At 42.4% G+C, this 144,179-nt stretch overlaps 2 protein-coding genes, 2 long non-coding RNA genes and 1 other non-coding gene across 5 annotated transcripts; 3 read left to right on the top strand and 2 right to left on the bottom strand.

The window, feature by feature from the left end:
• Window positions 1-34,528: 34,528 nt before the first annotated feature.
• LOC134759654 (uncharacterized) lies at window positions 34,529-36,244 on the bottom strand. The gene is made up of 2 exons (XR_010136205.1): window positions 35,859-36,244; window positions 34,529-35,205 (listed from the first exon to the last, which is right to left on the bottom strand). It is a non-coding gene; the product is annotated as an uncharacterized LOC134759654 (long non-coding RNA).
• A 359-nt stretch (window positions 36,245-36,603) lies between these two features.
• On the top strand, window positions 36,604-139,453 carry RAB10 (RAB10, member RAS oncogene family; the record flags this gene model as incomplete). Its single annotated transcript, NM_001133210.1, is given in 6 exon segments — window positions 36,604-37,244; window positions 100,737-100,797; window positions 111,827-111,965; window positions 129,203-129,292; window positions 129,909-130,010; window positions 136,992-139,453. Coding segments are annotated over 6 exon segments (603 nt in total). The 3' UTR covers window positions 137,076-139,453.
• Window positions 40,704-88,220, top strand: LOC134759653 (uncharacterized). Its single transcript, XR_010136204.1, has 2 exons — window positions 40,704-49,443; window positions 60,324-88,220. It is a non-coding gene; the product is annotated as an uncharacterized LOC134759653 (long non-coding RNA).
• LOC112132248 (U6 spliceosomal RNA) lies at window positions 44,839-44,945 on the top strand. The gene has a single exon (XR_002914043.1). It is a non-coding gene; the product is annotated as a U6 spliceosomal RNA (small nuclear RNA).
• A 1,316-nt stretch (window positions 139,454-140,769) lies between the features above and the next one.
• Window positions 140,770-143,248, bottom strand: LOC100456913 (epithelial membrane protein 2-like). The gene is made up of 3 exons (XM_054546856.2): window positions 142,911-143,248; window positions 141,918-142,267; window positions 140,770-140,782 (listed from the first exon to the last, which is right to left on the bottom strand). Exons 1-3 carry the CDS (start codon window positions 143,100-143,102, stop codon window positions 140,770-140,772), a joined length of 555 nt encoding a protein of 184 aa, XP_054402831.1. The 5' UTR covers window positions 143,103-143,248.
• Between the last annotated feature and the right edge of the window lie 931 nt (window positions 143,249-144,179).

Genomic DNA, 144,179 nt, shown 5'->3' with positions numbered 1-144,179 from the left:
AAACAGCAAACATTTATTGCTCACAGTTCTGGAGGCTGGGAAGTCCAAAATCAAGGCAACAGCAGGTTTGGTGACTGGCGAGGTCCTGCTTCTTTCATAGATGGCACCTTCTTACTGTGTCATTATATGCTAGAACAAGCAAAGAAGCTCCTTCAGCCTCTTTTATTATAAGGGTGCTAATCCCATTCACGAGGGCTATAACTTCATGACCTAATCACCTTCCAAAGGCCCTACCTCTTAATACTGTCACCTTGGGGGTTGGGATTTCAACATACAAATTTTAGGGGGGCACAAACATTCAGACAAGTACATACCTAGGAACGGAATAGCTGGGTCACAGAGAACACATTATTTTCAACTTCAGATGACAATATCAAACTGTTTTCCGAAGTGGGCATAAAAATTTGCACTCCCAGCAGTGCAAGAGGTCCAGTTGCTTCACATCAGCACCAATACTTAGTAATGTCAGTCTTAGTTTTAGATATTTGTGCTTTTAATTTAGGTTTCCCTGATAACAAATAAAGTTGAACACTCTTTCATATGCTTTTTGGCATTTCCATATTTTCTGTGAATTTCCTGTTCAAGTCATTGCTCATTTTTTGACTGAGTTGCCTGCCTTTCTTACTGCTTATTTTGGATTTCAGCCTTCTGTTGCTTATATGCATTCCAACCATCATCTCTGTGGCTTGACTTTTCATTCTGTTCATAGTGCCCTTTTATAGCCAGGATTTCTTAATTTTAATGTAGAAACATTTATCAATCTTTTATTTGGCTTGGCACTTTTTGGATCTTGCTTAAAAACTCTTCCTGTACCCCAAGGTCACAAAGATATTCTTGTATATTGTTTTCTTTTTTCTTTTCTTTTCCTTTCTTTCTTTTCTCTCTGTTTTTTTTTTTTTTGAGACAGAGTCTCACTCTGTCACCCAGCCTGGAAGCAGTGGCACATTCTTGGCTCACTGCAACCTCCACCTCCTGGGTTCAAGTGATTCTCCTGCCTCAGCCTCCCCAAGTAGCTGGGACTACAGGTGTGTGCCACCATGTCTGGCTAATTTCTGTATTTTTAGTAGAGATGGGGTTTTGTCACGTTGGCCAGGCTAGTCTTGAACTCCTGACCTCAGGTGATCCGCCTGCCTCAGCCTCCCAAAGTGCTGCGATTACAGGCATGAGCCACCGCGCCCAGCCAAACTTTGCTCTTTCTTAAATCTCAGAGTGGGACTGCCAGTGCCAGCCTGGCATTCCCTCTTGAAATCATCACCTATTTCAGAGGAGGCTGCTACAGTGGGAAGTCAGGACAACCAGGTTGGGGCCAAACTCTGGTCTCCCAGGCATTTCACCTTGGTAGGAAAAGTGCCTGAATCTGTCCTCCTCATTTGGCTCATGTGCAGAACAAGGCACAAAGCCCTGCGTCTCCCAGCTGCCTGTCCAATGCCCTTTTCCCTGACTCACCGTCAATCAGCAGCCAGACCAAGGTCCAGGCTCTTGCCTCCTGGAATGTTGCAAGGGCGGTTTCCCGGTGTGATTCACAAACAGCAAGAATGTTTCAGGCTGACTTGGAGACCACTTGGGGGTGGTATCCTCAGCCAGGAAGCTTCCTCAGGGCATCTGAGTCCCAGAGATCTCTGTTTCTTTCTTTCTTTCTCTTTTCTTTCCTTCTTTTCTTTCTTTCTTTCTTTCTTTCTCTTTCTTTCTTTCTTTCTTTCTTTCTTTCTTTTTCTTTCTTTCTTTCTTTCTTTCTCTCTCTCTTTCTTTGCCTTGCTTTTCTTTCTTTGCCTTGCCTTTCTTTCTTTCTCTTTCTTTGCCTTGCTTTTCTTTTTCTTTCTCTCTCTTTCTTTCTTTCCTCTTTCCCCCTCCCTCCCTCCCTCCCTTCCTTCCCTCCCTCCCTCCTTCCTTCCTTCCTTTCTTCCTTCCTTCCTTCCCTCCCTTATTTTTCTTCCTTCCTTTCTCTCTCTCTTTTTTTTTTTTTTTGAGACAGAGTCTCACTCTGTAGCCCAGGCTAGAGTGCAGTGGCATGATCTTGGCTCACTGCAAGCTCTGCCTTCTGGCTCACTGCAAGCTTACACCATTCTCCTGCCTCAGTAGCCGGGACTACAGGCGCTCGCCACCACGCCCGGCTAATTTTTTGTGTTTTTAGTAGAGACAGGGTTTCCCCATGTTAGCCAGGATGGTCTCGATCTCCTGACCTCGTGATCTGCCCACCTCAGCCTCCCAAAGTGCTGGGATTACAGGCGTGAGCCACTGCGCCCAGCCTCTTTTTTTTTTTTTTTTTTTGAGACGGAGTCTCACTCTGTCACCCAGGCTGGAGTGCAGTTTCTTGTTCTCAGCCCCCTGCAACCTCCACCTCCTGGGTTCAAGCGATTCTCTGGCCTCAGCCCATGTAGCTGGGACTACAGACACATGCCACCATGCCTGGCTAATTTTTGTATTTTTAGTAGAAACAGGGTTTTGCCATATTGGCCAGGCTGGTCTCAAACTCCTGACCTCAGAAGATCCACCTGCCTCGGCCTCTGAAAGTGCTAGGATTACAGGCGTGAGCCACTGCGCCCGGCCTCTTTCTTTTTCTTTCTGTCTCTCTTTTTTTTTTTCCTCTCGCTGTCTTTCTTTTTCTCTCTCTCCTTCTCTCTTTCCTTTCTTTTTTCTTTCTTTTCTTTCTCTCTTCCTTCCTTCCTTCCTTCCTTCCCTCTTTCCTTTTTTCTTCTGTCTCTCTTTCTTTCTCTCTTTCTCTCTCTTTCTTTCTTTCTCTTTCTTTCTCTCTCTCTCTCTTTCTTTCTTTCTTTCTTTTTCTGAGATGGAGTTTTGCTCTCATTGCCCAGGCTAGAGTACAGTGGCGCGATCTCGGCTTACCGCAACGTCTGCCTCCCGTGATTCTCCTGCCTCAGCCTCCCGAGTTGGGATTACAGGCATGTGCCACAACACCCGGCTAATTTTGTATTTTTAATAGAAACAGGGTTTCTCCATGTTGGTCAGGCTGTTCTCAAACTCCCGACCTCAGGTGATCCTCCCGCCTCTGCCTCCCAAAGTGCTGGGATTACAGGCGTGAGCCATCACGCCCAGCCCTCTCTTTCTTTTTCTTTCCTTCTTTTTTGACTTTGGACGATCTTGTCACCCAGGCTGGAATGCAGTGATGCAATCATAGCTCTCTGCAATCACAAGCTCCTGGGCTCCAGTGATCCTCCTGCCTCCACCTCCCAAAGTGCCGGGATTACAGGCGTGAGCCCCATGCCCAGCCAGCCCCAATCTCTGCATTTCTGAGAGCTCATAGTATCTTTCATCCAGGGCCCTCGTACCACCTTCTTTGCTGTTATCTTCATGTGTGGTATTGTTTCTCCAACTGTGAGCAACTCCAGGTCAGGGAACACCCATGGAATTCCTTGCCTAGCCTTAACCTTGGATACCAATAACCCTCAGTAGCTATGAGATTGAGCCATCAATTTTATGGAGTACTTAGGCATTCTGCAGCCTGTATGGTTAGAATCACACTTGGAGGAAGGCTTCCAAGATGGTCCAAAATGAACACCTGTGACCTGGCTGTTTGCTGACCACTATCACAAGGAGTGATGAAGGAGCCTGGCAAACTCATGAGCCTGGGTTGAGTCGATTTTTAAAACCCAAACCTGGGCCAGGTGTGGTGGCTCACGCCTGTAATCTCAGCACTTTGGGAGGCCAAGGCAGGTAGATCACTTGAGGTCAAGAGTTCCAGACCAGCCTGGTCAACATGGCGAAACCCCATCTCTACTAAAAATACAAAAATTAGCTGGGCGTGGTGGTGCACACCTGTAATCCCAGCTACTCAGGGGGCTGAGCAATGAGAATCGCTTGAACCTGGGAGGTGGAGGTTATAGTGAACTAGGATTATGCCACTGCACTCCAATCTGGACAACAGAGTGAGACTCTGTCTCAACAAACAAACAAACAAACAACCCAAGCCTGTCTCACTGGCAAAGGCTCAAGTGTCCTCTGAATTAGCTGCACCCAAAGACCATGCTCACTGCTATGCAGAAGTGAATCTACCTAAAGGAGATCCTGTCTGTGGGCTCTGAAGGTCTAGGATCTAAACAGAACAACAGCTGGCCAACGCTGGGAGCAGAGCAGCCCCAAGAGCTGGGAGCAGGTCCCCAGTGGGAGTCAGGAAACCCGAGCTCAGGCCTGGCTCAGCCGCAATATGCCGCATGATGCTGGACCTCTGACGCTGGGACTTGTGGTGACTTCACCCCTCTGAGCCTGTGCCCTTATATGCCCAGCAAGGGGCAGCCCTGCCCAGCCACCCACACAGCAATGGTGTCAGGAGCAAATGACACAATACAAATAAAAGTACTTTGAAAAGCTTAAAGTGCAATAATGACATGAAGGGTTATTAGAAAGAGAAGCTCTGTGAGATGAAAGGGGCAGGTCTCTAACACTTGTCAAGGGAATTTACTCAGTAGTAGGAACAATGCCTTATTTGTTCGGTATTTGATAATTTACAAAGGGTTTCTAGATTCTTTATCTCCCCTGAGCCTCATAATAACCCAGTAAGGTAGGCAGGGCCGGATTGTTCTCTGACCACTGAACAAGGGAGGAAAAGGAGGCTTAGAGAGGAGACATGATTCTCCCGAGGTCACAGAGCTGGGACTGAACGCCCCTCCCTTTTTTTTTTTTTTTTTTTTTTGAGTCTCACTCTTGTCACCCAGGCTGGAGTGCAGAGGTGCGATCTCTGCTCACTGCCACCTCCCCCTCCCAGGTTCAAATGATCCTCCCACCTCAGCCTCCCGAGTAACTGGGATTACAGGCACGCACCACCATGTCTGGCTAATTTTTGTATTTTTAGTAGAGACAGGGTTTCACCATGTTGGCCAGGCTGGTCTCCAACTCCTAAGCTCAAGTGATCTGCCCGCCTCGGCCTCCCCACATGCTGGGATTACAGGCGAGAGCCACCACTCCCAGCCCCCCACCCCCTTTTTGTAGTTCCCCCATGCTCCTTATGATGGGCCATTATGGTGTTACCTCTGTTTCAGCTGCTGCAACCCCATGGGGCAATTTCCCACAAGACCTGTGTGAACATATCCTACTAGGCCCTGGAACCCCAGTAAGGCCGGACCGGCAGGGAGGGAGGGGGAGAGGGGCTGATCTAAGGAGCAACAGGAAATTATCAAAAGGTTTTAAGCAGAGAAATGATATGATCAGGGTTATGTTTTTAGAAAACTGCTCTCCTCCACCTCCTTCTTCCTTTCCCACTCTTTCTTCTCTTCTCCTTTTCCCCTATTCTTTCTCCTTTTCCTCTTTATTGTTCACTTATGTTATATAATTCCCTAGGAAAGAAAGAAAGCAAGACTCTGGGACCTTCTATTGCCAGAACCCGTGGGCGTTCAGCCAGCTGGAGCCCTGACTGGTTGGCTCCTTACACTGTAGGAGGCCAGTGTTTTGCCCAGAATCCGGGGCCCTGCTCAGAGACTCCCCTCTCCAGGGGTAGTCCTGGGAGTGGCATGCTCCAGGATCAAAACCAAGGACTCAGAAAAGGAGGATGAGGTGACAGGCATGTTCCTGGGGCTGCTTGCCCCTGGAAAGGCTGGCAGCAGGCCCCTGGGGGCCTCTCTCACCCTTTAGGAAGGGACTTGCCTCAAGAACTGCCTGAAGTGGCCCAGAACCTGAGACCCTGGCAGGGTGCACTTCTCCACTGGGTGCTTGCCATTCAGAGTTATGCACTCCCTGGGCCACTAGCAAATAAGCACGTCCTGGGGTGCCCCTTCTGGGCTGTCTGCCCCCTTTCCTCCCCAGTTTCCTTTGGCTCCCAGCCCAACTTCCTTCCCATTTGTCTGTGTCCCACACAGATCGCATGCCTGGCAGCTGGGCCCCAAGTCAGAGGCTTTGGGGAGGATGTTAACAGAAAAAGTGAACATATATGCTTGCATGCGTGTGCATGTGTGTGGCACCTTGGGTACACAAAGGAGAAGTAGATGCTGCCTTTACAGAGAATCTTTAACTCATCAAACTTGTTCAATATTGTATCCTCAGTATTGGGGATACAATAAGTAGTCGGGACCTAACAAATATTTGTTGATGTAAATGAACGAATGAACAATGAATGAATGAAATAAGATTAGAACTGAAGAGTATCTGTTGCCTGGCTATAGCCACAAGAGAATCCTTGGAGATACTGCTAACCCGTTTCTAAGGCGTGTCGGCAGGGTGGGCCTGGTGTTGACGATGGAGGAGTGTATAGGAGGTGAGCTAGAGGGCACTGGCGGCTTTTAAGGAGTTTGGGGTGAGGAAAAGGAGTCTGGAGTGGCCAGGGCAGCGGAGAGGATGGCACAGCCTGTTTGAGCCTGAAAAGAGGAACCCCAAAGAGAATGCCATTGGCCAGTAAGGCCTTCTGTCATCCTCATCCGGCATTGCTCATTCTCTGAACTTGACTTTGTTGTTTCCCCTTCCCAAATGAAAACCAGTCTCTTCTTTTGCTGTCCTTGAACACAGATCCTACGCCTTGCTGACCCCAGGCCTGGGGTGACTGGGGTCCTCCTTCACCCAGTTCATGGCCTGGAGACTCTTTGGATGCCCTGTCCAGCTGACATGCCCTGCTCAGCAGCTTCCCGCCCCACAGGATTCTCAGGGCACTCCAGCTTCTGCCAGGTCTGCCCTCCCTACACAGAAGCAGAAGAAACAGATGCAGAGAAGAACAGAGGGAAGACCATGTGCCCTGAAGTTACAGAGGGAGGAGCTTCCAGTTTGGGCTTTCCAGTTCCCCATCTTGAGCTAGCATGAGTAGGCTTCTGCTGCTTCCAACCAGATGATGCCAGACCCACAGCTTGGACTTGATTTGATTTGAACAAATTCAAAATGTAGCCACCACCCACCTTAATACCCCTACCTTAGACCGGCCTCTCACTCCCAATTACCCTGTTCCCGTCACCATCACCAGCATTTGGAGTTACATTTTCCTCACATCCTTGTTCCCGTTCTCTGTGAGGCGCCTCTTACCTTCCCATCTCCCTCCCCGACAGTTCCCACTGTCCCACTCCATACCTTGTTCAGCCCAAGCTCTCATCTCAGCACCAGCTTCCTTTCCACGTCTGACTCCAGGGTCTCTCTTCTCCATCCCATTCAGCAGATCACCACCACCACATCATTTATTTTCTTTTTTCTTTTTGAAAATTATGAACGACAACCAACCAACCCTGCCTATGTATAACAGTAAAAAAATAATAATAGGCCGGGAGCGGTGGCTCACCCCTGTAATCCCAGCGCTTTGGAAGGCCGATGTGTGCAGATTGCCTGAGGTCAGGAGTTTGAGACCAGCTGGCTAACATGGTGAAACCCTGTCTCTACTAAAGTTGCAAAAATCAGCCAGGCGTGGTGGTGCGTGCCTGTAATCCCAGCTACTCAGGAGGCTGAAGCAGGAGAATCGCTTGAACGTGGCAGGCGGACGTTGCAGTGAGCCGAGATCGTGCCATTGCACTCCAGCCTGGGTAACAAGAGCACAACTCTGTCTCAAAAAAGTATAAACGGCTGGGTGTGGTGGCTCGTGCCTGTAATCCCAGCACTTTGGGAGGCCGAGGTGGGTGGATCACGAGGTCAAGAGATTGAGACCATCCTGGCCAACATGGTGAAACCCCGTCTCTACTACAAATACAAAAATTAGCCGGCGTGGTGGCAGGCGCCTGTAGTCCCAGCTACTCAGGAGGCTGAGGCAGGAGAATCGCTTGAACCCAGGAGGTGGAGGTTGCAGTGAGCTGAGATTGCGCCACTGCACTCCAGCCTGGCGACAGAGCAAGACTCCATCTCAATAAATAAATAAATAAATAAATTAGATTAAATTAAATTAATAATAATAATAATATGAATGGTTGGGCGCAGTGGCTCATGCCTGTAATCCCAGGACTTTGGGAGGCTGAGGTGGACTAGCCTGGGCAACATGGTGAAACGTCATCTCTACCAAAAAATATATACATATACAAAAGTTAACTGGGTGTGGTTACACCTGCAGTCCCATCTACTCAGGAGACTGAGGTGGGAGGATTGCTTGAGCCAGCGATATGGAGGTTCCAGTGAGCCAGGATCACATCATTGCGTTCCAGCCTGCGTGACAGAGTGAAACTCTGTCTCAAAAAAAAAAAAAGATGAATTACATCATGTATGTATTCAGAAGTACATACAAAACATATCAGCATAATTTAGAATGAATGTATGTGGGGAGCTAAAACCATCCCCCATGTTAAGAAACAGAACACAAGGCTGGGTGCAGTGGCTCACTCCGTAATCCCAGCACTTTGGGAGGCCAAGGCAGGTGAATCACAAGGTCAGGTGTTCGAGACCAGCCTGACCAACATGGTGAAACCCCGTCTCTACCAAAAAAATACAAAAAATTACCTGGGCGTGGTGGCACGTGCCTATAGTCCCAGCTATTCAGGAGGCTGAGGCATAAGAATCTCTTGAACCTGGGAGTCAGTGAGTGACAGAGCAAGACTCTGTCTCAAAAAAAAAGAGCTGGGCACGGTGGCTTATGCCTGTAATCCCAGAACTTTGGGAGGCCGAGACGGGTGGATCACAAGGCCAGGAATTTGAGACCAGCCTGGCCAATATGGTGAAACCCCATCTCTACTAAAAATACAAAAATCAGCCAAGCGTAGTGGCACGCGCCTGCATTCCCAGCTACTCAGGAGACTGAGGCAGAAGAATCACTTGAACCCAGGAGGCAGAGGTTGCAATGAGCTGAGATCGTGCCACTGCATGCACTCCAGCCTGGGTGACAGAGTGAGACTCCGTCTCAAAAAAAAAAAGAAAGAAAAAAGAAACAGAAGTACTCATTATCTTCTTTAAATGTCTCATTTAAATTGTTCAAGCACGGCCAGGCGTGGTGACTCACACCTGTAATCCCAGCACTTTGGGAGGCCAAGGCAGGCGGGTCCCTTAAGCTCAGGAGTCTGAGACTTGCCTGGGCAACATGGCGAAACCCCATCTCTAAAAAAAAAAAAAAAAAAAAAAACCACAAAGTGTTCAAGCACCTTTGGTGACTCCCTGTTTCCTATTCTGACTTCCCCAGCCTGTTTTTCAGTCCGACCCCATCACACTGGCCTTGGCATTCTCCTCACTGCCTCTTCCACCCCACCTTCACTCTGGCCATTACACTTCATCTAAGAGCACAGGATCAGAAACATAAAATCTGTGTTCCAGGCCCCTCTTTGTCATTTATTAGCTGTCTGAATTCAAATAGATTGTTTAAGCTTTTGGAATTAGTCAGTACTCTTTTGGTAGCAAGTAACAGAAACCAAATTCAAACCGGCTGACACAAAGGAGGAGATGTAACGGCTTATCTCAGACAAATTTTAGGATAACTCAATCTTCAGGCACAGCTGGATATAAGGACCCGAACCATGTCACCAGGAAATGGTCTCTTGGCTGTTTTCCTCTGGGTTGGTTTTATTATCATCCCCCATTGTTTCAGCAAAGGTTCTTTTTTTTTTTGAGATGGAGTCTTGCTCTGTCGCTCTGTTGCCCAGGTTGGAGTGCAGTGGCGCGATCTCGGCTCACTGCAAGCTCTGCCTCCCGGGTTCATGCCATTCTCCTGCCTCAGCCTCCTGAGTAGCTGGGACTACAGGCGCCCGCCACCACGCCCAGCTAATTTTTTGTATTTTTAGTAGAGATGGGGTTTTGCCCTATTAGCCAGGATGGCAGGATGGTCTCAATCTCCTGATCCCCTGATCTGCCTGCCTCGGCCTCTCAAAATGCTGCAATTACAGGCGTGAGCCATCGCGCCCGCCCAGGTTCTTTTTTTGTTTGTTTTTTTTGAGATAGAGTTTCATTCTTGTCTCCCAGGCTGGAGTACAATGGCGTGATCTCAGCTCACTGCAACCTCTGTCCCCCAGGTTCAAGCAATTCTCCTGCCTCAGCCTCCCAAGTAGCTGAGACTACAGGCGCCTAGACCACCATGCCTGGCTAATTTTTGTATTTTTAGTAGAGACGGGGTTTCACCATGTTGACCAGGATGGTCTTGAACTCCTGACCTCAGATGATCCACCCGCCTCGGCCTCCCAAAGTGCTGGGATTACAGCTGTGAGCCACCACACCCAGCCTCAGCAAAGGTTCTGACTGTGAGTCTCCTTGGCCTATTTGAGTCACATACCCATTTCTGGAGCCCTGGCCAGTGGTAGGCCAGGCCTGGTTATGCCTACCCTGGAGTTTGGATGGAGTCAGACCCTGGTTGGTGTGAGAATGAAGAGAGAGGCTTTTCCAAGGAAAACCAGGGTTCTAATTGCAGAAAAAGGGAAAAGGGATGTTGAACAAACAATATCAACAGATACTCTTAGTTCTCACTTTCCTTGTGAGTGGGAATCTCTGTTCTGCCAAATGTTCAAGCCTGCTGAAAAGATAAAAAAAAAATTAGAGATATGAAGTTTCATTGAAAACTTTAAAGTTCAATAAAAATGGAAGTGATTTTGAAGAAGATAATCTCTTTGACTTGCCTCCAACTGTTTACCTGTCAGATGCGCTTTGTCTAGCCAAGACTACCCTTCCTTCAGACCCCAGCCCAGTAGGAATTGGACTTTTTCCAGCACCTAGAGCCTCTTGGGTACCTGGAGACTTTCTCAGCATTTAGATGGGCCACATAGTTTAGCATTTAATTAGATATGGACTGGGCGTGGTGGCTCACGCCTGTAATCCCAGCACTTTGGAAAGGTGAGGCGGGTGGATCACTTGAGGTCAGGAGCTCGAGACCAGCCTGGCCAACATGGTAAAACCCCATCTCTACTAAAAATACAAAAATTAGCTGGGTGTGGTGGTGCGTGCCTGTAATCCCAGCTACTCAAAAGGCTGAGGCAGGACAGTAGCTTGAACCCGGGAGGCAAAGGTTGCAGTGAGCCGAGATTGTGCCACCGCACACCAGCCTGGGTGACAGAGTGAGATCCCATCTCAATAATAATAATAATTAGATATGGTCTTTCATTGTCTAGGTTGTTTTTGAGGAATATTACAGTTGGGCCGGGCATGGTGGCTCACACCTGTAATCCCAGTACTTTGGGAGGCCAAGGCAGGAAGATCATTTGAGCCTAGGAGTTCAGGAGCAGCCTGGACAGCACAGTGAGACCTCATCTCTATTTTTTTTTTTTTTTTGTGACAGAGTCTTGCTTTGTCGCCCAGGCTGGAGTGCAGAGGTGCAATCTCAGCTCACTGCAACCTCCACCTACCTGGTTCAAGCAATTTTCCTGCCTCAGCCTCCTGAATAGCTGGGATTACAGGTGCACGCTACTATGTCCAGCATTTTTTTTTGCATTTTTAGTAGAGACGGGGTTTCGCCATGTTGGCCAGACTGGTCTTGAACTCCTGACCTCAGGCAATCAGCCCACCTCAGGCCTCCCAAAGGCGTGAGCTGCTGCGCCCAGCCCTCTATTTTTTTTTTTTTTTTTTTTTTAAGAATATTACAGTTTATTTGACAATTCTCTCATGGTTCATCAACACTTACAGATGAACTGGAAACAATGTTGAGTCTCAAGATAGCTCCTCCTCTCCTCCTGCCATGTTTAACACTCGCTGTTCCCAGCTGGTGTCTGCTCAGGGAGTTCATGCTAATTTTAATTTTTTCTAGTTATTAGCTTCTTTGAGAGAAGAACTTGTGCCTATTGTTCTCTACTCCTTATAAGGGCCTAACCCACTATTGAACACATTTTAAGTCTGCAGTACATCTTTGTTGGTTGTTTTAAAAATGATCTTCTGAGCTGGGTGCAGTGTGCATACCTACAGTCCCAGCTACTCAGGAGGCCAAGGTGAGAGGATTGCTTGAGCCCAGGGGTTTTAGACCAGCAGGGCAACATAGCAAGACCCTGTCTCTAAAACGAAGTAACCAAAAGTAATCTTCTGGCTGGGCATGGTGGCTCATGCTTGTAATCCCAGCACTTTAAGAAGCCGAGGTGCGTGGATCACCTAAAATCAGGAGTTCGAGACCAGCCTGGCCAATATGGCAAAACTTCATCTCCAATAAAAATACAAAACTTAGCCGGGAATGGTGGCGCATGCCTGTAATCCCAGCTACTCAGGAGGCTGAGACAAGAGAATCGCTTGAACCCGGGAGGCGGAGGTTTGCAGTGAGCCGAGGTTGCGTCACTGCACTCCAGCCTGGGTGACAAAGTGAGACTCAGTCTCAAATCCCCCCCCCCAAAAAAAGACACCACATATAGGAATAAAATGTAATGAGGACTTGGAGACAAAAGAGTGTCAAAGTGTCAACCCAAAGATCTCTTTCAGAGGGGTTCCCTTAACTCTGGCAGGCCATGAGGATGATGCCTGGGAGCCCCAGGATTCTCCTGTTACTTTCTTGTGCCTTCAGAAACCACCCTGGTGACTCAGTAACACAAACCTAGGGTGTTGAGTGGGTAGGGCACCACTTCCCATCCCAGTTTATCTGGTTTTCCCAGGCAGAATAGTGCACTGAAGCTGTAGGCAAAGAGGAAGCCCAAGATAGGGGAAGGCCAGGGTGTTGGTTCCTTAATTTGTTGAAATCAGAGTCATGAAGCAAGACAAGCCAGGGCTTGCTCAGCATTTCTCCTTCCTGGCACGGGTTCACCTCAGCCCCAATTCAGTGGCAGCTCTGTTGGTTCAGAGGCGTGAAGTATCCAAAAGGAGGAAGCTTGTACAATCCTGCTAGCAGGGGAGGGCTGATGGTGGGGTGGAGTTTCAAAGGAAGCCTCTGACATCTGACAAAGGCTGAGTCAGTTATATTGCCCCATCTCTGAATCTGGCTTCTCCTGCTCCTGTACCCTACCCATCCTGCCTTCCAGACACACCAAAGTTCTTTTTATCCCTGACCATGACAGGCATGGCTGCTGCGTGCAGCTTCATAGGTTGTGCACTGCACAATTCCAGGAGGTGCTATTCCCATAGACAAAGGAGTGAATAACAACTCCAAGAATCATGCACAATTGTACCAGGCAGCCCCGAGCCAAGCCCTTTTATGACTTCCTTCCTTTCCACATATTGCTTCCTCTGCCACAAATGCCCTTGCTTGCCTTTCCTCCCCCCATTTCTTTATATGGTGCAACATCTAACACTTAGTTCTCAAATTCTGCCCAAATATTATCCTGGTGAACACAAACATAACAGAATGCATATGGAAGACCTGACATACAGGAGTCTCGAACTGGCACATTGCCAGCTCATTAAGCTTGGTAGTTTTATTATGCCTGTGGGGTGTTCTAAAAGGTAATGTAAGTAAAGTCCATTAGAATGGTTAAAATGAAAAAGACACAATACTAAGTGTTGGTGAAGATGTGGAGCAACTGGAACTCTCATACATGGCTAGTGGGAGTGTAAATTGGAATAGCTACTTTGGGAAACTAGCGGTATCTACTAAAGTAGAAGAGATACCTAGTCATGTATGATCTAGCAGTTCCTAGAAATACATACACATGTACTCCTAGAAATATGCACACATACATAGGCTCCAAAAAAAGTGCAAAAATGTTCACAGCAGCACTATTTATAATAGCCCCAATCTAGAAACAACTCAAATACCCATCAACCTTAGAATAGATGAATAATATGGTATATTAATAAAATGGGGATGGGCGCAGTGGCTCAGCTTGTAATCCCAGCACTTTGGGAGGCCATGGTGGGTGGATCACCTGAGGTCAGGAGTTCGAGACCAGCCTGACCAACATGGTGAAACCCCATCTCTACTAAAGATACAAAATTAGCCGGGTGTGGTGGCACATGCCTGTAATCACAGCTACTTGGGAGGCTGAGGCAGGAGAATTGCTTGAACCTGGTAGGTGGAGGTTGCAGTGAGCTGAGATTGTGCCATTGCCCTCCAGCCTGGGCAACAAGAGCACAACTCCATCTCAAGAAAATATAAATGGCTGGGCGCTGTGGCTCACGCCTGTAATCCCAGCACTTTGGGAGGCCAAGGCAGGCAGATCACGAGGTCAGGAGATCGAGACCATCCTGGCTAACACGGTGAAACCGTATCTCCACTAAAAATACAAAAAATTAGCCGGACGTGGTAGGGGGCACCTGTAGTCCCACCTACTCGGGAGGCTGAGGCAGGAGAATGGCATGAACCAGGAGGCGGAGCTTGCAGTGAGCCGAGAACTCGCAAATGCACTCCAGCCTGGGTGACAGAGCAAGACTCTGTCTCAAAATAAATAAATAAATAAATGAATAAAAATAAAATAAAATAAAATGAGATGTAGGCCAGGTGAGGTGGCTCATGCCTGTAATCCCAGCACTTTGGGAGGCCTAGCCAGGTGGATCACCTGAGGTCGGGAGTTCGAGACCAGCCTGACCAACATGGAGAAACCCTGTCTCTACAAAAAATACAAAATTAGCTGGGTGTGGTGGTGCATGCCTATAATCCCAGCTACTTGGGAGGCTGAGGCAGGAGAATCGCTTGAACCCGGGAGGTGGAGGTTGCAGTGAGCCGAGATTGTGCCATTGCACTCCATCCAGCCTGGACAACAAGAGTGAAACTCCATCTCAAAAAATAAATAAAATAAAATAAAATGGGATGTTACACAGCAGTGAAAAGGAATTATTTCTTCACACAACACACAGAAAAGGTCAGACACAAAATAATACATACTGCGAGTTCAAAAACAGGCACTATGGTGTTAAAAATTAGAAGAGTGGCTCCCCTGTGAGGATGGGTAGTGATTGGAAAGGAGCATGGCATTTCTGATGTGCTGGTAATATTCTGTTTATTAATGTGAGAGGTGGTTGCACAGGTGTGTTCATTTTGTGAAAGTTTATTGAGCTGTATACACTTAGGATTTGTGTGCTTTTGTGTATGTGTGCGATGCTTCAATAAAAACAATTACTTAACAGAAGAAGACAATGTCTACTTTTTGCCATGATGAAGAAATGGGGTCTAGATTTATCCTCTCCTTAATCAAGCAAAAAGTTGAATGAAATATATGAAACAGTGGTTTTAAGACATTGGTCATTGGTCAACAGGGAACTCAGGACAGTGATCCTTAAGAGAAGGGAAAGCAATGAGGTGAGCAGAGCAGATGTCCCAGCTGGAGAGAGTGTCCAGGCTACAGCACAGAGAACGTGGGCTCCTGGAGACCTGCAGAGGAGTCCCCTGACTTTTTTTTTTTGAGACAGGGTCTCACTTTGTCACTGAGGCTGGAGTGCAGTGGTGCGAACATGGCTCACTGCAGCCTCAACCTCGTGAGTAGCTGGGACTATAGGTGCAAGCCACCACACCTGGCTAATTTTTGTATTTTTTGTAGAGACAGGATTTCATCATGTTGCCCAGGTTGGTCTCAAACTCCTGAGCTCAGGTTATCTGCCTGCGTCAGCCTCCCAGAGTGCTGGGATTACAGGCGTGAGTTATTGCTCCCGGCTTCTCCTGATTCTTTGGGTTCCAATCAGTCATGTGTGTGAAGAAACTACTGACACACTGGGGAAAGGAACCCTGGAGAGGAGGAGGAAATGGATCAGTCAGCAGAGCTTACACAGGCTGGGAAGAGCTGGTGTTCCCATTAGCTAGAGTAGAAAGACCTTCCAACCCACTGGGCGTAGAGTGTGCACACGCTGAGGCCGTGGGGCTAGACCTGCGGCAGTGAGAGAAGTAGTGGGTCTTAAGTCTAAACATGGCCTCTCAGGGGCCAGGTCAGACTAGAGGGAAATTTGATTTGCTAAATCCTCTGACATTGAGCTAAAGCTTCTTAAGTCTTCCTGGTATGCCTGAGACAGGGAGGGTCTTAGAACCTCAGGTACAGCTGAGCCTGTGTGCAGGAATTCTGTAACCCCAGGTGTGGACTATGAGTTTGAAGTTATCTATTGATATGTTTGTTTTTCTGTTATGTGTCACCCCCTCATCAGCGTGTGCACTCTGTGAGGATAGAGATCTTATCGGACTGTGTCACAAGGGCTCCGACCAATGCCTGGTACGTAAATGGCACTCAATAAATATTTGTTGAACTGATGTTGAATGAATAAACTCGCTCTAAACCAAACCCACGAGGGAGAAACCAGATGCAGCATTATTCACTCATTCTGTGAAATATAATTGACAATAGGCCCGAAGAAACCCGTCAGCACATTCCTTGCTTTGTGGAAGGCACACTTCAGAAGCTCAAAGTATACCCAAGAGTCGTTTTGTAAACACAGAGTAGGGCTAAGGGGACTTGAAAGATCTTAAGAGCCTGTGTCACTGAGCTATGGCACCCCGATGAGTCATGCTTTCCCACACAGGGACAGACATCCCTTGCCAAATAGGATCCTGCCTTGCCCAGCGCTGGCCTCTCTTCCCTGTCACCGTGGGAGAAACACTGACAGTCTGTCCTCTCCCACTTCTCTTCTCGGTACTCCTTATCAATCATAATGCTTTTGTCCTTTCTACTTGACCTCACATAACAGTGTCTTAGATTACACGGTGTCCCTTACTTGTTACATTTTCCATGTGAATTTGGCCACAATTTCATACATCCTGCAACAGACAAAATATCCTAGACATAGATCAAGACCTCTCACTATCTAAGTTGCAAAGTCCCTCAGTCACTGTCTCTCGATTTCCCTATCTTTAGAAAATGAAATAATGTACCTTTTCCATCTAGCCTACAGGGTTGTGAAGCAAAAACAAACAAACAAACAAACAAACAAAAAACTGAAGAACATGAATATGAGTGGCTCAGAAGTTGTGATTTAGGTCAGGCACGGTGGCTCACACCTGTAATCCCAGCACTTTGGGAGGCTGAAGCGGGCGAATCATGAGGTCAGGAGTTTGAGACCAGCCTGGCCAACATGGCGAAACACAATCTCTACTAAAAATACACAAAATTAGCCGGGCGTGGTGGCAGGTGCCTGTAGTCCCAGCTACTCGGGAGGCTGAGGAAGGAGAATTGCTTGAACCCGGGAGGCAGAGGTTGCAGTGAGCTGAGATCGCACCACTGCACTCCAGCCCAGGTGACAGTGGGAGCGAGACTCCGTCCCAAAAAAAAAAAAAGTTGTGATTTAACCTTTCTAATTAAAGTTCTATACTAGATTTTCCACTAATTAACTACATGACATGAAATCATTTTGTCAGATGCTTAGCCCAGCATCTTATTCTTAACAAGCCTCCAGGAAATATTTATTATTGACATGGGCTCTATTGCCATGGAAAGAACTGAGATACCGCCCACTTTCCCAAGGAGCATGCTTGAGGAAAAATAGTCAGTTGCTTTTTAGGTAACTATTGTGCTTTTGTTTTGTTGAGTGCAAATGATATGAGAGGATAAACTTGGGACCATAACTGAATGGTTTGGAAGAAAAGAGGGAATTCAGAAGTTGTATACGGAAAGAGATGAAGGGAGGAAAGTTGGCAATATGGTAGTAAGGGAGAAAACTTTTGGAGGGAGAACAGGTTTAGCTAGTGGAGTGGAGGGATCTAATTAAGCTTTGCTTTATGGTGTGTGATGTAATCCTCTTCTGTCTTCCCATGAAGCCTTCAGTAAAATCTCCTTAGTCATAGGTATCTTTGAATTTGGATGTATTGGAGGGGATGTAAACAAAGTTCTCAGTTTGGACTTGAGTTGTATAAGGAGTGAGAGCAAAGACCAATCATTTCCTGGTTTTATTATCGATTTTAAAATGAGGAGGTGAGGCCGGGCCCGGTGGCTTATGCCTGTAATCTCAGCACTTTGGGAGGCCAAGGTGGGCAGATCACTTGAGGTCAGGAGTTCAAGACCAGCCTGGCCAATATGGTGAAACCCCGTCTCTACTAAAAATACAAAAATTATCCGGGTGTGGTGGCAGGTGCCTGTAATCCCAAATGCTCAGGAGCCTGAGGCAGGAGAATTACTTGAACCTGGGAGGTGGAGGTTGCAGTGAGCTGAGATTGTACCATTGCACTCCAGCCTAGGCATTGCAGTGAGACTCTGTCTCAAAAAAAAAAAATATATATATATATATACACACATATACACATATATACACAAATATACATATACACACATATATGCATATATGTATATATGTATATATACACGTGTGTGTGTGTGTGTGTGTGTAATATATATATATATATATAGAGAGAGAGAGAGAGAGAGAGAGAGAAAGAGACAAGGTTTCCACCCAGGCTACAGTGCAGTGGCACAGTCTTGGCACACTGCAACCTCTGCCTCCTGGTCTCAGGTAATCCTCCCACTTCAGCCTCCCAAATAGCTGGGACCACAGGCATGCACCACCATACCCAGCTGATTTTTTTGTATCATTATTTTTTTGTGGAGATAAAGCTCACCACATTGCCCAGGCTGGTCTCAAACTCCTGGCCTCACATGATCTGCCCACCTCGGCCTCCTAAAGTGCTGGGATTACAGGTGTGTGCCACCGCTCCCGGCCCACACATTGCAATTGGTTGAAAGTCTCTTTTATCTACAAATCACCCCTCTGACACTTTTTTTTTCCTCGCAATTTATTTGTTAAAGAACCAAAATGATTTATAATGGTGATAAATTTATAAACTATTAAAGTTAGGCTGGGTGTGGTGGTACATACCCATAATCCCAGTACTTTGGGAGGCTGAGGCAGGGGGATCGTTTGAACTCAGGAGTTCAAAAACAGCCTGGGCAATATGGCAAAACCCTGTCTCTACAAAAAATACAAAAATTAGCAGGGTGTGGTGGTGTGCTCCTTTAGTCCCAGCTACTTGAGGGGCTGAGGTGGGAGGATTGCTTGAGCCCAGGAGGTTGAGGCTACAGAGAGCCGAGATTGCGCCACTGTACTCCAGCCTGGGCAACAGAGTGAGACCCTGCCTCAAAAAAATAAAAAAAAATTTTTAAGGAATTATTAAAGTTAGTTATTATTAAGTCAGCTATATCAGTACAAAATGTGGAGACTTATCTGCAGTTTGTGAAAAAAGGCCTAGGATTTTTAGCTGGCCACAAACCTATTAGAGCAAACATCATGACACAGTTGCCAAAATCCTAATATACACTTAGGTTACATTAACCCCAGTACATGTGTACAACGAAAAATGTGGTTGTCTTTTCTGCTGTACCAGGTCAAACCATGCCTGGCATATCATGCCTGATTGTGGCTCCCACACATTAAGAGAGATTGAAAAACTGGAATGATTAGACAAAGTCCTGACGCTGGTAAGAGAGCTATAACATCCCTCCCCAGGCAGGGGAGCCTGGAGGAAAGAAGGCGAAGGAGTAGAGCTGGCTGTTTTCCTGCGGGAGACTCAAGACAGTGGGTCCTTAGCAATGAGAATACACAAAAGGCAGTGATGGGAGAAGGGGCCCTGGAAAACCCACCTTCTGGAGTTTTAAGGCTAAAGAAAAGGAGGAAGAAGGGAATGAGTTGGTGAGAGAGTACACAGAAATTATCAGATCCAACTGTGTGGTAGTAGCCAGTGGGACAGACACAAATTAAGAGTGCATGGAATTATGAAGGGCTGGACATGGTGGCTCATGCCTGTAATCCCAGCATTTTAGGAGGCCGAGGTGGGCAGATCACTTGAGGTCAGGAGTTTGAGACCAGCCTGGCCAACATGGTGAAACCACGTCTCTAATAAAAATACAAAAGTCAGCCAGGCGTGGTGGCGGGTACCTGTAATCCCAGCTACTTGGGAGACTGAGGCAGGAGAATCGCTTGAACCCGTGAGGTGGAGGTTGCAGTGAGCCGAAATCGTGCCATTATGCTACAGCCTGGGATACAGGGTGAGACTCCATCTCAAAAAAAAAAAAAAAAAAAAAAAAAAGAGTGCATGGAATTATGGAGTCAGGACTGTGGTGTGGTCTGGGCTGGCAGACGATCAGAAAACAACTAGCCCATGTAGGTATAAATACAATTTATTGGAGACCATTGGTTTGGACTGAGCTCCTGCACTAGGTCTAACAGACCAAACCAAAATGAAGTTACTCATGCTGACGTTTCATGTCACCAAGCTGAAGCTAAGTTTATCTGACCTTCTAAGAAATCAGGAGAATGAGAGATAATAGCCAAATTTCCAAAAAGGCCAGTTTTAGCCAGCGTGATAAGGAAGTTCCCTCTGCTTTAACCTTTATGAGAAAAGTAACTTTGAAACGACGAATCCACTTTTCGTTTTCTGTTTCTGCTTTCTGTCTCTAAAATCAACCTCCTCTGCTCGGCTCATGGGAACATTCATTCTGCTTTGTAGAATGAGATGTTGCCCAATTCTGGAATTTCAAATGAAAGCCAGTTAAAATGTTTAAACTAAATATGTTGGAATTTTGTCTTTTGACGTGGGAATCAGTGGGAAGGTATTGGGACTCTGGGGTGAATGCCCAGAATCAAGAGTGGAGAGCTGGGCAGAGCTTGGTCTCAGGCCTAAAAGCTTTGATATCAGTACAGTTTGAATAAGAGCTGGTCCCAAGGAACAAGGCAAAGTGAAAGACACTGATTTTTTTTTTTTAGATGGAGTCTTGCTCTGTTGCCAGGCTGGAGTGCAGTGGCGCAATCTCAGCTCACTGCAACCTCCGACTCCCGGGTTCAAGCGATTCTCCTGCCTCAGCCTCCTGAGTAGCTGGGACTACAGGCACATGCCACCATGCCCAGCTAATTTTTTTAATTTTAATAGAGATGGAGTTTCACCATGTTGGCCAGGATGGTCTCGATCTCTTGACCTTGTGATCTGCCTGCCTCAGCCTCCCAAAATGCTGGGATTACAGGCATGAGCCACTGCACCCAGCCTTTTTTTAAAACAAGGTCTTACTCTGTCGCCCGGGCTGGAATGCAGTGGTATGATCTCAGCTCACTGCAACCTCTGACTCCTGGGCTCAAGCAATCCTCCCACCTCAGCCTCCTGAGTAGCTGAGACTACATGCGTGCACCACTGCACCTGACATTTTTTTTGGATTTGTAGAGAGGGAGTTTCGCCATGTTACCCAAGCTGGTCTCAAACTCCTGGGCTCAAGCCATCCTCCAGCCTCAGCATCCCAAAATACTGGGATTACAGGCGTGCACCACTGCATCCGGCAAGGACACAGATTTTTATTGTTCACCCACAAAGTGCTTCACATGCGCTACTTTGTCTGACCCTCACGACAACCTGCAAGGTAGGTATTGTATTCCTACGGTACGGATGAGAAAAACTGAGACTCAGAAAGGTTAGTTACTAGCTCAAGGTCACATATGCCTCAGTGGCAGGGCCAGGATTCAGAGCAGAGTGGCCTGGAGGTCTGAGGTTGGAAGCAGGTGTCACCTTAATGACTTAGCAATGAGGTCAGTGTCTGTGTCCTCAAATTGTGGTGCCAGGCTCGGTCCCCACCAACGCCTGGAGAATATGTCAGCACTTACTGTAGCTTCATGTTTAGACCAAGAAAAGGCTGAGATGAGACGATCCATGAGAGTTTTTCACAGAAACACAGACCAAACACAGAAGCAAAATCTTGGTCTCCATATTGCCCCAGCCTTGTTCTCTTCTGGGACTGAACCTATTGTTAGAATCCTGCTCTGCAGGAATAGGGGGGTGTCTTTACATTTCATTCTGGTTATTTGTCTAAAGCAAATACCAGAGATACCCAGAGAGGGAAGACTTTCCTCTGCAGATGGTGGAAGATGCTGGTGCCCAGGCCATCCTATGTCATCTATATCCAGAGACAGATTCCAGACCCCTGTTCATGCCTCTGAGGACATGGAGTGGGCCTTTTAGCTCTCTTCAGAGCTAGAGTTTCAGGCATATGGTTGCTGCCCTGGATGACAAGGGTAGCACATGGGTGGGAACTCCAGATGCATGTAAGGGAGCAAGAAGCTGCCCACTGAGGAGGATGCTGGGATAGCGCAGGGCTGGGCTGGCCCAACTAGTTCAGCCCAGCCAGGAAAGGGCAGGTCAGATCTGGCTCAGCAGGGGAGGCTGTGTAGGGGAGTGGTGCTGACTCAGGGCCTGGTGAGTCAGGTGACAGCCAAGGACAGCTGTTGCCTGGGTGTTTTTAGAAAACTTTGGCTGCCAACCACTCTCTCATGGGTGCTTCTGCACCTACTCAGAAGCAGGCAGAAAAAAGGAGGGCATCTTCTGTATAAGAAGCTCTGGGTGAGGGGTATTAATATCTGGCTCTACTTGTGTTGATCCTTCCCATGAAGTACCTAGAAAACAGAGCAGAAATTAATTGAGAGGCTTCCAAATCCCTTCTGAATTCTCTGAAAATCACTTATCTTTTCTGCTTAGCTCTTTTTAGGCACCTTGCCAGGTATCCAGCATAGAGGTTAAGAGAGCAGGCTCTGAAGTCAGGAGGGCCTGGGATCAAAACCTAATTTTATCATTTATAGTTGTATGACTTAGATCAGACTAAAAACAACTTTTAATTATGGAAAACTTCAAATGTATATGAATGACACACATTAGTATGATGAACTTCCACATAATCATTATCCAGCTTGAATAATCATTAACCCACTGTAACTTTATTTCATCTATACTCTACTTATCCCCCTTGCTCGTACTTATTTTGAAGGAAATACCAGGCATCATCACATTCCATCTCTCTTTTTTTTTTTTTTTTTTTGAGGCGGAGTGTTGCTTGTTGCCCAGTCTGGAGTGCAGTGGTGCAATCTCAGCTCACTGCAGCCTCCACCTCTTGGGTTCAATAATTCTCCTGTCTCAGCCTCCTGAGTAGCTGAGATTACAGGTGCCCGCCACCATGCCTGGCTAATTTTTGTATTTTTAGTAGAGACGGCATTTCACCGTATTGGCCAGGCTGGTCTCGAACTCCTGATGTCAGGTGATCCACTCGCCTCAGCCTCCCAAAGTGCTGGGATTACAGGCATGAGCCACCACACCCCACATTCCATGTCTTTTAACATCTTTTTTTTTCTTTTTGAGTTAGAGTTTCATTCTGTTGCCCAGGCTGGAGTGTGGTGGTGCAATCTCGGTTCACTGCAACCTCTGCCTCCCAGGCTCAAGCAATCCTCCCACCTCAGCCTCCCTACTAGCTGGGACTACAGGTGCGTACCACTGTGCCCTGCTAATTTTTGTATTTTTTGTAGAGACGGGGTTTCACTATGTTGCCCAGTCTGGTCTTGAACCCTGGGCCTCAAGCAACGTGCCAGATTTGGCCTTCCAAAGTGCTGGGATTACAGGTGTGAGACACCATGCCCGGCCTCTTTTAACCTATTTAAAAACTTGTTTCTTCATCTGAAAATGGGGATGATCATAGTTCCTACATCGATGTATTATTGCGAAGTCATGCCTCTAAAGGGCCAGAACAATGCAGGAACTCCATAAATGAAAACTCATGTTGTTAGATAAAATATAAAAATACCCCAGGCATGGTTGGCTCATGCCTGTAATTCTAGAACTTTGGGAGGCTGAGGCAGGAGGACTGCTTGAGGCCAGGATTTCAAGACCAGCCTGGGAAACATAGTGAGACCCCATCTCCACTAAAAAAAAAAAATTAGCTGGGTGTAGTGACTCACCTGTAATCTCAGCTACTTGGGAGGCTGAGGAAGGATGATCACTTGAGCACAGGAGTTTGAGGCCACAGTTAGTTATGATTGAGCTATTATATTCCAGCCTGGGTGACAGAGTGAGACCCACCTAAAAAAAAAAAAATTAGCTGGGTGTGATGGCACACACCTGTAATCCCAGCTACATGGGAGGCTGAGGCAGGAGAATCAGCTTGAACCCAGGAGGCGGAGGTTGCAGTGGGCCAAGATGGTGCTACTGCACTCCAGCCTGGACAGAGCAAGACTGTGTCTCAAAACAAACAAACAAGCAAACAAACAAAAAAGGGAGCCTCTGCAACTTTCCTATCTCCTTGCCTGTGTCCCTCTTTCCTCCTGGTGACCCTCCCTTCTAGCATCTGAGGACTCTGCCCTGCCAGCACGAGGCCCACTGCTGACATCATGACAGGGTTAGGATGACTGCCCAACCTGTCTAGGCCTCAGGATGGGCTGGGAGCACAGGTCACCTGAACCTGGGTTAGAGGGGGCTAGAAAGAGGCAATGGAGACCCAGGAAAGAGGAACTGAGGCTGCAGCAGCCTTGGAGGGCAGGCAGGAGCCAAGTTTCAGCAGAGGTGCAGCACATTCAAGTGACAAGGTCAGCAGAAGGTGGGAAAGAGGAAGTGGACATGCACAAATGTCAGGTAGAGCTGGAGTCATCTTGGGGATTTTATGAGAAACAAGTGTATCAGTCACGGGTTTTGGTTGCAACAGAAACTGATATTTGGCATTTAGAAGCAGAACATACATTTACTGAAAGGCTATTGGGAAGCTCTCAGAATTACTGGGAAGGCTAGAGAAACAGGCTTAGGGATCTAGGGAAAGAAACAGGCCACAAATTCAGTCTGTTAGGCCAAGCAGTGAGTCCATCACTGCCCCTGCCAGACCCCAAAGAGATTCTGTAGCCTGTAGCACCATGGTGGCCAGCACTGGACTTGGGATCCCATCCAGCTCTGGGGCCCAGAGGTGCCCCAGAAACCAAGTGCTACTGCTCTCAGTCGCCCTCACTGTGCCTGCTTCTTTGTGTAGCTGCACACCTGTAATCCCAGCTACTCAGGAGGCTGAGGCAGAAGAATGACTTGAACCCGGGAGGCGGAGGTTGCAGTGAGCTGAGATTGTGTCACTGCACTCCAGCCTGGGCGACTGGGTGAGACTCCATCTCAAAAAAAGAGAAAAAGAAAGAAAGAAAGAAATAGCATCCCTATTTGGCCTTCAAGGACACAGGGCAGGTTTGCCCTGTGGACACCAGTGCCCTGAGGGAGGGCAAAAGGTAGTGGAACCCTGAATGCATAAGCTACATGGGCAAAAGTCTGGCTTCCTCTTGGGGGTATTTTTTCTTTTATTTTTATTTTTAATGTTTGTGGGTACATAGCAGGCGTATATATTTATTGGGTACATGAGATGTTTTGATATAGACATGCAATGTGAAAGAAGCACATCATGGAAAATCGGGTATCCATCCCCCCAAGCATTTATCCTTTGAGTTACAAACAGTAAAATTATACTCTTTTAAGTTATTATTATTATTTTTTGAGACAGAGTCTTGCTCTGTCACCCAGGCTGGAGTGCAGTGGCGCGATCTCAGCTCACTGCAATCTCTGCCTCCCAGATTCAAGCGATTCTCCTGCCTCAGCCTCTGCAGTAGCTGGGACTACAGGCGTCCACCACCACGCCCAGCTAATTTTTTGTATTTTTAGTAGAGACAGGTTTTCACCATGTTGGCCAGGTGGTCTCGATCTTCTGACCTCGTGATCCGCCCGCGTTGGCCTCCCAAAGTGCTGGGATTACAGGCGTGAGCCACTGTGCCCGGCCCCTAAGTTATTTTTCTGGGAGGTATTTTGGACAACAGAGATGGCTGCTTTTAGATATTGTCTTGACAGTGACTGACTCAATTAGCAGGTGTGTAAGGGCTTTTGATAACCTATACTTCTACTCTTTCTCCGGCTCCAGGAAAAAGATGAGGTAGCTTGCAAATAACTGGATTATTCCAAACAACTAGAACCAGACAGGGAGGGGAAAGAGCTGACAGCTGAGAGTTGAGCACCAAGCTTCAGGAACTGACAATTCCATAAAGTCCACGGCCAAGTTCATATGATGAAATAAATCTGTCACATTTTTAAAGTTGCATAACTATTGTTATGCTATGTGGCAGTTAGGCATAAAAGAAACAGCCAGAATCTATATTTTTTGTATCAATCCAAACCAAATATTTAGGGTTTTTCTTCTCATTTTGATATTATTCTGCAAATGATAACTGTAAAGAGTATCAATATCAATGTCATCTACCTCCATGTGCAATTTGATCTTCTCAATTTGTTTAAAAATTTAGATCTGGGATGCAGAGCACTGAGTTAATCATATTCCTCACTTTGACCACTGACTATGTGGTCTGTGCAAGGTACTACTCATTTTATATTTTTCCCCCTTCTTTTTTTTTTTTTTTTTGAGACACAGTCTCACTCTGTCGCCCAGGCTGGAATGCAATGGCACGATCTCGGCTCAATGCAACCTTCACCTCCCAGATTCAAGCAATTCTCCCCCCTCAGCCTCCCGAGTAGCTGGGATTACAGGCACCTGCCATCATGCCCAGCTAATTTTTGTATTTTTGTAGAGACGGGGTTTCATCATGTTGGCCAGGCTGGTCTTGAACTCCTGACATAAGGTAATCAGCCCGCCTCGGCCTCCCAAAGTTCTGGGATTACACGTGTGAGCCACTGTACCCGGCCTATTTTTCCCCCTTCTTCCGTCTCATTGCCTTCTTCTTCCATAGGTTCCATGTGTAATATGTTTGATGTATGTTATTAAACATGTGTGAAACCTCATGAAAGAAAATTGTTGTTTGTAATTTACCTGAATGGCATTGTATTCTAAATTTTTTTTTTTTTTTTTTTTTTAATGAGATAGAGTCTTGCTCCGTCATTCACGCTAGAGTGCAGTGGTATGATCTCGCCTTACTGCAACCTCCACCTCCCAGGTTCAAGCAATTCTCCTGTCTCTGTCTCCCGAGTAGCTACGATTACAGGCGCCTGCCACCACAATCGGCTAATTTTTGTACTTTTAGTAGAGATGGGGTTTCACCATGTTGGACAGGCCGATCTCAAACTCCTGACCTCGTGATCTGCCTGCCTAGGCCTCCCAAAGTGCTGGGATTACAGGTGTGACCACCACGCCCAGCCTATAAATCATTTTCTGTTTTCTTTGTTTCAGTTCACCATGTTGCTGAAGGTGCAGCTAGTTAGGGGCTTAATAGTGCACGTGGGATAGGCCATGGGCAAGCCTGCTATTGGCCCAATAATACAAGAAACTTTCTTATATGGTATACGGTATACGAATGCTGACCTGGCCTCCTCCTGAGGTTAATCCTATAAAAAAAGCTAGTCCCAGGCCGGGCACAGTGGCTCACGCTTGTAATCCCAGCACTTTGGGAGGCCAAGGTGGATGGATCGCCTGAGGTTAGGAGTTTGAGACCAGCCTGGCCAACATGGTGAAACCCCGTCTCTACTAAAAATACAAAAATTAGCCGGGTGTGGTGGCACGCACCTGTAATCCCAGCTCCTCGGGAGGCTGAGGCAGGAGAATCGCTTGAACCTGGGAGGCGGAGGTTGCAGTGAGCCGAGATCACGCCACTGCACTCCAGCCTGGAGAATAAGAGCGAGATTTCGTCTCAAAAAAAAAAAAAAAAAAAAAAGCTAGTCCCAACTCTGACCTCATTAGACCAGTTTTCTCCCTGTGAATGTGGGATAGGCCATGGATAAGGCCTGCAGTGATCACCAGAACTTAGGCATGTTTCTGTGAGGAACTAGAAAAGCATTGTTCTTTGCTTATTTGTGTTCTTTGCGTATGTGCTTATTTCACATTGCATGCCTGTATCATTGTTCTTTGCTTAGCTTGTTTGCCAGTTTATTATTTTTATTTTTATATTTTTTTTGAGCAGGAGTCTCGCTCTGTCACCCAGGCTGGAGTGCAGTGGCATGATCTCAGCTCACTGCAACCTCTGCCTCCTGGGTTCAAGCGATTCTCCTGCCTCAGCCTCCCGAGTAGCTGGGATTACAGGCCTGTGCCACCACGCCTGACTAATTTTTTTTTTTTATTTTTAGTGGATAAGGGGTTTCACCATGTTGTCCAGGCTAGTCTCAAACTCCTGACCTCAAGTGATCCACCCGCCGTGGCCTCCCAAAGTGCTGGGATTACAGGCTTAAGCCACCGCGCCTGGCCCCAGTTTATTAATAAACAGAAGTGCTAACAACCTTAACTTGGGTCTGAGTTGTCATAATAGCCAATTTTCAAACCCAAGCCAACTCTTTCTGATCTGCTCTGACTCAGTGAGCATCCATTGTATTTTATTTATTTATTCTCCTAGTAATAGATGCTTAGATTGGTTCCAATCCAACATCTAGCTACGACAAACAAAGCAATGATGAACCTGTGTGGGAATTTCTCTTGGACGCCCCCAGGAATAGTGCTGTTGAGTCACAGGTACGTACATTATTTATTAAATATTGCCTGGTTGCTTCCCAGAACAGCTAGACCAGATTGAATTCCTGTCAGCTATGCATGAGAGTTCTCATCTCTTCACATCTTTACCAACACTTGGTATTATCCATCTTTCTAGTTTTTTGCCATGCTGAGGGATGAAAAATATTATCTTATTGTTTAAATTTTAATTTCTCTGGTTACAAACTTGAATATTTTGTATTAGAACATTTCTTCATATAGTCATATACTTCTGTTAATTGCCTGTTCTTCTTCTTAGTTTTATTTTATTTTTTGAGAAAAGGTCTTCCTTTGTCTCTCAGATTTGAGTGCAGAGACACCATCACAGCTCACTGCAACCTTGACCTCCTGGGCTCAAGTGATCCTCCCACTTCAGCCTCCTGAGCAGCTAGGACTACAGGTGTGAGCCACCATGTCCAGCTAATTTTATTTTTTGTAGAGACAGGGTTTTTTTTTTTTTTTTTTTTTTTGAGACAGAGTCTCTCTCTGTCGCCCAGGCTGGAGTGCAGTGGCACTATCTTGGCTCACTGCAAGCTCCACCTCCCGGGTTCACACCATTCTCTTGCCTCAGCCTCCTGAGTAGCTGGGACTACAGGCGCCCACCACCAGGCCCAGCTAATTTTTTGTATTTTTAGTAGAGACGGGGTTTCACCATGTTAGGCAGGATGGTCTCGATTTCCTGACCTCGTGATCCTTCCGTCTTGGCCTCCCAAAGTGCTGAGATTACAGGCATGAGCCACTGCGCCCGGCTGAGACAGGGTCTTGCCATGTTGCCTAGGCTGATTGGGATCAAGTGATCTTCCCTCCTCAGCCTCCCAAAGTGTTGAGATTACAGGCACGAGCCACTGTGCCTAGCCTTCTTGGTCTATTTTAAATTTGTAAATGTGAAATGTAATTTTAATCATAATTTATTGTACAGCCCTTTAGTTACAATGCAGTTAACCTGGAAGGTGGTTTTGAAACCATCTTTGTCTTAGATATTTCTACTACCTGCCAGTGGTAGCTTGATCTGGTTATTTCCATGGGATTATGCCCTCAACTCAAGCATAATGTTCAATTATGGGTGTCATACTCTAAGAGAGACATAAGCAAAGCAGAATGATGGTGATGATAGTTTTCTGATAATCGTCTTATATGAAAAGAGTTTCAATACCTCAGAAGGGGAAGAAAAAGAGAGAGCGTTAACTTGAAGCAGCCTAGAGGAAAACACCAATACTATCTTCAGACAGTTAAAGCGCTGTCATGTGAAATTAGGGAAAGATTTGTCCTGTGTTGCCCTAGAAGATGGAATTAAAACAAATGGGTGATGTTATAGACAAACATAGTTACTCTCAGTCTGTGGAATGCTTTTTTGTCACAAATACCTAGCCCTGCAATCAGCTGTCTGCATGGCAAGCTCACTGGCCATGTTGACATAGAGGCTGGTTGGGGCATTTTTTCATGAAGCAGGAAATTAGTTACAACTTCCAACATTTCTCCCAATATAGATATAATTTAATTTAACTAAAGTTTATTGAGCTCCCACTACATGCAAGACACTGGGCTGAGGTAGGAGGATTACTTGAAGCCAGGAGTTCAAGACCTGCCTGGGCGACATAGTGAGAACCTATCTCTACAAAAAAAATAAAAATAAATTAGGCATGGTGGCACATTCCTGTAGTCTTAGCGGCTTGGGAGGCTGAGGCAGGAGACTCGATTGAGCCCAGAAGTTTACTGTGGGAATACAGAAGATAGTGTGGGAAAGAAGTCTCATTCAGCTTCTCTGAAGATTAGCATGTGGAAGCTAGGATAGAAAATAAGACTTGTTGGCTAGGGCCTGGAGCCCCTCAACAGCCAGCTGAGATCAGCATTTGAGAACTGAGGCATCCTTGGCAGTGGATTAGAACAAACATACCCAATGGACTGGGGAAGACTCCCGGGGCAATCATTTTCTTTTCTTTTTTTTTGAGACAGAGTCTCGCTCTGTCACCCAGCCTGGAGTGCAGCGGCGCGATCTCAGCTCACTGCAACCTCTGCCTCTTGTGTTCAAGCGATTCTCCTGCCTCAGCCTCCCGAGTAACTGGGATTACAGGCACGCGCCATCACGCCCGGCTAATTCTTTTTATTTTTTTAGTAGAGACGGGGTTTCGCCGTGTTGGCCAGGCTGGCCTCGAACTCCTGACCTCGTGATCTGCCTACCTAGGCCTCCAAAAGTGCTGGGATTACAGGCGTGAGCCACCGCACCCAGCTTTTTTTTTTTTTTTTTTTTGAGACAGGGTCTTGCTCTGTTGCCCAATCTGGAGTACAGTGGCGGGATCTTGGCTCACTGCAACCTTGACTTTCCAGGCTCAAGCAATCCTCCTGCCTCAGCCCCCTAAGTAGCTGGGACTACAGGCATGTGCCACCATGCCCGGTGGGGCAATTATTTTCTAACAAGAGGAGGCCTAAGTCAAGATATGCAGGCAGAGCAGAATACTGACGGGCTGCCAGCCACTAGGCAATCAGTACTTAGCATCAGGAAAGTCTAACCAAGATCTATCCTCATGAAGTCCCTGCAGGAAGACTGTGGGTGTGAACACAGGAAATAAGCAGTAGTAAATACACAAAGTCCTGGAGACTGGAGGGGAAGGTTTTACAGCAAGGTGATGACGTAGCAGTCGGCTGGCCCTTCAAGGGAAGACTCGATTCTTTCTTTTTTTTTTTTTTGAGACAGAGTTTCCTTCTTTTTGCCCAGGCTGGAATGCAATGGTACGATCTCGGCTCACTGCAACCTCCGCCTCCTGGGTTCAGGCAATTCTCCTGCCTCAGCCTCCCGAGTAGCTGGGATTACAGGCATGTGCCACCATGCCTGGCTAATTTTGTATTTTTTAGTACAGACAGGGTTTCTCCATGTTGGCCAGGCTAGGCTGGAACACCTGACCTCAGGTAATCTGCCTGCCTCGGCCTGCCAAAGTTCTGGGATTACAGGCGTGAGCCACCACGCCCGGCCTGGAAGACTCAATTCTTATGAAGAACATGGAGAGCACTTTGGGGAGGGATAAAAGAGTAAGAAATCAGGGATAGAGACTGAATATGCATGGGAAGAGTGGTAAAGATGATCCTGCCTCAATATCTTTTGAGGCAGGAGTTTTTTTATAAGGTAGAGGCAGGTCCTAAAACCTTAAGTTGAAGACTAGAACCATGAACTGGTCAGCTATGCTTTTTCTAGAAAAATATAGAGATAATACCTTAACTGATAGTATAAACATATAAATATGCCTCTTTTTTCTTGGCTTTGCAAATATTTGGACTACTACTTTCTCTTTTCCTCCCTCCCTCCTTCCCTCCTTTCTTTCTTTCTTATTTTATTTATTTATTTTTTTGAGACAGAGTTTCGCTCTGTTGCCCAGGCTGGAGTGAAGTGGCACGATCTCGGCTCACTGCAAGCTCCGTCTCCCGGGTTCATGCCATTCTCCTGCCTCAGCCTCTCGAGTAGCTGGGACTACAGATGCCCACCACCATGCCCAGCTAATTTCCTGTATTTTTAGTAGAGATGGGGTTTCACTGTGTTAGCCAGGATGGTCTCGATCTCCTGACCTCATGATCCACTCGCCTCGGCCTCCCAAAGTGCTGGGATTACAGGCATGAGCCACCGCACCCAGCCTCCTATTTATTTATTTATTTTATTTTTTATTTTTTGAGACAGAGTCTCGCTCTGTCGCCCAGGCTGGAGTGCAGTGGCGTGACCTCAGCTCACTACAACCTCTGCCTCCCAGGCTCAAGCAATCCTCCCACCTCAGCCTTCCGGAGTGGCTGGGATCACAGGAACTCATCACCATGTCAGGCTAATTTTTTCTTACTTTTTTTAGAGATGGGGCTTCACCATGTTACCTAGGCTGGTCTGGAACTCCTAGACTCAAGCTATCTGCCTACCTTGGCCTCCTAAAGTGCTGAGATTACAGGCATGAGCCTCTGCGCCTGGCCTGGACTACATTTGTTGTTGTTGTTGTTGTTGAGACCGAGTCTCACTCTGTCACTCAGCCTGGAGTGCAGTGGCGCGATCTCGACTCACTGCAACCTCGGCCTCCCAGGCTCAAGCGAGTCTCTTGCCTCAGCCTCCCAAGTAGCTGGAATTATAGGTACCCGCCACCATGCCCGGCGAATTTTTGTATTTTTAGTAGAGATGGGGTTTCACCAAGTTGGCCAGGCTGGTCTCAAACTCCTAAATTCAAGTGATCCACCTGCCTGGGCCTCTCAAAGTGCTGGGATTACAGGCATGAGCCGCCGCACCTGGCCTCTGGACTACATTCTTTATAGAGCAATTTTTTAAAAAGCATAACCCCTAAACTAGCAGTAGATTGGCATTTTCTTTCACCGTTTCTACTTTTATGAAATATTTCTTCATAACTCTAGGTTTATCCTTTAGGCCTGTGTAGATCCCCATTTTACTCTTTCTTTCTAGAGTCAGAGATCTTCCATCCCTTGATCACTTCTGCTTGCTTCACTGGCAGATATAGCTTGATGCTTAGGCCTTACTCCAGCAAAACCTTTAATTAACTTTAGAGAATCCAAATGCTAAGTACTGGCCGAGCCTCCCAATCCTCCCAATTCTCACCTTGAGGTAATATGATGTCCTGCGGAGGTTTTCTTCTCTTTTCCCTTGCCTGTATAGTCCAGGCTCTGCACTAACAGTGTGACCTCTGGGAAGGCCCTAACTTCTCTGAATCTCAGACTCCTCATCTGTGAGTTACGTGCAGGGGTCAATTATGATTTAAAAGATATGGTGGGGCATGTTGGCTCACACTTGTAATCCCAGCACTTTGGGAGGCCAAGGCTGGCGGATTGTTTGAGCCCAGGAGTTCAAGACCAGCCTAGGCAACATGGCAAAACCCTGTCTACACAAAAAATATAAAAATTAGCTGGGCGTAATGGTGCACATCCGTAGTCTCAGGTACTCGAGAGGCTGAAGTGGGAGGACTGCTTGAGCCCCAGAGGCTGAGGCTGCAGTGAGCCATGATTGTTCCACTTCACTGCAGCTTGGGCGACAGAGTGAGACCCTGCCTCAAAAAAAAAAAAAAAAAAAAAGGTATGATCCTGGCTGGGCACAGTGGCTCACGCCTGTAATTCCAGCACTTTGGGAGGCCGAAGAGGGCGGATCACTTGAGGTCAGGAGTTCAAGACTATCCTGGTCAGGCACGGTGGCTCACGCCCTAGTTTAGGGCTTATGCTTTTTTCAAAATTGTTCTATAAAGAATGTAGTCCAGGGGCTGGGCGCGGTGCCTCATTCCTGTAATCCCAGCACTTTGGGAGGCTGAGGAGGGCGGATCACTTGAGGTCAGGGGTCTAAGAGCAGCCTTGCCAACATGGTGAAACCCCATCTCTACTAAAAATACAAAACTTAGCCGGGTGTGGTGGCGGCGCCTGTAATACCAGCTACTTGGGAGGTTGAGGCAGGAGTTTCACTTGAACCAGGAGGCAGAAGTTGCAGTGAACTGAGATCGTGCCACTGCACTCCAGTCTGGGTGAAAGAGTGAGATTCTATCTCAAAAAGAAAGTCTATGATCGATAATTTGTTAATAAATGTAATAATTCCTAAAGTTTCAGAATGTGAGTTCATGGGGAAAGGTTTCTAAGTGATAAAATTGTTGGTTACAGGATAAAAAATAAAGTGAAAAAATCTTTTTTACTGATATGTATTTGTACATATTAATGGAAGTACATGTGATATTTTGATACATGCATACTGTGTGTAATGATCAAATCATTACAAATGAGGTTATCCATTACCTCAAACATTTATCATTTGTGTTGAGTTTTTCAAATTTTTCAACTGTCCAGTATCCCCAAAATTTACGTAGTAGTATTACTCTCCAAATTAGGCTTTTTTTTTTTTTTGAGATGGAGTCTTGCTCTGTCACCAGGCTGGAATGCAGTGGTGCAATCTTGGCTCACTGCAACCTCCGACTCCCTGGTTTAAGCGATTCTCCCGCCTCAGCCTCCTGAGTAGCTGGGACTACAGGTGCGTGCCACCATGCTCAGCTAATTTTTGTATTTTTAGTAGAGATGGGGTTTCACCATGTTAGCCAAGATGGTCTCGATCTCTTGACCTCAAATGATCCACCCACCTCAGTCTCCCAAAGTGCTGGATTACAGGTGAGAGCCACTAGGCCCGGCCCAAATTAGGCCTTCTACAGGAAAAAATCTTGGCTGGGCCTGTTGGCTCACACCTGTAATCCCAGCACCTTAGGAAGCCAAGGTGGGAGGATCGCTTGAGGCCAGGAGGTTGAGGTTGCAGTGAGGCCTCCACACTCCAGTCTGGGAAACAAGCAAGACCCTGTCTCAAAAACAAAACCTTTAGCACTTCATTTTTTCACAGATGGAGTCCACTCTGTTGTGCAGGCTAGTCTCAATCTCCTGGGGTCAAGCAATCCTCCTTCCTCAGCCTCCTAAATAGCTGGGACTACAGGTTCAGTCACTGTACCCAGCTTAAGAACTTTCGAGACTTTTAAAATACTTTGTAACATTGGGGCTCGAGTTAATCTAACTTATTTTGAAAGGAATAATCAAGGTAACAAGATTTTCCTTCTGACTCTGAATTGATGGCACACCTGTGCTGCACTGACCATCACTCACTTTGTGATTTGCATAGCTAGTCTATTTTAGAATTGTTATTATCATAAGGCATTCCCGACTAGAGTCAGAATGATTCATAGAGGATAAGAAGGTTTAAGTGAGGCCAGGAGCAGTGGCTCTCACCTGTAATCCCAGCACTGTGGGAGGCTGAGGTGGGTGGATCATCTGAGGTCAGGAGTTTGAGACTAGCCTGCCCAACATGGTGAAACCCCGTCTCTACTAAAAATATAAAAATTAGCCAGGCGTGGTAGCGCGCGCCTGTAATCCCAGCTACTAAGGAGGCTGAGGCAGGAGAATCACTTGAACCCGGAAGGCGGACGTTGCAGTGAGCCGAGATTGTGCCACTGCACTCCAGCATGGGTGATAGAGTGAGACTCTGTCTCAAAAAAAAAAAAAAAAAGTTTAAGTGACAAGACTAGGAGCAATTGGAGAAAACAACTGAAAAGAAAGCTGTATTAGTGAAGACAAGCATCTTCGGTAAGGACGCTTTAGGGGTGGTTGGGAAGAAAGGAAAAATGTAAGACTGAAACATAAGACGAAAATGTAAGACGGAATTGCCCGAAAGTCTAACTTTAATTACATATCAAATACACATTTTGGTGATTTGGCGATCATGGGGTGGTGTGTGTGAAAATGTAGTTTTTACTTCTCTATCCCTGTTTCTTGCTTTCCACATACTTCGGCGTTTTCCACTTTATCAGGTTGAACCAGCTCACCAGGTTCAACTCCTGTGCCATCACACCTAGGTGTGCTTGAAGGATGGATGTCCCTGAGAATGGAAGGTCAGCAGCATGAATATTGCAACTACAGAAGGGTAGGAGAGAAAAAGGGTGGCGTAAACAGGACTGATGGGGAGAGAGAACAGAAGGTAAAGCAAATGCAAAGAAAATGCGAGGGCCCGGGCGCGGAGGCTAACGCCTGTAATCCCACCACTTTGGGAGGCCGGGGTGGGCGGGTCACCTGTCAGGAGTTCGACACTAGCCTGACCAACAGGGTGAAACCCCGTCTCTACTAAATACAAAAAATTAGCCGGGCGTGGTAGCACATGCCTGTAATCCCAGCTACTTGGGAGGCTGAGGCAGGAGAATCACTTGAACCCAGGAGGTGGAGGCTGCAGTGAGCCGAGACTGTGCCATTGCACTCTAGCCTGGGCAACAAGAGCGAAACTCCCATCTCAAAAAAAAAAAAAAAAAGAAAAAGAAAAAGAAAAAGAAAAGAAAAAAAGAAAAAGAAAATGCGAGGAAGCAGGCTGTGTCGTCCTGGGGGTAGGCTTGACCACTTTTCAATTTTCAACCCAGTGGTACGACTCTGGCGGCAGGCAGAGGCCCCACCTCCTCTGCAGAGAGCTCTCAGGTTCTCCCGGATTCCTAAAGGACGGCAAAGGCCTGAAGCAGGTTCTCTGAGCACCGCACAGAACCTTACACTTCGCGGGGAGGTTCTTCCTGCGCCCAGGTGTTCCTCAATCTTCCTCTCCTCGCCCAGGAAGAGGTTGTGAGGATTACATCATCCCAACCCGAGCAGCGTGGCCAGCTTTTCCATCTCAAACTCTTGCTCTTGAAGTCAATCCGGATGGAGCGCTCATGTTTCCCCGTCAGGGCTGGCCCTGGACAGGGGGCACGCTGGGAGGCGTCTCGTTCCAGCACAGAGGCTATTAAATGACCCAGGGCGCGGCTTTTTCTCGCGTTTACGAGCTCCACCTACACGGGAACACATGGCCACCCAAGCCTGTCGCTGCGCCAAGACCTCCAGCTCAACACAACCGACAAGCGCTGTGCAGAAAAACCGCAACGCAGTCCAACGGGAGACCCCGGGAGGGGAAGGAGGTGCTGGGCTCGGGAAGGGTGTCCCGGGGGGCGGGGGCGGCGGGGGGGCGCTGCGCCTGCGCAGTCGCTAGGCAGCGTCTCCCGCGGGGCGTGCTCGTAACGCCGCGCACCCTATCAGGCGGCCACAGGGAGCGCGCCCGCGGCCTCGCCCTTTCTCGCCCCTCCCTTCTCCCCTCTGGGTCCCGTCTCAGACTGAGGCTTGGAGACCAGAGCATTCCACTCGCCACTTCGGCGCGCCCACATGCCGTCTTGTGCGCGTGCGCAGAGGCGGATCGCAAGGCTAGGGCGCGAGGGAACGGCGGGCGTACGTCCTTGCGTGCGTCTCAGGCCGCGCGCACGCCGGCGTGAGAGGGCACGGGGAAAAGGTGGCTCTGGCCGGGGTGGCTCGGTTTCCTGGGGCTATGTAACTGAGCTCGTCGACTTGGGGGTGCTTCTTCGCTGCCCTCGCCGCGTGCTAGCAGGGAGTTTCTGCTCGGGAGAGAGACTGTCCTCACGCCCGCTGCGCCTCCCCGACGGCAGAGCAGGCTTGCTCGCCCGTGGGAGCGTCCCGGCCGAGAAGCCCTGAGGGGGGAGGGGAGGCCATTTTGTCCCGACCGACTCCCCGGAACCGGGCGGAGCGGCTGGGAGAGGCTGCGGAGCCGCAGTCGCCGCCCTCGCCGCTCTCGGAGGCACTGGACCCCGCCACTGTCGGGGCTTCCTCGAAGCTGTTCGTAGGTCGCCCGCGCCCTCTCGAGCCTTCCTTTTTCCCACGCTTCCCCGGTCCTCCGGCCTGAGAACGCCCGAGTGAGGACTTGGCCGTAGTGAGAGGGACCGATCCCTTGGGGCCGCCGGCGGCGAGAGCCCGAGCCGCTCCTCCCAATGGCGAAGAAGACGTACGACCTGCTTTTCAAGCTGCTCCTGATCGGGGATTCCGGAGTGGGGAAGACCTGCGTCCTTTTTCGCTTTTCGGATGATGCCTTCAATACTACCTTTATTTCCACCATAGGTAAGACCTGTGGGAGGACGGTGTACGGTCTCGGTAGCTGCATACCGTTTATTTTACTCCAGACATCTTGCTTCCCGTAATATACGCCTTTGTTTCAGTGATTCCGATTCCAAACGACACATCCAAGTTACTGTTTGAATCGGCATCGAGCTTACTGGGGCGGGGTCTTCCCATGATTTCCATCCGGTCTTCTGCTTTCGAGTCTCCCACTATGCTCAGTGCCTTCTGTTACAAAATATGCATCATTTAACCATGTTCCAGAACCTTATTTCTTCAGGCGACTGGACTGGCTTTTTCCACATTTGCGTGGAATTAGTAGATGTGTGATATTTTTAAGGTATTTATTTCAGTGGTTGCGATTGAAGTAGTACTAGCTATTTGGAAAAGGCCTGAATTTATACTTTGGGGCAAAGAAAAGATTCCATATGGTCATAACTTGGAGTAAACTTGAGGGTTTCTGGGAAGAGTAATTAAGGTAAATTAGAAGGGAAAAGTGAGTTGCCCTCATTCACTAATCCATTGATGTGTCAAACAATCGGAGGCTCTTCGCGCTTGGGGTGGGACTCTGGCATATTTGCCTCAGTGCTTTTCGAGACATCAACAGAAGCAGTAATCTGAGGGAGATGATCAGTTTCTGTCCTCAAACCCGACGGAGTGAAGTCAAGTTCTCTCTTCTGTTTTATTTGACTCTAGTATTTACAGGAAAGTATTTTGCCAGTCATAGCCGTATGGACTTATAATGCACTTTCACCATGTTTCAGAATTACTTAGTGTGGAAGTGAGAGCTAAAGAGTGACCTTTTTAATCGAGTTTCCCGTTTAGGAAAGGAAAAGGGAAGGCTCTAGGAAAGTCCCTTTTGAATCTGGTTAGAAAATTTAAGTGGCATTGACGCTAATTGTTCTATATTAATTGTGAAACCCATCTGCTCTGCAATAAATTTCTTAAAAGACACATGGCTCAGCATTGTGGCGGTGCATTTGAACCCATTTTTAAATGTACTTTTATATTGAGACGCTTTTAAAAAGCAACTGCAGTCGTCTTTGAACTCTGGGAATTGTCAAAATTAAGCTGATTTGGAACAGTTTGTATAGCGTTACTGAAATATTTGGTTTGGGTTTTCTTTTGTGACATACCTGCTTCATTCTCACAAAAGAAATTATACTGAAATTAAATTGGACAAGTGATTTTTTAAATAGATTTTTATTTTGCTTACCTTTTTTGGGAGGCAAATTATCATAATCCTTATTTCCAGAGTATCATACTGTTTTCTTGGTCTGTCATAAATTTCATGAAACTTAGAGCTTGTTCTCTAACTTGTGGGTTAGAGAATACTAGCACTTAGCGCTAGCACTTCCCTAGCACTGTTTGCTTTTAACACTCCACTTTTAGCTGTAGCTGGCTAGGGTTAAGTGATCAGATGGGTCAGCAAATATTTATTGAGCACCTAATGCTGGGCACTGTTTTTAGGCACTGGGAATAAGTGATGAACACAACAGACCCCTTGAGGAGCATTCCAGTGAGATCAATCATAATAGTGTGGAAGATGCTACAATAGTAAGCACAGGGAGGAAGAGTGGCTAGTCTAAATCGTGAGGAGTTTGAGTAGGCTTACATCGAGATGATACCTAAAATGAAGTCTGGGCCGGGCGCGGTGGCTCATGCCTGTAATCCCAGCACTTTGGGAGGCCTTGGCGGGCGGATCACAACGTCGGGAGGTCAAGACCAGCTTGGCCAATATGGTGAAACCCCTTTTTTACTAAAAATATAAAAATTAGCTGGGCGTAGTGGCAGGCACCTGTAGTCCCAGCTACTCAGGAGGCTGAGGCAGGAGAATCGCTTGAACCTGGGAGGCGGAGGTTGCAGTGAGCTGAGATTGTGCCACTGCACTCCAGCCTGGGCAACAAAGCCAGACTCTGTCTCAAAATAATAATAAATAAATGAAATCTGAAGGACTAATGGGAATTGAGTCAGAGGGGTAGGATAGGGCCTTTCTGGAAAAGGGAGCATAGAACAAATGTATAGTAAGGTTGAGGATTTAATTCATGTGGTCAACTTTATTTATTTTGAGACTGAGCCTCACTCTGATCTCGCATGATCTCGGCTCCCTGCAACCTCTGCCTCAGGGGTTCAAGCAATTCTGCCTCAGCTTCCTAAGTAGCTGAGATTACAGGTGCCCACCACCCCACCTGGCTAATTTCTGTATTTTTAGTAGAGACTGGGTTTCACCATGTTGGTCAGGCTGGTCTTGAACTCTTGACCTCAAACAATCCACCGCCCCAGCCTCCCAAAGTGCTGGGATTACAGGCGTGAGCCACCACGCCCGGCTGTGTGGTCAACTTTAACCTATCCTTAGGAACAGTGTGGATGGAGAGTAGGAAGCAAAACATTAACTCTGTCTACTCCAATCTTTTTGTAAAGGGTGTATGCCCCCAACTAAAACTCAATCCTGTAAGATAATGGTATAATCTTTTTGTAGCCCTTTTACTTGGGAAGATGTGTGATGATTTTGGATCAAGTCTGCTGGGTTGGAATCTTGTTTCCACAGGTTACTAGCTGTGCAACTTTGGCAGATTACTTAACCTCTGTTGGCTTCAGGCTCTTTAAGAGTGTTAAGGCTGGGCACGGTGGCTCACGCCTGTAATCCCAGCTCTTTGGGAGGCTGAGGCAGGCGGATCACCTGAGGTCGGAAGTTTGAGACCAGCCTGATCAACATGGAGAAACCCTGTCTCTACTAAAAATACAAAAATTATCTGGGCGTGGTGGCGCATGCTTGTAATCCCAGTTATTCAGGAGGCTGAGGCAGGAGAATCGCTTGAACCCGGGAGACAGAGGTTGTGGTGAGCCAAGATCGTGCCATTGCACTCCAGCCTGGGCAACAAGAGTGAAACTCTGTCTCAAAAAAAAAAAAGTGTCAATCATAATGTCTACCACATAGGGTAGTTGTGAGGATTTTAGGGGTTAGTGAGAGTAAAGCACTTCACATGGTGCCAGGGCCAGGCACTTTGTAGGAGCACAGTGCATATTAGCTGTATATAGAATATGTGACTCTTCTGCTGTGGAGGTGTGGCAGAACATGTTATTTTATGGATTGAACATCCTGCACACCGTGGTACCCAAGTATTTGTTGGTGCTCCACTAAACAATTTCTTTTTTTTTTTTTTTGAGACGGAGTTTCATTCTTTTTGCCCAGGCTGGAGTGCAATGGTGTGATCTCGGCTCACTGCAACCTCCGCCTCCCTGGCTTAGGTGATTCTTCTGCCTCAGCCTCCCAAGTAGCTGGGATTACAGGCATATGCCACCACACCTGGCTAATTTTGTATTTTTAGTAGAGACGGGGTTTCACCATGTTGGCCAGGCTGGTCTCGAACTCCTGACCTCAGGTGATCTGCCCGCCTCAGCGTCCCAAAGTGCTGGGATTATAGGTGGGAGCCACCACACCTGCCCTCCTTTTTTTTTTTTTTTTTTGAGATGGAGTTTTGCTTTTGTTGCTCAGGCTGGAGTGTAGTGGCGCAGTCTCTGCTCACTGCAAGCTCTGCCTCCCAGGTTCAAGCGATTCTCCTGCCTCAGCCTCCTGAGTAGCTGGGATTACAGGCGCGCACCACCACGCCTGGCCAATTTAGTATTTTTAGTAGAGATGGTGTTTCATCATGTTGGTCAGGCTGCTCTTGAACTCCTGACCTCAGGTGATCCACCTGCCTCAGCCTCCCAAACTGCTGGGATTACAGACATGAGCCACCACGCCCAGCCTAGACTCTGACATTTTCATACTTTCAGATAAAAATGTTTTCATATATAAGATATTGAATAGTGTAAGTTGAGAAAATAAATGATTCTGAGTACAGCTTGAACACATTCATGTATTAGCTCTGTGCACAGGTTTAAAATACCATTGGGCCGGGCGCGGTGGCTCACGCCCATAATCCTAGCACTTTGGGAGGCCAAGGCGGGTGGATCACGAGGTCAGGAGATCGAGACCATCCTACCTAACATGGTGAAACTTTGTCTCTACTAAAAATACGAAAAATTAGCTGTTTGTGGTGGTGGGCGCCTGTAGTCCCAGCTGCTCGGGAGGCTGAGGTGGGGGAATGGCATGAACCCAGGAGGTGGCGGAGCTTGCAGTGAGCCGAGATTGCACCACTGCACTTCAGCCTGGGCAACAGAGCGAGACTCCGTCTCAAAAAAAAAAAGGTCTACCATTGCGTTTAACTAGTGCTGTTCAAAAGAAATAATGTGAGCCGCATATATTACTTTTAATAGCCACTTTTTTTTTTTTTTTTTTTTTTTTTTTTAAAGATATGGAGTCTTGTTCTGTTGCCTAGACTGGAGTGCAGTGGTGCAATCTTGGCTCACTGCAACCTCCGCCTCCTAGGTTCAAGCAATTCTACTGCCTCAATCTCCCAGGTAGCTGGGATTATAGGTGTGTGCCACCATGCCCAACTAATTTTTGAATTTTTTAGTAGAGACAGGGTTTTACCGTGTTGGCCAGGCTGGTCTTGAACTCCTGACCTCAGGTGATCCACCCACCTTGGCCTCCCAAAATCCTGGGATTACAGGCATGAGCCACTGTACCTGGCCAAATAGTCACATTTTAAAAAGTAAAAAAAAATTTTTTTTTTTTTGAGATGGAGTATCGCTGTGTTGCCCAGGCTGGAGTGTAGTGGCACGATCTGGGCTCACTGCAACCTCCGCTTCCCAGATTCAAGCAATTCTCCCTGCCTCAGCCTCCCTAGTAGCTGGGATTACAGATACCCACTACCATGCCCAGCTAATTTTTTTGTATTTTTAGTAGAGATGCGGTTTCGCCATGTTGGCCAGGCTGGCCAAGAACTCCTGACCTCAGGTGATCCACCCACCTCGGCCTCCCAAAGTTCTGGGATTACAGACGTGAGCCACCGCACTTGGCCTAAAAAGTAAATTTTAATAGTATATTTTAACTCATATCTAGAATGTTACTTTATTGTGTAATCAAGATTTAAAAATTGTTGAGGGCAGGCTCAGTGGCTCACACCTGTAATCCCAGCACTTTGGCAGGCCGAGGTGGGAGGATTGCTTGCGCCCAAGAGTTCAAGACCAGCCTGGGCAACATAGTGAGACCCTGTCTGTATGAAAAAAAAATTAAAATTGTTGAAATATTTCACATTCTTTTTCTCTGGTTTGTAAGCTATGCTTACAACTCATCTCAATTTAGATTAGGCGTATTTCTACATGGATGTATATTATGTAATGAAAAATAAATTTTAAAGAGGCATATTTCAAATGGTTAATAGCTACACGTGGCTCGTAGCTACCATACTGGATGGTATGTGTCTAAACAATGTAAAGTAGCCTGTTGGTCAATGTGCAGATGACTAGAAATACTTTGAATGTAGACTACTTTCAGGAATGTGTTAAATTTTGTTAAGTGACAAGGGTTTGTTGTTGTTGTTTAAAAGATTAAATCTCACTCTGTCACCCAACTTGGAGTGCAGTGGTGCAATCATAGCTCACTGTAGCCTCAAACTCCTGGGCTTAAGCAATCCTCCTTCCTCAGCCTCTCAAGTAGCTGGGACTACAGGAGAGCACTATCGCGTCGGGCTGTGTTGTTTTTAAAATCTAGAGCATTCTCTATAAATGATAATGAAATTTTTGAGTGGTCACTTGATTGTTAAAACATCCTGAGGACTGGGCATGGTGGCTCAAACCTGTAATCCCAGCACTTTGGGAGGCTGAGTTGGGAAGTTCACTTGAGGTCAGGAGTTTGAGACCAGTCTGGGCAACATAGACCCCCATCTCTGCAAAAACAAAAAATTAGCAGGACATGGTGGCATGTTCCTGTAGTTCTAGCTACAGGGGAGGCTGAGGTGGGAGGACCACTTGAGTCCAGGAGTTCAAAGGTGAAGTGAGCTCAGATCACACCACTGCACTCCAGCCTGGGTGACAGAGCAAGACTGTGTGTGATAAAACAAAAACAGAAAACATCCAGAGGTTTGTATAGAAGTAGTTACCTTGCAGGTGTTCAGAAGGACCTGACTGCCAAAATAAGGCAGACCCTCATTATTTCAGGTGCAGTCATTTAAGTTTCTTATTGGCTATTGGTTTTTTGAAGAAATAATTTTTATAGATTTATGGGATGGTGTTCACAAAGACTACTGTATTTGAATTTTTCTATATATATTTCAATTCTCATACATCCATATTAGAAATTATGTATTGTATTTATGGTCAGATTTATTGGAGACTGCTGCAAAAAACAAATTACTGGTATGTTACACTCAACCAATCTCAAAACGAATCCAAGGGCACCAGAATATAAGTTGCACAAAGGCAGAAATTTTTGTCTTTTTTTTTTTTTTTCATGTGTGCTAAACACCTGGGAGAGTACCTGCACTTAATGGGTGCACCATAAATAATGAATGAAGGCAGGCAGGTAGGCAGACAGGTGGTACAATCAGGATCCTCTTAATATGAATTGGGGGTAGTTTATTTAAAATTTATCCTTTTTACGTACTTTCTGATCATTATATGAAGTAGATTGGGATCGGACTTAAGAATATTAGCTGTGGCCGGGCGCAGTGGCTCATGCCTGTAATCCCAGCACTTTGGGAGGCCAATGCAGGTGGATCACCAGAGGTCAGGAGTTTGAGACCAGCCTGGCCAACATGGTGAAACCCCGTCTCTACTAAAAATACAAAAATTAGCCAGGCGTGGTGGTGTGTGCCTGTTGCCCCAGCTGCTTGGGAGGCTCTGAGGCAGGAGAATTGCTTGAACCAGGGAGGCGGAGGGTTGCGGTGAGCCGAGATCGTGCCATTGTAATCCAACCTGGGCAACAAGAGCAAAACTCTGTCTCAAAAAAAAAGAAAAGAAAAAGAAATTGAAAGGATGTTTGAAAAATAGTCTCAAGAGAGTTACTGCTTTTGGATGAGAAGATTTCAGTGGTTGATTTGACCATAACCATCTTGGTAGTATGAGCTCAGGAATGCATTACTTATTAGTGATGTGGGAATTACATGGATTTGTCCCCAAAGCACAAGCTTTTAGTGGGCTGCTTCTATACTGGATGTGCTACCTTTTGGTGTCATTAATCCTTTCTCCACCACAGGCTTACTCCTTTTTTAACAGGGAATGTTTTTCATTGGGAATTGGAGTCTCTGGGCTCCATGTAAGAAATCAAGTTGGTAAAGGCTCTTGTCCCTAAGAGAGGTATAATACATACATTTTGTTGTCAGGATGATTTTGCTAAGTTTTGGAAGAGTAGGTTGGTTCCACTAACCTGCATTTAAGACGTGATTGATTAGGCTGGGTGCTGTGGCTCACACCTGTATTTCCAACACTTTGAGAGGCTGAGGCAGGAGGATAGATTGAGCTCAGGAGTTCGAGACCAGCCTGGGCAACTTAGCCAGACCCCCATCTCTACAAAAAAAGCTTTTAAATAAAAAATTAGCTGGGTGTGGTGGTGCATACCTGTAGTCCCAGCTACTCAGGAGGCTGAGATGGGAGGATCACTTGAGCCCAGGAGTTTGAAGCTGCAGTGAGCTATGATTGTACCATCTCACTCCAGCCTGGATGACAGAGTGAGATTCTGTCTTAAACAGAAAACCCCAAAAGACCATCCAGAGTGCTTGTCTCGGTAGCATATATACTAAAATTGGAATGATACGGAGAAGATTAGTATGGTCCCTGCGCAAGGATGACACGCAAATTTGTGAAGTGTTTCATAATTACTATTTTAAAAAAAAACCTCTCTAGGTATTTCTCCAAAGAAGCTAAGCAGATGCCCAATAAACATATGGAAAGATGTTCAGCATCACTAATAATTAGGGAAATGCAAATCAAAACCACAGTGAGATGTTATTTTGTGACCATTTAGGATAGTTATAACAACAACAACAAAAGACAAAAACAAGTGATGAGGTTGTAGAGAAATTGGAACCTTGGTGCATTGCTGGTCGGAATGTGAAATGGTGCAGCCACAGTGAGAAACAATAGAGGTGGTTTCTCAAAAAATTAAAAATGAAATTACCATATGATCTAGTGATCTCACTTCAAGTTATATCCAGGATAATTTAAATCAAAGATTCAAACAGGGCCAGGCAAGGTGGCTCGTGCCTGTAAATCCCAGCACTTTAGGAGCCAGATCACTTGGGCTCAGGAGTTCAAGACCAGCCTGGGCAACATGGTGAGATCCTGTCTCTACCAAGAAACCCCCCAAAATTAGCTGTACATGGTGGCGCATGCCTGTAGTACCAGCTGCTTGGGAGACTGAGGTGAGAGGATCACTTGAACTTGGGAAGTGGAGGTTGCAGTGAGCTGATAATCATGCCACTGTACTCCAGCCTGGGTGACAGAGCAAGACCCTGTCTCAAAACAAACAACAACAAAAAAGACTCAAACAGCTATTTGTACACCAGCATTCATAGCAGCATTATTCACGATAGCTGAAAGGTGGAAACAACTCACATGTTCATTAGTGGATAAATGGATAAACAAAATGTGGTATACACATAGAATGGAATATTATTCAGCCTTAAAAGGGAGGGAAATTCTAACATGCTGCCACATGGATGCGCCTTGAAAATAATTTACTAAGTAAAATGAGTTGGACACAAAAGGACAAATAATGTGTGAGGTACCTATAGTAGACAAATTAGTGGAATAGTGGTTACTAGGGCCTGGGGGACAGAGTAATGGGGAGTTATTGCTTAATGATCACAGAGTTTTAGTTTGGGAGGATGAAAAAGTTCCAGAGAGGAATAGTGATGATGGTTGTATAACAGTGTGAATTAATTTAATGCCACTGAATTCTACACTTAAAAATGTTTGAAATGCATGAAAAGACAAATACTATGTGATTTCATTTATATGAATATGAGGCTATCTAAAGTCAAATTCATAGAAACAGAAATAATGATGATTACCAGGGGCTGGGGAAGAGGGAAATAGGAAGGCGTTTAATGAGTATAAAACAACGCATTACAGTTTTGCAGAATGAAAAGGCTCTGGAGATCTGTTGCACAATGGTGTGATACACTTAACACCTACTGAACTGTACACATTAAAAATGGTTAAGATGGCAAATTTAGTGTTATGTTTTAGAAAATGGTTTAAATAGTAAATGTTTTAGATATATTTTCCCCACCGCTCAACAAAACCCAAAAAACTAACACTCGACCCAGCTCTCTAAAAGAGCATTTGATCACAGACAGCCCCTCCTGTTACAGGTGTTAGCTACTGTTAACCAGTGGTTGTGAATCGAGAGGATCCTTTATGATACTTTCCCATGCTTTAATATCACTGGTCTGTACTTTCAGATGTTGAAGGCAGATTTGTCTTTTTGTTGTCTGTAGTTACATAGACCTTCTTGGAATGTTAGAATCATAGAATGTTAGTGCAGGAATTAACCCTTAAATGAATTTTCAAAGTGGGAAAACCGAGACTGGTGAGGTGAAGTAACTTTGAGAAGGCCAAAAGGCCACATGGCTAATTAGTTTTTTTTTTGAGATAGAGTTTCACTTTTGTTCCCGAGGCTGGAGTGCAGTTGCGTCATCTTGGCTCACTGCAACCTCCACCTCCCGGGTTCAAATGATTCTCCTGCCTCAGCCTCCCGAGTAGCTGGGATTACAGGCATGAGCCACCATGCCTGGCTAATTTTTGTATTTTTAGCAGAGACGGGGTTTCACCCTGTTGACCAGGCTGGTCTCAAACTCCTGACCTCAGGTGATCCACCCGCCTCGGCCTCCCAAAGTGCTGGTATTACAGGCATGAGCCATTGCACCCGGCCAGGAGTTTTTATTAGAATCCACAGCCAATCTTATTCATAACCACATTGCTCATTCTGAGAATTTCATTGTTGTGTTTAAAAAAAATCAATGATAGTTTTCCTGCTCATCAATTTCAATTTGAAAAGTAGAGTAGAGTTGCTGTGGTTTTGTTTTTGTTTTTGTATTTGTTTTTGGAGGGGCACGAATAGGTAAGTAACAAGTCTTAGAATAAAATATCAAGGATTTTGTTCTGGTTACTTGTCCTTTGCCATCTTAGAGCATAATAGAGAAGAGCCGATGATGTTAGGGATAATTATTTTCTTTTCAAGAATTGTGGTGTATAATGATGCACAAGCACGGCAAAGGAAATACTGGTATTCTTGTTTTGTTTGCAAAAGGGAGAGGCTAATAGGAGAAATACTGGCAATCTCTTTCAACTTTTTTTTTTTTTTTTTTTTTTTGAGACGTCGTCTCGTTCTGTCGCCCAGGCTGGAGTGCAGTGGTGCAATCTCAGCTCACTGCAAGCTACGCCTCCTGGGTTCACACCATTCTCCTGCCTCAGCCTCCCGAGTAGCTGGGACTACAGGCGCCCGCCACCACGCCTGGCTAATTTTTTGTATTTTTAGTAGAGGCAGGGTTTCACTGTGTTAGCCAGGATGGTCTTGATCTCCTGACCTCATGATCCGCCTGCCTCTGCCTCCCAAAGTGCTGGGATTACAGGCATGAGCCACCGCGCCCGGCCATCTTTCAACTTTTAACAGCAGAAGGTTGCCTAGGCAGAGCTGTGGTAGCAGTTGTGAAGAACGGAGGAGTAGGAGCTTGTTGAGTGTTGATTTACAAGTAAGAGACCATTATTTAGCACAAAATATAAATTGTATGATTAGCTGAAGAGATTTGCCTGGGAAAACTGTTTATTGAGATGGTTAAGTCATAAGGAAGAGTTTCATTTTTATTTTATTTGATTTTTGTAGAGACAGGGTCTTGCTTTGTTGCCCAGACTGGATCACATTCCTGGGTTCAAGCAGTTTTCCTGCCTCAGCCTCTAAAGCCACCAAGGCCAGCTTTTTAAAACTTTATTTTATATATAAAAAAAGAGTTTAAAGGAGTTACAAAGGATGTTGAGGTTAACAGGACATTATCTGAACCCAGAAGACGGAAAGTCTTGTAAAGGTCATAGAGGTGGGTCCTTCAAATAGATGAATAATTGAGGGTTTATGAAATTAGTTCATTAAATTTGGATTATAAGAAAAGGAATTTGAGGCCCGGTGCGGTGGCTCATGCCTGTAATCCCAGCACTTCGGGAGGCCAAGGCCGGTGGATCACCTGAGGTCGGGAGTTTGAGACCAGCCTGACCAACATGGAGAAACCCCGTTTCTACTAAAAATACGAAAATTAGCTGGGCATGGTGGCGCATGCCTGTAGTCCCAGCTACTCGGGAGGCTGAGGCAGGAGAATCGCTTGAATCTAGGAGGCAGAGGTTGTGGTGAGCCGAGATCACGTTATTGCACTCCAGCCTAGGCAAGAAGAGTGAAACTCCGTCTCAAAGAAAAAAAAAAAGAAAAGGAATTTGAAAGTTGATTAAAATGAAATTTTAGTGAAGAAAACTCAGTCTTAAGGGAAATCTGAAATGAGAAAAACGTTTTTATTTGAAGACAGTGCAGTGTATTTTGGGTTGCAAGCATAAGTGATTGCTTGATGTTTATTCTTCTTTCCAGAGCTGAAAAATAATATTTTTGAGGAAAACAGCAACTATTAATGGAATGCTACATTTCTTTTTTTATTATTTATTATTTACTATTGATTAAAAAAAATTAATAGAGACGGGGTCTCGCCATGTTACCCAGGCTAGTTTCGAACTCCTAGGCTCAATCAGTACTCCTGCCTCAGCCTCCCAGAGTGCTGGGATTTATAGGTGGGAGCCACCACGCCTGGCCTAGAATGCTGTGTTTCAAATATGACCCAGAAACAGAGCTTCCAAGGTTGTAAAACATTAGAAAATGGAAAAACCATTATTCTGGAGACCCAAAAAGTACATCATATCAAAATTAGAACAAAGGACAGTGTTGATTTGTTTCTTTCCTATAATTAGCAATGCTTCTGTACAGACTTTTTTAAGTTGAAATTTTTATTAAGATAATTGTAATTTCTCATGCAGTTGTAAAAGATAATACAAAGGGATCTCTTGTACACTTTGCCCAGTTTCTCCCAATGGTAGCAGTTTTGGGAAACTTTTATAACATCACAACCAGAATATTGACATCTGGTGTAGTACACCAGCCTTATTAAAATTCTCCAGTTTTATTTTTATTCATTTGTGTGTATATTAAATTTGGTACAATTTTGTCACTCATAGGTTCATGTATCCACCACCATAGTCAATGATACAACAGTTCCAAGGAACAAGGGCCCTTCATGTTCTTTTGTAATTATAGCCTCCCGATATTTCTACACTCCAAACCTTGGTAACTATGAAACTGTCCTCCATTTCTAAAATTTTGTCATTTTACAAATGTTGTATAAATGGAATCATATAGAATGTAACCTTTTGGGATTGGCTCCCCCCTACTCCCCAACTCAGCATAATTCCCTGGAGATTAATCCAAGTTGTGTGTATCATTTGTTTTTTTGTTTTGTTTTGTTTTTTGTTTTTTGTTTTTTGTTTTTATTGAGACAGAGTCTTGTTCTGTCGCCTAGGCTGGAGTGTGATGGCACGATCTTGGCTCACTGCAACCTCTGCCTCCCAAGTTCAAGTGATTCTCCTCGCCTCAGCCTCCTGAGTAGCTGGGATTACAGGCACCCACCACCATGCCCAGCTAATTTTTGTATTTTTAGTAGAGATGGGGTTTCACTACATTGGCCGGGCTGGTCTTGGACTCCTGACCTCAGGTGATCGGCCTCACCTGCCTCGGCCTCTCAAAGTGTTGAGATTACAGGCGTGAGCCACCATGCCTGGCCTATTTTTTTTTTTTTTTTTTTTTTGAGACAGAGTCACTTTGTTGCCCAGGCTGGAGTGCAGTAGCACAATCTTGGCTCACTGCAACCTCTGCCTCCTGCGTTCAAACGATTCTCCTTCCACAGCCTCCCAAGTAGCTGGGACTACAGGCATGCACCACCACACCCAGCTAATTTTTTTGTATTTTTAGTGGAGATGAGGTTTCACCATGTTGACCAGACTGGTCTTGAACTCCTGACCTCAGGTGATCTGCTGGCCTCGGCCTTGGCCTCCCAAAGTGTTGGGATTACAGGCGTGAGCCACCGTGCCGGGCCCATTAGTTTTTTTTTTTTCTTGTTGAGTAGTATACTTCATGGTATGTGCCAGTTTGTTTAATCTTCACCCATGGACTAACATCTGGGCTGATTCCAGTTTTTAGCTAATATGAATAAAGCTGCTAGGAATATTTTGTGTACAGGTTGTGTGATCATAAATTTTTGTTTCTTTGGAATAAACACCCAGAACTGCAATTGTTGGGTCACATAGTAATTGCGTGTTTCGTTTTATAAGAAACTGCCAGACTGTTTCCAGAATGGCTATACTATTTTAGACCCCCATCCTCAGCAGTGTATGAGTGCACTTTCTCTGCATCCTCACCAGCATTTGATAACGTTATCATATTTTGTACTTTAGTCATTCTGGTAAGTGTGTAGTGATAATCTCATTGTGGTTTTTCATTTGCATTTTTCTGATTGCCAAAGGTGTTGAAAAGTCCTTTTATGTGCTTATTTGCCATCTTTGGAAAAATGTCTGTTCATGTGGTTGCCGATTTTCTAATTGGATTGTTTTTTAACTGTTGAGTTTTGAGAGTTCTTTGTACATTTAAAATTCTAGTCTTGACCAGGTGCAGTGGCTCACACCTGTAATCCCAGCACTTTGGGAGGCTTAGGTGGGTGAGTTGCTTGAGACTATCTTGGGCAACATGGCGAAACCCTATCTCTACAAAAAAAGAAAAAAATTAGCTGGATGTGGTAGTGTGCACCTGTAGTCCCGACTATCTGGGAGACTGAGATGGGAGGATCAGCTGAGGCCAGGGAGATTGAGGCTGCAGTGAGCTGTGATCACTCCAGCCTGGGCGACAGTGAGACTCTATCTCAATACAATAAAATAAAATTCTAGTCCTTTGTTGGATATGCGGTTTACAGATATTTTCTTCCAGTCTGTAGTTTGTCTTTTCATCCTCTTCACATGGGCTTTCACAGGGCAAACATTTGGAACTTTGATGCGGTCCAATTTATAAATCATGCTTTTGGACTTTCTTTTTGTGGATCATGCTTTTGGTATTTAGGAACTCTGTCCATCATAGATCCCAAATATTTTCTTCTGTGTTTTCCTAAAAGTTTTATAGTTTTATATTTTACATGTGACCCTATTTTGAGTTATTTTTGTATATGGTGGGGGGTTTAGATTGAGGTCGACTTTTTTTTTTTTTTTTGCTTGTGGAAGGGATGTTTGATTGCTCCCGTACCATTTATTCAATATGAAGGCCTTTTCCCCTCACCTAATTTCATATAGTTAATCAGATGATGTAGGTGTTCTCAGGATTTCAGAGATTCTGTATGACCTGACAGGAATGAAAATTGACTTAGTGGTTGACTCTTGCCATAATTTACACTGCGCTTTCTGAAAGGTTTTTTTTCCCTCTTTTTTTTTTTGAGATGGAGTTTAGCTCTTGTTGCTCAGGCTGGAGTGCAGTGGCACGATCTCTACTCACTGCAACCTCCACTTTCTGGGTTCAAGCGATTCTCCTGCCTCAGCCTCCCAAGTAGCTTGGATTACAGGCACGCACCACCACGCCTGGCTAATTTTTGTATTTTTAGTAGAGATGGGGTTTCACCATGTTGGCCAGGCTGGTCTCGAAATTCTGACCTCAGGTGATCCTCTTGCCTCAGTCTGGGATTACAGGCATAAGCCACTGTGCCTGGCCTAGATGAGAATTTTAACCTTTTATAATCTCATCCCACTCTCTGTTTCAGTTCTTTGTTAAAATGGTATGCAGTGGTTACATTACTATGCCTGTATAAATATTCCATTTAGTTAAGTAGCCTACTATATTTCCTTTGTTCTGAAGTTAAAAATTCGTCTTTATTTGATTAATCTCCGTCTTCCTATGTACTACAGCAACCTCTCAAAATGAATTTCCACATAGCCAAACCACCAGTTAATAATCTTTTGGTTTCTATTGTTTTCCTGGACACCTCTCTACTAGATATTTTCTCTGTCCTGCTTCAATAATGGACTGGTTATTAATTATGCCTGGTTGCACAATTAATGCCTTGGGAATTTCCTAAGGGTCTCTCCTGTATGCGATACCCTGTTTTTTGCAATACCTTTCTTTGTTGGTTTATTGCCTTTGAGCATATCATCCTGTCGTAGCTTTTTGCTAAAAGGGTACATGGTAAAGGAAATTTTTTGAGGCTTTCCATGTTTGACAAAGTCTGAATTCTTCCCTTTTCACTCAGTTGAGTGTTTGACAAGGCATAGAGTTATAGGTTGAAAACAGTTTTCCTTAGGACTTTGAAAACATTACTCCATTGTCTTCTAGTTGCTGACAGTTCTGATACCATTCTGATTCTTTATCCTTTATTTGTAGGATAATTATTTATTTATAGTAGCCTAGTTTATCTCTGGAAGATTTCTAATTTTTTAAATTCTTAATAAAAAATTTCATAATTATGTACCTTGGTAGGTGGGTCTTTTTTATAAATCTGTTGTTCTGGGTACTTGGTGGGCCTTTCCAGGTCCTTCCAACTTTGTTAATTTGTTCTACTGCCTGGGAGATTTCTTTGACTTTATCCTTTTACCTTTATATTGAAGGTTTTCAGCTGTCATATTTTTAATTTCTGGTAGTTTTTTCTTGTCTATTCCTTAGTTTTTTTTTTTTGGAGACAGGGTTTCACTCTGTCACCCAGGTTTGTGACAGCCTTACTGCAGCCTCAACCTCCTGGGCCCAAGCAATCCTCCCACTTCAGCCTCCTGAGTGGTTGGGACCACAGGTGCATACCACCACACCTGGCTAATTTTTTCTCTTTTTTTTCTATACATGGGTCTCATTTTGTCTCCTGGGCTCAAGTGATTGTCCGACTTCAGCCTCCCAAAGTGCTGAGATTACAGGTGTGAGTCCTTGTGCCTGGTCCTTAAATTTTTTTGTTTGACTTTTCTTTTTAGAGACAGTCTTGCTCTGTCTCCCAGGCTAGAGTGCAGTGGCGTGATCAGGGCTCTCTGCAGCCTCAATCTCCCGGGCTCAAGAGATCTTCCTGGGTTCAAGTGATCTTCCTACCTCGGCCTCCTAAGTAGCTAGGACTACAGGCATGTGCCACTGCATCTGGTTAATTTTTAAATTTTTTGTAGAGACTGGGCCTCACTATGTTGTCCAGGCTGGTCTTAACTCCTGGGCTCAATTGATCCTCCTACCTTGGCCTCCCAGAGTGCTGGGATTTTAAGTGTGAGCCACCATGCCTGGCATAAATTTGTTTTTTAAAATTCTTGTTTTTTGAATATACTGTTTTCTCTTCTTGGAGGATAGCTTATTTGATGTTTTCTTCTATTTCTTACTTTCTCTTCCCTTCCTTCAAGTCCTCCCTTTTTGCCCCCTCCCCCTTGTTTTATTGTAAATTTTTTTTGGAAGCCTTCCTCAAATGATTGTTGATTTCAGACTGCACATTCATAATTAAGAATGAGTCATTAAAGTCCAGGCACGGTGGCTCACGCCTGTAATCCCCGCACTTTGGGAGGCCAAGGTGGGCGGATCACGAGGTCAAGAGATCGAGACCATCCTGACCAACATGGTAAAACACCGTTTCCACTAAAAATACAAAAAAAAAAAAAAAAAGCCAGATGTGGTGGTGAGCGCCTGTAGTCCCAGCTACTCGGGAGACTGAGGCAGGAGAATCACTTGAACCCAGGAGGCAGAGGTTGCAGTGAACCCAGACTGCGCCACTGCACTCTAGCCTGGGCGACAAAGCGAGACTCCGTCTCAAAAAAAAAAAAAGAGTCATTAAGGCCAGGTGAGGTGGCTCACGCCTGTAATCCCAGCACTTTGGGAGGCTGAGGCAGGCAGATCAGGAGGTCAGGAGTTCCAAGACCAGCCTGACCAACATGGTGAAACCTCGTCTCTACTAAAAATACAAAAATTAGCCGGGCATGGTGGTGTGCACCCGTAATCCCAGCTACTCAGGAGGCTGAGTCAGGAGAATTGCTTGAACCCGGGAGGCGGAGGTTGCAGTGAGCTGAGAGCCCGCCACTGCACTCCAGCCTGGGCAACAGAGCGAGACTCAGTCTCAAAAAAAAAAAAAAAAAAAGTCATTAAAAAGATGTTTGCAGCAGGACGTGGTGGCTTATGCCTGTAATCCTAGCACTTTGGGAGGCTGAGACAGGAGGATTGTTTGAGCCCAGGAGTTTGAGATCAGCCTGGGCAACATAGGGAGACTACCGTCTCTACAAAAAATTAAAAAAAAAAAAGTAGCTGATCATGGTGGTTCACACCTGTAGTCCCAGCTACTTGGGAGGCAGACGTAGGTAGATTGCTTGAGCCTGGGAGGTTGAGGCTGTAGAGACCCAGGATCACGCCACTGTTCTCCAGCCTGGGCAACAGAGTGAGACGCATTCTCAAAGAAAAGATGTTTTCAAGGTCTGTAAACATGGGCAGGGCTTTTCACTGGTGGGCTCTGCTACAAGATGATGGAACGTGAGCCAATTTTTTTTTTTTTTTTTCCTTCACTGAGAGAGATTCCAAGCATTAATGTCTGTTGGTCTTATTTCTGGAGCCATTCTCTTTCTCCAGAGAGACTCAGATCACCTGCCTGAAATGTGGGGAGGAGAATGTAAGCTTGACTGCCTGCTTTCTTGAATCTGAGCAGCTAAAGGAACTTGGGTGGGCAGGTGTGGGGTTAACTTTAGTTTCATTGTACACATTTGTATTTAATCTTATTTTTCCAAATCTTCTATCTGTAGTCTCATTCCCATACTCCATTTAGCCTGGTGTTGCTGAGTGTATCTGTTGCAGATTTTCTAGAGAATGAGCCTTTAGACACCTACTTGGTCTTGAGGGATGACAATATTGGTATGTGAGATGGAAGCTATGTGTTGGGGTGTCCTTATATACAGCCCTCACTTTCCGCCTTGGTGTCTGATATCTCTTACTGCTAAACCCTCCCAAATGAATTGACTTGTTCCTCTTTGATGTCTTCAATGGGCCTTGAAGTCATAAGCTTCTTTGTTTTCATCTACTGTGGTTACAATTGCAATGTCTATTCATTGAAATGGAGGAAAAGTTTATATTTCTTGTTTTCTCTATGTTGGTGTGACTTTGGAGAGAAGGGGTTAGAAAGATCTCTCTGCTATCTCAACTGGAGGTTGAGGTAATTTTTGACTTCAAATGATTTTTGACTCCACTTTTTTAAAACTCGTAACATTAGTAGAGTTGGGGTGAATGATATTTTGCTATTGTTTTTGTAAATATCCAGTCCTCCTTCAAAATAATGAGATTTTTGTTATTTAGGATAGTGGAATGTAGTATTGAATCCAAGTAGTTCCACCACCGTCCAGATCAGTGACATTTAAAGGAGACAGCTTTAATTTAGATGTGTAATTCTTAGCTGATTTACTTGGGGGGAAATGGAGTACTTTTGCTTTTTAAACAAAGTAGAACTGTAGTCTTAAATTTCAATCTTATTCTTTTGATGGATACTATTTTATAGAATACTGAACAGCAAGTGATTCAGCAAATTCATAATCTATTAGAGGATTTCAGTGGGTCCTATATATCATAGCACTTGGCATTGAATAATAAGTTATCATTCTTGATTTTTTGCTGGTTTGAAACCTGGTAAATATTTGTGCTTACAAAGTGGGAGTATTGTTCATCTACCTCGTTATATATTCTTAGTCTTACATAAATGCTTTTGCTTTCCTTAAATTAGATATTAATGGACAAGTGTATATTTCTTTTTTTTTTATTTTTTGAGATAAGTCTCACTCTTGTCACTCACGCTGGAGTGCAATGGCACAGTCTCGGCTCACTGCAACCTCTGCCTTCCGGGTTCAAGCGATTTCTCCTGCCTCAGCCTCCTGAGTAGCTGGGATTACAGGCGTGTGCCACCACGCCCAGCTAATTTTTGTATTTTTAGTAGAGACAGGGTTTCATCATGTTGGCCAGGCTGGTCTAGAACTCCTGACCTCGTGATCCGCCTGCCTCAGCCTCCCAAAGTGCTGGGATTACAGGTGTGAGTCATCACACCTGGCTTCTTTTTCTTTCTTTTTTTTTTTCCTTCTTTTCTTTTTTTTTTTTCCCCCTGTTTTTTTGAGCTGGAGTCTTGCTCTGTCGCCCAGGGTGGAGTGCAATGGCGTGATCTCGGCTCACTGCAACCTCTGCCTCCCAGGTTCAAGCAATTCTCCTTCCTCAGCCTCCCAAGTAGCTGGAATTACAGGCGCCCACTGCCACGCCCAGCTAATTTTTTTTTTGTATTTTTAGTAGAGACAGGGTTTCACCATGTTGACCAGGCTGATCTCAAACTCCTGACCTCAGGTGATCCACCCGTCTTGGCCTCCCAAAGTACTGGGATTACAGGCCTGAGCCACCGTGCCTGGCCTAATTTTTAGTAGAGACGGTGTTCTACCATGTTGGCCAGGCTGGTCTGGAACTCCTGACCTCAGGTGATCCACCTGCCTCGGCCTCCCAACATGCTGGCATTATAGGCGTGAGCCACCACACCTGGCCAGATAGGGGTGTAATTCTAAAAAATCTAGTAGTTTCTTTTTGCATATTTTAGTGTGGGGATATATATTCAGCATAGTAAATAGGCAAGAGTGCTATGGAAGGTAAATATAATATCAGAATAGTTGTTCAAACATTAACTCTTTAAGAGATTAAGCATTTTTAAAACTTTTTCATTATTTTGAAAAATTTCTAACCTACAGGAAAGTTAGAACACTCATTACGATGAATCCCCTTAGATCTTCCAGATTCACCAGTTGTCAGCATTTTGCTACATTTGTTTTTATATCTCTCAAGAGAGTTTATTTTGCTTGTGATGTAGTGTCTGATTCAAGATAGGTTAAATTAACCAAGTCTGATGGCACACACATGTAGTCCCAGCTACTTGGGAGGCTGAGGTGGGAGGGTTGCTTGAGCCCAGGAGGTGGAGGTTGCAGTGAGCTGAGATCACATCACTGCACTGCAGCCTGGGTGACAGAGTGAGACCCCGCCTTAAAAAAAAAAAAAAGATTAAAGATCTGCATTTTGAGATGAGCATAGTCTTTTTTTTACGAACTAGAAAATTAAGTTATAATCCCCTGTGTTTACCATTTATTGAAAAAAAAATTGAGGCTTTTAATATGTTAGGCACCCTCTACTAAGCACTAGGGATGCAATGGTGAGTAGTATACAGTTGGTGGCTGCTCTTGTCTAGTTTCAATTCTAGTGGAGGATTCTTAGAAGTGCACTAAAATACTACTACTTTCTTATCATCTGAAGTTAGAATATGATTCTCAGTATCTTTGTTGCTCTTCTAAGACATTTTACATTGTGGGAAATACAGGCTTTATACCTTTTAAGTCACTATTTTTGTTTTTTGAGACAGTAGGTGGGATTACAGGCATGTGACACCACACTTGGCTAATTTTTTTTTTTTTTTTTTTTTTTGAGATTCTCACTCTTTCTCCCAGGCTAGAGAGCAGTGGTGTGATCTTGGCTCACTGCAACCTCTGCCTCCCGGGTTCAAGTAATTCTCTTGCTTCAGCCTCCTGAGTAGCTGGGACTACAGTTGCTCACCACCGCGCCCAGCTAATTTTTTGTATTTTTAGTAGAAACAGGGTTTCAACATGTTGTCCAGGCTGGTCTCAAACTCCTGACCTCAGGTGGTCTGCCTGCCTCAGCTTTCCAAAGTCCTGGAATTACAGGTGTGAGCCACCCTGCCCAGCCTAATTTTTGTATTTGTAGTAGACATGGGGTTTTGCAGTGTTGGCCAGGCTGGTCTCAAATTTCTGGCCTCAAGTGATCCACCTGCCTTGGCCTCCCAAATGCTGGGATTACAGGTGTGAGCCACCATGCGCCTGGTCTGTGTTTTTCTGTTTTGTTTTCTTACCTTACATAGTTATTGTTGATGTACCTCCAGAAAGATGTAGAACTTTTTTTTTTTTTTTTTTTTTTTGAGACAGGGTCTCATTCTGTCACCCAGGATGAGCGCAGTGGCACAGTCACAGCTCATTGCAGCCTCAAACTTCCAGGCTCAAGCGATCCTTCCACCTCAGCCTCCCAAGTAGCTGGGATGATAGGCACACACCACCACACCTGGATTAGTTTTTTTTAGTAGAGATGAGATCTCTCTATGTTGTCTAGGCTGGTCTCGACCTCTTGAACTCAAGGGATCCTCCTGCCTCAGCCTCCCAAAGTGTTGAGATTACAGGCGTGAGCCACCATGTCTGGCCTTTCTTTTTCTCTTTTTTCCTTTTTTTGAGACGGAGTCTTGCTCTGTCACCAGGCTAGAGGGCAGTGGCGTGATCTCGGCTCACTGCAACCTTCGCCTCCCGGGTTCAGGCAGTTCTCCTGCCTCAGCTTCCTCAGTAGCTGGAACTACAGGTGCGTGCCACCACACCCGGCTAATTTTTGTATTTTTAGTAGAGACTGGGTTTCACCTTGTTGGCCAGTATGGTCTCGATCTCCTGACCTCGTGATCCACCCACCTTGGCCTTCCAAAGTGCTGGGATTACAGGTGTGAGTCACCGCGCCTTTCTTTTAAGATGTAGAATTTTAAACACTCAGTTTAGTAAGACTACATTTATCTAGAAATTAGTCTTTTATCAATCTCTGAGTACAATCCAGACTCAAAATAAACAAGATGTATTTTAATGTATTCCCTAAATTATTTATTTTTCTTGAGACAGATTCTAGGTCTGTCACCCTGGCTAGAGTGCATTGGTGTGATCATAACTCACTGTAACCTTGAACTCTTGGGCTCAAGCAGTCTTACCCATTAGCCTCCTGAGTAGCTAGGACTACAGATGCATGCCACCATACCCAGCTAGATTTTTTTGTTTTTTGTAGAGGCAGAGTTTTGCAATGTTGCCCAAATTGGTCTCGAACTCCTGGCCTCAAGCGATCCTCTTGCCTCCTAAAGTGCTGGAATTACAGGTGTGAGCCACTGAGCCTGGCCCTAAAAACTGTGTGGTGCCAACTATCTGACAATAAGCTTGTACTTTGCTGTATAGAGGCGTCATGAGTGGCAGCAGTAGCTCTATGCCACGTATTTCTGGTACTGCCACTGGCTGGGCCAATTGGTGCCATTAACTTAAGGAATATGCAAGAAGGAGCAGATCTGAGAGGCATGATATTCCGCCCTGTGACATGTGCTTGTAGGATATCTAAGTTAACGTGTCCAGTAGACATTTGTATGTTATGTTGGGAGGTAAGGAGTGGAATCTAGTCTTGAGAAATAAAACTACTTGAAGTCATAGTGGCTTCAATGAGCATGGAGCGAGAAGACCTCCAAAAGCTAAGGAAGCTGGGCATGGTGGTGGGTGCCTGTAGTCCCAGCTACTGGGAGACTGGAGGCAGGAGGATTGCTTGAGCCCAGGAATTCAAGGTTGCATTGTGCACAGTTGCGCCTATGAATAGCCATTGCACTCCAGCCTGGGCAACATAGACAGTCCCTAAAAAAAAAAAAATTAAAAAATAAAAACTATAAGGAATACTAACATTTAAGGTGTAGACAGGATAGGAATCCAGCCAAGAAATTAAGAAGCAGTGGCTAGAGTGGTTGGGGGGATGGTGTAGAGAAAAAGAACATGGATTAGTTAAAATTTGTTTTGTCCCTTGTTTGACTAAAGGCAAGTTTCATTCATTCGTTCATTCATTCATTCAGAGACGGGGTCTTACTCTTTCCCCCAGGCTGGAGTGCAGTGGTGCGATCTCTGCTCACTGCAACCTTCACCTCCTGAGTTCAAGTGATTCTCTCACCTCTGCCTCCCCAGTAGCTGGGATTTACATGCAGGCGCAACCATGCCTGGCTAATTTTTGTATTGTTAGTAGAGACGGGTTTTCACCATGTTGGCCAGTCTGGTCTCAAACTCCTGACCTCAAGGGATCCACCTGCCTTGGCCTCCCAAAGTGCTGGGATTACAGGCGTGAGCCACCATGCCCAGCCTAAAGGCTAGTTTTAAAGTCTCTCCGAACTTCTTTTTTAGATAGGGGCTTGATAACCCCTACTTTGGAAAAATTGATTGAATTAAATGGAATGATGTGAAGTGTAGTACAGGGCCTGGACCATAGTAGATACTCAGATATTTGTTAAGAAGACTAAAAATCTTGGCGGTATCCTTGATGCCTCCTTCACTTGTATCTCACATTAACAGATTCTTTTGGATTAACCTCCAGAATTTCCCTGCTTCTCATTATCTCCGCTGCTACCATCCTGGTCCATGACACCATCATGTTGCCTGGATTATTGTAAGTTCTTAGCTGGTCTCCTTGCTTTCTTTCTTGTCCTCTACAACCCCTTCTTGACAAGGGGGCACCTGTAATGATTCATTTAAAGTTGAATTCATATATGTCACTCTTCTACTCCTCTGCTTAGAACCTTTAGTGGCTTTCAATCTCAGAAAGAACATGTAAGGCTCAGTGTCCTTACATGATATCCTGAGATGCTTTTTTCTTTTCTTTTTTTTTTAAATTGAGACGGTTTTGCTATGCTGCTCACTCTGGCCTGGAATTCCTGGGTGCAAGCAGTCCTCCCACCTCAGCCTCCTAAGTAGCTAGGATTACAGATGTACACCACTGTACTGTGCCCTGGCTAAATCTGATACCTCTTTGCTTTGAGCTTCAACTCCTAACTTAGATTGTTTGTTTTGTTTACCCTGCAACAATTCATCTTTGCTCTCTTTGGAACTTGCCAAGCACACTCCTGCCTCAGGACCTGTGCACTTGTTGTTCTCTGGCTGTAGCCACTCTGCCTAGGTACTTACTTGTGTGGCATATTCTCTCATTTCTTCCAGGTTTCTGCTCAGATAGCATTTTATCTATGAAGTCTTCCCTTTCTGTCCTATAATAAAATAGCAACAGCTTCCCTCTTCCAGTTCAGATCTACCCTTCTGCTTACCTGACTTCTACACAGTAATTAATATGACTTCTGATTAAGTTTTACTTGTTTTGTTAATTGGCCATCTCCTTTAGAATCTGAACTGCTGAGGGCAGGGATGTCTCCTCACCTGTATATCTCCCTAGGACAATGCCTGTACATTCTCAAATATTTGAAAGACAAAAATGATTTAATATCTGTTTCTAGTGATCTCTAAATCATAGACCACATTTAACAGCTGTGTATCTTAAATACAGTTCCTTGTATGTAGTAGGTGCTTTATAAAAGTTGATGTTGCAGTGTGAAGTATTATACTAATTGCTTGTTTGCTTTACCAGTTTGGAAATCTGTATTTGATCATTACAGTGGACTCTTTATTTAGGAGCCCCAACAAACTTAAAGTTGGAGATGCAGTATATTTTTGTTTTGCTAATGCATTCATTCATTCGAATGTTTGAGTAGTCCAGTGTGTGCTAGATATTGGGGGTATGGCAGCAAAGTTCTTGTCTTATGAAATTTTATTCTAGTGGGAGAGACAGATGTATCAAATAAACACAATGTACTAGATAGAATATAACTTCTAACATTTAGTAGCATAAGCAAGCATACATTAGAATAACCCTTAGTTTAGGGATTTTGTTTTTTTAACCTAAATGCAAAATTTGAGAAGCACATGGTAAGTAAATATTGCAGAAATTTGTTGGGGTAAAAATTGTGAGTATTTTGGTATTAAAATTATAATTACTCAACAAATTAAAAATAGAATTACCATATGATCCAGCAATCCCACTTCCAGGTATATATCCCAAAGAACTGAAAGCAAGGTTTTGAGATCTTTGCATACCCATGTTTATAACAGCACTATTCACAGTAGCCAAGTGGTGGAGACAACTTAACTGTCCATTGGTGGTTATCAGGAGCTGGGGGAGGGAAGGGATGAAGGGGAGTTGTTTAACGGATATGGAGTTTCATTTCTGCAAGATGAAAAAGTTCTGGAGATACGTTTCACAACATTGAAAATTACTACTGAACTGTACACTTAAAAATTGTTAGTGGTAAGTTTTAAGAGCTTTGATGTGTTTTAAATTATGTGTTTTTTTACCACAATAAAAATATTAAAAGATTGTCAAAACTAGGTTGGGATTGCATAGCATAGTTCAGGCCATACCATCATGGTCATGTTCTAAGAACACATAATAATAGCTAGAATTGGAGGTAGAGGCAGATTACTTATAATGCCAGTCTTTTAAAATCCTCCTTCATTGGCAAGAGTTTGAAGAAGCTTGTTTGGATTTAGAATTTGTGAATTCGTGTGAATGCCATGAATTCTCTAATATGGAGGGGGAAAGAGAAGGAAATGATTGAACAACTGCTGTGTGTGTGAAGTGCTTTTATATATATTACTCTTTCGTTTTGTTCTCACAGTAGTTCTTTTTTGTTTGTTTTTTCAGACGGAGTCTCGCTCTGTTGCCCAGGCTGGAGTGCAGTGGCACGATCTCGGCTCACTGCAAACTCTGCCTCCCAGGTTCACGCCATTCTCCTGCCTCAGCCTCCCGAGTAGCTGGGACTACAGGCGCCCACCACCACATCCGGCTAATTTTTTGTGTTTTTAGTAGAGATGGGGTTTCACTGTGTTAGCCAGGTCTTGATCTCCTGACCTCATGATCCGCCCGCCTCGGCCTCCCAGAGTGCTGGGATTATAGGCATGAGCCAACGCACCCGGCCTGTTCTCACAGTAGTTCTCTGAGGAAAATCGTATATCCTTATTTCGCCAGTGAGAAAATTTTGGATTAGAAACATTAGGTAATTTATCAAAGAAGGTTATGTAGCTAATAGTAAGTGGTAGAACCAGAATTGCTAATCCAGGTCTGTCAGACTCCAGAAACCATATTCTTTCTATCACATTATGCCAGAGAAGCTGGAAATAGATATTTTCTTTTAAAAAAGTAAAACTTACTAGTTATGAAAACACAACAATAAAAAATCTGCTGGCCCTACTTAAATGTCTTTCAAGATGGCTACAGAGCTTCCATTTTGCTACTTGAAAAAAACTTCGTTGAAAAATAGCTTCTAGATGAGTGATTTCTTCAGTTACATATAATTTTGGGAGTGGTTATAGACAGACTAGATGTAGTTTTTTTATATACAATAACTTGATTTGCTTCTTTAAAAATATAGGTTGAAAGAGCTGATACTCAGTTGAAAATTTTTTTTTTCCATTTATCTCTCTCTCTTTTTTTTTTTTTGTTTGTTTTTTGAGACAGGGTCTGGCTCTGTCACCTGGGCTGGATTGCAGTGGTGCCATCTCAGTTCACTGCAACCTCTGCATCCCGGGCTCAAGCTATCCTCCCACCTCAGCGCCCCCAAGTAGCTTGGACCACAGGTGCACACCACCAGGCCCGGCTAATTTTTTGCGATTTTTGTAGAGACAGGATTTCGCCATGTTGCCCAGGGTGGTGTTGAACTCCTGAGCTCAATTGATCTGCCCACCTATGCCTCCCAAAGTGCTGGGATTACAGGTGTGAGCCACCGTGCCCAGCCCTGTTTTCTTTTGAGAGACAGGGTCTTGCCCTGTCACCCAGACTAGAGAACAGTGGCACAGTAATAGGCCACCACAGCCGTGTTGGCTGCCCAAGTAGCTAATATTACAGGTGCATGCCACCATGCCTGGCTAATTAAAAAAATTTTTTTTTGGTAGAGACAGGGTCTTGTTAGGTTTCCCAGGCTGGTCTCGAACTCCTACCTTCCATTAATCCTCGTGCCTTGGCCTCCCAAAGGGCTGTAATTATAGGTGTGAGTCATTGTCCCCAGTCTTATTTTTCTCGCTTAACGGTAATTTTAAGCAGTCATCTCTCTTCACTTCATATCTGCTCCTGCCCCGCCCCCCCTTGTTTTTGAGACAGAATGTCACGCTGTCACTCAGGCTGGAGTACAGTGCTACAATTTCAGGTCACTGCAGCCTTGACTTCCTGGGCTCAAGTGCTCCTCCTGCCTCAGCCTCCCATGTAGCTGGCTAATTTTTTTTTATACAGGCAGGGTCTCACTTTGTGGCCCAGGCTAAACATCATACGCTTTTAAAGGAACCTGCTGAAACAGCAAAATCTCTTACCATGAACAGGTGATGGTTCTAGGAGCTTGCAGAAAAGGGGTGGAGTTGGGGTTTCTGTATGTGATGTCTTTTTTGGTTCAGAATAATTTTTTTTTGTGTGTGGTAAGTTACTATAGTAAGGGTAATTTCCCATAATAGGCAATAATATATACATCTGTTTTTGTTGGAATTATATTTATTTAAACTTAAATTTTAAAAAGTAGTGCCTGTTAGTTTAAAAACATAGTAATAGATTGTATAGCATAGAAAGTATAAATACTATAATCCTTCATTGCAGCCCATCCTCTGCTCCGTAGCCTTAGTGTAATTTTGGTGGCAATACTTTTTCCAGTGGATCTATGTATTATGATGCTTTTATTTGGAAGTGACAGCCCATCCCCTCCTCCCCAAACAAACAAAACTACGAAAGTGCTGCTGGGCACGGTGGCTCATACCTGTAATCCCAGCACTTTGGGAGACTGAGGCAGGTAGATCATTTGAGGCCAGGAGTTTGATACCAGCATGGTCAACCTGGCGAGACCCCAACTCTACTAAAAATACAAAAATAAGCTGGACCTGGTGGCACATACCTGTAATCTCAGCTACTCGGGAGACTGAGGCCCGAGAATTGCTTGAACCACGGAGGCGGGGGTTGCAATGAGCTGAGATCATGCCATTCGACTCCAGCCTGGGCAATAGAGCGAGACTGTGTCTCAAAAAAAAAAAAAATAAATAAATAAATAAAAAATAAATGAAAAAGGAAAGAAAAACCCTTCAAACTGGCTTAAACAACAAGAAAAAGTTTAAAGAACTTTAACCTTCTAAAGAATTGCCACTTCTAGGGTTAGTTTGTTGAGCAACCTCAAGAATCTAAGTTATCTTGGCTAGGTGTGGTGGCTCATGCCTATAATTCCAGCACTTTGGGAGGTTGCAGTGGGGTGGATCACCTGAGGTCAGGAGTTCGAGACCAGCCTGGCCAACGTGGTGAAACCCTGTCTCTCTTAAAAATACAAAAATAGCCGGGCATGGTGGCAGGTGCCTGTAATCCCGGCTGCTCGGGAGGCTGAGGCAGGAGAATGGCTTGAATGCGGGAGGCGGGGGTTGCAGTGAGCTGACATCGCACCATTGCACTCCAGCTTGGGCGACAAGAGTGGAACTCCATCTCAAAAAAAAAAAAAAAAAAAAAAAAAAAAATCAGGAATCTAGTTCTCTTTAAAATCTAATGGTCAATCTATTAGACTGTCCTCCTCAGGCTAGCTTTCTTGTGTAGATAGCCTTGGCAGTTTTAGACTCCAGTCATATTGGACAGATCGTCTGGGAGAAGAGGACCATCTCTTCCTTATGTCCCTTTTTCCCTTTCAGCTTTTTATTTTGAAAAGTTTCATACCTACTGATACTCTGGAAAAATTGTGCAGTTGAACATATACCCTTTGTGTAGATTTTCTCATTATTACCGTTTTATTACATTTGTTCACTCACATTGTGTGATTTTTTTTTTTTTTTTTGCTAGACCATTTGAAAATTTGAAAAGTAAGCTACAGATGTTTTGACACTTCATCTCTAAATACTTTAGCATGTACCTCTTCAAAACAAGAACATTGTCTTACATAAGCACAGTATCATTACATGCAAGAAGTTTAATATTAGTAAATAATATATACTTTATAGTCTTTATTCAGGCTTCCTCAACTTTTTTGCATTTTGGCAAGTGGTGGTTCTGGTAAGATGTCTAGAGTTCAAATCAGGATCATGCATTGAATGTAATTGCCTTGTCTCTTTATATTCCTTAATCCAGAACAGATCCAGTCATTACATTGACATTTTTGGATGAGTCTTAATAGAATGTTTCACAATTTGTTTTCTCACCATTTTTTTTGGAGAGACAAGAGTCTCACTCTGTCGCCCAGGCTGGAGTGCAGTGGCGTGACCTCAGCTCGCTGCAACCCCTGCCTCCCAGGTTCAAATGAGTCTCCTGCTTCAGCTGCCCAAGTAGCTGGGACTACAGGCGTGTGCCACTATGCCTAGCTAATTTTTGTAATTTTTAGTAGATAATGGGATTTCACTATGTGTTGGCCAGGTTGGTGTCGAACTCCTGACCGCAGCTGATCTGCCCGCCTAGGCAGTAATGTCTTTCTCAGTTCATCACAGTAGGAGCTGCTTAATGTCATTTTGTTCTATTTTTGGAGATAATAAATTTGAGCTTTTTGGTAGGTTATAGCTTGCCATATTTCTTCATTGAAAGTACTCTTCCCCTTTGTAATTAATAAATAATAATGAGGGCCAAATCCTGTGATAAAGCCAAGGATGTATAAGCATGGAAGCTTTTGCTTTGGTGATTACAGACGTTTATTTTTGCTTTAATGAATACAACTGTTTTTGAAAATAGTTTTTGTAGAGTGTTTATTTTTGTATTTTGGGATGGGGTCTCACTCTGCCACCCAGGCTGGGATGCATTTCTGCTCATTGCAACCTCCACTTCCGGGCTCAAGCAATCCTTCCACCTCAGCCTCCTGAGTAGCTGGGACTACAGGGGTGTGCCACCATGCCTGGCTAATTTTTTGGGGAAAAAAAATTTTTTTTTTTCATTTTTTGTAGAGATGGGGGTGCACACCATGTTGCCCAGGGTGGTCTCAAACTCCTGAGCTCAAGTGAACCGCCTGCTTTGGTCTCCCAAAATGCTGGGGTTACAGTGCTGGGAGCCACTGTGCACAGCCTGAAAATAGTTTTTAAATAGGTAAAAATGAACAAATTATTCAACAAATGAACAAATATTTCAACAAATTATGTAATCATTTTAACACCCTCTTTCTCTTTCAAGAATGTTTCAGTTTGGGCTGGGTGTGGTGGCTCATGCCTGTAATCCCAGCACTTTGGGAGGCTGAAGTGGAGGATCTCTTGAAGCCAGGAGTCAGAGACCAGCGTAGTCAACCTAGCAAGACCCCCATCTCCACACATGTGCGCACACACTCACTGTCTTAGCTGGGTATGGTGGTGTGTACCTGTAGTCCCAGCCACTCAGAAGGCTGAGGCAGGAGGATCACTTCAGCCCAGGAGTTCGAGGCTGCAGTGAGCTCTGATTGCGCCACTGCAGGCTCTGTAGCCTGGGCGACAGAGCAAGACACTGGCTCTTTAAAAGAGTGTTTCAGTTTGGATAATAAGTCACATGGTCATTCCAGCCATTAGGCATTCTCAGTTTTTCATTGTGCCCATAGTGAGTATTCAGTGTGTTTGTTGACTGACCGAACAGCAGTGCTTGTTAAAAACATGACCCTAAGAAGAAGGAAAAAAAGAAAAAGAAAAAAAAAAAACCATGACCCAGGTAGAATCATTCTTTGTGCATTTTCATGTGCCTTTATTAGCTGTATCTCTAATGCCATGTTCCTTGTGTTTTTCTGGATTGTTTTCTCCAGTATGGCTATATATATTTAATATAATTTTTTACAGCCCTCTAAGTTGTGTTTTATGGTTGATAAGTTGGAAATCGTCAACACTTTCATTTGGCACTTCCTTGTTTGCAAGCTTTTGTTTTCAACAACTACAATTTGCCAAAGACTTCAAAACCTGAAGATTTTTTTTTTTGTGGCACTTCAGTTTATTGAATACTTTGATTGAATATTTCCAACTGATTAGAAAACATTTAATGATTTTAAAAAACATTCAACCAAAAATCAGAAGACTCATTTATAAAACTTGATACCAGTGTAGGACACTTAAGTTGATTTATGAAGTAATTCTTCAAAGGCTCAAACATTTCGAAAAATATCATTGACATGTAACAGAAATCACATGCTGTCATTTATATGTATTTAATATGTAAATCGTCATCTTGATCACATATTTTATAGTTGAGTTACTGTGTATATTTGTACATTTCCACATCTACAGCATATCTTTCAGTTGGTAAAATATTATAGTCTTTTTGCATATAGTTATGAGTAATGTATACTCCATAATCATTTCAAGTATGTTTTTTGTTTTATCCTTTTTTTGTTTTAGCTTAGTGGGAATATTCTTTTTACCATGACAGTCTACTTAACCAATATTTGTATTCTCATCATCACTAAAACAAAAATTTTATCTTCAGTGTTACATATTTTTAAACAATTCACAACATACACAGTCATATGAGATGTTTTACTTTGAACAGAGTTAACTTTCAAAAGCTTTATTTTGATTCCATGAATTGGATGAAAGAAATCAAGCAGTTAATGTGATGATGGTTTTTCTATGGAAGAGGTCTCATGATAGTGATAAACTTGCATCAGCTGTCTCTGGGAATTTCTGCTAGTGAAGCCAACATGAACAATTACTGATTTTTTTTTTCCCAGTGGACAAGAAAACTTGGAATTGAAAAAAAAAAAGATTAATTCAGAAGAACAGTCATTGGATCTAATTACAAGTTATGTTTCACAGAATGTTTTGTAAAGGCATCTTTTACAGCTGCATGTATTGTCATTTTCAGACACAATTTTACAATAACTGCTTATTGCCTTTGAATTAAATGTTGATTGTATTAGTCTGTTCTCATACTGCTATGAAGAAATACCGGAGACTGGGTAATTTATAAAGAAAAGAGGTTTAATTTACTCACAGTTCCACATGGCTGGGGAGGCCTCAGGAAATTTATAGTCATGGTGGAAGGCAGGGCGGCAGGAGAGAGAATGAGAGACGAGCGAAGCCCCTTACAAAACCATCAGATCTTGTGAGAACTCGCTATCATGAGAACAGCATGGAGGTAACCACCCCTGTGCTTCAATTACCTCCCACCGGGTCCTTCCCGTGACACTTGGGGATTATGGGAACTATAGTTCAAGATGACATTTGGGTGGGAACACAGCAAAACCATACCATCACTATTTTTTTTTTTTTTTTTTGAGACGGAGTCTCACTCTCACCCAGGCTGAAGTGCAGTGGCACAATCTCGGCTCACTGCAGCCTCCACCTCCCACGTTCAAGTGATTCTTCTGCCTCAGCCTCTTGAGTAGCTGGGACTACAGGCACACGCCACCACGCCAGGCTAATTTTTGTATTTTAGTAGAGATGGGGTTTATCCACGTTGGCCAGGCTGGTCTCGAACTCCTGACCTCAAGCGATCCACCTCCCTCAGCCTCCCAAAGTGCTGGGATTATTGGTGTGAGCCACCATGCTGGTCTAATTTTTGTATTTTTTGTAGAGATGGGGTCTCCCTATGTTGCCCAAGCAGGTCTCAAACTCCTAGGCTCAAGTGATCCTCCTGCCGTGGCCTTCCAAAGTGCTGGGTTTACAATTGTGGACCACCTCACCTAGCCAAATGTTGATGTTTCTTCAGATTTGCTGCTTGAAGTCATTGTTACCACTTTAAATATATACTTGAGTGCATTGCTATCTAAAGGGCTTATTTCAAAATACATAGATTAGTTGTAGATATACACTGTGTAACAATGAAAAGGTCATTGTAGCAAAAGGGTTTTATACTGTATCTGCATACTCTATGAAAGGACCACTCATACACATTTCCCATGTATATATTTTTTCCACGTTTCCTACTGATCTCACTGACAGTATTTTGATGGCTTCTTGTTGGCTGAGGAACTGGCCATGGCACAGATGATGGGTGGGGGCAGCAGCCTCGAATATTCTCCTCCCAGCAACTGTCAAGACCTGAAGGAGGGAGTTAGCTGCCTGTTACCATACTTGATATTGACTTGGTGTCCTAAAAAGGAAAATGTCAGTTGTTTCAAATTTGTAAAGGGTTAAGAAAAGAGGCAGACTACCACTAGTCTTGTTAGATTTAATCATGTGTTAAAATGTGATAGCTGTTTACAATGCACATGTCACATGACTACTGTGTAAGACCTTGTCAGAAGTTAGAAACACCAATTCAATGTCTGTGAAACCATCAATACTTATTTTAATGCAACTTTGTTAGAAATGCAAAGTCTGAGACAGTAGATTTGTACACGATGTTTGGAAACACCAATCATAAATGAAGACTTAAAGTCAAACAGACTTATGGTCACCATACTTGCAGCAGAATTTGCTGGTGGGGGGTGATATATGTTCATCAAGTAAACAGAAACATCAAACCAGAGTAGTTCTCTAGTTAGTGAAATGAGAATAAACAGGTTATTAATCTATTTCAGGGGATGGTCAGGTGGCCTAGAGAATGCTGTCCTGGGGAAATGACATTTATACTGCTACATGAGATATGATTGGAAGTTAGGTAGAAGAACATCATTCCAGGCAGAGGAAGTGGGAACAAAAAGGTCCTTAGTAAAGGAGCTTTTTGAGTTGAAATAACTGAAAGATGATCTGTGTTGCAAATGTGACTTGTGAGGCTAGCAGAAGCAATAGATGTTGAAGAGGTGGGTGTGAGCCAGATTGTGCAGAGCCTGGTAGTCCATGCTAAGGATTCAAATTCCATGGAAGGTTTGAGCAGGGATGTGACATGGTTAGATTCAATTTTTAAAAGATGGTTGGCCCAGAAAATGTGGAAAATGGATTGGAGTTGGAATTTTCTAATTAAAGACTTCTCAAAGATGTATTTAAACTCTACTGTATATTATTTAATATTTAAGGATTATGAGTGATTATATGTGAAAATACCCATCAGTGACTGACAGTGAGCCTTTAATTTTTTTTTTTTGAGGTAATCTTTTTAGTGCCAAATACATTAGACAATTCTGAGCCAGGAGACAGAGTTCTAATCATAGTTAATTTGGTTTGTGAGCTTGAGCAAGTCATTTAAACTGAGCCTCTTTCTTTATCTGTAAATTGGGCATGTTTGGGAAACGTGTGCTTAACTTTAATTGTGTTAATCGCTTAACTCTGGTTAACATATGGGCTGAGTCTTGCTGAGTCATTTTCTCAGACATTGTGGGCAAGGCTTAAAACCAGCTAAGCAAAGTTAGTGACGACACATTTTGCCTCTTCTGTAGAAGTCAGACGGAAGAGATGTTTCAAAAGTTTCATTTATTGTTTTCATGCAGATTATCTCTTCGTGGGGGAGAGAATACAGTACACATAGCTCAGGAACTACTGATGCACTGCCTTACATTTTAGTGGCAGTTTGAATTTAAGAATTTCTAGTTTGTCTTAAGTTTTTCTATAATCTCTCACATATATATTCTTAATTTCAACTGATAATTTCTTTCTTAATGTCTAATACAGCCTCTTTGCCCTCTGAACAGCATTGAGATGCTTTGAAATTTTAATGCCCAAAAAGTTGGCTTTAGTAAGGTGGTTTTCATTTCTGCAGTAGAACCATGGTTGAGGCTAATGGTCCCATCAGCATTAGCAGGCCTTTGGCTAGTTGCACAGTAAACTGCGTGTTTCCCACTAGTAAAAGAGATAACCCCAACAGTTTTAGAATTAATGCTGAGTCGTAGTGTTCTTTGGGATTTACAGATTTTTGTTTTTCTATAATTTAAACTTTTTGAGACATATCTTGAGGATAATAGAAGGGCATTTAAAAAAACTTCAACTGGCTGGGCTTGGTGGCTCACACCTGTAATCCCAGCACTTTGGGAAGATCACAAGGTCAGGAGTTTGAGACCAGCCTGGCCAATATGGTGAAACCCTGTCACTACTAAAAATACAAAAATTAGCTGGGCATGGTGGTGGGCGCCTGTAATCCCAGCAACTTGGGAGGCTGAGGCAGGAGAATCACTTGAACCCAGGAGGCGGAGGTTACAGTGAGCCCAGATCTCACCACTGCACTCCAGTCTGGGCGACAGAGCGAGACCCTGCCCCCCCCACCCCCCAAAAAAAAAGAAAAAAGGAAAAACAACTACTCAGATACTTTCTTTTTTTTTTTTTGAGATGGGGTCTCATTCTGTTGCCCCGGCTGGAGAGCAGTGGCATGATCTCATCTCACTGCAACCTTCACCTCTCAGGTTTAAGTGATTCTTCTGCCTCAACCTCCCAAGTAGCTGGGACTACAGGCACGTGCCACCAGGCCCTACAAATTTTTGTGTTTTTAGTAGAGATGAGGTTTCGCCATGGTTGGCCAGGCTGCTCTCGAGCTCCTGATCTCAAGTGATCTGCCCTCCTCGGCTTCCCAAAGTGCTAGGATTACAGGCATGAGCCATCGCACCTGGCCTCAGTTACTTTTGACAATAATCTTGGTTTGGGGGAGCTGTGTGTGTGTCAGTCTTAGATTTATATTCACTCTGCATTGTGTGTTATATTGAGCTATAATGGATGTGCAGCTACACGAATTCTTCTAGAGATCCTTGGACTTGAAGTTATGCATCCTTGGCTTTATCACAGGATGTGGCCGTCTTGGCCTCAGTTTTTCAGAGTAGAGAATTTGCTTTTGGCTCTTCTAGGACGTGTGCAAATGAGAACTTGCTACAGGCAGATAGGCTTGAGAGATCAAAAGGAAATGGTGGGAAAAGACTAGATTAAATGAAGTAGTTGTGTGATTTCAGTGAAGTAGTATTAAATCTGGTTTTATCTGTTTTTTACCTGTTTTAAAACAGATAGGTACATTTTCACAGTCACTTAAAGTGACTTTTTGAACCTCAAGGATTTTTTTATTCTTGGAATTGGAATTGAGTTTTGTTTGTTTCATCATACTTAAAATAGTTTAAGAAAAATTTTAGAGTGCTTCTGTTTTCCTTCTTGTGAACCTTGTACAATACTATGAAGAGGGCAAGCTATGTGGGTAACTATTATCATTTTACAGGTAAGGAAGCAGAGTTTAATGACCTGCCCTTGATAATATGACAAATATATCAGAGCCAAGTCTTAAACATAGCTATGGAAAGCTTTGTAATTATAGAAACATTTGGATTTGTCTTTTGGTTCCACCTAAATTTTCTTATCTGTTTAAAAAATGTCTTTTAAGATTATTGCAAGAGCAAATGAATACATAATAGAAGCATCCCATTGTATGGCATGTAAATTCTTACCAAATGTAATTGTTTCTCAGTGGTTTTCAACATGTGGATCCCCACTGACCACCACCTAGGGAGTTTTTTTGACCAGAAGGTCAAAACTTTTCATAATAATTCTAAGACATTTGCCTTTTTCACTACGTTGATGCTTGTACTGATGATGCAGAAGCAATGGTATGTAAAATTGCTGACCTTAGCATGAATCAAGACAATGGAACCAAGCTGGACTAGTAGTCATTGTATTTACCACTGTGTACTCACAAGAGAAAACTAAAATAATTTTCCTTAAGAATATCCTTGATGAGGTAGAATTAATTTTTATTAGATCTTGACCTTTGAGCATATGTCTTTTTGGTGTATGATGAAATGGGAAGTAAATATAAAGCACTTCTGCCTCATTTTGAGACAGTGATGGTTGTCTCAAGCAAAAGCATTTGTGAAATTGTTTGGATTGGCCACCATTTTTATAGGACATCATTTATCCTTGAAAGAACAACTGGCAAACTATGGTTATTCAGACTTGAGTCCTTGGCAGATACTGTCTTGAATGAATGAAGTGTGACAGTATTTGTTGCCACTGATAAAATTTATGCTTTTAAGATTGGAATTTTGGCCAGGCACGGTGGCCCACTCCTGTAATCCCAACACTTTGGGAGGCCAAGGTGGGCGGATCCCCTGAGGTCAGGAGTTCAAGACCAGCATGGCCAACATGGTGAAACCCCATCTCTACTAAAAATACAAAAATTAGCCAGGCATGATGGTGGGCACCTGTAATCCCAGCTACTTGGGAGACTGAGGCAGGAGATTTGCTTGAACCTGGGAGGCGGAGGTTGCGGTGAGCCAAGATAGCGCCACTGTACTCCAGCCTGGGTGACAGAGCGAGACTTCATTTCAAAAAAAAAAAAAAAGAAGTTTGGAATTTTGAGCCAGTCAAGGTCACTCTTGCCTGTAATTCCAGCTACTCAAGAGGCTGAAGCGGGAGGATTGTTTGAGCCTGGGAGTTTGAGCCTGAAGTGAGCTGTGATTACACTACTGCATTCCAGCCTGGGTGACAGAGCAAGACTCAGTCCCTTAAATAAATAAATAAATAAAATATATTTGGAAAACTTGTGTCTGCCGCTGTGAGTGTGACAGCTTTTCTGTACATACTCTCTTGATGAGGTCCATGGTGATAATATTATTTTTTTCATATTGTATAGTGAAATACGCCAACATTTGGAAGAACTGTGTTAATGAACTGTTAATTTCCGAATGACCAATACATGCTGTTATAAAATTGTGTGCAGATAAAAAGACCCATTCAGAGTGCAAAGTAACTGATGGATTTTAATATAATAGAACATGGCTGGGTGCGGTGGCTCACGCCTGTAATCCCAGCACTTTGGGAGGCCGAGGCGGCTGGATCATGAGGTCAAGAGATTGAGACCATCCTGGCCAACATGGTGAAACTGGTCTCTACTAAAAATACAAAAATTAGCTGGGCATGGTGGCACCCACCTGTATTCTCAGCTACTCGGGAGGCTGAGGCAGGAGAATCACTTGAACACGGGAGGTGGGGGTTGCAGTGAGCTGAGATCAAACCACTGCACTCCAGCCTGACGACAGAGTGAGACTCCATCTAAAAAATACATATATAATAATAATAATAAAAATAATAATAGAACATGAAAACACCGTTGACAGGGTTTCAGATTCTACCTTGCAACTAATGTTTAAGAAATTACTACTTGTTCCTTGTGACTCATGCGAAAAAAGAAAAAAAGAAATTACTTGCTGAGCTTTGTAGTGTTGAAGAATAATATTTAGGATTATCTGAATAGGTTCTTAAAATACTCCCTTTTCTAGCAACATATCTGTATGTAGCTAGATTTTCTTCATGTACTTCATATTCTTTATATGCTTCATCAGCCAAAACAGCATATTACAACAAATTGAATGCAGAAGCAGGTATAATCCAAGTGTTATCTATTAAGCTAAACATTACAGTTGCGGTTTTGTTTTGGAAAATATAGTAATTTTTAACAAAATGTCATTTATGTTAACATGGATTGGGTTTATTTTAAATTGCATTAAATACTTAAATTTTTTTCTTAGTTTTAATTTCTAATATGGTAAATATGAATTTGTAGAACCTACACAAAAGTTTGTTGAGATCCTCAGGAATTTGAGGAGTGTAAAGGAGGTCGCAGAACAAAAAATTTGAGAAGCAGTGGTGTACTTCTTTCATTGCTTCTATGTAATAGATTTGATCCAAGTTTCAGTGATGAGATTTATCTCAAGCTTATCTCTAAGCTTGAGAGAGTAAGATTTGGTGTGTATTGGTAGTGTCCCATCAGAAAAACAGGAACCACTTCAGATTTGATTTGGGAATAGTGTTGTTGATTTTAAAAGTAGAGAAGGATTTAATGCAGGAATTGTTTCAAAAGTGATGGAAGGGCTAGAGGAACAAATGGGAGAAGGGGTTATTAACCAGAGATCAGCAAACTGCTGTTTTATCTGGACTGGATCTCCCTAAACCTCTACTTGTTGCTGAGCTGCTAGAGGTATCCCTTTGCTGATTAAGCAAGAACTGTTGTCGTTGCTACTACTGATAAACTATTGGGCTATTGCCATTGTACTGGGCTTCCCACCATTGTATTGCCTATGAGCTCAAGCCACAGCCACTGACTATGTTGTAGCTGTCACCAGGATCAGATGGATTTTCCTTTTGTCCTACTTTTTAATTTTCTGCCAGTTCCTTTCATTGGCAGAACCTACCCAGAACTCAGCTTGCAAGGGAGTCTGAGAAATGTGGTTTGTAGGCTTTCAGAGCTTGGCAGTATAGATAAGAAAACAGAAGAGTAAGTACAGTGCTAAGAGCATCAGATAGTTACAGTCGGCTATGAACACTGCATAAATAAGAAAGGACTCCACAGTTACCTTCCAATTCCTAGTCTGGTTGCCATATTACACTGTAGTAAAGGGAGGAAAAAGTACAGAAGGGAATGATTTGAGCTCAAGTGTTATGAAGAAAACTAAAAATGGATGTAGATAAGATTTGACTGAATAGAAAGAATCGGAGGGTTTCTAGGCAGTTAGTTGATCAATATGAATAAAGGGAGATTACAATGGGTACATTGATTACAGTTTAGAGGATGTTATATATTTTAGAGCAATGAGAAATCAGGTTGAATATGTAGACCAGAGGCAGTTTATGTGGAGTGCTGTGAAAAACCGGCAATGGAATTTGGACTTTGTCTAGTAGAAACGTCAGCAAGATTGACATGATGAAAGGCATCTTATATTAAGAAGATCAGAATCATGAGAAAATACAGAGCGATACAGAAGAGGAGACAGTATCAGGAAGATTGCCTTGGAGGTCATTGGTAATCTGAGCCTGAGATGATGGTATGGTAGTGGAGAAAAGACCCTTACAAAGAGTATTTTGAATGAAACAGATTTGAGAACTGTCTAGATTATAAATGGTGGAATGAAGGCAAATTAGAGATGACTTAAAATATTTTAAACTGCTTATCTCTAATCAAATTGTATAGTTGGGATTGGAAGCAAGTGATTGTGGAATTGAGGGCCTAGAAACGGTGAGAAGTGTACTTTTATTTTTTTTTTTAATTTTAATTTTTTATTTTTTTGAGATGGAGATTCACTCTTGTTGCTCAGGCTGGAGTGCAATGGCATGATCTTGGCTCACTGCAACCTCTGCCTCCTGCGTTCAAGCAGTTCTCCTGCCTCAGCCTCCCGAGTAGCTGGGATTACAGGCATCTGCTACCATGCCCAGCTAATTTTTGTATTTTTGGTAGAGATGGGGTTTCACCATGTTAGCCAGGCTAGTCTCAAACTCCTGACCTCAGGTGATCCACCTGCCTTGGTCTCCCAAAGTGCTGGGATTACAGGCGTGAGCCACTGCACCTGGCCTTTAAATGTTGAAAAAAGTGAGAAGGAGCGTTCATAGTTAAGAGCATGGGATCTGGAGTCGAACTCATGTCACTTATTAGCCTCGTGTGCCTGAATAACTTACTTAACTTCCTTCTGCGTTCGTTTTTCTCATCTACAACACTCTAAGAGCTGTTATGAGGATCGAATGAGTAAATGCTTGTAAAATGCTTGGAGTATGTTTGGCATGTAGTAAGCACTATAAATGTTAATAAAAACAGTAATAAAAGCCAAGGACTTTGGGGAGGGACAAAAACTTGGGAAAGGTCGAAGTTCTTCTCTCACATTTCTTGGGAGTAGAAAATGAGATTAATTGGTAGCTCTTGGAGAGACTGGACTGGTTCTAAATTTTGGAGCAGCTAGATGGAGTATTATCAGAGTACAGGCTTCCTGGAGAGCAAAATACAAAAGATGCCAAGGTGAGATAAGTTGAAGGTAAAATATTAGTAAGGAATTAGAGAACATTGTGTTCAATTTTTCGTAGTACCTTTCTGTCTCTTTTTTTCCCAGTCATACTTTCTTAGCAAATCATTGTACCCTAAATTCTTTAGTACCAAAAGCAGAGCTATTCTTTCTTTCTCCAATAGGGAGAACAGTCCTTATCTCCTCCATTAAGTCATGTATTGCCTGATACTGTGTGAAGATACTTCCCACCCACCTCCTCCCTCTTCTTTGTTTGAATGAACTGTTTTTATGCTTTGACTGGAGGGGTCTTGAATGGATAAGCACAGGTTTAACTTGTTTAAGCAGATGTTTTGTCTCTCTGATTAAAAAAAGCTCAAGAACAGTTTGCTTGAAAGGTTTTACAAAATTTTTTAAAAGGAAAACATAAACTCTGAACTGAAAGCTAGAAGGGGAGAAGGAAGGAGGTAAACAAATTAGCAGGAATTTAAAGTGGTTATGTTTCTTCTAATACAGAATAATCATGACCAAGGGACAAGTTGTCATGACATTATGTGGGAAGTAAGCATTATGCACTAATAAATTTGAAACAGTTAATCAACAAGTCTTGGATTCTGAGGATTTGGTGGCCTTTAAGGATAATATCTGAATTCATTTTTCAGTGATGTAGAAAAATATGAAAACTTACAAATGTCCTTAAAAGGTGGAGGGTTAGGGGGTGGAAGACAAGCAGGGGGTTAGGAGATAAGTAAGCAGGTTCTGAGAAAATTGAGAATAGAGTTGCTGACCTGAGAGTCATGGTGTTTGGGATACAGTTTGGGCTGGATCAGGGAGGTGTATCAATAAGGGCAGGCCAAAAAGAAGACAGACATGTGGCTCACTAGTGGCAAAGGGATGGATTGGGAGAAGGCTGAAATTGAATAGCTAGAGTAGTATCCAGAAGCAAGAGAATTTAATAGCTTAATTGAGGGCTGTTTATGTACCCAGGCCCTGTCCTAGGCTTCCTACACATGATCTCATTTAATCCCCGTAACATATTGGAGATAGAAATGATAATACCCACTGTAGGTGGGGAAAACAGAGACCTGGAGAAGTTAAAATTTCACCTGATGCCACAAAGCTAGAATGTGGCAGAGCCAGAGACCATGTTTTTCTGAATTCTCTTAATTACTACATTCTGTACTGCTTTTCTTAATTCTGAAAGTGAATTTGCTGTTGACATTAAACTCGTATTTGCTTATTGGTGTGTAGTTTATAACCTGACACCATCACAGTTTTTTGGGAGTAGCTTTGTAGGAATCTAGGTAGTTATTTGAGGCAGGATTACTCTTGATGATCTCCTCCTGATAAGGACATAAGATACTGCCATGTTCTGGAGAACACCCTTTTGGAAGGTGCCCTCAAAGTGTTAGATAGTGGAGTTGACAGCAAAAGCGGCAAAATGGGGTTTCATCGCAGAATCTACTTACTCAGTTCTTTTACACAAAAAAGTTTCTCCTATTTTTAGAAAAGTGTCAAAAGAGGTCAGGCACAGTGGCTCACGCCTGTAATCCCAGCACTTTGGAAGGCGGAGGCGGGCAGATCACCTGAGGTCAGGAGTTCAAGGCCAGCCTGGCCAACATGGTGAAACCCTGTCTCTACTAAAAATACAAAAATTAGCTGGGCGTGGTGGCAGGCGCCTGTAATCCCAGCTACTCAGGAGGCTGAGGCAGAATCGCTTGAACCCGGGAGGCGGAAGTTGCAGTGAGCGGAGATCACACCATTGCACTCCAGCCTGGGGGACAAGAGCGAGGAAAAAAAAAACAGAAAAGTGTCAAAAGAGCACTATAAAGAGAGCTCAGAAATAAAAGAAATGAAGGAATTTATTAGGAACTCAAGGAATTAATTACACATGCCAAATTTAAAACCACCTCTGGAGATACATCTTAGTAGGACTTTTGTGAAATCTGCAGTAATTTCTACTACACCAATTTTGAATTCAGAATAATTCAGACATATGATTGTGTTTTACTTTTTCAGAGCATTTGATTTTTTAAAAAATCTTGTGAAATGTAAGTTTTTTTTTGTTAAAAGTACATGTGTATTACAAATATAGATATTAAAGGAAATTTTAAATTGTCAAATGAGAAAATTTCTTATTCTGGTGGAGTGTGAAAGTCAACACATCTTTTGTGCATAGAGAAACACATTAATTTCCTGCTTTTGTGGTGTTGCTTCTCTTGCTTTTGTATTATTGTCCATTAGCTGGTACTGTGGAATTCATCAGATTTCTGAGAATCTTAATGACCTTATGAATCTTTCTATAATAGTGCGTAACGAGACTTTCTTTATTCTGACTTACATCTATGGATTCAACAGTTGTTGGGCATTAAGAACTTATGATACATTACTGTGTAATGTCAGCTGCTTTTGTTTACTTGGATGACTTTTTTTTATTAGAATGACTTTTGTTTTAATTTGTAATACAATTTTAATGCCGTATAATGTGTAGGAACTTCAGAATAGAATTGCTACCTTGCTTAAAGGCTATAGATGGGAGGCTGGGCACAGTGGCTCAGGCCTGTAATCCCAGCACTTTGGGAGGCCAAGGTGGGCAGATCATGAGGTCAGGAGATGGAGACTGTCCTGGCTAACACAGTGAAACCCTGTCTCTATTAAAAATACAAAAAATTAGCTGGATGTTGTGGCACTCACCTGTAATCCCAGGTACTCAGGAGACTGAGGCAGGAGAGTCACTTGGTCCCGGGAGGCGGTGTTTGCAGTAAGCCAAGATTGCACTACTGCACTCCAGCCTGGGAGACAGAACGAGACTCCGTCTAAAATAAATAAATAAATAAATAAAGTAAAAGTCTGTAGATGGGATATACAAAAATCAGTTGTGTTTCTGTACACTAGCAATGAATCGTCCAAAAATTAAAGTAAGACAATTCCATTTACAGTCGCATCAAAAAGAATACCTAGGAATAGATTTAACGCAAGAAGTGTAAGACAATGAAAACTAGAAAGCATTATTGAAGGAAATTTTAAAAGATCTAAGTAAATGGAAGGGCATCCAATGTCTGTAGACCAGAAGACTTAATATTGTTAAGATGGCCATGCTACCCAAATTGCTCTATAGAGTCAATACAATTCCTATGAAAATTTTGATTACAGAAATTGACATATGGCTCCTAAAATTCATATGAAAATACAGAGGACCCTGAATAATGAAAACAGGCTTGAAAAAGAAAAAGTTGGAAGTCTCAAATTTCCTGATTTCAATACTTAAAAGAAAGCTGTGGTAATAAGACAGTGTGGTACTAGCCTGAGAACAGATGTATAGATCAATGGAATAGAATTGAGAATCCAGAAATAAAACTTTAGATTTCTGGTCAGCTGATTTTTGACAGGTATTTACTGGTCAGTAGGTAGGACTAGGGTGATTTCTGAGGTGATAACATGTAATTGGAGTCTAGGAAAAGAGGGGAGGGGTTGCGGAAAAAGTATGAAGAAATAATGGCCGGCTGGAGTTTCCACATATGATGAAGGCTATAGACCTGATGAACCTAGGTAGGGTAGATATGAAGAAAATCACATTGAGTCACATCCTAGTCAAGTTACTAAAAGCCAGAGTAAAAAAAGAACATATTATATAGAGGAGCAAAGATAGGAACTGTTGACTTTTTTCTCAGAAACACTGCAAGCCAACAAATGAATGTAACTGTATTACAAATGAACAGCATAATCACACTGAGGAAGAATAAAAGAAACTTTGGAAAATATTTTGACTCGGCCAGGTGTGGTGGCTTACACCTGTAATCTCAGCACTTTGGGAGGCCGAGGTGGGCAGATCCTGAGGTCAGGAATTCAAGACCAGTCTGGTGACATGGTGAAACCCTGCCTCTACTACAAATACAAAAATTAGCTGGGTATGGTGGTGCCCGCCTGTAGTCCCAGCTACTCTGGAGGCTGAGGCATGAGAATCGCTTGAACCTAGGAGGCGGAGGTTGTGGCGAGCTGAGATTGTGCCATTACACTCCAGGCTGGGCAACAGAGCAAGACTCCATCTCAAAAAATTTTTTTGTGAGCTACATACGGTAAGGCTAAAGAGAAAAAGAACCACATACACGTATTTTATTCTAGTTAGTAAATCTGGTTCCTCACGGGGTGGGGGTAGGAGCTAGCAAGTTTGAAACACACACACACACACATACGTTATATACACATACTAGGATTAAACATTTAAGTAAAAATTTGTAGATAATGACAGCTGGGTTTCTCATTGTTGAAGAAAGAAGTTGTAAGGAAAGGAAGAAGGCTAGAATGAACTGTGGTATTGGATTGGAATTGGAGGTATCAGTATGAACTCATGGTTCCATATAGATACGTAAATGTAAATATTTCCTCTCTCTGTTTGCTGGGAAGTCATAGAAGAAATGATGCTGAGGTAGCAGTAAAGACACTTAATGCCCAGATCTTGGACTATAAATACAATTCTTTCCTCCATCCCTCCTCCCTTTTCTCCCTCCCTTTTTTTTTCTCCCTTTTCTCTCCTTTCTTTTCCTTTCTTGACAGAGTCTCACTCTGTCACCCAGGCTGGAGTGCAGTGGTGGGATCACAACTCACTGAAGCCTCAATTTCATGGGCTCAAGTGATCTTCTGCCTTAGCCTCCCTAGTAGCTGGGACTACAGGCATGTGCCACCATGCCTGGCTAAATTTTGCATTTTTTGTAGAGACGAGGTCTCATTATGTTGCCCAGGCTGAACTCCTGGGCTCAAGCGATCCACCTGCCTCAGCCTCCCAAAGTGCTGGGATTATAGATGTGAGCCACTGCTCCTGGCTTAAATACAATTTCTTAATAAAAGGAACTAGGGCTCCCTGAAGAACTCGTTTATTTCAGAGCTGGGGTAGGAGAAATACAGAATGATCCTGGAACATCTTGTGATCCTAGAAAACAAAGAAGTGCTCAGAAAAGGATGGGACATGTTAGAAGTACACAGGAGCTGGCTTGAAGGAGCTGTTAATGGCCAGAGCTGGAATGAAATAATGGTAGTATTGAATTATAACCAATAGAATAAAATATCTTTGAGTCCATAGTAGCAAAAATAAATAATTGAATAAACAAATGAATGGGGTGGAAGAAACAACTTGCAAAAGCAGAATTTCAATTAAGAACTGTAAAAAGAATGAGAGAAACACTGAATCACTGTTAGGCAAATACTACACTAAAAATTGTTGCGGCAGGAGCCAGGAATGGAATGTAAAATCAGTGGGCAAAAATATGATGAGAAACATGATAATTATTTAGTCTGAAAGGATCTTCTCCAATAATTTTTTTTGTCGCGATACATTCCTGACTTCTCCACCCCCAAATGCAAACAAACCTAAATTGAGGGAAATTCTATGGAATACTTGACCATTATTCATCAAATGTACACAGGAGTACAGTGACACAATCATGGTTCACTGTAACCTTGAACTCTTGGGCTCAAGTGATCCTCCTGCTCATCCTGAATAGTTGGAACTACAGTCATGCACTACCACACCTGGCTAGTGTTTTGTTTTGTTTTGTGTTTTGTTTGTAGAGATGGGATCTTGCTATATGTTGCCCAGGCTGGTCTCTTAACTCCTGGCCTCCCAAAGCAATGGCATTACAGGCGCTTGGCTCCCAAGAAATTTATTAATTACCAAGTGGAAGACAGTAAATTTGCAATAGAGAGAAACTCTGTAGATACCACCTTAACCAAGTATTTGAAGTGTATTCAGGGTTAATAACACTAGTAATAAGACCTGTTGATATGGTTTGGCTGTGTCCCCACCCAAATCTCATCTTGAATTGTAATTCCCACAATTCCCACATGTTGTGGGAGGAACCTGGTGGGAGGTAATTGAATCATGGGGACGGGTCTTTCCTGTGATAGTGAATAAGTCTCATGAGATCTGACGGTTTTAAAAATGGAAGTTTCCCTGCACAAGCTCTCTCTTTGCCTGTTGCCGTCCATGTAAGATGTGACTTGCTCTTCCTTGCCTTGCGCCTTGATTGTGAGGCCTACCTAGCCATGTGAACTGTAAGTCCATTAAACCTCTTTCAATAGTAAATTACCCAACCTTGGGTATGTCTTTCTCAGCAGCGTGAAAATGGAGTAATAGATCTGTTCATAGTTTGTACTCCCTGATATGATCAACTGAGAAAGGTGAAACTTCATATCTGTGATGTTCTGTGACATTCCTGACTCCTCCACCCCAAAATGCAAATAAACCTAAATTGAGGTAAATTCTGTGGAATACCTGACCATTATTTGTTAAATGTATGAAGGTCATGAAAGAAAGGGAAAGACTGAGGGACTGTCTTAAGTTGGAGGAGACTAAGGAGACATACAGCTAAATGCAGTGTGGGAACCTGAATTGGATCCTGAAACATAAAAAAAGTTAAAAAAAAATCTGGCAAATTAGGTTTGTAGTTTATTAGTTGTACCAATGTTATTTTCCTGTTTCTGATTGACATACTTGGGTTATATAAGTTGTTAACATCAGGGGAAGTTGGATGAAAGGTATTTGTGAACTGAGTACTATTTTTGCAACTTCTCTGGAAAGTTATTTCAAAATAAAAAGTTTCTTAAATTTACTTTCAAAAAAGGAATTTAAAAAAGGAAACAATGTAAGCCGCAAGACAATGGAGTAATATTTAAGTTCAGAAAGGAAAAGCTATCAATTTAGAATTCATTCCTGACAAAAATATCATTAATAAAGGCCAAATACATTTTTCAGACAGACAAAAGCTGAGAGAGTTTTTTTACCTGTGCTTTTAAGAAATGTTAAAGGAAGTGTTTTAGCCTGAAAAAAAATTATTCCAGATGGAAATTGAAACTTACACAAAAGGAATGAAGATGACAGGAAATGGTAAAAATGTGTGGAAATAGAAAATATTTCTTCTCAATTTTTAATTTATTTAAAAGATAATTGTTTACAGTAAAATATTTTAATGTTTTATAGGATTTATGGCACTTAGCAGTAAAATGTAGAAGTGTAACAAAGAAATTTTAAAAAATAATAATAGCCCAATGATGGGAGGGGGAAAAAATGGAAGTATAATTCTGTAAGGTTCTTACATTATGTTAAAAGTGGTATAATACCATTTGGAGGTAGATGGTACTAGTTATGATGTTTATTATGAACCTTAGAGAAACTACTAAAAAATATACTGGGCACATCTAATCAGCTACCAAATCTTAAAGTTGGAGTGCTATATTAATATTAGACAAGGTAGATTTTAGAGCAAGGAGTATATTTCCAGAAATAAAGAGGATCTTTTTATAATGATAAAGGGGTCAGTTTGTCATATATACCTAATAACAGAATATCAAAATACTTGAGGCAAAAACTGACAGAATTGGAAGGAGAAATAATCTATAATTGTATAGTTGGATATTTTAACAGTCCTCTCTTAGTAATTGATAGAATAAGTAGGCATATATTAAAGAAATGAGATCTTAATTTAAAACCTTTCTGAAAGAAACCTCAGGCCCAAATGGCTTCACTGGTGAATTATATCACATGTTTAAAGAAGAAATAATATGAATCTTAAACTCTTCCAATACATGCAAGAGGGTATGCTTTCCAAGTTGTTTTATGGGATCAGCCTTGTCTTCGATACTAAAACCAAAGATATGACCTATCCCTAATGAACATAGAGATTTTTTTCAAGAACATAATAATTATTAACTAAATAATTGCAAATCAAATCCAGGAATTTATGAAAAGAATAGTACATCATGACTCAAATGGACTTTATTCCAGGAATGCAAGGTTGGTTTCACATTTAAAATGAAAGTAATTAGCTGCCTTAATGGAGTAAAGAAGAAAAATCATACCATCATAGTAGGCATAGACGAAGCATTTGGTGAAATACACCTCATGATAACTCAGGAATCTAGGAACAGAGGAACATTTCTTTAATGTGCTAAATTTTGTACAGTTAACACACTTTAATGGCAGAGCGTTTAGTCTAGAGCTTCCTAAGGTCAAATAAAGAACAACAGTATATTAGAGGTTGTAGATAATAAAATAAAGCAAGAGAAATAAGTCAAGATGTAAACGTGCCTTTATTTAGACTGTGTTGTTATATACATAGAAAATCCTAAATAATCTACCTTCTCCACAAAAAAAGAGCAACTAGAATTAATAAGCGAATGTAACAGGTTGCAGGATACGAGGTCAGCGTACAAAAACGAATTGTATTATTTTTCTTTTTTCTCTCTTCTCTCCCCTCCCCTCCCTTCTCCCTCAGCCTTCCCCTCTTCCCTCCCCTCTTCCCTCCCCTCTTCCCTCTCCTCTTCCTTCCCCTCCCCCAAAACCTTCCCCTCCTTTCTCCTTTCCTTCCCTGTACTTTCCTTTTGTCTCACTCTGTCACCCAGGCTGGAGTGCAGTGGCACCATATCAGCTCACTGCAACCTCCGCCTCCCAGGTTCTAGCAGTTCTTGTGCCACAGCCTCTGCAGTAGCCAGGATTACAAGTGTGCGCCACCACACCCGGTTAATTTTTTGTATGCTAGTAGCTGGGATTACAGGTGTGCGCCACCACACTGGGCTAATTTTTTGTATCTTTAGTAGAGACTGGGTTTTGCTGTGTTGGCCAGGCTGGTCTCGAACTCCTGGCCTCAAGTGATCTGCCCGCGCCGGCCCCACAAAGTGCTGGGATTACAGGCGTGAGCAACTGCACCTGCTTAATCAATTGTAGTTCTGTGTTTAGCAGCAAACAATGAGAAAATGAAATGTAAAAATATATTATTTACAATAGCATCCAACAAATGAAAATGAAATGGGGATAAATTTTAAAAATATATGCGAGGCTTAGACATGGAAAACTACAAAATATCGCTGAGAGAACTAAAGACAGCCCAAATAAAGAGAGCTATACCATATTCATGGATTAGAAGGCTCACATCACTCTGCTCAAAATGCTCCCTGTGTTTCTTGAACATGCCAAACATATTTCCATGTCAAATCCATTGTACTTGCTATTTTCTCTGCCTGGAACACTCTCCCCAAATAGTCACATGGCCTGTTCCCTTACCTTAAGGTCTTTGCTCAAATATCTCTCAGTAAGTCATTCCTTGACCACCTCATATAAGATAGTTCTTCTTCCTGTTCTTGTTCATAGGATTTATTATTACTAACATCAGAGATTTGAAATTGGGGGGAATGGGTAATCCCCTTTCATAAGTTCCCCCAACAGAAGGACTTTTCCTTATTCATTGCCAAGTGTGTAGTAAGTGTGGTTTACCCTACTGAAATTCATGTTACTATAATGTGAATTAGCTTATAGCCAATTGTTAAAAAGTAAATTATATCACAACAATGAGGAAATCATGTTGGGTCATATGTGCTTTTCCCTAGTGTATTATGTTTTGGTACATGGCACACACCATGTTTTGGTACATGGTACATGTTTTTGGTACATGGTACACCAAGTACATTATTATTACAGTTGATTGCAGCAGTATGTCCCAGAGGAATACAAAAGTGTGCACATGGAATTCATCCCTCAGCCTTGGCATTGGTACAGTTTGGCCAAGGGAAGTTTATAAGGTTCTATGTAATTTTTGTACATTTTACCTCTTCTTTCATAGTTCTGCAGTTTCAGTCCTTATATCCCTTTTCATCAAGTTACCTTCATCTTTTTTAAGGGTAAAATTTGATACTTATGGTTGCTTCTTTATTAAGAATTCATGTATTTTTAATACTGCTAGTATTTTTAGTTTTCTGTACAAAGTTGCTTATGAGTAACTACCTCAAACCTAACTTTTCTTATAAGCTTGATTATTTTTAATTTGTGATTTTGCAGAACTAAAGGGTTATTTAGGAATGTGTATATTGCATTGTACTAGAAATGCTTGTATTATCCCCAGTTACAACTAGTCTCTTAGTTGTAGTTGGCAAAAGTTCAATTTAGTTTTGATTCTGTCACCCAGAATTTTTCAGTATCAAGGAACTTCTTCCATCTCAACCCATTTCAGAAATCAAAATGAGTGGAGCTACAGCATGTGGCAAAAGGAATAATGGATAAAATAATTGGACTTCATCAAAATGAACTCTTGTGCATCAAAGGGCATATTAAAGTGAAACAACAGGCTGGGCGCGGTGGATCACTTGAGGGCAGGAGTTTGAGACCAGCCTGGCCAACATGGTAAACACCATCTCTACTAAAAATTAAAAAAAATTAGCCGAGTGTGGTGACGCGCACCTGTAATTCTGGCTACTCGGGAGGTTGAGGCAGGGGAATCGCTTGATCTGGGAGGCAGAGGTTGCAGTGAGCTGAGATTGCGCCACTGTACTCTAGCCTGGGCGGCAGAGCAAGACTGTGTCTCAAAAAAAAAAAAAGAAAAAGTTATGTGAAAAGACAGCACTTTCAGGTCACCAGCTTGACCTTCTTCCAAGTGTATTTTCCTTCCCTTTGTTCCTGCTCTAAAGCTTATTAATAAACTTTCACTCCAGCTCTAAAAAAAGAAAAAAGACGGTACAGAATGGAAGAAAACATTTGCAAGTCATGTATCTGATCAAGATTAAGATTCCAAAATATATAAAGAGACTGGGCACAGTGGGTCACACCTGTAATCCCAGCACTTTGGGAGACTGAGGCGAGTGGATCACCTGAGGTCGAGAGTTCGAGACCAGCCTGACCAACATGGAGAAACCCTGTCTCCACTAAAAATACAAAAAAATTAGCCGGGCATGGTGGCGCATGCCTGTAATCCCAGCTACTTGGGAGGCTGACACAGGAGAATCGCTTGAACCCAGGAGGCAGAGGTTTTGGTGAGCTGAGATCACGCCATTGTACTCCAGCCTGGGCAACAAGAGCAAAACTGTCTCCAAAAAAAAAAAAAAAAAAGTGGGCAAACGAGTCCAATGCAGTAGCTCACGCCTGTAATCCCAGCGCTTTGGGAGGCTGAGGAGGGTGGATCACCTGAGGCCAGGAGTTCAAGACCAGCCTGTCCAACATGACGAAACCCCATCTCTACTAATAATACAAAAAAAAAGTAACCGAGTCTGGTGGCGGTCACCTGTAATCCCAGCTACTTGGGAGGCTGAGGCTGCGGTGAGCCGAGCTTACACCATTGTACTCCAGCTTGGGCAACAAGAGCGAAACTCCGTCTCATAAAAAATGGACAAAGGACTTGAGTGGAGTTCAAAGACATACAAGTGATCAACAAACACATGGAAAGTTCTCAACATCATTAGTCATTAAAGAAATGCACATAAAAAACCACAATGAGGTATCATTTCCTACCCACTAGGATGGCTATTTAAAAACACAAAAGGAAAGTAACAAGTATGATTGAGGACGTGGAGAAATTGGAGCCCTTATACGTTGCTCATGTGAATGTAAAATGGTACAGCCACCATGGCAATTCCTTAAAAAGTTAAACTAAGATTTCCCATATGACTCAGCCGTTCCACCTGTTGTGTATGCCCAAAAGAATTGAAAACAGATATTCAAATACATGTATATGCATATTTATAACAGCTCTATTCATAAAAGCCAAAAGGTGGAAACAATTTAGATTTCCATCAGGAGATGATTGGATAGATAAATTATGGTGTACGCATACCGTAGAGTATTATTCAGTCATAAAAACGGTGTACTAATACGTGCTGCATAATATGGACGGACCTTAAATATGCTAAGTGAAAGAAGCCAGACACAAAAACTTACATGTTGTTTGCTTCTACTTCATGAAGTATCCAAAATAAGTAAATCCCTTGAGACAGAATACAGATTAGTGGTTTCTAGGGACTGGAGGGGAGGGGAGAATGGGAAGCTGCTGAATGGATATGGGATCGTTTTGAGGTGATGAAAACATTTTGCAACTACATAGAGGTGGTGGTTACACAACGTTATGAATTGTTCACTTTATTTTTTTCTTCTTTTTTTTTGTTCGCTTTAAAGTGGTCAGTTTACTGTGAATTTTACCTCAAAAAATAAAAATGAACAGAACTTAGTGTAGGTTAAAAGCATGCATGGTATGAATCAGACATGGTACTGAATACTGGTTCTGCCACCTGTTAATCCTGCAACTTTACGTAAATTACCTTGAACTCCCTGTTTTATAAAATAGGCATATTGTTACTATCTCAGGATTTTTATGAGTAGTGAGACAGTATATGTGAAATGCTTAGCACTCTTAGTAATTACCTAGTAAATATTAGTATTACTGCTGTTATTGCTGCTGCTGCTGCTGTTGTTGTTGTTACTATTATTATTATTATGACGAATTTTCGCTCTTGTTGCCCAGGCTGGAGCGCAATGGCGCAATCTCGGCTCACCGCAACCTCTGCCTTCCTGGTTCAAGTGATTCTCCTGCCTCAGCCTCCCTGGTAGCTGGGATTACAGGCGCCTGCCACCATGCCCAGCTAATTTTTGTATTTTTAGTAGAGACGGGGTTTCACCAGTTGCCCAGGTTGGTCTCGAACTCCTGACCTCAGGTGATCTGCCCACCTCGGTCTCCCAAAATGCTGGGATTACAGGTGTGAGCCACCGCGCCCAGCCTTTCTGGTGTTACTTTTTATTTTATTCCTCATTTGCAGAAAGGAAATAATACTATGAACTAGGATTATCCTGAGGTTTTAATGAGTTAAGCCATGCAAAGATCTTCTAACAGTGCCAGGCACATTGTAAAATGTTAACTACACTGTTACTATTATTACACAAAAGGATCTTTCGAGGAAACTTTCACATTCTACATTTTCACATCTGCCTACAGATAAAGAAACAAATACCCATATTGGAAAATGACCTTTTCAAAATATATACTGTTAGTAACAAAGCTAAGACTAGAACCTGGTCTTGAAATCCAGTGCCTAAGCGGCATTCAAACGATATAGGTGTATGATTATTTCCTTTCCAGGTAGGTGGAAAACACTTGATTTTCACTTGTTAAAAACCCCAGAAATTGATCATTTAGCTATAAATTATGGTTTGGTTATTTGGTTGGTTATTTCTGCCTGCATTAATTACTGTGTATTGATAAGTCATCAGAAGCCAGGCTCTGGAAAACTGATATCTAGAGTGGCTAGAGGTTGCAGTTACTCCTTTTGCCACTGGATGGTGCTTCTGCAACATCATTAAGGCAAATATGGTGGCTGATACTGTTTTTCTCTTGAGCAGCTAAAAATTGAAATACTCTTGAGCTGGGCCCTAGGAATCTGTAAAAAGTGAGAATTTCCTTTAGTGTGTTTTTACATAAGCAAAACCAAAAAAGGAATCACTGTTTGAATCAAACCCTGTGATTTCTGTGCTAATTTAGCAAATGATAATGTTGCAGGAGAGTCTGATTATTTCTTCTGACAGAATTTCAGAGGGTAGTAGATTTTTCTAGCATTTCTTATTAGCTGAGCTATTGACTTTCCTCTCATCTCTCAATTTTATAAGCTTTTCCACTCTGTTCATCTTTAGTTTAACTTGTCCCCCCGCCAAGATGGAGTCTTGCGAATCTTGCTCTGTCGCCCAGGCTGGAGTGCAGTGGTGCGATCTCGGCTCACTGCAACCTCCGCCTCCCGGGTTCAAGTGATTCTCAAGTGATTATCCTGTCTCAGCCTCCTGAGTGGCTGGGATTACAGGGGCCCGTCACCATACCCAGCTAATTTTTGTATTTTAGTAGACACAGGGTTTCACCGTGTTGGCAAGACTGGTCTTGAACTCCTGACCTCGTGATCCGCCCACCTGGGCCTCCCAAAGTGCTGGGATTACAGGCATGAGCCACCACGCCCGGCTTGTCTTCAGTTTTTCTTAGGTGTTTGCATGTGGGTATATATGGTGGGGGAGGGTGAAAAGTACACACTAATGAAACCATGATATTGAAAAAAGTTTAGCGCTATGAAAGTTGTGTTTGAATGTGACTGCCGGAGAAAGACTGGAGAGAATAAGACTGGAGAGGTGGCTTGGGGCCATGCTCAGAAATATATTTATTCATAGAGAGTGATGATTGAGGCCGGGCATGATGGCTCATGCCTGTAATCCTAGCACTTTGGGAGGCCAAGGTGGGTGGATCACTTGAGGTCAGGAGTTCAAGACCAGCCTGGCCAAAATGGTGAAACCCTGTCTTTACTAGAAACAAAAATTAGCCGGGCATGATGGTGGGTGCCTGTAATCCCAGCTACTCAGGAGACTGAGGCAGGAGAATTGCTTGAACCCAGGAGGTGGAGGTTAGAGTGAGCGGAGATTGTGCCGCTGCACTCCAGCCTGGGCGACAGAGTGAGACTCTGTCTCAAAAAAAAAAAAAAAAAAAAAGAGTGAGAGTGATGGATTGAATTGAAGTGGTTAAGCAGTGGAGAGAATGCATTTGTAAACATACCTCCTTCTCTGTTAGCCTAATTTTTATTTCTATTAATAGATACAGATTTTTAGAAGTCATATTACTTCAGGGCTGTGACAGTGAAGCAGCAACTGCAACAACAAATTCTTGCCCCGTATGCACCTGTGCCTTACCTTTCCCAAACACTTTTAGGCTTTTTCTTCTGTTATTCAACTCCATATTCTCTAGTCATATGTTTCTAAACTTTAAAAAAACCTAGTCTTAGAAACACGCTTCTTGTTATGGAAGATGAGAATTTAATACTCTTACACCACCAGATATTCCTGGCACCTCTTTCTTAATCATTTCAATTAGTAATAACAAATATTTTGGTTAACTGCTAAGCCAAATAGTGTACTATAATTGCATTTTCTTTTTCAGACAACTTTTTGTTTTTATTGTAGTTTACAGTTCGTTGTTACATTTGCCTAGATTTCAAGGCACTGTCTCTTCTTTGTCTCATGTAGAATTGTCAGATCCTTTTGTTTTTCATATAAATTCTAATACTGTTTCCTCCTTCCCACTCCCAGGAAACATCCCCCCTGGAACTTTTCTGTTCTGAACTGGTTGCTCTCTAGGCAATTTTGTCTACCCTTTACTTCAAACGGTTGAATGGATTTCATTTCTTCCTCTTTGTTGGTTTGGTAAAGCAATTTCTTAGTGCTATCTTAGAAAGGATGCATGGGAGCTAAATATTTTGAGATCTTCCGTGTCTGGGAATGCCTTTCATTTGGTTTTGGCTGGATGTAGGTTGAAAGTATTTTTAAAAGATACTATCATTTTGTCTTCTGGATTTTAGTGTTATTGAGAAGTTGAGAGTTCATCTTTTAATGTGGCTTAGTTTGTTTCTGTGCATGCTTTTATAAACTATTTCTGGTATTTTGAAGTTTTATTGTGATGTACTTTGGTGTAAGTTTTATGCTCATTGTTCATTATGCTAGGTTCTTGGTGAGTTTTTCAGTTTAGAAGTAGATTCTTTTAGTTCTGTTTTCTTGCCTTTTTTTTTTTTTTTATTTTCTATATGTCACTTTCTCTGTTCTTTTTCAAACTTCTGTTAGATGTCAGACCTCCTGGTTTGCTTTTCTAATTTATTATGTCTCACATTGCCTCTGTTAACTTTTTTTTTTCCTTAATTGTTTTGATATCTGGCCGGACGCAGTGGCTCATGTTTGTAATCCCAGCACTTTGGGAGGCCAAGGAGGGCGGATCACATAAGGCCAGGGGTTCAAGACCAGCCTCCCCAACATGGTGAAACCCCCTCTCTACTAAAATTACAAAAGTTAACTGGGTGTGGTGGCACACGGCTGTAGTCCCAGCTGCTCTGGAAACTGTAGCAGGAGAATGGCTTGAATCTGAGAGGTGGAGGTTGCAGTGAGCCGAGATCATGCCACCGCACTCAAGCCTGGGCAAAAGAGCGAGACCCAGTCTCCCAAAAAAAAAAAAAAAAAAAAAAGTTTTGATATTGGAACCTTTGGCCTGAGGCGCTAAAAAGCTGATTGAAAGCAGAGTAGAAAAGGGTGGGGCTTGTCAAATGATGTTTCAAGTTAAGGGTGAAACATTTTTCTCAGGGACTCTTTAATTTCTCCAGAAAACATCATTTATCTGTTTATTCGACAGATATTTCTTGGATTGCCTGCTAAATGTGAGGTATTGTTCTAGGTGTGGGGAATTTAACTCAAACAGATAAAAATCTCTACCCTTTTCGGTCTCACATTTTGGCAATGAGAGATGAATAATAACAGAAATAAGGACACGTTAAAGTTTAAAAGGAAGAAGGTTAGAAGTGTTAATAGACAATGGGTGGGGAACACAGAAATATTGCAACTTAGGGTAGCTAGGGGAAAGCGCCATGATGGATGAGAAAGGTAGTCAGAGGTTAGGGGAATAGTACCTTTATGGAATGGAAAGGTAGTGAGAGGCAAACCTGGCTGTCTTGTGCATAGAGCAACAAAAAGGAAGTTAATACAATTAGCTAGATCAGAGTGAGATGATGTAGAAAATGTTGAGGGCAGGATAGAAAGGGGTGGTGGGAGAATATGTAGGGCCTTATTTATGAATTTAAAGACTTTTCCTTTTAGTCTTTGTAAGAGATGGGATATGGAGATAACTAATAAGCAGTTGGGTATCTTGGGTTTGGAGTTCAGGGGAGAGTTGAGGTGAGAGCTCATCAGTGTGTATGTGGAATTTAAAGCCATGAAACTAGGGAATGCGTCAAGATAGAAAAGAGAAGTCCACTTCAATTTTTAGGGGTCAGAGAGATGAGGAGAAACCAGCAATGAAGATTGATGAGTGGCTAGAAAGGTAGGAAAGTCAGGAGTTTTCATGCAGGAAAGAGTGAAGAATTCCTTCATCTACAGCTAGTAAGATCAGATGAGGACCGGGCATGGTGGCTCGTGCCTGTAATCCCAGAACTTTGGGAGGCCAAGGTGAGTGGATCGCCTGAGGTCAGGAGTTCGAGACCAGCATAGCCAACATGGTGAAACCCTGACTTTACTAAAAATACAGAAGTTAGCCGTGTGTGGTGGTGCGTGCCTGTAGTCCCAGCTTCTCGGGAGGCTGAGGCAGGAGAATTGCTTGAACTTGGAAGGCAGAGGTTGCAGTGAGCTGAGATGGTGCCACTCAGCCGAGACTGTGTCTCGGAAAAAAAAAAAAAAGAAAAAGATCAGATGAGGACTTAGGAATGATCATTGGATTTGGGAACATGGAGATATTGATCATAGTGAGAGCTGTGTGTGTGTGTGTGTGTGTGTGTGTTGGGGTGGTTAATAACAACAACAACAACAACAATGCCTGTTTGGAAAGGATTCAAGAGGTGAGAGGAGAAAAAACTAGAGACAGCACATACAGGTAACTTTGAAGAAGTTTGATAAAAACAAAAAGTGAAATGGAGAGGAAACTCAGTGAGGAAGGATCCTTAACCTCCAAATTTAAAAGGTTTAGTAATAGAACCTAGTAGTTGTGATTATTGACTAGAAGAAATGTGAGGGAAACTCAAGGAGTCCAAAATGAGGCTTCTATCTTGACCAGTTAGATTGAGTAGGTACCTGAAAACAGCCCAAATTCTTAGACATTTTCCAGTGATGCCTAGTTTCCATCCCAGGGGGTTTAGAGCTTTCAGATTGTATCCTTATTTCATCTTTCTTCAGGCAAGTTTCCTGAAATAGTATCAGTTGTCACACTTGTCATTAAGATTAATTAATAAATTGTATACCTAGCTGAAGTTGTTGGTCATGTTCAGAGTTAGTCTAGACAGCCGGGTCATTTTAGGATGATTTTCTGAGAAATCCTTAAAGAAAAACATAATATGGACTGTAGAAATAGGGTTAGGTTAAATGGTGGATAAATGACCCTTTTTTCTTTTGATTGTGTATGAGAAACATAATGGGGCAAGCTGAAAGATTTTGACGGATTAAAAAGCAGACTGGCCCAAATTAAGAGGGGAGCAATAAGGTAAACCCAAGAGTTTGAAGGGATAGGGGCATTATTGTAGATTCTAGGGATAACAGGTTTTGTTGAAGGTTGGTGTTAAACCATTTCTTGGTGAGAGTTTAGTTATGAAAAATGAGATGCAGAGTAGAGCTAAGGTATGGGCAGGAAACTCACTGAATGATATTGTTTCTTCCTTTTATATGGTGAGCATTTCCCTACCCCAGGACCTCTTTGCAGAAGCTTATGGGCAAGGACTTTGTTTTCTTTTTTCTTCCCTGGATCCCCAGAATATTTGGACCAAAAATAATTTTTTCCCTGGAAAAATGTATGAAGTCTTTATTTGAAGTTTTAATTATTGGTGTATACTGTCATCCATCTGCCATGGAAAGACGATGTCAGCAATACGGATCAAACCAATATTCTTTAGAAACACATTAACAGGTTTTCATTATCTCATATATATATATATTTAAGATTGCAGCACATATTTTCTTCTGAAGTTTGATTTACCTTTAGGTCTGTTTATGTATTTAGATTGCTTCATTAAACGTTCACTATCAGTTGAGGCTTGCATAGATACCTCTCTTGTGTTTGTTCCACAGGAGCAAAACTGAATCTTGAAAGATAAATGAAGCTTACCAGGAAAAGAAAACTGGGATGAGGAGAGGATTTAGGAAGTAGCATATGCTAAACGAGAGACATGAGAAAACATGATGATCAGGGATGTCATATAGACTGAAGACTTTGATACTAAGAGGCAGTTTCACAATTTTATCCTGAAAGCATAGAGAAAACAAATCAACTTGTCATTTTCAAAAACTTACTCTGGCTGTAATGTCAATAAAAGGACAGCTTTTAAAGTCAAGCTTTGTGAAAAATTTACTACCTTGTTTTTGTTTTTCTCATGTTTATTATTTTATTTATTTTGAGGAGTGGGGTGTTACTGTGTTGCTCAGGCTGGAGTGCAGTGGCATGATCACAGCTCACTGCAGCCTCAACCTCCTGGACTCAGGTGATCCTCCCACCACAGCCTCCCAAGTAGCTGGGACTACAGGTGTGCACCACCACGCCTGGCTAATTTTTTTGTAGAGATGAGGTTTTGCCTTGTTGCTCAGGCTGGTCTTAAACTCCTGGACTCAAGTGATCCTCTTACCTTGGCCTGCCAAAGTGCTAGGATTATAGGCATGAGCCACCACACTCAGCCTTTTTCTTTAGTTAAAAAAAAAAAAAGCCCCCTTATTTTATCTATTTCATTTCATTTCATCTCATTTTTTCACTTCATTTTATGTTTTTGAGACAGAGTTTCATTCTTGTCACCCAGGCTGGAGTGCAGTGGCATGATCTTGACTCACTGCAACCTCTACCTCCCGGGTTTAAGCAATTCCCCTGTCTCAGCCTCCCAAATAGCTGGGATTACAGGCGCCCACCACCACGCCTGGCTAATTTTTATATTTTTAGTAGAGATGGGGTTTCACCACATTGGCTAGGCTGGTCTCAAACTCCTGACCTCAGGTGACCCTCCCGCCTCAGCCTCTGAACGTGCTGGGATTACAGGCGTGAGCCACCGCGCCTGGCCATATTTATTTATTATGTATTTTTTTGAGACATAGCTTTGCACTGTTGCCCAGGCTGGAGTGCAGTGGTGCGATCTCGGCTCACTGCAGCCTGCGCCTCCCGGGTTCAAGCGATTCTCGTGCCTCAGCCTCCCGAGTAGCTGGGATTACAGGCACGTGCCACCATGCCTGGCTGATTTTTTTATTTTTGGTAGAGACGGAGTTTCACCACATTGACCAGGCTAGTCTTGAACTCTTGAATTCAAGTGATATCCCCGTCTCAGTCACCCAAGGTGCTGGGATAACGGGCGTGAGCCACTGTGCCCGGCCCCCGTTAGTAATTGTAATCATGTTAAGTAATTATTGTATTTGAAAATTTGGGGGTTTAGTTGTCTTTGTTAACTTACTCAAAATGGGTAAGTTTTATATGGCGTTTAATGTTTCTTAATTTAATAAGCTAGTATTAAATAGAGTTTTATTTGTGGGAATCCTGTAGGGTCTGAAGAAAGGATTTGTATCTTCAGACAGTTTTTACGTTTACTGTTAATAGCCAAGGATCATTTTTTATGTATTCGGATTGTCAAATCTGAACCATGAGGCCTGGTATCAGAAGCTTCCTTATGATCACCCTTTGCCAGTGAATAGTTGTGTTTTGTTTTTTTCTCTAGGCAACTCTCACTAAGATTGTAGTCCTTACTAGGTTTCAGGCAAAGAAGGTATTGGTTCCAATTACTTAAAGCCTCCAGACCTAGACCTTTCATCGTGTTCTCAGTATGGCTGTTAAAAATGCAAGCTCAGGCCAGGCGCGGTGGCTCACGCCTATAATCCTAGCACTTTAGGAGGCCGAGGTGGGCGGATCACGAGATCAGGAGATCGAGACCATCCTGGCTAACACGGTGAAACCCCGTCTCTACTAAAAATACAAAAAATTACCCAGGCGTGGTGGCGTATGCCTGTAGTCCCAGCTGGTCGGGAGGCTGAGGCAGGAGAATGGCGTGAACCTGGGAGGCGGAGCTTGCAGTGAGCTGAGATAGTGCAACTGCACTCCAGCCTGGGTGACAGAACAAGACTGTCTCAAAAAAAAAGCAAGCTCAGGTTGGACGCAGTGGCTCATGCCCGTAATCCCGGCATCTTGGGAGTCTGTGGCAAGAGGATCACTTGAGCCCAGGAGTTGGAGCACCAGCCTGGGCAACATATTGGGACATCGTTTCTACAAAAAATACAAGAATTAGCTGGGCAGGGTGGCACATACCTGTAGTCCCAGCTACTCAGGAGGCTGAGGTGGGAGGATCACCTGAGCCCAGGAGGTCGAGGCTGCAGTGAGCCATGACTGACACTGCACTCCATCCTGGGCGACAGAGCGACAGCCTGTCTCCAAAAAACAAAACAAAAAGCAAGCTCTTTGGTTTTGTTCTCCACAGCCCTGCCATTGCTGAAGTACAAGTAACGCCTATTTATCTGCTCTAGTTTTCAGTTCCGTCTTTATTTCTGGTGTACAGCAATTTCTCTTGGAGAAATTTATTGCCAGTGTGCTTGATATATGAAAACGTTTCTGGATGTTTTGTAGTGAAATAAGTTTCAGTTTATTGGGACTGCTCTGTTGCTGGGATTGAATAACTCAAATTTGTCTGCAAATTTACTTAATATTCCTTTTATAAACAGATGTTAGCCCTGTCTTTCACTTGGCTTTTTACTGTCTTTTTACTCCACTTATTGCCTGCAAGTCAAATGGACTATTGCTGTCATTCATAACATGATACAGTCACAGAGCAGCTTCAGAATTCTCATGTAGAAAATGTAAGGATGTATGCCAGAACTTTAGAGTATTTTTGTGGCGTCCTTGCCATAGTGGGTGGGTGGGTGGGTGGGTGGATGGATGGATGGATGGATGGATGAATCGATGAATCTTCTAGTAATGTTTAGTTTGCGGCTCATGCCTTTTTCTGGATTGACTTTGTTTTGAAGGTACCTTTTTCTTTCTCTAGTAACTTCTTTTCTACTCTGTCAAGTCCTATAGGGGACTACTTTTGAAAACTTGGCTTTTTTGATCTTTGGAACATACTTTAAGAATTACTGACTTAACCTATTCTTTTGGTATTTGACCCCTTCTGAAACAATGCTTGAATTTTGTTACAGTTTTATTTCCTAATGTGAACTATGAATACTAATATAATACTATGAATTTCTCTCTGAAACACTGCTTTAGCTATATCCTACAAATTTTGATATTCTCATTTTAATTCATTTCAGAAATTTTCTAATTTTCACTATAATTTCTTTTTTGACTATGAATTTCCAAATATTTGGGAGTTTTCCCAGATGTGTTTCCGTTATTGATTTCCAGTTCAGTTTTGTTGCAGACAGAAAACATACCTTGGGTTGGGTGCGGTGGCTCATACCTGTAATCCTAACACCTTGGGAGGCCAAGGCTGGTGGGTCACTTTGAGCATTCGAGACCAGCCTGGGCAACATGGCAAGACCCTGTCCTACAAAAAGATACGAAACTTAGCTAGACATGGTGGCTCTCGCCTGTGGTCTTAGCTACTTGGAAGGCTGAGGTAAGAGGATCACTTAAGCCGGGAAGTGGAGGTTACAGTAAGCTGAGATCATGCCACTGCACTCTAGCCTGGATGATAGAGCAAGACCTTGTCTCAAAACAAACAAAAAAACAGAAAAAGAAAACATACTTTGTATGACCTCAATACTCTTTCTTTGTTTGTTTTTGAGATGGAGTCTCGCTCTGTTGCCCAGGCTGGAGTGCAGTGGTGCGATCTCAGCTCACTGCATCCTCCGCCTCCTGGGTTCAAGTGATTCTTCTGTGTCAGCCTCCCGAGTAGCTGGGATTGCAAGCATGCCCTACCACACCTGGGCATGGTATTTTTGTATTTTTAGTAGAGACGGGGTTTCACCACATTAGCCAGACTGGTCTCAAACTCCTGACCTCAGGTGATCTGCCTGCCTTGGCCTCCCAAAGTGCTGGGATTACAGGCGTGAGCCACCGTGCCTGGCAACTTCAATACTGTTAAATGTGTTGAAACTTCTTTTACGACCCTTATGTTTTCTCTTGATACATACTCAGTCTGCACTTGAAAATGGTATGTATTCTGTTGCTGTTAGATGGAGATTTCTGTATATGTCAGTTATGTCAAATTGGTTAATATAGTGTGGTTTAAGTCTTCTGTATCATTATTGATTTTTCTGTCTACTTAAAAAAATCTGGTTTTGAGGGAAAGGATGTTGAAGTCTCCAACTATAATTGTAGGTTTATGTATTTCTCTTCGCCGTTCTATTAATTTTTGCTTCATGCTAAACATTTGTATTTTTATCCCTTCCTAAAGAATAGACTGCTTTATCATTATGAAATGACCCTCTATCCTTGGTAGTTTTCCTTTGTTCTGCAACTTAGCGAAGGCAATATTTTTCCCCCACTAAAACCTTTTTATTCGTATGTGCTAGAATATTAGATATTTTAAATTTTACTTTCTTATATCCTAATTTGTAAAAACTCACTCTTTCTTCTTTTTCTTTCTTTTTTCTTTTTCTTTCTTTCTTTTTTGAGACATGATCTTGTTCTGTTGCCCAGGCTCAAGTGCAGTGGCACAATTAAAGGCTCACTGCAACCTCTGCCTCTTGGGTTCAAGGGATTCTTCCACCTCAGCCTCCTGAGCAGCTGGGACTACAGTTGTGTGCCACTATGCCCGGCTAATTTTTTGTGTTTTTACTATTTTTGTATTTTTAGTAGAAACAGGGTTTCACCATGTGCCCAGGCTGGTCTCGAACGCCTGGGCTTATGCCATCTGCCCGCCTCAGCTTCTCAAAAGTGCTGGGATTAGAGGTGTGAGCCACCATGCCCAGCCCAAATCTTGGTCTTTTCTGTATCTATTTTTCCTCCTATCCTGAATCTTGTATTACTCAGGTTTAAAATTGGATACATTTGCTCAGTTTTGCGTACTTGGTGAATATCTGGAATCAAACAAACACAGACAAGTTTAAAAGGTGTGAACGTTTTTACTGTGGTTAATTTTAGTATAGCCAAATGAAAAGCCACAGTTACAGTTTACCTTTTTTTCTGCATTGTAGGAATAGACTTCAAGATCAAAACAGTTGAATTACAAGGAAAGAAGATCAAGCTACAGATATGGTAAGTGATGCTAGTTTACTTTATGTAGCAGAATGCCAGGTTCCTTAAGGTTTCACAGTGAAATTCTTTTTTGTCACAGGTTTAGATTCTGTGAGACTTCCGTTTTTAAAGCAGGCAGTCAGGTGACCTTTTTGTGCAGTAAAAACCGTTGCATGGACTTAAGTCCATGAGATCTAATAATCTTTTCTACTTACTGTATGAACTGAGGCAAGTTATATACTCATTATTAGGCTTTTTATCTTCATATGTAAAGGGGGATAGTAACACCTATCTCAATGGATTGTTATAAGGATTACATGAAATAATATATGCAAAGTTTTTAGTGAAATGCATTGTGAAAATATTTGTTTTCTTTAATATGTTTTTAACTTTTTATGGGCAATTATTTTTATTAGTTTGTGTTAGGTTTGCCTGAAGAAGTACAAACCTTTGAATTTGTATTTGTCTGAATCATAGAATTTAGAATTATAATGGCAATATTTTCCAGCAAATATTATGTGTTTTATGTGTATTATGTATATTAACCCATTACTTACTAACAAGGACCCTGTGAAATCTGTTACTCCTTTTGAGAAAACAGCTTTATTGAGGTATAATCTAACTGATATAGAATAAGTGCACATAAAGTGTACAATTTGTTAAGTTTTGACATACGTATAAACCTGTAAAACAGTCACCACAGTCAAGATAATGAACATATTTGTCACCTCAAAAGTTTCCTCAAGCCTCTTTGTGATCTTTTGTAATCCCTTCTTCCTCGCTACCCTGGTCCCCAGGCAGCCACTGTGCTTTCTGTCACTGTATTTCTGTTTTTTGTTTTTTTTTTTTTTTTTTGAAGATGGAGTCTCGCTCTGTCACCCATGCTGAAGTGCAGTGGCGCTATCTCGGCTCACTGCAAGCTCCACCTCCCAGGTTCACGGCATTCTCCTGCCTCAGCCTCCCAAGTAGCTGCGACTATAGGCGCCTGCCACCACGCCTGGCTAATTTTTTTTGTATTTTTAGTGGAGACGGGATTTCACTGTGTTAGCCAGGATGGTCTTGATCTCCTGACCTCGTGATCCGCCCGCCTTGGCCTCCCAAAGTGCTGGGATTACAGGTGTGAGCCACTGCGCCTGGTCAATTTTTTTTTAAACATTCTAGATCCCATTTTCATTTATGTATTTCAAACTTTTATACTTTTCAGCATGACTGTATCTACCCCACAGAATGACGTAGCTCCTTGATTTTAAATTATCCTTTTCCTGGGTCCTGTCCTGGGTCCTGCCCTGACTCTGATTATACCAGCCCCCACCAGTTGTTAAGGCAATCAATAATTTATTTCAAACCAGGGAACTGGGTCCTTGCCTCACTATTTCTAGGCTTACTGATGATCTGTTGCCCAGGGCTAAAAATAGCCACAGCTGCTTGTTTATTGGTGACATTATTTTTAGGTTTGCATACACACATATGCCCAAGTCTAATCCAGTCCAGCAGGTCAAATCCAATAGGCAAAAGGAGGTGTTAAATATCTGAAGGGACGATTAAACATTGTACATGTTCACAGTATCTTTTTATGTCGCCGTTATACAGGTTTCTAAGCCTGCTTTCAAAACTACTCTCTTATCCTCTGCCATTAAAAAATTATTCCCTGACAGTCTACTTAGTAAGATCAAGTTTCTGAAATTACAAGACAATGGCAATAGAATTTTCCTTACTTAAAGTAATAAACAGCCAATAATTGCTATGAAATCCTACTTTTCCCACTGACATTATAAAAAAGAAGTGATATGTTTCTAGGAATTAAAAAGGTATATTTCCTTAATACCACACTTGGGGTTGGGGAAGCTGTGTACTCTGGCTGTTATTGTGACAGTTATTTTTGGTCTGGGCACTGACAAAACCAGAACAGGCCAAAGGCATATCAATCTGCTCTGCAAGGCAGAGACCCCAGATTTCATAACTCTGTGTTTTTTGGTAACATAATGAAGTTATTCCTTACCTTATAAATTAGGATGTCAAATTTCTCATGTTGCATTTTATTTTAAGAAGACCCGGATTTCTTCAGAGATAGACAATTTGTCTATACCCAAAATACCATGAACTTAAATTATGTTTCTCTTCATTCAAGGGTTTTTTTTTTTTCCCCCAAAAGTAGACAGCCTGACACCTGCCCTGTCAGAGCTCACACCCATAGGGACAGGAACAAACAAGTAAATAAATATATCACAAATTGTGATAAATGCTAGCAAGGTGAATAGGGTAAAGTGATGGAGAATGGGGTAAGGATGAGGGAGGAAGTGATCTAGATAGAATGATCAGGGAGGTCCTCTCTATAGAGGTGATGTTTAAGATGAGAAGTGAAACTCGAACAGTAAGCAACCAAAGTCATTTAGTCAATAAATGTTTGTTGAGTATGTATTTGCCAGGTGGTGGTGGTAGGAATATAAGCATAAATCGGACAGATTGGAGCCCTGCCTGCAAAAGCTTACATTTTAGTGGGGTAAGTCTAGATCTTACTATGCTTTTTACCATGTTGCCCAGGCTGGACCCTCTCCCTTTTCAGAGTCCTAGTTAATTCACTATATTTTTCTTGTATAAAAGCACTACATAGCAGCCACAGCTGGAGCCTGGGTCTTCTTCATGGAGACTCTGGTATGGGTCTTACAAGATGGTCAGTGAATTCCTGATAGGGAGACTCATTGAACATGTTGTCTTTCTTGAGGTGTTGGGGATGAGATAGCTATAGGTCTTGAAGATAGTATTAAAGGTGACCTTGGCAAAGGTGCCTAGGGTAGCAGTGTAGCTCCTGGTGGAGGTGTAGCAGTAATTGATAGGGGCCATCAGCAGCAGCTTTTTGGCACAGGGGCGGACAGTGCTTCTAGGGACTGGGATGAGGCCACCAGCACAGAGCTGCAGTGGTTACCTTGCAAGGGACTGTGGGTCTTACTGATCTTGTTCCCCAGGTAGCTTTACTGCACATGGGAAATGGAGTGGTTGGCCAGTGTATGGTGGCCCTGCAGATGGCAGGGACTACTTCCTTGGAATACCTAACACACAGACTGATGTGACTCTTGTCCCTGACTGTGACAAATCCCTTGAACCTGGTCCACTGGCCAGCATAGGTCTCTTTTTGCATGGGCATAATCTTCAAAACCTCATCTTTGAGGACATCCTTAGGAAAAAGTGAACAATCTCAGACTCCTTGATGGGCGGGGAGAAGAGAGAGATTTCCTCCAGGAACTTGTCATGTCTTTGACTAGGTGACCCACCTTGGTGACAGGGAGCTATTCCTTGTCTTTGTCCTTGCCTCCTTGAGCTCTAGGCCTCAGCAGCAACCCTGGCCCAGTCACCACTCCTGAAGCTTCCCGGTCCAGGGCCCCCAGTGCCTTCAGGCCCTCCCATAGTAGTGGCAGGATCTGCCATTTAGTATTTTCTCTGAGAAGGCTTAATCTCTTTTCTTGCTCTGCTTTTTGTTTCCTTAACACTTAATAATCCTCTGACATTCCATAATGTTTTATTTATGTGTTTATCTTCAATAGAATATAAACTTTGTTAAGACAGGAATTTTTGTTTCATTTACAGCTTTATCTCTTGTGCCTGGAATAATGTCTAGTGTGTAGTACTTAATAATACTGGTAGAATGAAAGAATGGGATATTGTCTTATTTTCAAGGGCAGATCTATATATTTTGAGATGAAATGATCAAGTGACAGGGCTGTGATTTTTTTTTTCTTTTTCTTTTTTCTTTTTTTTTTTGAGACGGAGTCTCGCTCTGTCACCCAGGCTGGAGTGCAGTGGCGCTGTCTCGGCTCACTGCAAGCTCTGCCTCCCGAGTTCGTGCCATTCTCCTGCCTCAGCCTCCTGAGTAGCTGGGACTACAGGTGCCTGTCACCACGCCCAGCTAATTTTTTGTATTTTTAGTAGAGACGGGGTTTCACCTTGTTAACCGGTATGGTCTTGATCTCCTGACCTTGTGATCCGCCCGCCTTGGCCTCCCAAAGTGCTGGGATTACAGGAGTGAGCCACCGCGCCTGGCCGGGCTGTGATTTTCTTAAGATTAAAAAGTCCAAGTCTTTCACTTAGCTAAAAACCATTTTATTTTACTTACATAGAAATAGGCTACAGGCAAAGCCAGGGTTTTCCTTGTGAAGCAGCTTTGAGTACTGCGTAAGCACAGATAAATATTAACTTGAGAGCTCTTAATACCATAGAACATCTGTCTGCAAAGATGGTCTTGACTTAGAGCATTGTTAGGACATCTTAAAAACATAGAATGAAATTTTGAGTCTCATGGTGACATTGCAGCTTTGCGTATTTTTATGGAAAATATTTCTTATTGTTCGTTATCCCTCCTTATTGTTTATAAGTGAAAACAATAACAACAACAACAACTACTAAGGTCCAAGGAAGTTAAGTACATTCAAGGTCACTAAGCTGGGAGGGGTAGAACCTGAGGATAAACTTAAGCCTGACCCCAAACCCATGTTTTGTGTATATTCTTGCATAATGCCCAACCTATAGTAGACATTCAGTTAATATTTGGATTGATGGATAAATGAAGAGATGGCAGATATGTGAACGTGCTAAGTGCATTTAAGATATGAAAAGATTGAGAATCCAGTCATATGCAGGTAGTGGGAACAGATCTTGCAGAAGCTCTTAGTAGGAACAAACTTACGAATTTAAAAATGGTTTCTAGTGATTAGAGAAAAGAGTACCTCAAAGTGAGAGGGGCTGGAGAAAGGTTTAAACTACTGTAAGGCTTTGTAATCCCCAGAATAAAGAGTTTGGAATTGATTCTGGTTATAATGAGTTTTTATTGGAAGTTTTCTGTTTTTACTTTCATTTTTTTGGAAAGCCTGGTCATATTTTCGGTTTGTTTTATAATGACTTTTTAAATACATAATTCACATACCATACAATATACCCATTTAAAACAATTTAATAGTTTTTAGTATATTCACAAATTCGTACAACCATCATTACCATTTTAGAACATTTTTATCTCCCCTACAAGGAAACCCCATACCCGTCACTCTTTATCCTCCCAATCCCCTGGCCAGGGAAACCACTGATCAACTTTGTCTGTATAAATTTTCTTTATGTGGACTTTTCAAATAGGTGGAATCATATAATATATGGTCTTTTGTGACTAGTTTTTTTCACTTAGCATGAGGTTATCAGGGTCTGTCTGGGTTGTACATGAATCAGTACTTCATTCTTTTTTTTATGGCTGAATAATACTCCATTGTATGGATATACCACATTTTATCTATCCGTTCATTAGTAATGGACCTTTCAGTTGTTCTACTTTTTGGCTATTATGAATAATGTTGCTGTGAACATTCGCGTCTACATTTTTGTGTGGACATACAAGTTTTCATTTCTTTTGGTTATATGCCTAGAATTGTTGGATCATATGGTAGCTCCATGTTGACCATTTTGAGGAACTACCTGACTGTTTTCTAACATGGCTGCATCATTTTACGTTGTCACCAACAGGGTATAAGGGTCCCAGTTTCTCTACATCCTCACTAACGTATATTATTGTCATTTGGGTCGTAGCCATTCTGTGGTGGTGGGGAGCTAGGTTGGTATCTCATTGTGGTTTTTATTTGCATTTCACTAATGACTAAGGATGTTGAGCATCTTAAGTGTTTATTGGCCATTTGTGTATCTTCTTTGGATAAATGCCTGTTTAGATCTTTTGCTGATTTTTAAGTTTGGTCATTTGTCCTTTTATTGTTGAGTTGTAAGTTCTTTGTATATTCTGCATACACAAGTCCCATATCAGATACACAAGTTTGCAAATAGTTTCTTCCATTCTGTGGGTTGTCTTTTCACCTTGTATTGTTCGCTGAAATACAAGTTTTTAATTTTCATGTCCCATTTACCTGTTTTGTCTTTTGTTGTTTGTGCTTCGGTGACATGTTTAAGAAACAGTTGTCAAATCCAAGATTTGAAGATGACCCCTATGTTTTCTTCTAAGAGTTTTTATAGTTCAGCTCTTGGATTTAGGTCTTCATCTGTTTTGAGGTAATTTTTTATTTTTTTTTTGAGATGGAGTCTTGCTCTGTCTCCCAGGCTGGAGTGCAGTGGCGCTCTCTCGGCTCTCTGCAAGCTCCGCCTCCCGGGTTCATGCCATTCTCCTGTCTCAGCCTCCTGAGTAGCTGGGACTACAGGTGCCCACCACCACGCCTGGCTAATTTTTTGTATTTTTATTAGAGATGGGTTTTCACTGTGTTAGCCAGGATGGTCTCAATCTCCTGACCTCGTGATCCACCCGCCTTGGCCTCCCAAAGTCCTGGGATTACAGGCGTGAGCCACCGCGCCCTGCTATTTTGAGGTAATTTTTATATATGGTATGGGGTAGAGGTCCAGCTTACGTCTTTTGCATGGATATATTCAGTTGTTCCAGCACCATTTGTTGGAGAGCCTGTTTTTTTGCCCAGTGAAGATATTAGAAGTTTTAAGCAGAATAATATGATCAAACATAACGTTTAAAGAAGATCACTCTGGCTGGTGTGTGGAGAACGGCAATCCATCATCTCTGAATCTTAGAATGCCAACAAAAGGTATTGTGAACAAGCAGCCAGTAACTTAGAATGAAGACCAGAAACTTATCCAAAGAGTCATGAGAATAAAGTGTTACAAGCAGAGAATGCAGTCAGCTGGGCGCAATGGCTCACACCTGTAATCTCAGCACTTTGGGAGACCGAGGCAGGCGGATCACCTGAGGTCAGGAGTTTGAGACCATCCTGGCCAACATAGTGAAACCCCATCTCTACTAAAAATATTAAAATTAGCTGGGCATGGTGGCACACACCTGTAATCCCAGCTACTTGGGAGGCTGAGGCGGGAGAATCACTTGAACCTGGGAGGCAGAGGATGCAGTATGCCGAGATTGTGCCACTGTACTTTGTGAGACTCCGTCTCAGGAAAAAAAAAAAAAGAAAAAAGAGAATGCAGTCAACTGTGTAGAATCCTACTTAGTGATTAAGATGCAGTCATACAGTGCATAATGATATTTTAGTCAGTGACTGCATACACAATGGTTGTCCTATCAATATTGTAATACCACATTTTTACTGTACCTTTTCTATGTTTAGACATATTTAGATACACAAATACTTATTGTGTTACAGTTGTCTACTGTATTCAATATAGTCACGTACTCTACAGGTTTGTAGCCTGGGAGCAATATGCTATACCACATAGTGCAGGTATGTTGTAGGCTCTAATCATTTAGGTTTGTATAAGTACACTCTGTGATGTGTGCACAATGATGACATAGTCTAATGATGCATTTCTCAGAACATATCCCTGTCATTAAGAGGTGGATAATATATAAAGAGGAAATAGCTATTGGATTGGGCATCCACGTTATTGGAGACCTTCTGAAAGGGAGTTTTGGTAGAGTAATCAGTAATAGCAATCCTATTAGAATCAGTTAAGGACTGAAAGTGGGAAAACAGCAACTAGAGAAAACTCTTTAAAGAAATTTGCTGGGAAAATTTTTATGTAAATACAGACAAGCTTATCCTAGTATTTATATGGGAAGGCTAGGATAGCTAAAACAATTTGACAAAGTAAAATAAGTGAGAAGAATCCATCTACCTGGTTGTAAAACTTTTTTTTTAGCCACAGTAATCTAAGACAGTATGGTAATGGAGGAGGCCTAGACACATAGGAGATTGCAACAGAATAAAGAACCTAGACACAGATTGAACTGTGGTATGGCCTGGAGATTTTTGACACAGGTACAAAAGCAATTCAATGGAGCAAGGTTATTACTTCGACATTTCGAGCAAATGGTGCTTGAGCAATAGGACATTCACAGAAATGTCCTATTTGAAATTAACTCAAAATGTACCATCGGTTTAATAAAACCGTAAGGTGGCCGGGCACGGTGGCTCATGCCTGTAACCCCAGCACTTTCGGAGGCTGAGGCGGGTGGATCATCTGAGGTCAAGAGTTTGAGATCAGCCTGGCCAACATGGCGAAACCCCGTCTCTACTAGAAATACAAAAATTGTCCAGTGTGGTGGCGCACGCCTGTAGTCCCAGCTCTTCGGGAGGCTGAGGCCAGAGAATCTCTTGAACCTGAAAGGCAGAGGTTGCAATGAGCCGAGATCACACCACTGCACTCCAGCCTGGGCGACAGAGCAAGACTCTGTCTCAAAAAAAGAAAAAAACCCATAAGACTTTTAGAAGAAAATACAGGAGAAAATCTTTGGAACGTAAGACTATGTGAAGAGGCCGGGTGCAGTGGCTCATGCCTGTAACCCCAGCACTTTGGGAAGCTGAGGCGGGCAGATCATCCGAGGCCAGGAGTTCAAGACCAGCCTGGCCAACATGGCGAAACCCCATCTCTACTAAAAATATAAAAATTAGCCGGATGTGGTGGCACGTGCCTGTAATCTCAGCTATTCCAGAGGCTGAGGCAGGAGAATCTCTTGAACCTGGGAAGCGGAGGTTGCAGTGAGCTGAGATCGTGCCACTACACTCCAGCCTGGGCGACAGGGTGACACCCTGTTTCAAAAAAAAAAAAAAAAACCAGACTAGGTGAAGAATTCTTAGACATAACACTAAACACATGATCTGTAAAAGAAAAAAAAAATCAGTAAATTAATTAGACTTTCACAAAATTAAAAGCTTCCTCTCTACAAAATACCCTGTGAAGGGAATGAAAAGACTAGCTACAGACTTGGAGAAAATATTTACAAGCCAATGTATCTGACAAAGGACTTCTGTATAAAAATAACTTTCAAAAGTCAACAGTAAAAAGACAAAAAACTGACAGTCCAGGCCAGCTGCAGTGGCTAACGCCTGTAATCCCAGCACTTTGGGAGGCTGAGGCGGGCTGATCACCTGAGGTCAGGAGTTCGAGACGAGCCTGGCCAACATGGTGAAACCTCATCTCTACTAAAAATACAACAGTTGGCTGGGCGTGGTGGTGGGCGCCTGTAATCTCAGCTACTTGGGATGCTGAGGCAGGAGAATCACTTGAACCCAGGAGGCAGAGGTTGCAGTGAGCCAAGACTGCGCCATTGCACTCCAGCCTGGGCGGCAAGATCGAAACTCCATCTCAAAAAAAAAAAAACAAAAAAAAAACCCAAAAACAAAAACCTAACAATCCAATTAGAAAATGGGCAAAAAAACCCCAGACATTTCACCAAAGAGGACATGTGGATGGCAAATAAACACATGAAAAAATGTTCACCATCTTAGCCACAGGGAAATACAGATTAATGTGATGATGAAATATTACTATATGCCCTCTTAGAACTACAGAAATAAAAAATAGTGACAGCGTCAAATGCTGGTGAGGATGCAGAGAAACTGGATCTTTTATATGTTGCTAGTGCAAATGTCAAGTAATAGAGCCACTCTGGAAAAAGTTGGCCAGTTTCTTATCGTTATACACTTACCTTATTACCCATAAATAACATTCCTGGGCATTTATTTCAAAGAAATGAAAAGTTATGTCCACATAGAAACCTGTAAATGAATATTCTTCGAACTTTGTTATAGCCCAAAACTGGAAACAACCCTGAATGTCCTTCCATGGGTGAATGATTAAGCAAATTGTGATACAGACATACCATAGAATGCTACTCAGCAATGAAATGGGACAGACCAGGATTACATGCAAAAACTTGGAGAGGACTTCAAGAGCATTATGGTGAAAGAAGTGTTAAATGCCAATTTCAAAAGGTAGCATACTACATGATTCCACTTATGTAACATTCTGGAAATGAAAAAAATATAAACACAGAAAACAGATTAGTGATCAGAGTTTAGGGACTATGGGGAGTAAAGAGGTGATGTAATAGTTCTTTGTCTTGTGGTTGTTACACAAATCTGTACATGTAATAAATTGTAGAGAACTATGTATACACACATACACAAATAAGTGCATGTAAAAAAAAAAAAAACCCTGAAATCTTAATAAGGTCTGTAGATTGTATCCAATGTCCATTTTCTGGTTTTGCTATTATGCTGCAGTAATATAAGATGTTATCATTAGGAAAAGCTGGGTGAAAGGTACCCAGGACCTCTCTGCACAGTTTTGTAACTTCCTGTAAGGCTGTAATTATTTCAAAATAAAAGTTTTAAAAATATTAACTCAAAAGAGGAGCAGGGATAGTTGGAGAGATACAGGGTTGAGATTGGGGTTTTTTGCTTTATTTTTATTTATTTATTTATTTATTTATTTTGAGACGGAGTCTCGTTCTGTCACCCAAGCTGGAGTGTAGTGGCACCATCTTGGCTCACTGCAACCTGTGCCTCCTGGGTTCAAGCAGTTCTCTTACCTCAGCCTCCCGAGCAGGTGGAATTACAGTCACGTGCCACCACGCCTGGCTAATTTTTGTATTTTTATGGCGTTTCACCATGTTGGCCAGGTGTCTTGAACTCCTGACCTTAAGTGATCTACACGCCTCAGCCTCCCGAAGTGCTGGGATTACAAGTGTGAGCCACTGCGCCCAACCTTATATTTGCTTTTTTAAACAAGATACTAAAACATGTTTGTAAGCTGATGAGATGATCCATAAAAGAGCAAAATGATGATACAAATGAGAGGGCATAGTTACAGGAGCAAAATACATCTTATACCTTTGGCTTTAAGCATTAAATAATGGAAAATACTACTATTTACATTTCTGTCTTATTATTTATAAGGGAGGTTATCTTTACAACTTTTGGTTAATGATTCTAAATGTAAATATGACTGTACTATGGTATAGTTCTCTAATGTTCTAAAAATCCTACCTGCTTTTGTGTTACATTATGGAACTAAATTATTAAATAAAATGAAATTTTAAGAGTTTCTATGGTGTTTGCTAGTGCTTATTCAATAACCTTGAGTTTTATGTGTCACTTCCTACTGTTTTCCCTTTCAGATTTTCATCCAGTATGGGTAGGTTATTAATTTCCTTCAACTAAAAAGTTTTTTTATATACTTAGGAAAAACTATTCTTGTTTTGTCCTTTATGTGAAATGTAGTAATATCAAAATGCTTAATAGAAATTATTGGCTGTTTATTTCAGGGATACAGCAGGCCAGGAGCGATTTCACACCATCACAACCTCCTACTACAGAGGCGCAATGGGTATCATGCTAGTATATGACATCACCAATGGTAAAAGTTTTGAAAACATCAGCAAATGGCTTAGAAACATAGATGAGGTAAGACCTAGAACTTGTATAAACCCTTCATGAACACACATTTGTGTGCTTGATTAGGAAGAATAAATATTCCCACTGATCTTCAGGATATAATGTACTGTTGAAGTCATTATTATTGAAGTATTTCTATTTTCTAAAAGTTAATGTTGGCTGGGCGTGGTGGCTCATGCCTGTAATCCCAGCACTTTGGGAGGCTGAGGCGGGAGGATCACCTGAGGTCAGGAGCTCAAGACCAGCCTGGCCAACATGGTGAAACCCCGTCACTACTAAAAATTACAAAAATCAGCTAGGCATGGTGATGCGCATCTGTCATCCCAGCTACTCGAGAGTCCAGGGCAGGAGAATCTCTTGAACCTGGGAGGTAGAGGTTGCAATGAGCCAAGATCACGCCACTGCACTCCAGCCTGGGCAACAGAGCAAGACTCCGTCTCCAAAAAAAAAAAAAAAAAAAAGTTAATGTTGTTATTTGCTAACTTTTTCTTAAGTTTTTGGACAGTCTATTTAGAGCCCCATTCAAGACAATTAGTAAATTACTCCAAAACTCTGTATAGCCGTCTTACAAGATGACCCCAAATAGAAGCTACCAGTGGTTTTACAATGATTTTCTGGAAATGAATTTTTTCTTAATAAATTTTTATTGAAGGAATGAATGAATGAAATGTCCAGTAGTAACTTTTTAAAACTTTATTTTTCATGTTATAGAAATATAATATTGCTTCTAGGCATTTTGAAATATATGGAATACTAATATAGTAAAAACCTAACTAAGAAAATAGTTCCATTGCATGTGAAAATGTTGGGTTTTTTCTGTATTTTGGGTTTTTTTGAGATAGAGTCTCACTTCATCACCCAGGCTGTAGTGCAGTGGCACGATCTTGGCTCACTGCAATCTCTGCTTTCTGGGTTCAAGTGATTCTAGTGTCTTAGTGTCTTGAGTAGCTGGAATTACAGGTGTGCACCACCACACCCGGCTCATTTTTGTATTTGTAGTAGAGATGGGGACTCGCCATGTTGGCCAGGCTGGTCTTGAACTTCTGGCCTCAAGTGATCTGCCCACCTTGGCCTCCTGAAGTGCTAAGATTGCAGGCGTGAGCCACTGCACCCAGCCTGATGTTACTTTTTATAAGTTAAAATTATGTATCAAAGCATGTCTGTTTCTTTGCTACAGCATAGGTGGCTTCTTGTTAAGAGTTGTTTTTCATGCCTTATTGCTACCTTCTAGGCTTTGAGTTTTGTTAAGAGTAACTCTTTGAAGCAAATTTTGGCCAGATACACAAAGATCAAGTCTTAAACCAATATTAGACCCAAGATAATACCCCTAATGGTAGCAATCCTAAGGGCTCATTACCACTTTTTTGTTGCTACAATAAATCTTTGGGAGAAGCTTATTATTTTTTAATAATTATTTAAAGATACACAGATCTTGGCTGGGCGCAGTGGCTCACGCCTGTAATCCCAGCACTCTGGGAGGCCGAGGTGGGTGGATCACCTGAGGTCAGGAGTTCGAGACCAGCCTGACCAACATGGAGAAACCCCGTCTCTACTAAAACTACACACTTAGCTGGATGTGGTGGCACATGCCTGTAATCCCAGCTACTTGGGAGGCTGAGGCAGGAGAATCGCTTGAACCCAGGAGGTGGAGGTTGCAGTGAGCTGAGATCACGCACCATTGTACTCCAGCCTGGGCAATAAGAGCGAAACTCTGTCTCAAAAAAAAAAAAAAAAAAAAAAAATCTTAAAACAAAAAAGCTTTATTTTGATTTCCTTATTCTTTATTTTATTGTTCAGGTAAGTAGTCTGTAGTAAGAGCAGTTTAGAGATTTTGCAGTGTGTTTCCAACAACCACCAATTCTCTGATTCTACCACATGAACTGGTGTCCTCCTATTCAATCCTATTCTGACACTGACTACCCTGAATTAGTGTCAGACTCCACAAGTTTAAGGACTCAGTCCTACAAAATTGCCCTCACTTGAGACGCCATTTGCAAGTCCTGGGTCCCCAGGCTTACCCACATTTCTGCCTTCTGTCTTAGCTGGCTATAGATTTTGGGGATGCCAACAATGCCACTCCATGTGATCATTTGCTAGAGTGAGTCATAGAACTTAGGAAAATGCTATACTTAGGATTACAGTTTTATTATAAAGTATACAATTCAGGAACAGCCAAATGGAAGAGAGGCATATGCGGGGAGTAGGGGCAGGGCTCCAGAGCTTCCATGCCCTTTCCAGATACGCCACCTCTCCCAGCACCTTGATGTGTTCACCAAATTGGAATATTCCTTACCCTCAGTTTTTCAGATTTTTGAATTGAAGTCCCATCACTTAGGCATAATTGATTAAATCATTGACTTCTGGTGATTGAGTGTAATGTCTTGTCTCCCTTCCCCTCCTAGGAGGTCAGGAAGTGGGACTGAAATTTCCAATCCTCTTATCACTTGGTTGGTTCCTCTGGAGACCAGCCCCCATTCTGAAGCTGGATAGGAGCCTTGTCATCAGTCACCTCATTAGCATAAACTCATTATAGTCAAAAGAATCTTGTTATGAATAACAAAAGACAACCCTGTCACTCAGGAAATGGGGAGGTCAGTGACAGGAACTGGGAACAAAGACCTAATATATGTTTTTATTATACCACAGACTTAAACATCTGACATGGTAGACTGGATGGTTTGTTTCCCAAGATAAACTGAGAAACATACAACCCAGGTATAAAAAAGGAAAATTGTGGGTGTGGTGGTGCACACCTGTGGTCCCAGTTACTTGGGAGGCTGAGGCAGAAAGATTGCTTGAGCCCAAGAATTCAAGGCTGCAGTGAGCTATTATCATACCACTGTGCTTCAGCCTGGGTGACAGAGTGAGACTGTGTCTCTGAAAAAGAAAAGAAGTAAAGTTATTTGAAAAGAAAATCTTGGCCAGGCGCAGTGGCTCATGCCTGTAATCCCAGCACTTTGGGAGGCTGAGGCAGGCGGATCACCTGAGGTCAGGAGTTTGAAACCAGTCTGATCGACATGGTGAAACCCTGTCTCTATGAAAAACACAAAAAATTAGCCGGGCATGATGGTGGGCACCTGTAGTCTCAGCTACTCAAGAGGCCGAGACAGGAGAATCACTTGAACCCAGGAGGCGGAGGAGGCTGCAGTGAGCCAAGATTGCACCGCTGCACTCCATCCTGGGCAGCAGAGTGCAACTCCGTCTCAAAAAGAAAGAAAAAGAAAATCTTGTTTCTCTGGTATATTAAAGGATTATATAACATGATCAAGAGGAACTTACCCAGGAATGCAAGAGTCAGAACCTGTCAATGTAATACACCATATTAATAAAGGACAAAACCATGCAGTTATCTCAGTTCACACAGAAAAAACATTTGACAAAATCCAACATTCTTTTATGATTAAAACAGTCAGCCAGGCGCAGTGGCTCACACCCGTAAATCCCAGCACTTTGGGAGGCCGAGGCAAGTGGATCACCTGAGGTCAGGAGTTCGAGAGCAGCCTGGCCAACATGGTGAAACCTTGTCTCTACTAAAAATACAAAAATCAGCCAAGTGTGATGGCAAACACCTGTAACCCCAGCTACTCGGGAGGCTGAGGCAGGAGAATCGCTTGAACCCAGAAGGTGGAGGTTGCAGTAAGCCAAGATCGTGCCATTGCGCTCCAGCCTGGGTGACAGAGCAAGACTCTGTCTCAAAAAAAAAAGTCAACAAACTAGGAATAGCAAAGAACTTCCTTAATCCTGTAAGTGACATCTATAAAAATACCACAGCTATTATCGTACCTGTCCCCTAAGATCAAGAGCATGGCAAGAATATTTGCTCTGGCCACTTCTGTTCAACATTATGCTGAGATTCCAGCCAGAGCTAAAAAAAAAGAAAAAAGAAAAAAAGCCATCCAGAGTGAAACAACTATTTATAAATGGTAGAATATTTTATATAGAAAATTCTTAAGAACCCACAAACATATACCCAGAAAACTCCTAGAACTAATGAACAAGTTCAGCAAGGTTACAAGAAATGAGATCAACATATAAAAATCAGCTTTATTTCTGTACACTAGCAATAACCTAAAAATTACATTGAGAATAAAATTCCATTTGTAATAATATCAAAAGGCAAAAAATACTTAGGAGTAAATTTAACCAAAAGAGTGTAAGACTTGTACACAGAAAACCACAAAATATTGTTGAAAGAAATTAAAGATCTAAATAGATAGCCATTATTTGTGAATTGGAAGACAATATTAAGATGGCATTACTGCCCAAAGTGATCTACAGATTTAGTGCAATCCCTATCAAAATCCCAATTGCTTTTTTTAAAATTCCCCCCGTAGAAATTGACAAATTGACCCTAAAACTAATATAGACAGGCAAGGGACCCAGAGTAGCCAAAATAATATAGAAAAGGAAGTACAAAGTTGTAAGATTCACACTTTCTGGTTTTAAAACTTAACCGCAAAGCCGCAATAATCAAAACATTGTGATACTGACATAAGGATAGTCATAAAGATTAATTGAATAGTATTGAGAGTCTAAAAATAAACTCTTACATATATGGTCAGTTGACTTTTAACAAGATGGCTAGACAATTCAATGGGCAAAAGAATAGTCTTTCCAACAAATGGTGCTGGGAAAACTGGCTATCCTTGTGTGGAAGAATGAAAGTTAGATACCTACTTCATACCATACAGAAAAGTTAACTCAAAATGGATTATGAAGGTTGGGTATGGTGACCCACACCTGTAATCCCAACACTTTGGGAGGCCAAGGTGGGTGGGTCGCTGGAGCCCAGGAGTTTGAGACTAGCCTGGGCAACATGGTGAAACCCCATCTCTACAAAAATATACAAAAAAAAAAAACAACCAATTAGTCGGGTATGGTGGCATGCACCTGTAGTTCCAGCTATCTGGGAGGCTGAGGTGGGATCACTTGAGCCCAGGAGGTCGAGGCTGCAGTGAACCATGATTGCATTACTACACTCCAGCCTGGGCAACAGAGTGAGACTCTGTCTCAAAAAAAGAAAAAAAACAAAAAGGATCATGGACCTACATGTAAGATCTAAAGCCATGAAGTGGCAAAAGAAAAGAAATGGATAAATTGGGCTACATCAAATTTAAAACCTTTGTGCTTTGAATGTTCTACCATTTAGAAAGTAAAAAGCCAACCCACAGAATGGAAGAAAAGAGGACAGACTCTAACAAGTGTTCACAAAGATGGAGAGAAATTGTAACCCTCATATATTGCTGGTAGAATTGTAGAAAGATGCAGCTGGTTTGGAAGATATTTTGGCAGTTCTCAAAATGGTTAAACATACAGTTACCTTAAGACCAACAGTTCTACTCTTAGGTATTTACCCAAGAGAATTAACAATATATATCCACAAAAGGTGTACACAAGTATTTATAGCAGCATTATTCACAATAGCCAAAAAAAACCAGAAACAACCCAAACATCCATCAACTGATGAATGGATAAATAAAATGTGTATATTCATATAATGGAGTATCACTCAGCCATTAAAAGGCATGAAGTACTGATATGTGGTACAGTGTGGGTGAGCCTTGAAAACCTTATGAAAGAAGCCAGACATAAAAGGCCTTACATGATTCCCTTTAAATAAAATGCCCCAAATTGACAAAAACATAGACAGAAAGTAGATTCATGATTGCCAGGTGCTGGGGGTGATGTTTGGAGAGAAAAGAGTGATTGCTGTGAGTACAGGTTTATAGGGGAGTGATAAAAATATTACAAAGTTAGTAGTGGTGATAGTTGAACTGCCTCGTAAATAACTAAAAAACACTGAATTGTATATTTTTACAAGGTGAATTTTATGATATGTAAATTATAAACTCAAAACTGTTATTTTTTAAAAAACTGAATTGAGCTTTAATACCTTTCCTTACAATTACAGTTGACCCTTGAACAATGTGGGTTTGAACTACACAGGTGGAGTTGTTATTACTATTTTTTTTTTGAGACGGAGTTTCACTCTGTCACCCAGGCTGGAGTGCAGTGGCGCCATCTCGGCTCACTGCAATCTCCACCTCCCTGGTTTAAGTGATTCTTCTGCCTCAGCCTCCTGAGTAGCTGGGACTACAGGTGCATGCTGCCACGCCCGGCTAATTTTTTTTGTATTTTTTAGTAGAGACTGGGTTTCACCATCTTGGTCAGGCTGGTCTGGTTTGAACTCCTGACTTCGTAATCTACCTGTCTTGGCCTCCCAAAGTGCTGGGATTACAGGCATGAGCCACTGCACCCCACCAGATGTTAATATTTTTTAATTAAAAAATATTTTTGAGATGGGTGTCTCATCATGTTGCCCAGGCTGGTGTTAAAACCCTGAGCTCCAATAATTCTCCCATCTCAGCCTTCCTGGTAGCTAGGACTACAGGCATGTGCCACCATGCCTGACTCACAGTTCCACTTAATATACATTTTTTTCAACTAAAGGCAGATTGAAAATACGAATTTTGACACTCATATATAATATAGGGTGGTGTGGGGCCTTCTTTGTATATGTCTGTTTACAGGGCTGGCTGCAGGACTTGAGTATGCGTGGATTTTGATAAAGGTAGTAGGGTCCTGGAACCAATCAGCCATCCCCCATGGAGACTGTATTTCTTTTCTTTCTTTCTGTCTTGTGTTTTTTTTTTGAGACGGAGTCTTGCTCTTTCACCCAGGCTGGAGTGCAGTGGCGCTGTCTCAGCTCACTGCACGCTCTGCCTCCTGGGTTCACGCCATTCTCCTGCCTCAGCCTCCCAAGTAGCTGGGACTACAGGCACCCGCCACCACACCCGGCTAATTTTTTGTATTTTTAGTAGAGATGGGGTTTCACCGTGTTAGCCAGGATGGTCTTGATCTCCTGACCTCATGATCCGCCCACCTCGGCCTCCCAAAGTGCTGGGATTACAGGCGTGAGCCACCACGCCCGGCCTTTTTTTTTTTTTTTTTAAAGAGAGAGGGTCTTGCTATGTTGCCCAGGAGGCTGGTCTCAAATTCCTGGCCTCAAGCAATCTTTCTGTCTAAGCCTCCTGAGTTAGCTGGACTTCAGGCGTGTACCACTGTGCCACTCTTTGTATTTCTTTAGCAAAAGGAGACAAATACAAGTTTTCTGTTCCTTGGAATAGAGATAAGAAGAATTTATATACTCTTAAATCTGTGTTTTCTGAAGCGTGTTCTACTTTTTAGTAGTATTACTTGGCATACACCATTCTGTGGACAAATACATTAAATAGGTATTTTTATTCAATTTTTATATGCTTTAGGGTGTTGTGAATGTCCAAGAGGGGGAGTTATAATATGAAGGTTTTGAAACTTGTTGAGGTGAAACTTTACATCAAGGGACAACTCTTGGGATCAGTGTTTTTTAACTAGGCTGGGGATGTAGCATGAAAATATAAATGATCCCCTACTTAGTGTTAAGAGTTGGGAAGGTCCGGGCGCAGGGGCTCATGCTTGTAATCCCAGCACTTTGGGAGGCCGAGGCTGGCGGATCACCAGGTCAGGAGATTGAGACCATCCTGGTTAACACGGTGAAACCCCGTCTCTACTAAAATAAGAAAAAAAATTAGCCGGGCGTGGTGGCGGGTGCCTGTAGTCCCAGCTACTCAGGAGGCTGAGGCAGGAGAATGCCGTAAACCCAGGAGGCAGAGCTTGCAGTGAGCCAAGATCGTGCCACTGCACTCCACTCCAGCCTGGGTGACAGAGCGAGACTCCGTCTCAAAAAAAAAAAGAGTTAGGAAGTACAAAGTTGTTAACATGTAAATAAAACAAGTACCTAACATAGCCTGGGAGGTGAGAGGAGCGACTTTAAACTGAGACCTGAGGAGATGAGAAGTTACCCAGATAAAGATGGGACTGATAAAAAAAAGTGCAGTGGATTCCAATTTAAGACAGATCATATATATTAATTTACTTTGGGTAGCTGGGGAACATAACTACCTTGGCTATAGGGATATTTAGAGAAACGTACTTTGGACCAAATAGCTTAGGAAGAACAAATCCTTAGGAAACCCAAGCCTCAGGTTATTTCTCTAATAGATATAAAAAGATGTTCTTTTTTTTTTCGAGACGGAGTCTTGCTGTGTCGCCTAGGCTGGAATGCAGTGGCGCAAATCTCAGCTCACTGCAAACTCCACCTCCCGGATTCAAGTGGTTCTCCTGCCTCAGCCTCCTGAGTAGCTGGGATTACAGGCGTGTGCCACCATGCCTGGCTAATTTTTGTAATTTTAGTAGAGACGGGGTTTCACCAAGTTGGTCAGGCCAGTCTCGAACTCCTGACCTCATGGTCCGTCGTCCTCAGCTACCCAAAGTGCTGGGATTACAGGCGTGAGCTACCACGCCCGGCCAAAAAGATGTTCTTTTAGCTCCAATTTTTACAAAGTAATGTCCCTTCCTCCCCCCTTTTTTTGAGACTGGGTTCCACTGTTTCTCAGGCTGGAGTGCAGTGGTGTGAACACAGCCCACTGTAGCCCAGACCTCCCTGGCAAATAAGTGCTTTAAAAAAAAAAGGCAGGGGGTGGGGTGGGGAATTAACAGGTTCTCATGTATCTAGTCAAATATCAGAACAACTATGAGGCTTATATTTGTGAAACATATATTGATTTCTGAATGGTTTTATTATTATTAAACTTCAACATCCTTTTAAAGTATTTGTTGTTTCTATTTAATGATAGACAGTGATCTCTAAATCTGTGATTCTCAGTCAAGGACAGTTTTACGTTTGTCAATATGTGGAGATATTTTTGGTTATCACAGCTTGGGTACAAGAAGAATGCTGACCCAAAATGTCTGTATGGCCAAAGTTGAGAAACCTTGGTCTAAATGCACCTCTCTGTATTAGTACCTTGGGAAAATTAACCATATTTTAAGCTAGTTATAGTCTGCATGTGTAATTCATATAGATAGAGATATGTGTCCTCCTGCATAAACATGTCTCTTTATGGATATGTCTGTGTGGTGCAACTACCAATCTTTCTTTGGGTGTTTTTGCCTTAAGTGGTTGTAAACACAATGCGTATCTGACTGAAAAAAGATTAATGTGCATGTTGGCATAAGAAAATGTATGAGAGAAGGTCTTTGTATTCTGAGTGCTGTTTTGTTGGTCCCCTGGCTCAGCAGTGAAGTCTTTAACCTCATCATGCTTGCTGCTTATTGTTAGTAAGATCATCCAAGTAAGGATGATCTTAGCTGTGAAGATATGTATGGGGCCGTGCACGGTGGCTCACACCTGTAATCCAGCACTTTGGGAATCTGAGGTGGGAGGATTGCTTGAGCTTAGGAGTTCGAGACCAGCCTGAGCAACATAGCAAGACCTCATCTCTACTAAAAAAGTTTATTTTTTAAATTCGGGTGTGGCCGTGAATACCTGTAGTCCCAGCTATTTGGTAGGCTGAGGTGGGAGGATCACCTGAGCCCAGGAGATCAAGGCTGTAGTGAGCTATGATTATAGCAGTGCATTCCAGCCTGGGTGATACAGCGAGTCCCTGTCTCAAAAAAATAAATAAATTTTAAAAAGAATTGTATAATACTATTTTGACCTTTTTCTTAGTTTTTGTGTCTTATTATTCATAGAAACGTATCCCAGGTCTTTTCAGGTCTTAGCTTTGCTTTTTTTTTCTTTTTAAAGACAGGGTCTCACACTGTCAGGTTAGAGTGCAGTGGCACAATCACAGCTTACTGCAGCCTCTACCTCCTGAGCTCAAGCTATCCTTCCACCCTAGCCTCCCAGGTACCTAGGACCACAAGCGTGCTCTATCATGTCTGGCTAATTTTTGTTTTTGTAGTGATGGGGTCTCACTACGTTGCCCTGGCTGGCCTCAAATTCTTGGGCTCAAGCAATCTTCCTGCCTTGGCTTCCCAGAATGTTGGGATTACACACATGGGCCACTGTGCCCAGCAGGCTTACTTTCAAATATATTTTTGAGCTAGAATTATATTTATGCTCTGAAATGGCACACATGTATAAAGAATTATACCTATTTCCTCACTAGCCCCAGAATACTGATGTGAGTTGGCGTGGAGGTGTAGTAGGTTGTAAATTGGTGGTCAGATTGCTAAAGCTTTTTTAAAAAACAGGCTGAAAATGTCTTAACACTTATAAATTTATATATAAAGTAATTTTCCCTTTTTTTATACTTCATTGATCATTTATTTATTGGCTTCAGCTTCCTTCCATTGGCCTGCTTGCACCTAACTTACAGGTGTTCTTAGTAGAAGAGTGACTTCTAAAGCTACAGATAATTTGTCTTCTCTTTGAGTGGAGGTTCACGTTAGTGGCTCTGGTAACTTGCAGTGTTTGGTAGTGATTAGGATGTGGGTAGCTTATTACAGGTCACTGTGATAATTTGTCCATTTAGCAGCTGGGAGCCTTTTAAAACCATGCTTCTGTACTTCTTTGGGATCATGGACCCCTTTGAGAAACTAGAATCTTACCAGAATGATGTACTTATACAACTTGCAAAGTTTTATGTGTGCTCCTTGGAATTATTGATGTCCCCGAAGTCCGTCCTTAGATTCTGAGATCAAAATGCCTCTTACTGACTTTCAGCACATGGCAGGATTTTAGGAGCACCAGGTATATTGCTGCTTATTACTGGATATTTGCCAAGTTGCCTTTGTTTTAGCAGTAACATAAATTAAGAGGCACTAAATTCAGATAAGAGCATGGAATCCCTAAATAGGAAGTTTCTTTTTTTTTTTTCTTGAGACAGAGTCTTGCTCTGTTGCCCAGGCTGGAGTGCAGTGGTGCTATCTCGGCTCACTGCAAGCTCTACCTCCCGGGTTCATGCCATTCTCCTGCCTCAGCCTCCAGAGTAGCTGGGACTACAGGGCGTCCACCAACACACCCAGCTAATTTTTTGTATTTTTAGTAGAGACGAGGTTTCACCGTGTTAGCCAGGATGGTCTCAATCTCCTGACCTCGTGATCCGCCCGCCTCGGCCTCCCAAAGTGCTGGGATTACAGGCGTGAGCCACCACGTCCAGCCAGCCAGTTTCTTTATAGTATATTATAATTTTTTTTTTTTTTTTCTGAGACAGAGTCTTGCTCTGTCACCCAGGCTAGAGTGCAGTGGTATGATCTCAGCTCACTGCAACCTCCACCTCCTGGGTTCAAGTGATTGTCCTGCCTCAGCCTCCCAAGTAGCTGAGATTACAGATGTGCACCACCACATCCGGCTAATTTTAGTAGTTTTAGTAGAGACAGGGTTTTGCCATATTGGCCAGGCTGTTCTCGAACTCCTGACCTCATGTGATCCACCCGCCTCAGCCTCCCAAAGTGCTGGCATTACAGGTGTGAGCCACCACATGTGGTATAATTTTTCTTTGTTAAGCTTGTGATTCTACTAAGGGTATCTTCCTTGCAACAAAAGAGTTGTTTCCTCCCTAATCCTACCTTTGTCTACCCCCTTTTAAACTGTCGTTGACCCTTGAACTGCAGGTTCACTTACAGATGGATATTTTTGTTTAAAGAGATGGGGACTCGCAGTGTTGCCCAGGCTGGTCTCAAACTCCAGGGGTCAAGTGATTCTTCCTTCTCAGCCTCCCAAGAAGCTGGGATTACAGGTGTGTGCCACCACACCCAGCTCTATAAACAGGTTTTTAAAAACAAATCTTTTGGAAAAAATGTTAGAGACTTGCAACAATTTGAAAAACAGACAAGCCACATAACCTAGAAATATTGGGGGGGGGTGGAGATTAAGAAAAAGTTAAGTATATTATGAATGTCTAAAGTATATGTAGATACTAGTCTATTTTATTACTACCATAAAATATACACAGATCTATTATTAAAAGTTTAAATTTATTAACACTCAAACACACAAACAGAGCCCATACATGGCACCTTTTGCATCAACAGAAATGTAACAGAGATGCAGTATTAAATCATAATTGCATAAAAATAACTAATACATACTGTACTACTGTGATAATTTTGTAGCCACCTCCTGTTGCTATTTTGGTGAGCTCGTATGTTTCCAAGTGTCTGCTTAAAACACCATGTGATGCGGATCATCTCCCCATGAACAGTTTGTGTCTCCAGTAAATCCCATATTGCAATCAAAAGAGGTCTTTTGTGGTTCTTGCGTGTTTTCATCGTGTCTAGTGCAATACCATAAACCTTGAATAACACCATCAGACCTATACAAAGTGCCACTAGTGATGCCAGAAGCAATCCTGAGAAACAGAAAAGTCATGACATTACAAGAAAAAATTGAATTGCTTAATATGTACTGTAGAATGAGGTCTGCAGCTGTGGTTGCCCGTTATTTCAAGATAAATTAATCCAGCGTAAGGACCATTTTAAATAAAAGAAAATTTGTGAAGCCATCACTGCAGCCACAGCAGGAGGTGTGAAACCTTGCACTTTTTACAGAATACCTTTTTATCTCATGTTGAAAATGCAGCTTTTGTGTGGGTACAGGATTGCTATAAGAAAGGCATACTTGTAGGCTGGGCGCGGTGGCTCATGCCTGTAATCCCAGCACTTTGGGAGGCCAAGGCGGGCGGATCATGAGGTCAGGAGATCGAGACCATCCTGGCTAACACGGTGAAACCCCGTCTCTGCTGAAAATACAAAAAATTAGCCGGGCGTGGTGGCGGGCGCCTGTAGTCCCAGCTACTCCGGAGGCTGAGGCAGGAGAATGGTGTGAACCCGGGAGGCAGAGCTTGCAGTGAGCTGGGATCACACCACTGCACTCCAGCCTGGGCGACAGAGTGACTCCGTCTCAAAAAAAAACAAACAAAAAGGCATACTTGTAGACTATGATATTCAAGAAAAAGTGAAGTTATTATATGACAACTTAAAGCAAAACGGAAGAGAAGCTAGAGGAGTTAATGCCAGCAAAGAATGGTTTGATAATTTTAGAAAGAGGCTTGGCCTAAAAATGGCAGGCTAACAGGAGAAGCAGCTTCTGCTGACTAAGACACAGCAGACAAGTTCCTGGGCACTGCTGAACAAGTCTTTAATGCAGTTTAAAAGTGTCCTATTCTCGGGGTGGCGGGGAGGGGGGCAGGCCACAAAGGACATGAGTGTTAGGAAAAGAAGAAAGCACAGGGAATTAAGGCAGGAAGGGTTAGGCTAACTACTGTTTTGTGCAAATGCAATTGGGTTTATGATCAGGACTGATTGCCCTTACGTATGAAGTTGCTAACCCCCAAGACTTGAAGGGAAAAGACTTTTGAAGCTGCCAGTTTTTTGATCATTCAACAAGAAGACCTCTGAACACTGAGAATCCTTTTTCTGGATTGGTTCCATCAATACTTTGTCCCTGAAATCAGGAAATACCTTGCCATTAATGGGACTGCCCTTTAAAGTTCTTTTGATGTTGGACAGTGCCCCTGGCCACCCAGAACCCCATGAGTTTAACACCGAAAGCATCGAAGTGGTCTACTTGCCCCCGAACACAGTCTCTAATTCAGCATCTAGATCAGGAGGTCATGAGGACCTTTAAGGTTAATAACACATGATACTCTAACCTTAATAGAACATCATGAAAATCTGGAGGAATTACACCGCTGAAGATGCCATCATTATAGAAAAAGCCGTGAAAGCCATCAAGCACAAAACAGTAACTTCCTGCTGGAGAAAACTGTGTACCGATGTTGAGCATGATTTCACAGGATTTGTAGTGGAGCCAGTCAAGGAATTTATGAAAGAGACTGTGGATAAGACAAGAGCTAAGAGACACCAACCAGAGGAATCAACAGAAGATGATTTAATGAAGATGCTGGTGCTTCCAAACCAGCGCTAGACGATAAGGAAGAAGGCAAAGAAGTAGTGCCAGAAAACAAATTGACTGTAGACAATCTGGCAGAAGGGTTCTGATTATTCACGACTGCTTTAGACTTACTGTACAACATGGACCATTATGTGATACAGGCACTGAAACTGAAGCAAATGCTGAAAGAAGGATTGGTTTTGTATAGAAGTATTTTTAAAGAAATGAAAAAGCAAAAAAGAAATTACAATGTTTTTCCGTAAAGTTAAACTGAGTGTGCCTGCCTCCCCTTCCACCTTCTCTACCTCTTCTGCCTCTGCCTTCCCTGAGACAGCAAGACCAACCCCCTCCTCTTTCTCCTCCTCAGCCTACTCAATTTGAAGACATTGAGGATGAAGACCTTTATGATGATCCACTTCCACTTAATGAATAGTAAATATATTTTTCTTCCTTATGATTTTCTTAATAACATTTTCTTTTCTCTAACTTTATGGTAAGAATACAGTATAGAATACATATATAAAATATATGTTAATCGACTGTTACTGATAATACTTCTGGTTAGCAGCAGGCTATTACTAGTTAAGTGTTTGGGGAGTAAAAGTTATACATGGTATCCCCTTACCCCCATTGTTCAAGGGTCAACTGTATGTTGTTTTAAATCAGCATATTTTATAACTTTCCTAGTTTTTTTTTTCTTATAGCTACAGGAAATGAAGTAACCGCAGCCATTTGGCAGTTTTGTTGTTGTTGTTTTTCTTTTTGTTGTTGTTGCTTTTTTTTTTTTTTTTTTTTTTTTTTTGAGACAGGGTCTTGCTTTGTTGCCCTGGCTGGAGTGCAGTGGCAGTGATAATAGTTCACTCCAGCCTTGAGCTCTTGGGCTCAAGTGCTCCTCCTGCCTCAGCCTCTTAAAGTGTTGGGATTACAGGCATGAGCCCCCATGCTCAGCCTGTTGTTGTTTTTGAATACTTTTTAAAATTGTGGCAAAATACATACAACATGAAATTTTCATTTTAACTATTATTTTGGTGTATAGTTCAGTGGTGTTAAGTACATTCTACTGTTGTGCAGCCGTCACCACCATCCATTTCCAGAACTTTTTCATCTTTCTGAACTCAAGCTTTGCATCCATTAAACAATAATTTCTGTCTCCCCGTTTCCCCAGCTCCTGGCAACTGTCACCATTCTATTTTCTATGAATTTGACTGTTATAGGTACCTCATATAAGTGGAATCATATAGTATTTGTTCAATTTGTAAGTAATTTACTTCATTTAACATAAAGTTTTCAAGGTTCATCTACATTGTAGCATGTGTCAGAACTTGTTTATTTTTTAAGGCTGAATAATATTCCATTGTTTTTATATGCCATGTTCTGTTTATACATTCACCCATTGTTGGATATGTGGGTTGTTTTCACCCTTTTACTATTGTGAATAATGTTGCTGTGAACACTGGTGTACAAATATCTGAGTCCCTGCTTTAAATTCTTTTGCGTGTATACCCATAAGTGGAATTGCTGGATCATATGATAATTCTATGTGTAACCTTTTGAGGAATCACCAGACTCTTCCACAGTGATTGCACCATTTTACATTCCTACCAACAGTACACAAAGGTGTCGGTTTCTCCACATCCTCGCCAATATGTGTTTTCTGTTTTTTTAATAGCAGCCATACTAGTGGGTATGTAGTGGTATCTCTCGTTGTGGTTTTGATTTACATTTCCTAATGTTAGTGATATTGAGCATCTATTCATGTACATATTGTTTGTTTGTATATCTTCTTTGAAGAAATGTCTATTCAAATCCTTTGCTTGCTTTTTTTTTTTTTTTTTTTTTTTTTTTTTTAATTTTTTCCAGACAGGGTCTTGCTCTGTTCCCCAGGCTGGAGTACAGAGGCATGATGATCATGGCTCACTGCAGCCTCAACTTCCCAGGCTCAAGTGATTCTCCTGCCACAGCCTCCTAAGTAGCTGGGACTACAGGCACACACCACCATGCCTGGCTAATTTTTAAATTTTTTGTAGAGATGAGGTCTCACAGTGTTACTCAGGCTAGTCTCGAACTCCTGGGCTCAGGCAGTTTTCCCGACAGCCTCCCAAAGTGCTGTCGTTTTTTGTTGTTGTTAGGAGTTTTAGGTGTTTTTTATATATTCTAGGTATTATTCCCTTTCAAATACATGATTTACAAATATTTTCTCCTTTTTGTGGGTAGTCTTTTCATTCTCTTGATAGCGTCCTTTGTTGCACAGTAGTTTTTAACTTTGATGAAGTACAGTTTATCTACTTTTTCTTTTATTGCCTGTGCTTTTGATATCATATCAAAGAAACCATTGCCAAATCCGGTGTCTTGAAGCTTTTCCCTATGTTTTCTTCTAAGAGTTTTATAGTTTGAGGTCTTTAATCTATTTCAAGTTAATTTTTTATGTGGTTTAAAATAAGGATCCAGCTTCATTGTTTTGCATGTGGATATCTGGTTTTCCTAGTGCTATTTATTGAAAAGACTGTCCTTTCCCTATTGACTGATTTTGGCATCCTTGTTGAGGATCATTTGACTAAGTATGTGAGGATTTATTTCTGGGCTCTCTATTCCATTCCATTAGTCTGTGTATCTGTCTTTATGCCAGTTCCACACTTTTTGATTTGCAGTAAGTTCTGAAATTTGACTCCTCCAGCTAATATTATTTTGGCTGGGCTCAGTGGCTCATGCCTGTAATCCTAGCTCTTTGGGAGGCCGATGGGGGTGGATCACTTGAGGCCAGGAGTTCGCGATAAGCCTGGCCAACATGGCAAAACCCCCCGTCTCTACTAAAAAACTACAAAAATTAGCCGGCATGGTAGTACACACACCTGTAGTCCCAGCTACTCAAGAGGCTAAGGCAGGAGAATCGCTTGAACTCGGGAGGCGAAAGTTGCAGGAAGCCCAGATCACGCCACCGCACTCCAGCCTGGGCAACAGAGCAAGGCTTTGTCTCAAAAAGAGAGATTCTTTTGATGTTAGATTCCATATGAATTTTTGGATAGATCTTTCTATTTCTGCAAAAATTGTCATTGGGATCTTAAGGGGACAACCACTTGTTTTTAACTGATTTTTCTGTATGGACCTCCTTGTGCCATAGCAGCACAGCTATTTGAGACTTTAAGGGCTCTATAAAATTTTTAATTAAGGCTTCTATAGGGTAGTATGCATTATAAAATCTGAAATGATCCGGCCTGGATTTAGATTATGCAAGTTTCTTTGCTTGTGTCTTCTCTTTTGGTAAGAAAGAACATACCTAGAAAGTAGACAGCCTCCTTTAGGGAGGAAATAGTATTTGACATGGATATGTCTTGGGAATTGTGTTTCTTTTGCTAGGTAATCTAAGAATTTGTGTAGGCTTTTAGTATGGAGTAGTTTTAGGGTGACTGCTTTAAAACTTTAAAGCTATAGAAGTGACCCTCTAAATTGAGAGAATAAAGTCACTTTTAAAGACTGTTAAGCCGTAATTCGTGGTAGTATGTAAAAGTAAAATTTTATTTCATTTTAGCATGCCAATGAAGATGTGGAAAGAATGTTACTAGGAAACAAGTGTGATATGGACGACAAAAGAGTTGTACCTAAAGGAAAAGGAGAACAGGTAAAAATCTGAATTAAACTGATATTCTGCTCTTTCTTTGTAAAGATAATGCTACTTTTGATTATTTTTATAGTAATAGTGATCGAACGCACTAAGCTAATTACATAGTTTTTAAAATGCTTGTTGGAAATAATATTTTATCATTTGAGTGAAATTTTTTTCAGTGCATATTTAACATGTATGGGAGAATCAAATGTGCCCATAGTATTTTTAGCCTTATTTAAACTACAAAGAGAGAAAAATATAAGTCATTAATCCTCAGTTTTTAAACTTAGGACTTTAAGGAAATGTATCAATTAGTATGGTTCTAAAATGTGACAATCAGGAGCCTATGGTGAACAGAAATTGGACCCTGAGGAGTCAGGTTGAGCTTCTCTTAAGTTTGTCCCCAGTGTGAAGTATCTGACTTAGAATATCTGAAATAAACTTTTGGGGTAAGGAGATTACTTTTCTTTCGTTTGTTTTATGAAAGCGCTTGACTCGCTGAAATATTCTATGTTATATATTCTAGTTGGGACCACTGCCTTTAGAATAAGATTAATATTTAAGATGTTAAAGTCAGCAGTTGGCAACCCATGCTTGATAATTTTATGATGAGATTTTGTTTCTGTTTTAGATTGCAAGGGAGCATGGTATTAGGTTTTTTGAGACTAGTGCAAAAGCAAATATAAACATCGAAAAGGCGTTCCTCACGTTAGCTGAAGATATCCTTCGAAAGGTAAGTTCCTGTTTTTACATCCTGCCAGGTACCTGAGTATCTCTGTTGAATATTTTGTCTATTCTGAAGTACTGGATTTACATACAGAATTTGAGTTTAGGTGGTATTGTTTCTGTAGGGCAGCAGTCCCCAGCCTTTTTGGCACCAAGGACTGGTTTCATGGAAGATAATTTTTCCATGGACCATACTTGGGGGTAGTTTCACCCAGAAACTACCCCACCTCAGATCATCAGGCGTTAGATCCTCCTAAGGGGCACGCAACCTAGATCCCTTCATGTGCAGTTCACAGTGGGGTTTGCACACCTATGAGAATCTAATGCTACCACTGATCTGATGGGAGGCGGAGCTCAGGTAATAATGCTCACTCACTTGCTGCTCACCTCCTGCTGGGTGGCCCCGTTCACAGGCCACGGACCAGTAAGAGTCCACAGCCCCGGGGTTGGGGACTTCTGCTGTAAGGAACTGGGGAAACAGAAAGCCATCTAGAAATCTGAAGGATCGAGTCAGTGGTAACCATTAATATTCTGAGCTCCACAGTCACTGTCTAGTCCCTAGTTCAATTATTTTTTCCAGCTTTTTGTCTTTTCTAGCCTTTTTACTCTTGGACTCATTTCTCTTAATGAGTACTTTGCATTCTCAAAGATAATTTAGGAAATTTTAAGATAAGAAATGAATCTATTAAGTAGTTATTGCCACAGAATTGCTATTCTGCCATATTAGTCACTTCTCAGGCAAATAAAGGGCGTGTACATATTCTGTATGTACTGAATAAAACCTATTATGTAAGAAAATAAATAATGCTGAAAATGTGATCTTGGGGAATTCATATTTTACCTCAGGTTTGTTTCTGGGTTTAAGATTTGTGACTCTCAATATTTGCTAGTGTAAGTAACATGTAGCCAAATTAGGAAATCGGATTTTCGTATTTTCCCTCAAGTGAATAGGTATAATGCATGGATTTGGTTATGAGTCCTGAATTCTCTGTTCAATCTGTTGAAATTTTAAATGCAAATAAATACAGATAAAATCTGACATACATTGGCCAGGCGCGGTGGCTCACGTCTATAATCCCAGCACTTTGGGAGACTGAAGTGGGTGGATCACGAGGTCAGGAGATGAGACCATCCTGGCCAACACGGTGAAACCCCATCTGTACTAAAAATACAAAAATTAGCTGGGTGTGGTGGCACGTGCCTGTAATCCCAGCTTCTTGGGAGGCTGAGGCAGAAGAATCCCTTGAACCAGGGAGTCAGAGGTTGCAGTGAGCCGAGATCACGCCACTGCATGCCAGCCTGGGGACAGACCAAGACTCCATCTAAAAAAAAAAAAAAAAAAAAAATCTGACACACATCCTAAAAGAGAAGCAGATGTTGTATAGGAGAAAATGTAATTACATTTGGTAACCTTTCTATTTTTATATTTGAAATATTAATATATTTTTCTAAAACCAACCTATACATAAAAGGTAGATGTTTGTTTTTACATTTTCTTAACCAGCCAGTTTTTTTTCTTTCTCCACTTTGGAAGGACAGAGACATTAGCTGTAGTAGAGGTGGTATGTCACATATAAATCTAGTGAAATTTCTGAGCAATTATAAGAGATTGAGTTGAGATATTTACATTGAAGTAAATTATATAGAGGCATTAAAACTAAGGGAGCTAATTTTTAGAGTGAAATGTAGGTATCTGTTGACTACAATTGAATATTCAAAGTGGAAAAAACAGTCATCAGTTATTGCTCTTCAATGGGACTAAAAAATTGGTGCCCTTTTGAGTCTGCCAACTTCCTTGAACATCATATTTTGGGATTTCCTGCTTTAGGAGATGTTTTTCTATGAGAATCCAGTCAGATCAAAAATTGCATTTTATTTCAGAGAATGAGAGAGGCTGACAGCAATTAAAATAAGTATAAAAGATCTCCATAGTGTGAGTGATAAAAAGCAAATTAGGATATAATATGTGAAGTGATCTCATTTTTCAAGATTATATGATACCAAACATACATATGTACACGCAGATACATTTTGTTATTTTTAGCAAATAGAGAACTGGAAGGATAGATACCAAAGTTTAAATAGCACTCCAAGAGAGTGATGGTGGTAAGGGGGAGGGATCATAGGGCAGATTCATTTACCGACTACAGGCAGTTTAGTTTTGAAATTTCAACAGCTGTCTTTTTTGAATTATAAAAACAATTTTAAGATTTTTTTTGAAAGAATAGTCTTTCACAATTGAGTTAAGGTGAAACCCATTAGAATTTCTTGAGAAAATATCTATATTATTTATTGTTCTTTTGAAGAACAAAAGAATAGAAGAATACAACTAGGAAAAAATGTTTCTTTCTTTCCTTTTTTTTTTCTTTTTGAGACAGGGTCTCACTATGTTTCCCAGGCTGAAGTGTAGTGGCTGTTGGCAAGTGTGATCACACTGGCTGTAGCCTCAAACTCCTGGCCTCCAGTGATACACTAGTAGGTGGGACCACAGGGGTATGCCATCAAGTCTGGCTCGGTCTCTCTCTTTTTTTTTTTTTTAATTGATGGGGTCTGACTATGTTGCCCAGGCTAGATTTGAACTCCTGGGCTCAAGCCATCCTCCTGCTTCAGCTTTCTGAGTAGCTAGGACCACGAGGACACATCACCATCCCTCACTAATTTTCAGATTTTTTTGTGGAGATGGGGGGGTCTCACTGTTTTGTCCAGGCAGGTCTTGAACTCATGGCCTCAAGTGATCCTCTCACCCTGGCCTCCTGAAGTGTTGGAATTACAGGTGTGAGCCCCGTGCCAAAAATTGTATTTTTAATTAAATGAAGGGAATAAAAGAAATAGAAAAATGCTTGTTTTAAATTTGGTGGAAGGTACTTTGTATTTCAGACATTAGTGCGTCAGGATGAAACATTATCCAGTATTCACAATCGAGTTAAAGACCAGGATAAGACTGGCGGGAGTTACCACAAGACCTAGTGAAACACTCTTGTTTGTCTCTGTGTCCTTTCTCTTTCTGGGCTTTTTGGTCTTCGTGGTTTCTGCTTACTTTCTGTCTATACTATGTCCTTTGATCTTCTCATCAGTCTTGGCTTTTTTTTTTTTTTTTTTGAATAGTGCTATATAGCCATTATATATATAATTTTGTTCCCCAGTGAGATAGAGCTTTCCTTATTATCATTATTAAAGGTTTAAAGTATGAGTATACTATTAAATAAAGATCTCAGTCTAGACTTGCAGGGGTGTCCAATCTTTTGGCTTCCCTGGGCCACAGTGGAGAATTGTCTTGGACCACATATAAAATACACTAATACTAACCATAGCTTGTACACTAAAGAAAAAAAAATCACACACAACAAATCTCATCATGTTTTAACAAAGTTTACCAATTCGTTGTATTGGGCTGCGTGCAGGCTGCAGGTTGGACAAGCTTGGTCTAGAGTTTTCCCCAAGTAAGCAGGCCCAAATACTAGGTAGCAATCTTTCTTCATACACATCCATACACTTAGATGTGGTGAAGTTATGAGTTAAAACAGCAAATGTAAACTTCCTTCACATTAGAATTAACTTAAAATGAAAGCAATTTAAAACATCTTTTAATTTAATTATTTAGCTACATGATTCATTCTCTTGCTTCAAACATTTAAAAGGAGAAAAAAAAAGGATACAGAAATTTGCCACCTTGTTCCCTTTAATTCCCTCAATGTTACCAATTCCTCATTTCCCCCTTACTCCCCAGGTAACTGATGTAATTAATTTATCAGTTATTACTCTTAAAATATGAATATATATTTTTGTCCCACCCCACCCCCACAACCTTTTCTTTTTAGCAGGTGAGATAACATACTCCACTGATTGTCACTTTGCTTATTTCACTTACTATAAGCAAAATAATTTTACTTTTTAAATAATTACATGCTATTCCTTTGATTGTTTATATCATAATTGAACAAGTCTTCCAGTGAGGGACATTTAGATTATTTTCAAACTTATGTGCACATAAACTGTATGTGTAGTACATAATCTTGTATTTAAATTATTTTCCACATGCACATACATTTGAAAGACAGATTCTGAGAATTGGCCAAAGAGCGTACATGTATGTACATTTGCAATTTTGATAAATACTGCCAAAGTCTGTCCTGAGGGTTATACCCATTTACACACCCACTTGCAGTAGATGAGAATATGTGTTATTCACACCCTGGCCAGCACAGTGGATTTCAAGACTCAGATCTTTCCCAGTCTAACAGGTTAAAAAATGTAGATTTAATTTGCAGGTAATTTCTGAGTAAGGCTGAGCATTTAAAAACATCTGTTTGTTTGTTTGTTTTGAGATGGAATTTTGCCCTTGTTGCCCAGGTTGGAGTGCAATGGCACGATCTCGGCTCATTGCAGCCTCTGCCTCCCAGGTTCAAGAGATTCTCCTGCCTCAGCCTCCCAAGTAGCTGGGATTACAGGAGCCCGCCACCACGCCTGGCGAATTTTTATATTTTTACTAGAGACAGGGTTTCAACATGTTGGCCAGGCTGGTCTCGAACTCCTGACCTCAGGTGATCTGCCCACCTTGGCCTCCCAAAGTGCTGGGATTACAGGCGTGAGCCACCACACCCGACCTGAAAACATATGTTTAAGAATCACTTTTACATTTCCTTTTCTGTAATTGTTTTTGTTTGTTTATTCCTTTGCCCAATTTTTCTATTTGGTTATTGGCCTTTTCTTATTCTTAGCTAGGAGCCAGCCTAAAACTTTTAATAAACTTAATTAAAACTCAACTTCAACTTAATAAATATTTTGGCTGTAAAAGATTTTGCTCTGTAAGAGATACCCTCCCCCCCCTTTTTTTTTTAATCTGTTTCAAGGATCTAAGTTAAATTCTAAAAAGATAAGAAAATCAGTGTAGGAGCCTCCCTGGTTGTCTTTAACCGACTCATACCTGGAAGTTCCCAGAGAGAGAGTATTTTCAGTGCAACTGTACTTTTTTTTCTTGCTGGATGCTGGTCTGCCCCTTTTTCTTCTTTGCATTTTTCTCAAAGATCTGTATTAGGAGCAAAGTCACTTGTACTGGAAACCCCACAGAGGTCTTTTTAATGCATAATTTGCTGCTTTAACATACATGGAGGAGAAGAATCCCAATTAGGCAGTGGGAGTAAGGTGAGCTCTAAGGGCAAGTAGCAGTGTCACCTCAGTATGAGTTAACTAGGCTTGTCTTAGGCTACTTGAGGTTTTAAAATATTTTTAAAATATTTTAACTTTTTCTCCCTTGGGCTACACAAGCCCTTAACTTTATATTGTTTCCATGAGAGAATAAGTTCTCAGGTACGTCCTAGCTGTCAAAATGTTGTGATGAACTACTGTTTTATACAATAGCATCGATAAATCTCAAAGACTGATACTGAGTGAAAGAAGTCACGGAGAAGAATATATTCAACTATGGTTCCATGTATATGAAGGTTAGGAATAGAAAAAAACTAATCTTAGATGATAGAAATCAGAATATTGGGTAACTTGAGCAGTATTGGCAGGAAAGGGGCACAAGGGAGCCTTCTTGGGAATATTATGTTCTGTATCCTGATCTGGTAGTTTGACAATATATACTAAAAATACATCAGGCTTACACTTAAGCTTTATGTAGTTTTCTGTATGTAAGGTATCACTTTAAAAATATTTTTTTATATAAAAATGGGCCTACCCTTTTAAAATACTGTATTCTTCTGATTTTTTTTTTCTTTTTCTTTTTCTTTTTTTTTGAGACGGAGTCTCACTCCGTCGCCCAGGCTGGAGTGCAATGGCGGGATCTTGACTCACTGCAACCTCTGCCTCCCGAGGTCAAGCGATTCTCCTGCCTCAGCCTCCCGAGTAGCTGGGATTACAGACGTGCAACACCACACCCAGCTACTTTCAGTAATTTTAGTAGAGACAGGGTTTTGGCATGTTGGCCAAGCTGGTCTCAAACTCCTGACCTCAGGTGATCCACCCGCCTCGGCCTCCCAAAGTGCTGGGATTACAGGCCTCAGCCACGACACCCAGCCCTTCTGATTTTCAAAGTAATATTTAGTGTTGGGAAAAAGCAGAATTATACTAAGAATAAAATTAAATCAACCATAATTTTACCACCTAAGGGTTGCTACTGTTAGTATTTTGTTGTATCTCCTTTGGGGTTTTTCTGTGTTTTTAGGGGAGTTGGGAGGAGTCTTACTCTCTTGGTCTGTTGCGCAGGCTGGAGTGCAGTGGAGTGATCATAGCCCACTGCAGCCTTGAACTCCTGGGCTCAAGTGATCCTCTTGCCTCAGCCTCCTGAGTAGCTGGGACTACAGGCTTGAGCCACTGTGTCCAGCTAATATTTTAAATTTTTTATACAGATGGGGGTCTTGGTGTGTTGCCCAAGGTGGTTTTAGCTCCTGGCCTCAAGTGATCCTCTCACCTCGGCCTCTGAAAGTGCTGGGATTACAGGCGTGAGGCACTGTTATCAGCCATCTATATCCATTTTTAACATGAATTAGATAACTACATTTTGCTCCACTCCTTTTCACTTAATCAGTTGAGGTTGCCTTTTTAAAACTATGATACAGTAATAAAATTAGTCTAAAAAGGCAGATAACTAAACAGAAAAGGGCAGTTTTATTTCTGTGACGTTACATATACCTAACATTGGTTTCATACAACTTGCTCCACAATGCCTTTTAAGTACTAAACATATTCAGAGGTCAGGGCTAGAAGATAACAAAATCTATTTAAGAGTTAGAGCAGAGAAGATTTCAGAAGCTTTATAAAGGCATGCCAGGAAATGTCTACACTATTTCACAGCTTGGAGGAAGCAGGCAAAAAGATCAAAACAAAGCTTCCAAATCTTTACTTTGCACACGGAGGGGAAACGTATCTCCTGTGATTGTAGTTGTATTTTGTTGTATAAATTGACATGAGAATATTCCTGTTGAATCTTGATTTTATCCATGGCAGTGTTTTTTCATGAGTTATTTTCCTTTTGTGTTTGTTGCAGACCCCTGTAAAAGAGCCCAACAGTGAAAATGTAGATATCAGCAGTGGAGGAGGCGTGACAGGCTGGAAGAGCAAATGCTGCTGAGCATTCTCCTGTTCCATCAGTTGCCATCCACTACCCCGTTTTCTCTTCTTGCTGCAAAATAAACCACTCTGTCCATTTTTAACTCTAAACAGATATTTTTGTTTCTCATCTTAACTATCCAAGCCACCTATTTTATTTGTTCTTTCATCTGTAACTGCTTGCTGACTTTATCATAATTTTCTTCAAACAAAAAAATGTATAGAAAAATCATGTCTGTGACTTCATTTTTAAATGTACTTGCTCAGCTCAACTGCATTTCAGTTGTATTATAGTCCAGTTCTTATCAACATTAAAACCTATAGCAATCATTTCAAATCTATTCTGCAAATTGTATAAGAATAAAGTTAGAATTAACAATTTTATTTTGTACAACAGTGGAATTTTCTGTCATGGATAATGTGCTTGAGTCCCTATAATCTATAGACATGTGATAGCAAAAGAAACAAAAGCCAGGAAAACACTCATTTTCGCCTTGAATATGTAAATGGGATTAATTTTGTCCTGTGCCTTATGTGGAAAGGAACTTCTTTGGTTTTCCTTTTTTGTTCTGGTGGAAGCATGTGCAGGAGACATATCATCCAGACATAAACCATTAAAATGTTTGTGGTTTGCTTGGCTGTAATTTTCAAAGTAGTTAATTGAGGACAAAGGGTAATGCAGAAGTGATAGCTTTGGTTTGCTGAGTCTTGTTTTAAGTGGCCTTGATATTTAAAACAATTCCTGACACCATTTCTTCTCCTTGGCCACTTTTTCCTTGTGTCTCCCTGCATGCTGCTTTATTTGCTTCTCCCTCCCCCACCACCTCATGGTATATTTAAGAGTGAAAGGGACAAACTAGTAGGTTTGTCAAGTTTAATATAAAGCACTGATGTAACTTGCTAGGTAAACGGAAAGATAAGTTCTAACTGCCTACTATCCAATGTCAGTTAATTGGTGTCTTCCCCCTCATTTGCTCTCTGCCCTAAAATGTGTCCCAGATGCCTTCATTTGCTATTTTACTTCTATGTTCTGCTTTTCCTCCTCTGTTCCCTTCCTGTCTATCCATTGAGTTTATGAAATGGAAGAGTTAACTGCATGCACTAGTGTTTGGAGGGTGTTGTGGTTTGTCTTTCTAATTAGGTGTATAGCCTATTCACTTTCCTAGAATAAATCTCTTAACCTAAATTTGAGTAGTCTGCATTTTGGCAACTCCTCTAGCAGCTTGGTAGCCTAGTACAGGTTGTTTTTTTAAAAAAGAAAAAGCAGGAAGGAGGAGTGAATTTTATTAACATGTTTGCCAAATGTATTGAGATTTGGCCTCTGAAGAACACTTTTTCAGTGTTAAGTTTCTTTACCTTAAGATTCAGAAATACTTTAGAATATTATTAATTTTAAGTCCTGTCTTTACATCCTTTTGGAAAACTTGTATTACCATGGGTTTGGAAAAAGGACAACGAAAGGCTTTTCATGTAAAGATAAGATCTTTAGCTATCTCTAACCCTGTCCTTTTTTCACTGCATTTTTTCTAGTTTTGCTTCATTGCTTATCATTAGGATAGGGTAAGTGAAGTTTGCTATGCTGCTAGCATCCTAAGATGATACCTTTGTTGAAAGAATTGTGAATAGCATGATTCATTTCTAGCAGAGGCTGAGTTTAGGACAGCAGCTTCCATTGAGAAGTCTTTCTGTGTCGTGAATAGCATTTTAATGACCTCTTGGCTCACATAAGCAAACAACATAGGGACGTATCTGCTATGAAAATCCACAAATTTTTCAGATAGTGCCCTAAAAACAATTTTATATGCCTCACTGGTTGTTATTCTTAGGTTATTCCCACACTTGACTTCATCATTGTTTACTACTAGTAAAAAGCAGCATTGCCAAATAATCCCTAATTTCCACTAAAAATATAATGAAATGATGTTAAGCTTTTTGAAAAGTTTAGGTTAAACCTACTGTTGTTAGATTAATGTATTTGTTGCTTCCCTTTATCTGGAACGTGGCATTAGCTTTTTTATTTTAACCCTCTAATTCTTATTCAATTCCATGACTTAAGGTTTGAGAGCTAAACACTGGGAGTTTTGGATAACAGACTGACAGTTTTGCATAATTATAATCGGCATTGTACATAGAAAGGATATGGCTACCTTTTGTTAAATCTGCACTTTCTAAATATCAAAAAAGGGAAATGAAGTATAAATCAATTTTTGTATAATCTGTTTGAAACATGAGTTTTATTTGCTTAATATTAGGGCTTTGCCCCTTTTCTGTAAGTCTCTTGGGATCCTGTGTAGAAGCTGTTCTCATTAAACACCAAACAGTTAAGTCCATTCTCTGGTACTAGCTACAAATTCGGTTTCATATTCTACTTAACAATTTAAATAAACTGAAATATTTCTAGATGGTCTACTTCTGTTCATATAAAAACAAAACTTGATTTCCAGCTGTGTGGTTTGGTTTTCATTTATTTATGGAATTGGAAGATTACTTCTGAAAAAAATGTGGAATAGCAAACTAAAAGAGTTGACAAAAATGGGAAATCACTGTCAACCTATGGAAAACTGGAAAGGCAATTTCAAGAACTGTCTTTGTTGAGAAACTACATTAAAAAATAGAATTATCTCTGGGATCCTAAAGCGGAATCATCCTTGTGCCAAAATAGGAGATGCCACGATCCTAATCACACCTGGCTTACACTAGTTGGATGTGCCAAAGGCCACTACAGCTGAGGTCACCTGATTCCTCAGGGGGACCAAGCTGGGCTCCTCATACTGGAGGGAAAATCCTTGTTTTAGCAGCAGCTGGCCTCTTACTAAGAAACAAAGTATTGGCCGGGTGCGGTGGCTCACGCCTGTAATCCTAGCACTTTGGGAGGCCAAGGCGGACGGATCACGAAGTCAGGAGATGGAGACCATCCTGGCTAACATGGTGAAACCCCGTCTCTACTAAAAATACAAAAAAATTAGCCGGGCATGGTGGCGGGCGCCTGTAGTCCCAGCTACTCGGGAGGCTGAGGCAGGAGAATGGCGTGAACCCGGGAGGAGGAGGAGGCTGCAGTGAGCCGAGGTCGCGCCACTGCACTCCAGCCTGGGCGATAGAGCAAGACTCAGTCTCAAAAAAGAAAAGTATTTCCTGCTTTTGTTATACATAGCAACAGCCTTGTCTTTATGTGTAGGGAAAAGAAATGTTTGATCCTATATTCAGGCATTATTAGTCAATAATAAAGATAAATATTTGTTGACAAGATTGTCTCTGCTGAAAGTATATGTAGAGTTTTTCTCAGAGGCAGTGATTTTAAGAAACACATGGAGTGTTTTTAATGCTCTATTCCTTCCCCCCAACATACTTATTTTGTTGGGACCTACGATTCTGCCTTTGCCGGGTGTGGTGCCTCACACCTATAATCCCAACACTTTGGGAGGCCAAGGCGGGTGGATCACCTGAGGTCAGGACTTCGAGACCAGCCTGGCCAACGTGGTGAAACCCTGTCTCTACTAAAAATACAAAAATTAGCCGGGCATGGTGGCGCATGCCTGTAATCCCAGCTACTCGGGAGGCTGAGGCAGGAGAATCGCTTGAACCCGGGAGGCAGAGGTTGCAGTAAGCCGAAATCATGCCACTGCACTCCAGCCTGGGTGACAGAACAAGACTGTCTCAAAAAAAACAACAACAAAAAACCAAGATTGATGTAGGGAAATAGGATATGGTCTCTCCCCTTAAATCGATGGTCTAGTTTAGAAAACAAAAGTCATCAAGTTAAGCATATACAAGAGCCAAATAATTGTAATCTGGATTTTAATTGCTGTATTAATATATCAAGTTCAGTTGGTGAGAATAGTTGGGATTGCTTTTTGGGGGAGGAGGGACATTAATTGGTTCTTAGAAATGTGGATTCGCTGGCTAGGGCAGATGGGGAGGTCATTGTAAGAAGAGACCACAGAGGCTAGAGAGTGACAGGCCCTGGGGAGTCATGGTAAACTCTTGAGAGTGGTGAGAGCAGTGTGTTTGTGGAAAGCAAGTTTAGATGGATTTGAATAGAAACAAGGGTTCTAGAGGTCACGTGGGAAGTCGTGTTAATCAAGGTTTCAATAAGACTGGGCTAAAATGGCAGAGGGAAATGCAGGGTTGAAGGCAAAGGTAGTGTGTGAATTGGGTGGGGGAGGGGGTGTATTTCTGGTGAGCCTGCTAGGTGCTTTTTTGGCACTGCTCTAGGTATTTTGGGTTAGGTCTTCAACGTCCTTGTGAATTAGTACCCAAGAAGAAACGGCCTCAGATTAAGTCATTTGCTTAAGGTTGCACAGCCAGTTGGTGCTGGAGTCGGATTTTGAAACCAGGCCAACACCACTGTCCCTCCTGTGTTCACTTCACCTTATAACAGTTCTCAGGGGGGCCTGGGGTAATGAACAGGTGCCAGAGACAGCAGAAAGAGTCTGGAGTGGTTGTGTGACCATTTAGCTCAACCTTGGCACCTTCTAACAAAGAGTAATACCCTCGAAGTATACTTCATTTACTACTGTTTCTGCTTTATATTACCCCTCAGCATCTCACGCAGAAGAAAGCAAAGGGAAGCAATGGGGCATCTGATTGGCCTGGGAGCTCCAGATAGCCAGCAGGTACCTGAAGGCTGCAAGCCAGCTTGAAAGCAGTGGCTGGAACTGGAAGGGGTGTGCACACTACCAATAGCAAGTGAGCAAGAGAGACCCACAATAAACTGAAGGTTATTACAGTACTACAGTAGGCTCTAAGAAAGTCCCTTCTCCCACTCTAAGAAACAGGGCTTTTTTTTTTTTTTTTTTTTTAATACTTTTAAAGGAAACAATTCATTTGCTAGAAAAACCTAAAAAAAAAAAAAAAGGTTATATACAAAATGGTTATCTGAATGTGGATTCTGTACTGCAGCAAAAGCAACCCAGCTCTGGAACTCTGTTCCGCTTCCTCAGTTATCAGGTACATCATGCCGCTGATGAAGGTGAAGGCGAAGGCCACCCACGCCAGGATGTAGGAGTAGCCATAGCTGCCTTCTTTGGTCAGGTAATAGAAATCCGTGGTTTTATCGCGCCTGTCTGTATAAACGGAGGCTGCAATCATGAGGCACAGATATGACATTAGCTGGATGATGAAGGTTAGGACAAACCTCTCTCCCTGCTTTAGGTGGAAGATGAAGAAGGCGATGCAGCAGAGAATGGTGGAGAGGACCATGGTGGCCTGGATCACCTGTAGCATTGTAGCATGGTGTACTCTTTTTTTTTTTTTTTGAGACGAGTTTCGCTCTTGTTGCCCAGGCTGGAGTGCAGTGGTGCGATCTCAGCTCACTGCAATCTCCACCTTTCCGGTTCAAGCGATTCTCCTGCCTCAGCCTCCCGAGTAGCTGGGACTACAGGTGCGTGCCACCACACCCGACTAATTTTGTATTTTTAGTAGAGATGGGGTTTCTCCATGTTGGTGAGGCTGGTCTCAAACTCCTGACCTCAGGTGAACCGCCCACCTTGGCCTACCAAAGTGCTAGGATTACAAGGCGTGAGCCACCATGCCTGGCCATGGAATCGGGTACTCTTTTTTTTTTTTTTTTTTTTTTCTTTTTTTGAGATGGAGTCTCACTCTGTCGCCAGGCTGGAGTGCTGTGGCGCAATCTTGGCTCAATGCAACCTCCAAATCCCTGGTTCAAGCAGTTCTCCTGCCTCCAGCCTCCTGAGTAGCTGGGATTACAGGCACGCACCACCACGCCCGGCTAATTTTTGTATTTTTAGTAGAGACGGAGTTTCACCATGTTGGCTAGGCTGGTCTCGATCTCCTGACCTCATAATCCGCCTGCCTCGGCCTCCCAAAGTGCTGGGATTACAGGGGTGAGCCACCGTGCCCGGCCCATGGAGTATTCTTTAAAGCTGTCATTGATTACTGTACAATTCGTGTTTGTGGTACATATTCTCCAGACATCTGCAAAAAACTCATCTCCTACCCACCAGGCATTGTCGATGGTGGCGATGAACAGCAAGGCCGCAGAGGTGATGTGGAAGGCGACGGTGAAAGCAAGAAGCACCAACATTTTCATAGGGCAGGGTGAGGCGAGGGGTCACATTTAAAGCCCAGAGCGGGATGTGCCGGCGCTGGCCGCTACGCAGGCTGCTGGACCGATGGACAGGCTGGGGTGCGAGGCAAGGCCGCCGGGCTGTTTTGAAGCTCTGGGCTAAGACTGTGCACCCTCCCTCCTCTGAAACCAGGGCTTCTTGAAATGGCAGCTTCCAAGTTTGTGTCAGGAAAGGGGTAAAATGAGCCTGAAATAGCCGATTACATCAGATCTCAAACTCAAAATCCGGGGATGTTATCAAGATGGCTTGGCAGTTAACTTGAAGATGCTCACTCTGGCTAAAGATGGGACAGTCTGAACCCGTTGAATATGTGTAAATCCATGAGTTCATGATGATACCAAACACACATGCACACACCCCTAATTGGTCACTATTGGAGAATGCCAGGGAAATAGCTCTCCCCTCCCCCTACAACTGTTCTCTGGTGGTAAGTAAAAGAATCAATAATTAATCTTGCCTTCCTTATATGAACTATACCACTGGGTAACTGAATAGTCAACAAGATGAAGTTTCTCTGTACAGAAGTATTCCAACAACAACCAAAAAGAAGAAATAATAGAATCTTATCTCACAACCTCTGATGACTTCATGGATCTAGGCAACGGTCAATGGTTACTAACATCAAAAAAAAGATCCAACAAAACAGACATTTATGTTCCTTCTGACCAAGAGCACCATGCTTATGAGGAGCCATGCCTGATCAAAAGATCAGATCTGTAGTCTAGAGCCAACTGCCAATTTATAGGAAAAAACGAGGACAGAACATGTTAAACTAAGTCAATCAACAAAATCCAGACTGTAAACTTTACAGGACAATTGCTTCAGCCCTTCAAAATTCAATTTCAATAGGCAGAGAGAGAAAAGCAGGCAAAGCTAAACTATAGTGTGTTTAGGAAAGTACAGCATAATATACTAAAGTAAATTAAGAAAATCATTATCCTAGAAGTCAAGATAGGGATATTATTATTATTACTATTTTGAGACAGAGTCTGTCTCTGTCACCCAGGCTGGAGTGCAATGGCATGATCTTGGCTCACTGC

Source organism: Pongo abelii, chromosome 12 (genome assembly GCF_028885655.2).
Source record: "Pongo abelii isolate AG06213 chromosome 12, NHGRI_mPonAbe1-v2.0_pri, whole genome shotgun sequence".
Classification (NCBI taxonomy): domain Eukaryota; kingdom Metazoa; phylum Chordata; class Mammalia; order Primates; family Hominidae; genus Pongo; species Pongo abelii.
This window is presented reverse-complemented; position numbering and strand designations above follow the sequence as displayed.

Coding starts and splice junctions, on each gene's coding strand:
- LOC100456913 (XM_054546856.2), bottom strand. CDS start 143,102: ATGAAAATGTTGGTGCTTCTTGCTTTCACCGTCGCCTTCCACATCACC. Junction 142,268..142,910: donor AAGAATACTCCATGGGCCGG/GCACGGTGGCTC, acceptor ACAATGCTACAG/GTGATCCAGGCCACCATGGT.